The sequence below is a fragment of the Electrona antarctica genome (assembly GCF_951216825.1).
Source record: "Electrona antarctica genome assembly, chromosome: 15".
NCBI classification, from domain to species: domain Eukaryota; kingdom Metazoa; phylum Chordata; class Actinopteri; order Myctophiformes; family Myctophidae; genus Electrona; species Electrona antarctica.
The window spans coordinates 46,441,216-46,585,394 of NC_136796.1; the positions used below are offsets into that span (position 1 = coordinate 46,441,216).

General features: G+C 44.2%; 4 protein-coding genes across 9 annotated transcripts in view; 3 read left to right on the plus strand and 1 right to left on the minus strand.

The window, feature by feature from the left end:
• The first annotated feature begins 1,394 nt into the window (after nt 1-1,394).
• On the plus strand, nt 1,395-66,976 carry nup153 (nucleoporin 153). Of its 6 annotated transcripts, none has more exons than XM_079523251.1 (22): nt 1,395-1,733; nt 19,965-20,187; nt 21,675-22,037; nt 25,852-25,991; nt 27,478-27,612; nt 29,663-29,779; nt 30,502-30,546; nt 30,964-31,017; nt 35,513-35,755; nt 36,366-36,424; nt 37,497-37,632; nt 40,210-40,365; nt 41,533-41,634; nt 42,844-43,006; nt 47,821-48,405; nt 50,529-50,729; nt 54,904-55,743; nt 57,126-57,969; nt 58,477-58,760; nt 61,835-62,047; nt 63,465-63,690; nt 65,402-66,976. In XM_079523251.1, the coding sequence occupies exons 1-22, from the start codon at nt 1,656-1,658 to the stop codon at nt 65,490-65,492; spliced, it is 5,298 nt and encodes a 1,765-aa protein (XP_079379377.1). In that variant the 5' UTR covers nt 1,395-1,655; the 3' UTR covers nt 65,493-66,976. The 6 variants fall into 6 exon arrangements, with proteins under 6 accessions (XP_079379377.1, XP_079379379.1, XP_079379380.1 ...); XM_079523253.1 differs by having other exon boundaries at nt 50,532-50,729; XM_079523254.1 differs by having other exon boundaries at nt 19,968-20,187.
• A 12,645-nt stretch (nt 66,977-79,621) lies between these two features.
• Nucleotides 79,622-100,053, plus strand: LOC306938116 (uncharacterized protein; the record flags this gene model as incomplete). The annotated part of the gene is made up of 3 exons (XM_079522131.1): nt 79,622-79,717; nt 99,251-99,364; nt 99,906-100,053. Exons 1-3 carry the CDS (start codon nt 79,641-79,643, stop codon nt 100,051-100,053), a joined length of 339 nt encoding a protein of 112 aa, XP_079378257.1. The 5' UTR covers nt 79,622-79,640.
• Nucleotides 100,054-100,546: 493 nt separating this feature from the next.
• LOC306938898 (protein NLRC3-like) lies at nt 100,547-108,620 on the plus strand (the record flags this gene model as incomplete). The annotated part of the gene is made up of 5 exons (XM_079523262.1): nt 100,547-100,558; nt 101,293-101,432; nt 101,767-103,579; nt 105,238-105,414; nt 108,488-108,620. The coding sequence occupies exons 3-5, from the start codon at nt 101,838-101,840 to the stop codon at nt 108,618-108,620; spliced, it is 2,052 nt and encodes a 683-aa protein (XP_079379388.1). The 5' UTR covers nt 100,547-100,558; nt 101,293-101,432; nt 101,767-101,837.
• A 35,268-nt stretch (nt 108,621-143,888) lies between these two features.
• The window catches only part of LOC306938117 (protein NLRC3-like), a gene marked incomplete at its 5' end in the record, with an annotated part of 12,489 nt that continues 12,198 nt past the window's right edge, over nt 143,889-144,179 (minus strand). The window contains one exon of the mRNA XM_079522132.1: nt 143,889-144,179. This exon is cut by the window's right edge and continues 281 nt beyond it. Within this exon, the coding sequence (XP_079378258.1) occupies nt 143,916-144,179 (264 nt within the window). The 3' untranslated portion in view covers nt 143,889-143,915.

Sequence of the window (144,179 nt, forward strand, 5' to 3'; positions counted from 1 at the left end):
GTGGGTGACAATGTTATCACACGGAAAGATGAAATTACCTACCTAGGTTCCATCCTGGAGGCTAATCTTTCCAGTGATAAAATGGCCACCAACGTAATCAAAAAAGTCAACCAAAGAACAAGATTCCTTTACAGGATCTCCTCACTGGTCAACAAAAACACCTTGAAGACCTTAACAGGAACCCTTGTACAAGGTTTCTTTGACTATGCATGCACCTCCTGGTACCACAGCACCTCAAAGGCCCTTAAAACTAGGCTCCAGACTTCACAAAACCAACTGATCAGGCTCCTACTTGGCCTCACCCCCCGAACCCACCTCACCGCTGCCCACTTTGACAGGCTGGAATGGCTTAGGGTCGACGACAGAGTACACTAGTACAGCATCTTGCAATGGGTCTGGTCCACAAGATTCGATACACCACCAAGATACCCATGTACCTGTCTAGATACTTCCTTAATGTTAATGAAGTCCACACCCACAACACCAGAGGGAGTGCAACGAACCATGTACAACCCAGATTCGGCACAAACAAGGGACTAAATTATATAGGCCACCATTGATTGATTGATTGATTGAAATATGTATTAACAGTTTGCAGAATTACAGTACATTTTAAGCACAGCTCAATACAAAGACTGTTAACTGTGAGTGGACGACCCAATAATGTGGAACGCCCTACCAACAGTCATTAAGACATGCGAATCCCTTGACTCCTTCAAAAACGCTCTCAAAGGGCACCTACGGACGGCTGCAATTCGAAACTGGCCCCCGTAAAATCTGAATTCCGCCCCCACCGCCCACCCCTTTTTCCCATCACTGTATATGTTTCTTTCCCCTTTTTACCTCCTTTATGATGAATAATGATTGATTGATTGAAATATGTATTAACAGTTTGCAGAATTACAGTACATTTCAAGCACAAACTCAATACAAAGACTGTTAACTGTGAGTGGACGACCCAATTAAGCATTACACTTGTTTACAAGAGGGTCCACCTTGTTCAATTCATCAAAACATTTAGAGACGTACAAATAGACACTTCTATATAGTCAAAGAACAGAACAGGAATTCATCATAAAGGAGGGAAACAGGGAAAAGAAACATATACAGTGAGGGGAAAAAGGGGTGGGCGGTGGGGGGTTCAGATTTTACGGGGGCCAGTTTCGAATTGCAGCCGTCCGTAGGTGCCCTTTGAGTGCGGTTTTGAAGGAGTCAAGGGATTTACATGTCTTAATGACTGTTGGCAGACAGACAGACAGACAGACAGACAGACAATGTTCGTGTGTGTGTCTGTGTCACGGTGTGTGTGTTCTGTTCTTTGTGTATCGAAAACAAGTGCTTCAACTGTATCTGTATGCGTTGTGGTGAGTGACTCACTGGGGAGCTGCTGACTACATTTCCCACAGTGCTCTGCGCGGCGGCGGCGAAACAGCGGCTCGCTCGCTCGCTCGCGCTACTACGCCTGTGCCTATAGTTGAGTTGAGTGCATGACAGCTACAACCACGGCGCCGAAACCAAGCGAACCGCCGGACGGACGGACGGGACGGACGGAGAGAGCGAGAGACAGATACTTAATACTTATTTTCAAAGCAAACCAAAAACTCGCAGTCATAGAGCAGCATAGATAGCAGCAGCCAGACCATAGAGCCTCCGTCATGGCGGCCACGGGTGGAGGGAAAATCCGAAGCAGAAGATACCACATCTCCTCCAAACCTTACGCCAAGAGCAGACAGGTTGGTACCCTAAATAAACCCCTCTTGTGTGTGTCTGTCTGGGAGGAGAGGAGGGTCCCCGTGGGGGGGTCCGGGCCGGGCCAGGCCGGGCTGCGGACCACCACCACACCACCACCGGCCCACCGGGCTGGTTGTGTTATTGTTGTGTTGTGTTGGATCAGACATTTTGTGGGCCCTGCTGGCTGGCTGGTCTACTCTGGGCTGACTGGCCTCCACGCGCTGCTATGCTAGCTGTACTAAGAGCGTCATGCGGGGTCACACGCGCAGCGGCGACCCTGAAGAATTCTGTGACCCCGGACGGTGGCGGGTCGCTGCCTTGTATGTTTTGTCGCAACGAGGGATTGATTAGATATTTATTTAATAATTAGCTTCGATCGATGTTTTGATCGTTTTTTTTGGTCTGATTCGGGGATTAATTCGATTTCAATTCAAATGAGCTTTATTTCCATGAGAAAACATGGATACATTGTTGTCAAAAGGCAAGTGTCATAATAAAAACCGTTGTAAATGCCTGGGGAAAGTGTGTGTGTGTGTGTGTGTGTGTGCGCGTGTGTGTATATCAAAATGATTGGTTCCCCTAAAACACTGGGTCGGGAGGGACCCTTTATTTATTTTTGTTTTGTTTTTAATTTGATTATTTCAATTTTCACAACATTTTCAAAGCAAAATTAAATACATTACCAAAGTCAAAACATTTCATGAATTACAAATAAAATTAAATGACCCCCCCCCCCCCAAAGTAATTCCATGAAGAAATTCCATAAATTAGAAAACGAATGTTTTAAGATGTTGTGAAAATAGTGAGCTTGTAGATCTGCTAGTGTGTGTGTGTGTGTGTGTGTGTGTGTTTGGCGAATGTTTCATGTCTCGTTTGATTCTTGAGCTAAAGGGTTGTTAGATATGGAGTTATGGACCAAACAAAGCTCAACATCTTTAATATGAAGGTTGTTAAACATTCATTTTTGGTATCGTAAAAAAAAAGAAAAAAAACAGCGACGCCGGAGGTCACACATTTCAACGTGGTCACTCACGGCGGCGTAACACAACAGCCGTAATGCTAAATTAGCATTATTAGCATGCTACTTCCCTCCCCGGAAAATGATATAGTTAGCTAGCCTAGCCTAGCCTGCTAAGCTAGCTAGCGGAACGTAACGTGTAGTCATACTAGTCAACGAGTCTCCGTTGACAAGTGTGTGTGTGTGTGTGTGTGTGTGTGTGTGTGTGCGTGCACGTGTATTAACTAACACGCAGAGAGGGCTAAACGGTGTGTGTGTATTTGTGTAACTGAACAACAGTGTTGTCACCGGTTGTTTTACCGGCCGTTACACTGCTGTCTGTCTGTGGACATTATGAACCGTTAGCCGTTAGCCCGTCAGCCCAATCCGTGCTGCTGCTAACCTAACGGCCGCGCATTGTGTGCCGCCGGCCGCCTGCCTGCTTATATAGTTATAACGTTTCTCTGTCGCTTGCCGACAAGAAAAAACAGGCTCTTCTTCAAGCGGCGGGGCCACAAGAAGAGCCTGTTTCTTTCTTTCTTGTCGAGATGAGAAGCGACGCCGGCCGAGGCGGCGAAGAAGTTGAAAGAGAAAACGGCAAAAACGTTGCCTTTTTTTTGAACCGGCGGCTCGGCTGCCGCTAACTGCTCGCCAGCTGTAGCCTCATACTGACTGCTGCGTAGGAGCGAGCGAGCGCGCGTGTGTGTTGGTTGAACCCACATGGTTCCAACTGGAGGAGGTGTAATTCCTCTCATAAATATCTGGATCAAACATCTGTCTGGTGTATACAACATCATCCCCACGTTGTGTTGTTCAGTCAGTCGAGGCTTTTCCTTGTTTCCCTCGATCCCCAAAAGTCCTTCTCTTATGTTTTTTTGTTGCTTTGTTTAAACTGGGGTTAAAATGCAGCCTTTAGCATGTTAGCAGCAGCAGGAGCCCTAGTATTAAAAAAATGGTGCCACAGAGTAGACTCACTAGACTAGAGTTCCTTTGAGGACAAGAGCTGGGAGGAAGGCGGGATCTGATCTCTCAGCTGGTTGAGTGAAGACAACCCCAACACAGCCTGGCTCACACATTTATCAAACGTCTGAAGTTGCAGTTGCAATCATGGATTTTTTAAAAATTAAATATCAATCAATCTAATCACATGTTCATATTCATAACAGTCATGTTGCATAATAAGCATAATAAGCGTAATTCTTTGTTTGGGTTCCACTTCCCACATAACAGGCCTGCCAGGGCAGCTAGTGTGCATTTCGAAACTCCCACCACATGTAAAACTGTCCATATTTGCACATCGTTGACATTTTAAGACGCTATCAAAACACGTTTTGGATTCAATGCTCGGGAGTGAAAATGCGTTACTTGGCCCAAGCATTGAAACTTCGGACTTGGCTACTCGGCTAGCCGGGACTTCAAACGGTGGTGCTTTGCTTGCTGCGTTTCACACCAAAGTAAACAAGACGTGCAGAAGTAGTGGTGAACTTTACCTTGACAGTGTTTGTTGTGTTTGAACAAGTGTGTTGGCCTTCCATAATAATCCACCAGCGTGCTGCGTGAGCTCCTGTCAACATTCTAACGGTATCTACATGTACGGCTATCAGGATTACTAATTTAGGCTGGCCGTTAATTGTCTCACAAATATTCATGATTTTGATCTTGTTCTATATGCATTGAACATGGGAATGTTACGTACCATTTGTATTTCTGTTTGCCGTTTAGGCTTCGTATTGACAAATTGCACAGGGAAGATATGACTAATAACTTAAATATACAAAGAAATCACTGACACTTTAATGTTTTCTTTCCAAAATATTTACAGAATTGCAGAAATGGTTGATCTACAAGCTTACAACACGTCACAAAGTGACGTGTTGTAAGCTATTTTTTTCTGTAAGCTATTTTATTTTTTAAATCTATGGACATTTTTCAACATGGAAACGATTGACGACTACGATTATCTCAAATGAAATAATAGTGTAATAACTGACAGGCCTAGTATCTACATGTCATAATGTGACTTGCTTGGTGAAATTCTCTAGGAATGGAAATTCCTCTTTGCTAACCTTTTGGCCCCCCGTGTCTTCAACATGTGGAGGCTCCGCTCTGTCGTTTCTACACACACGTGTGCTCTCTGTCAAAACGTGGCTCATGGCGGGGCTGTGAGGCGTGCTGGCTGGGGCCCGGGACCGGGTGGCCTCTCTGCCATGGTGGTGGTGGTGGTGGTGGTAGTGGGGGCCCGTGGGTGAACGGGTGGCCTCTTTAGACTCTCGGTGGTTTAGACCATAAAGGACATGAACAAAAGCAAGGGCTCGCAACTCACTTTGTAATGCTCCCCAGGTGAATTTATTCACAGGACATACGAGACCATAAAGGCCAGCCATGTGGCCTGGAAATACAGTCCGTAGCCACGTCCGGGTTTTAGCACCGCAAACCCATTTTAAAAAGGGCCCACAAAACAATATTTGGGGACCGCGCATTAGTTTGACTTCCCATTAGTCCAACATTTTGTGGCCGCTTAACCCATTTTGGACGGGAACCCCTTTTGGTGTTTTAAGCATTGTGTTATACTTTAGCTATTGAAAAATAGCAGATCTACAAGCTCGTAGCGCGGCACCGAGTACCGCGCTACGAGCTTGTAGGTCTGCTATTTTAGAAAAATCGTGAAAATGTGGTGCAGATCTCAGAATATATATTCTTTCAGAGCCAACGTTTTTAACTCAAATCTTTGCTTCTGTATATATTTTGGGGGCCACATATTCAGCGGCCAATTACATATATTTCTGGGGGTCCTTGACATGAAATATTGAGCACTACTGATATAGAAACATGAGGTATTTCAGAAAAACTGTCAGGATTTAGAAGACATTAAAAAAAAAAAAAAAATCCGACGTCAGGTCTAAATGGGTTAAGGCCGCGTGCGGTTATGGATACGGTTAGGCCAGGGTTAAGGGTAGGGTTAGTATTTAGTAATGTCGGAATAACAAGCCGTCGGATTATTATTCGCTATTGGCAATAACACATGCACCTGCTGTCCACTGTCTAGCCGCTAGCCCCTCCTAGTATGCACAGTGTTTGTCAGTTTGTCAGTATTTGTGTGTCTGTGTGTGTACCACGGAAATTATTTGATTGGCTGAGCACGGAATGTGGGGGTGCATAAGTTTGTTAGACTTACAGACAAACAGTCCGACAGGCATTAAGGGCCGATTCATACTCTTATTTTACCGCTGTAGTGCCGAAATGATTTCGGCTCGTCAGAAATTTTCAGTACTAGCACCGAAGAGCCGACTTTAGGACGGTACCCGCCCCCCCCGAACCTCAAATGACGTCACATTGTAGGCTCTACAGAGCCGAACCGACTTTTATTCGGCTCTAAAATGGGAGCATGAATCGCGCCTTAGACCAACAACACTGTCGCTTCCGACATGCGCGGCAGGTTACAACTAACCCGTGGCTTCCTGTGAGGTGAGGTTAGGTTTAGGGTCCGGGTTTTGGGTTAGGGTGTCGGAACTAATGCCCGTAGGACTGTTAATACGTCGGCCCAAACACATGTGCCCCGGAAGGTGATGTATGATGATATAAGTAGAGATGCTCCGATCAGGTTTCTTTGGGGACCGATACCGATCACTGATTGTTTTTCTCATGGTCGGCTGATACCGATAGGTACTGATACTGATCTTGTGAAATGTTGCAAATTTTAATATTTCCGAAATTATTGTGTGTGTGTGTGTGTGTGTGTGTGTGTGTGTGTGTGTGTGTGTGTGTGTGTGTGTGTGTGTGTGTGTGTGTGTGTGTGTGTGTGTGTGTGTGTGTGTGTGTGTGTGTGTGTGTGTGTGTGTGTGTGTGTGTGTGTGTGTGTGTGTGTGTGTGTGTGTGTGTGTGTGTGTGTGTGTGTGTGTGTGTGTGTGTGTGTGTGTGTGTGTGTGTGTGTGTGTGTGTGTGTGTGTGTGACCAGATATATGCTCTATATCTGGTTGACATTTATACCACTTAAATGGTTTGTAAAAGATCAGTTTCTTGGTAAATGCCGATTACCGATCAGAGTGAATATCGGCAAATTATCGGAGCATCTCTAATGATAAGAGCGGAGAGCGCCCCTCACTTCACACAAGTGTGATTTAAAAAAAAAAAAGTAACGTTAAACCGACTTAATCTGTGGAGATTACTGGTGCGAGACATTTATGGGAGATGCTTTCTTTTCCTCTCGTCACATCAAATCACGCCATGGGCCAATCTATTTCACACTGTCCAGCGTTGCAGAGGAAAGTGCATTATAGCCACCGAGTCGTCGCACAATTAAACTTCAGTATGCTGAAAATACGCATTAACCCATTTCGGCCTGACGTCGAAATAAAAAAAAAATTCTTCTAACACCGGGGCGCCACCGGCCGCGTCAGCGTCGCGTCACCGTCAGGGAATGTTCCCTTTTTAATCAATGAAGGGTTTCAGTTTTCTGAAATACCTTTCTATATCAGATTCAGTGGTGCTCAATATTTCACGTCAAGGACCCCCAAAATGATATGTAATTGGCCACCGACCCCCCCCCCCCCCCCCCCCATCTGAAAATATGGAACCCCCCAGAAGCAAAGAATTGAGTTAAAAACGTTCACTCTGAAAGAACGAACATTCAAAGATTTGCGCCACATTTTCAAGATTTTTCAAAAAATGGCAGATCTACAAGCTTGTAGCGCGGCACTCTGTGCCTAATTAGAGTAAAGGAAGGGCCTTGCAAACGGGGAGCGATAAAACTCTCCTATGGTTCATTTTCAATGAGACCTGCGCTTTTGCTCGGAGAAGTCGCGGTGCGACAACGCAAGCGTATTCACATGAGCGCGGTCCCGTGAATTTGGGGGGGGGGGAGGGCAGCCAATCACGACTAGGTTGTCAAAGCCAAGCCGTGCAAATGTATGTTAGGTTTCACCTGACGAAAACGGAAATAATCCACGTCACCTTAATCGGGGTGCTGTGTGGGGTACAGGCTTTAGTTCCGACACACCAAAGGTCCGACAGTCATTAGACCGACAACCTACTACCCCAAACCCTACCCTAACCCGAACCAAGCACGATGCAACGCCTGTCAGACCCGTGGTCTGTCAGATATGCGCGCACGCACTGGTCGTATTCCTGTTCTGGTTTCTAAACTCCCCTGTCTAGAGTCTGGCTTGCTGTATACTGTATGTCCCTCGGATTCATGGTTCTCGTCGACTTGACTCGGTTGGCTCGCTGTGTGCCGGTGGCCCAGGCTTTAACCCATTCTGGGCGGGAACCCCTTTTGGTACTTTTAAGGATTATGTTATACTTTAGATATTGAGAAATAGCAGATCTACAAGCTCATAGCGTGGCACCGAGTGCTGGTAGGTCTGTTATTTTTGAAAAATTGTGAAAATGTGCCTATTCTTTCAGCGGTGGTGGCTCAGGGGTAGAGTGGCTGGATGGTAACCGCAAGGTTGCCTGTTCGAACCCGGGCTCCCCCAGAGTTAGTGTCGAAGTGTCCTTGAGCAAGACACTGAACCCCAAATTGCTCCCGATGTGCTGGCTAGTGCCTTGCATGGTTTCTGCCGCCATCGGTGTATGAATGTGTGTGAATGGGTGAATTGATGCACAATCTATGTAAAGCGCCTTGGATAAAGGCGCTATATAAATGCACCATTTACCATTTAGAGTGAACGTTTTTAACTCAAATTGTTGCTTCCGGGGGGGTTGTTCCTGGAACAACGTATTTTCAGATGGGGGGGGGGGGGGGGGGGGGTCGGCGGCCCATTACATATAATTCTAGGGGTCCTTGACATGAAATATTGAGCACCGCTGATACAGAATCATAGGTGTTTCAGAAAACTGTTTAGGATTTAGAAGCCTTTTTTTGTTTTTAGAATCGTACCTCAGGTCTACATTGGTTTAATAAGGCCTGAAAAGCTGAACACGGTCACTCCACAATAAAGCACACAAAACTCAGCTTCTGTTTCAAGCCGACGTGAAACGCTTCCTGGGAAGAACAATGCCACGTGCACGGCTCACCTCCCTGCCTCAGGCGCTGGGCTCCCATGACCGTGACCTTGTCACACAGTAGAACTGGGGCACCCTTAAATCTTTAAAATCACACAGAGAACCCATCCATAGGAACTGTGGCTTTACGGTCTTACGGACGATGATCCAGCGGTTTGTCTGAGTAGCTGACGGTCCTTCTCTGGCTGAAGCATGATGAGCATTATGTTATACTTTAGCTATTGAAAAATAGCAGATCTACAAGCTCATAGCGCGGCACCGAGTGCCGCGCTATGAGCTTGTAGGTCTGCTATTTTTTTTTTAAAAGTCTTGAAAATGTGGTGTAAATCTTTGAATATATTCTTACGGAGTGAACGTTTTTAATAGTGATGCACCGAATATTCGGCCGCAGAAAATATTTGGCAATTTTTGGCCTATTCGGTTTCGACCCGAATAGGCAGAAAATATATCACCGAATAGTGTATGCAATTAATGCATTCAAAAGAGCTGAATAAATGTTTTATGGACCCTAATAGTGATTATTATTTAAGTACATTTTTGCCATAACCATTTATTTTGCCATAAATCGGGTAGCTTTAAGGTACGGCCATGACGGCAATGCTAGGAAAAAGATATATAATATTAATCGTATTCGGTTTTCGGCCAACTGTTTCCTATATTCGGTATTCGGTTTCGGCCAAGAATTTCTCTTTCGGTGAATCCCTAGTTTTTAACTCAAATCGTTGCTTCTGGGGAGGTCCCCTGGAACAACATATTTTCAGATGTGGGTCGGCGGACAATTACATATATATTTGGGGGTCTTTGACATGAAAATGTTTGAGAACCAACTGACATAGAAACATAGGGTTTTCAGAAAACTAAAGACATTTATAGAATCGTCCTCGGGCCAAAGTGGGTTAAGGTCAGATAGGTTGAAGCAGTGCAAGCCAGGGCTGTCACCATTACAACTTTAATTTGACAATTAATTGTCACACAAAATAATGTCCATTAACAATTGAATTGTGTGGTTTTGTTTTCATTGAACATTGGAGGGTTACAATTTGTATTTCCGTTTTGTCTTTTAGGCTTGGTAATCACAAATTGCGCAGGACAGATATAAACTAATAACTTAAATAATAATAGGCTACAAAGAAATCACTGGCACATTTTTAAGTTTTTTCCAAAAAAAGTAGCGGATCTACAAGCTTACAACATGTCACTTTGTGACGTGTTGGAAGCTAGATGTGTGTGTGTGTGGTGTGTGTGTGTGTGTGTGTGTGTGTGTGTGGAGAGCTACTAGTAGAGGCTACACAGCGAATATGAAGTGGTGTGTGTGTGTGTAGCAGAGAGGCTACACAGCATATATGAAGTGGTGTGTGTGTGTGTAGCAGAGAGGCTACACAGCATATATGAAGTGGTGTGTGTGTGTGTAGCAGAGAGGCTACACAGCGTATATGAAGTGGTGTGTGTGTAGCAGAGAGGCTACACAGCGTATATGAAGTGGTGTGTGTGTGTGTGTGTGTAGCAGAGAGGCTACACAGCGTATATGAAGTGGTGTGTGTGTAGCAGAGAGGCTACCACAGCGTATACGAAGTGGTGTGTGTGTAGCAGAGAGGCTACACAGCGTATATGAAGTGGTGTGTGTGTGTGTGTGTGTAGCAGAGAGGCTACCACAGCGTATATGAAGTGGTGTGTGTGTGTAGCAGAGAGGCTACGCAGCTTAGAGTATATATTAATAGAGACAGCACTGGATTTCTCCTCCCATCCACTTGCATTAAGTTGCTCAAAAGCGCATGAGGCGATTTCACTCCTCCTTCCGGGTAGGAACAGAGTGCATTCTGGGATGGATTGGGCCCAAGCACATGAACGCGCTGGGCCGGTGACTATCGTTGCACGCGTTCACGTCGGTTCACGTATGAAACGGCGTTCACGTGTCATCATGAACGTGCGCAATGATAGTCAACGGACCAGCGCGTTCATGTGTTTAGGCCAGCGCTGCGTTACCAAATTCGGTCACTATGTCCATTTCGCCTCAGGGTTAACTCCGTCTCTATTAATATATACTCTAAGCTACACAGCCTATATGAAGTGGTGTGTGTGTGTGTGTGTGTAGAGAGGCTCAGTCACAAGTTCACAACCTCAGCCTGATGGCCGCAGAAGTCTAACCCAATTAGACCCGAGGACGATTTGTCAGTTTTCAGATTTGTCAGTTTTCAGATTTGTCAGTTTTCAGATTTCACAGTTTGTGAAAATTGGTCAGTGGTGCTCAACCTTTTTCATGTCAAGGACCCCCAGAATTATCTGCATTTGGCCGCGGACCTCCATCTGAAAATATGTTGTTCCAGGGACCCCCCCCCCCAAAAAACAAATATTTGAGTTAAAACGTTCACTCTGACAATATATATTCAAAGATTTGTGCTGCATTTTCAAGATTTAGTTGTGCCGCGATACGAGCTTGTAGATCTGCTATTTTTTGTGATAGACGTATTACAAATCTTTGCTTTAGGGGGGGTCGCTGACACAACATATTTCCAGAAGGGCGTTGGCGGTCAATTACATATTATGTTTGTGGTCCTTGACATGAAATATTGAGCACCACTCGTATAGAATGGATTTTTTGGATATGGTTGCAGAAGGGGTGAAGTGGCTTTTTTCCAAAACGGGAGGCCCGGGTTCGGTTCCCGGGGCGTTGCACATGGCACCAGCTAACCAGCGGTGTTTTCACAGAGCCCTCTCTTCATATTCCTCACCAGTGTTGTTTTTGGCAGCACGTTTCGATTTTAGTTTTAGTCACAGTCTCTTGAATAGTTTTCATTTTGTTTCATTTAGTCATGTTTTAAATCCCTAGTTTGGTCAACGTGGGTCAAGACATATCACACCGCTAAAACCGTCTTCCTAAAATTTTTATCCCTCGATTTTGTATCCCATTTTTTCACCCCTGTGCCAATTATCTAATGTGATCCTGGGCTCTCTACACACCCTCCGCCAACCTAGTCCCCATATATGGGGGACATGGGGAGAGCAACGGACTTGAACTCATGCTTCCTTCCTGCCTGAGTGTCCAAGTTGCTCCTTTACACCTGACAGGGGGGAGTTTCCCTGGTTGGACGTAGCGCGTGGAAGGAACACGTTATTCCAACCAGTTCCTTTCCCCTCCATCAGGTGCCCCGGCTGGCCAGGGGGAGGCAGTTTGTTTAGAGACCAGGATTACTGCAAGTTTTTGTGAGGGTACCTACCCTCACACGCTAAAACCGTCTTGACCCTTTGGTGTGGTTTAGGGCTTTAGTCACCTGGAATGTCTCGGTGTTAGTCTGATTTAGTCGACTAAAATGTATTTTGGCGGGCCTCGATGTACGACGTCGTTCACTTGCGTCGTTCACTTGCTGAAAATGGCCGGTCTACAAGCTCGCTGCGACGCGTTGTGAGCTTGTAGATGGCATATTTTCCGCTTAGTAGCTTAGTTTTCATTTAGTTTCCGTGTAGTTTGCGTCGGTGGAAAAAGGTAGTCGACGAACACTTTTCGTCTTAGTTTTAGTCGACCCCCCCCCCCCCCCCCCCCAGTCCAGTCCCTGTGGTATTAGCACAGAGTCATACATTACAGCATTGTCATCGTCTTGCTGTAGTCAAAGTTCTTCCGTCGTGGTTAATGCACCTGTCTGTCTGAGCCCCAAGTGAATAGGATGGATTTCCTTTGTCTTCTAAATTGGTTCCTCTGGAATAATCCATTCTAAACGTGGTTACATCTTGCAAATCGGTTCTCTGCATGCCATGCACCGGCTGATGCTTTGCACCTAAGTTCATAAAAACTTAGAGTTGTACTCGTACTTTGTCTGAAAGAAAATGGTATCGGGACAAGTACTTAATTTTTAGTACTCCAATTACGAGTACTTTAGTGCCGATACGAGTGCCGATACGATTATTTTACCCCCTCTTTCTCATAGATGCAGTTGGATCTCCTTGGATCTACACTTGTCGGTTGTCATTCATGCTTGTAGATCGGCTGTTTTGAGGCGATTATTTTGCTGCAGTGTTGGGTCAGACTTCCTTCCGTTGCATTTGTTCAGCCTATAGTGTCAATTGGATGTTTTGGTACTCGGGTCAGAGTATCAAGGCCGGTTCCGAGTACAGAGTATGAGTACTTGAGGGTGGTATCGGCCCGAGTAGCCGATACCAGTATCGGAACAACTGTGACTATGAATACAGTAGTGACATACAGTGAATGTAATAAGAGTGTTAAGACTGTATCTTTGTATCTTCATGTCGCTGTGCTTCCATTGACAATGAATGGTAGATTGTATCTTTGTATCTTCATGTCGCTGTGCTTCCATTGACAATGAATAGTAGACTGTATCTTTGTATCTTCATGTCGCTGTGCTTCCATTGACAATGAATAGTAGACTGTATCTTTGTATCTTCATGTCGCTGTGCTTCCATTGACAATGAATGGTAGACTGTATCTTCATGTCACTGTGCTTCCATTGACAATGAATGGTATCTTCATGTCGCTGTGCTTCCATTGACAATGAATGGTAGACTGTATCTTCATGTCGCTGTGCTTCCATTGACAATGAATGGTAGACTGTATCTTCATGTCGCTGTGCTTCCATTGACAATGAATGGTAGACTGTATCTTCATGTCGCTGTGCTTCCATTGACAATGAATGGTAGACTGTATCTTTATATCTTCATGTCGCTGGCTTCCATTGACAATGAATGGTAGACTGTATCTTCATGTCGCTGTGCTTCCATTGACAATGACTGGTAGACTGTATCTTTGTATCTTCATGTCGCTGTGCTTCCATTGACAATGACTGGTAGACTGTATCTTTGCATCTGCCCGTGTGAGCGCAGCATTGGTGTCGACGCTTTCGGCCCAGTCTTGATTTACATAACTCTGGATAAGTAAGCAGTGCAGCCAGTGTTTTCGTCGACTAAAACTAAGACGAAAAACAACGTTCGTCGACTACCTTTTTTCACTGACAAACTGAATGGAAACTAATTTAAAACTAAGCTATGACGACTAAAACGAAGACTAAGTATACTGACAATTTCGTCAACAAATAAAAACTAGACGTTAAAATGTTAGGAAGGCACTAGTGGACAAGAGATCCAGCATAAGTCATTTTACAATTGGTTGCATGCTGGAAATAGCCGATCTACAAGCTCACAACGTGTCGCGCTGCGACACGTTGTGAGCTTGTAGATCAGGCTATTTTCAGCAAGTGTCAAACCAGTCATTACGACCAAAAATCTAATTTTGCTGCCAAAAACAACACTGAGTGCAGCAGAAGTAACCTATGCCGCGTGGCCTGGTTCTATGACGGATACCACCGTGATAATGATAAGCCGGGGTTAAACCCAAAGTTAGCCGACTAATCCAATAATCCCTAGTGCTTCTTTGACATGTACCACCTGATCTACAAGCTCGCGCTGCGGCGCGAAGGGGCGCGTTGTGAGCTACAAATGAGCGTGTAGATTTGCTATTTTCACTACTTCAGCTAGTGAAAATAGCAAAGTTAAACACTTTTTTTTTTTTTTTATGGAAATTATTCGATTTATTTTATTCATGAAATATTTTGAAAAATGTTGGGAGTTGTTTTTAATCCTATACTATAAATGTGCCACGTCTCTGTGTGTGTGTGTGTGTGTGTGTGTGTGTACGGTTGTAATGCACGTAACTCAGGAACCGTTTGCTTCACCGACTTCACATTCGACACGCACGTTCCACACCTCTACAGGGAGTGCAGTGCCCGGTATCGAGTCGGTCGGACCCACGGTTCTCCAGAACCAGCACAAAAGGCTCTGGTCAGGCTCTGCCAGTGGGCTCTAAGCCTTTGTCCTAATTAGCCCAAGTGCCCTCACCTGTGCAATTTCCAGCCTCTGCCTCAGCCAATTGATTGCCATGGCAACCCCACACCTGCCAATTGATTACTTAACCAGTCCACTTTTCACAGTCAGTTGGCACTCTTCACACACAGGCAGACTGGCAGATACAGAGATCTCCATGTGAGACACAGACAGACAGTTAAAACGGGTGCTATGACAAGTTGACAACGGGAATATGATTAATATTATATACCTTTTTTTTCCTACCATTGCTGTCATGGCCGTACCTTAAAGCTACCTGATTTATGGCAAAAATAAATGGTTATGGCAAAACTTAACTTAAATAATAATCACTATTATGGGTCCCTAAAACATTTCTCAACTCTTTTGAATGCATTAATTGCATACACTATTCAAGCTTGTAGCGTGCCACCGAGTGGCGTGCTACAAGCTTGTAGGTCTGCTATTTTTTTTAAATCGTGAAAATATTTATTTCAGAAAACTGGACGATTTAGACATTTTCTTTTAAATTTTGAGGTCAGGCCTAAATGGGTTAAAAACTGGTCCGTGACTGTTTTGGGGGAATATTACATTTAATAACTAGGTTCAGTAACTCATGAACACAACCGTCCACAGGTGTTTCTCTCTCACGCATTGACGTCGGAAACACGAACGTTTGTGCTTTCCAAAATGTTGAGAATTGCTTTCCCATAGAAATGTAGCAATGTAAGGTCTGCAGTGATTGGAACCCACCGCCAGCTGGGCTACAGACAATGCCACGCACCACTTGACTTGACCCACTTACTTCCAGATAGAAGGGTGCTGTTGAAAAGACAGTACTCGCATGTTTTACTTAAGTAAAAGTATCAATTCTACTCTTCCGGAGTCCGGAATTCAAAATGTACCGAGTAAAAGTACGAAAGTATCGGTATCAAAATGTACTTTAACCCATTTATTCCGTCTAGATACATTTTGGACTATCTTATTTTAGACCTGAGGACGATTCTACAAATGTCTTCTAAATTCCTGACAGTTTTCTGAAAAAACAATGTTTCTATGTCAGTGGTTCTCAAACTATTTCATGTCAAGGACTCCTAGAATGATATGTAATTGGCCGCCAACCCCCATCTCAAAATATGTTGTTCCAGGGACCTCCCCAGAAGCAAAGATTTGAGTTAAAAACGTTTGCTCTGAAAGGGTTATATATATATATATTCAAAGATCTGCGCCACATTTTCAGGACTTTTCAAAAATAGCAGACCTGCAAGTGCCGCGCTATGAGCTTGTAGATCTGCTATTTTTCAATAGCTAAAGCGTAACATAATGCTTAACCCATTTTGGGTGGGAACCCCTTTTGGTGTTTGAAGCATTCTGTTCTACTTTAGCTATTGCAAAATAGCAGATCTACAAGCTCATAGCGCTACGAGCTTGTAGGTCTGCTATTTTTGAGAAATAGTGAAAATGTGGCACAAATCTTTGAATATATATTTCAGAGCGAACATTTTTAACTAAAATATTGGCTTCTGGGGGGTCCCTGGAACTACATATTTTGAGAAGGGGGTCCGTGGCCCAATGGAGATAATTCTGGGGGTCCTTGACATGAAATAGGTTGAGCACCACTGACATAGAAACATGGGTTTTTAGAAGCCTTTTGTTTTTTTTATTGACCTCAGTCCAAAATGGATTAAAACACTAAAAGGTTCCCGCCCAGAATGGGTTAAAGTACTAAAAGTACCAAGTATGCAGAATATCCTCCAAGTGTACAGTACTTACGGTAAATGTACTCCTTAATTGTCTCCACCAGGCCGAAGGCATGGGGAGAGAGTATGTTTTGCACTCCGTCCGTCCGTGTGTCCGTCCGTCCGTCCGTCTGTGAACAGCTAATCTCTTGCACCGTTGGCTTGATCGTAGCCATACTCTGCACACACACTCCCTGGATGCCAGAGCTGAACCTCTGCTCCAAAGTTTTCACATTGGCCTGTTATAGCGCCACCAGGAGGTCGCTTTGTGCAAAACAAATGTTTTGACAGTACACCTACAGATTTTGTCCAAACATCACGCAAATTGGTACACAGTCTCTCTAGAGCCATTCAACAAAACGTTTTTTTCATATTTTTCAGACTCCATCCTGATTGGCTAAGATTGGCTTCCAGAGTTCGCAGGAGTGCTCCGTTTCAAACAAAATGCTGCAAATCATGAACATATCGTGTGCTTTCTGTGAAATTTTGCACTCACATTCCCACTAGGCCGAGGAAGAAATGCCACTTGAATATTTTCAACTCAGCCTCATGGTGGCGCTATAACTGACCGATTTGTGTTTTTGCCTATAACTGCACCGATCTGTGTAAAACCTTGTATGCACACTCCCTAGAGGTCAAGGAAAAACCTTTGCCTGGAATTTTTCACATCTGCTCTTTATAGCGCCACCAGGAGGCCATTATATGTAAAACACATTTTCTAATAATACTTCTTCAGATTCTTCAGATGCTCTCCATAGTCATGTGATCATGTGATTTGTTTGATTTATCATAATTATCCATCCTGATTGGCTACGATTGGCTTCCAAAGTTTTCAGGAGTAGCCCGTTTTGTACCCGTTTTGTACAAATCGCCACAACTCCTCAACGCAGCGTCCGATTGCGGTGAAACTGTGCATGCCTATTCCCACTAGGCTGAGAAAGAAATGCCACTTGACAGTTTTCAAATCGGCCTCATGGTGGCGCTACAACAGGCCAAGTCACCACACACACACACACACACACACACACACACACACACACACACACACAAAACCCCAAACAAACATGTTTATATTACTCCTAAACATTTTGCCAAACATCACACACACTCCTATCCTCCTGGTGGAGACCTGTGCCCAGAAGGGCACTTTTTCTAGTTTACTTTCCTCCACTCCACCGAGGGGGAGGGAGGAGGAATGGCTTCTCTTTGCAAACGGGGGTTAGTGTTACAGATATGCATTTCTCTGTGTTTTTGTTTGTCTGAACTCATCCTTTTCATACAACATACACTAGCTGACCTTTTCATTTCACAAACCCTCAGGTCGGTCGCCAACTTGGTGTAAGTGCTGACGGATACTGATGTACTACAGTGAATGCAACTGTACACTCGGGTTATAGTAGTCTGTGTTTCCCCTAGTCGACTCGGAAACTGTGTGTGTGTGTGTGTGTGTGTGTGTGTGTGTGGGTGTGGGTGTGTGGGTGTGTGGGTGTGTGGGTGGGTGGGTGGGTGGGGTGGGGTGTTTGTCTTTTGAGGTTATTCAGTATTTTAGCCGTGACGTGAGCGCCCCCTCTAGAGATACTTCCGGGTCCTACTTTTGTGTCGCTTTTGTGTCCCGATATAGTTATGCTGCGACGCTCCGTCGGACTAAATCCTGAGACGAAAACAACCACTAAAGTCTCATTTTACCGCTTTCCTCGCAACAACGAAGCTGCTGCTCTCCCAAATCTGGCTGTGGCAGGCCGTCTGGCCCCACACTGGATACTATCGCCATTTTATTTCATTGTGTCCACTAAATCCTCATTAATGCAAACTAGATTCAACATACTCAACCCTGCACACATTCTAAATATGCCCCCGAAATATTGTACTGAGCAAATGGACTGTTACCACCTTCAATAATACTGATAATAGTCTTTATTGTCTCCACATCATATTTGTTTTTTGTCATGGACACATGGACACAAAACATTAATAATTCTACTCGAGTTGGAAGCATTAAGACCCATTTTAACCCTCAATGGCTTCCTTTCTGAAAAATAACGTCATTGTGAAAAGATTCACGCGTTTAGATATTCTATTTACGATGAGATGCGGACGGGAGCTGGTGCCACTTGGACCCGGACGTTACGTAGCACTACAAAATGACGTTAAATTCTGAATAGTCAGATACTGTAGGTCAGTGGTTCCCAAAGTGGGGTCCCCCCCAACCCATGTGTACACTCTCAAAGTTAAAATAACATTGATTTTTACAATATAAATTGGGGGTCCCAGAGATAGAAATGCCATTAAATGGGGGTCCTTGAAATTTAACGGGTTGAGAATCATTGCTAGAGCCGTAACAATCCTCTCTTATGGGGGTCCCTGGCATATCTTTTCAAATGGGGGTCAGCGGGGTCCTTGACATGAAAAGGTTTGGAGTTTGGATTTGACATAGTACGTGGTGCATGCATAAACTTTCCTTAATGATCATATCTGGTTTTAGTATTCATTTACGATATATTTTATCTATTATTAAGGTTATTTTTGCAGTCGGGTTGTGTTGGTGGTGGGGAGGAGGGCGTGGCGGGGGTCGCGGGACATGGCCAAGGCATTTTCGGAGGTCCCCAGCCAAAAACGTTGAACCCCTGAGCTAGGCTACCAAGCCTCCTCCTCCACCGCATCGTTCAGTTTACCTACCAGCCAACATATTTTCAGATGGGGGTCGGCGGCCAATTACATATACTTTGTGGGGTCCTTGACATGTAATATTGAGAACCACTGATATAGAAACATGAGGTTTTTCAGAAAAAAATGCATTTAAAGACATTATTTTTAATTTCGACTTCAGGCCTAAATGGGTTAAAGTCTGCTGTACAATTCTCTTGCTCAATTTATTGCGTCCCTCGACTATAAACTGCGTTTTGGGATGCAAAATGCACCCTATTTTAACCCATTCTGGGCGGGAACCCCTTTTGGTGTTAGCATTATGTTATACTTTAGCTATTGAAAAATAGCAGATCTACAAGCTCATAGCACGCCACTACGAGCTTGTAGGTCTGCTATTTTTGAAAAATCGAAGAACGACTGACATAGAAACATAGCTTTTTCAGAAAACTGTCAGGATGTAGAAGACATTTTTAGAATCTGATCTCAGGTCAAAATGGGTTAATCTCTGGATGGTGTGACTGTAGAACAGTCTCCAGCGGTCGGTGTCCTGTCTGTGCCAAGAATAGACACATGTACAAACTCAACGCGCTGAGAGTTTGTAGATTGTCTGTTTTTTTGGCACGTCCACACTGTTGTACGCGGAAGTATTAATTAGACTAGTATGTCAAAAGTCCAAAACATAACTTTTTTTGGGGATTACATTTAAAAAGTAGCAGATTGACAAGCCCCGACTTGTTTTTTTTTTTTTTAAATCGTGAAAATGTGGCGCAAATCTTTGAATATTATATTCTTTCAGAGCGAACGTTTTTTAACTCAAATCTTTGCTTCTGGGGGAGGGTCCCTGGAACAACATAATATTTTCAGATGGGGGTCGGCGGCCAATTACATATAATTTGTGGGTTGTCCTTGACATGAAATATTGAGCACCACTGATACAGAAACATGGGTATTTCAGAAAACGGTCAGGATTTAGAAGACATTTTTTTAATTTCGACGTCAGGCCTAATAAATGGATTAATATCTGTCCTCTCCTCTCTCCCCAGCAGCAGCCAGGTCTGATCAGCAGAGTGACGGACACGGTGAAGAGCATCGTCCCCTCGTGGCTACAGCGATACTTCAACGGCGGGGAGGGGGCCGACGGCACGGAGCAGCCCCCGCCCCTCCCCCCTCCTCCCCCCAACGGCGGTGGCCAAGAGGAGGAGGGACCGCCTCCCGTCGACGGGCGGGACTCCCCGGAGCCCAGCGCCACTCACACAGGTGAGACAGGTGAGGCCGTCGTGATGTCGTCATGACAAACCACTCACACAGGTGAGACAGGTCAGGTCATCATGACAAACCACTCACACAGGTGAGACAGGTGAGGCCGTCGTGATGTCGTCATGACAAACCACTCACACAGGTGAGACAGGTCAGGTCGTCATGACAAACCACTCACACAGGTGAGACAGGTGAGGCCGTCGTGATGTCGTCATGACAAACCACTCACACAGGTGAGACAGGTCAGGTCGTCATGACAAACCACTCACACAGGTGAGACAGGTCAGGTCGTCATGACAAACCACTCACACAGGTGAGACAGGTCAGGTCGTCATGACAAACCACTCACACAGGTGAGACAGGTCAGGTCGTCATGACAAACCACTCACACAGGTGAGACAGGTCAGGTCGTCATGACAAACCACTCACACAGGTGAGACAGGTCAGGTCGTCATGACAAACCACTCACACAGGTGAGACAGGTCAGGTCGTCATGATGTCGTCATGACAAACCACTCACACAGGTGAGGCCATCACGACAAACCTAGTTACCCAGGGTAATTGGTCCTTTGCCACCCACCTGGGCACCAAGGCTGTGGAATGCCCTGCCGCCTAGCCTAAGCAATGGCGACTTAAAACTAGGACTTCAAATATATTGACAATTTCGTCGTCAAAATAAATCTAGACTAAAATGTTTGGGAGGGACTAGTGGAGAAGAGCTCCAGTAGAACTAAAAGACAAGTCGTTTTTATGCGTTTCAGTCTGAAAATAACAGATCTACAAGTGCGACGCGGTGTGAGCATGTTGATTGGATATTTTCAGCATGCAAAAATCTGCCATTACGACGCCATCAAGGCCCGGGACATGTTTGTCGCATTTTGCAGACGCTCTTAACACAATCAGCGCCGCTATTTCTTTCAAAATGGAAGCTCGGGGTGCCGGGCAGATATGGCAGCTTTTACTCTGAAAGCCGAGGGGGCTTCCGTTCCGTACACAAACCAGGAGGCATAATGTTGCTTGCTTACCCCGCTACGATTACGATCGAGTCTCTCTAGAAGCGTTAATATTCCGGTCAGAAATGAAGACGGAAGTATCAGCCATCTGGTCAGAACCACGGAGAGCTCCCTAGATTACGCGTGGCGAGCCTTTCTTTCCGAGTGCTAAACGGGGAAGTGAAGGGCAGCGCGCATGCGCGAAAAGCAAGGAGTACATTGCAGAAGGATAGGCCGACCCTCAAAAAATTTGAAAAGAAAAATCGGAATATTTTTTTTCCCGTTTGATATCAATGTCCTTGACATGAAATATTGGGCACCACTGACAGAATCATAGGTATTTCAGAAAACTGTCAGGATTTAGAAGCCATTTTTTAAGAATCTAAATCGGGTCTAAATGTGTTAAACCACTGAACTAATCCTCTCTCTCTCTCTCTCTCTCTCTCCCCCTCTCTCTCTATCCCCCTCTCTCTCTCTCTCTCTCTCTCTCTCCCCCCCCTCCAGAGCCTTCGACCAGTAGGGCGTCTCTAAACTTCCAGGACGGCGCTCTCTCTCGGCCGCCTCTGAACCGCTCCCACCACCACCACCACCTCCACTTCCCCCCGCTGGACGCCTCCTCCCCCGTCGCCCCCCCTCCCCCCAGCAGCCTCTTCTCCCTGCCCTCCACCTCGGCCGGGGCCCACCACCACTCCCACCCCGGGGGGCCCTTCTCACACGGCTTCTCCCTGCCCTCCACGCCCCCCGGGGGTCCCGGGGTCTTCTCCACGGGCTTCTCCCTGGTCAAGGAGATCAAAGACAACCTGTCGCAGCACGAGGACGACAACATCTCCACCACCAGCGGGTTCTCCTCCCGGGCGTCCGAGAAAGGTACCGTACCAACCGGGGATCGAACCCTGACCCTCCGACAACGGTTACCGTACCGGGGATTAAACCCTAAAGGCCTATTCATAGTCCAGTTTTGGGTGAAGAGGTGACCACTGAAACGGTGGTTAGTAAAAACAGAGATGTGTTTGGGTGAGCGGTGAGTCTCTTACCGCCGCGGCTCAGTGACGTCATGTTGTAGTTTTAGTAAAAACAGAGAGGTGTGTTTGGGTGAGCGGTGAGTCTCTTACCACCGCTTCTCAGTGACGTCATGTTGTAGTTTTAGTAAAAACAGAGAGGTGTGTTTGGGTGAGCGATAAGTCTCTTACCACCGCGTCTCAGTGACGTCATGTTGTAGTTTTAGTAAAAACAGAGAGGTGTGTTTGGGTGAGCGGTGAGTCTCTTACCACCGCGGCTCAGTGACGTCATGTTGTAGTTTTAGTAAAAACAGAGAGGTGTGTTTGGGGTGAGCGGTGAGTCTCTTACCACCGCGGCTCAGTGACGTCATGTTGTAGTTTTAGTAAAAACAGAGAGGTGTGTTTGGGTGAGCGGTGAGTCTCTTACCACCGCGGCTCAGTGACGTCATGTTGTAGTTTTTAGTAAAAACAGAGGTGTGTTTGGGTGAGCGGTTAGTCTCTTACCGCCGCGGCTCAGTGACGTCATGTTGTAGTTTTTAGTAAAAACAGAGAGGTGTGTTTGGGGTGAGCGGAAAGTCTCTTACCACCGCGGCTCAGTGACGTCATGTTGTAGTTTTAGTAAAAACAGAGAGATGTGTTTGGGGTGAGCGGTGAGTCTCTTACCACCGCGGCTCAGTGATGTCATGTTGTAGTTTTAGTCAAAACAGAGGTGTGTTTGGGGTGAGCGGTGAGTCTCTTACCACCGCGGCTCAGTGACGTCATTTTGTAGTTTTTTGTAAAACAGAGAGATGTGTTTGGGTGAGCGGTGAGTCTCTTACCACCGCGGCTCAGTGACGTCATGTTGTAGTTTTAGTAAAAACAGAGAGGTGTGTTTGGGTGAGTCTCTTACTTATGCGATTTAATTTCTACATTTGAGCTAGAATCGTGCAGCGCTAGTTGGCTGTCCAGTTCATTTCAGTTACTCGAAGAGAGAGACTTTAAGAGAGGTTTAAGTCTTGGGCGTGCATGCGTGCAGAACATTCCTGGAAATATTTAGAAATTAGAAAACTTGTTTTCCAGGGTTGGAATTACTTAGCGCATTTTGGGCGGGAACCCCTTTTGGTGTTAGCATTATGTTATGCTTTAGCTGTTGAAAAATAGCAGATCTACAAGCTCATAGCGCGCCACCGAGTGGCGTGCTACAAGCTTGTAGGTCTGCTATTTTTGAAAAATCGAAGAACGACTGACATAGAAACATAGCTACAAGTTCAAAACGTGGCGCAAAGCGCCTCAAATCGAGCTTGTGGATCTGCTACACTTTTGATGCTTTTGTGTGATGCTGTTAAATTCACACACACACACGTTTATTTTGCCATTTTTGCAATTGACTTGGAGGCCCAGGGTTTCCTGCACAATGTTGTTGGCATGGCGCTGCGCCATGCTTGAAATAAATCTCGCCATGCCAAGCCCCCTAAAAAAAAAAAAAAAAAAAAGTCCAGTGCCTCCCCAGTGTCTCCCTGAGTGCCTCCCCAGTGCCTCCCCAGTGCCTCCCCAGTAGAGAACAGCGGATGAGCTTTTTTGTCACCCGAATCCGCATGTGCATAATTATAATCCGCCCGTTATCCGACCGCAATTTATTCATTAATCCAATTTATTAATCCGCACCACCCGCAATCCGCTGCGCAGGGAAGCGCCCAGCGTATACAGTATAGCCAATCTACAAGCTCACAACGCGACGCTGCGACGCGTTGTGAGCTTGTAGATCGGCTATTTATACTACTTGTACAAACAATGTCACTCACCACTCTCTCGACAGTTCACCAATGTTACGTAGTGGTTGTATATATCCATTTCCATGGTAACACGCCGTCCACGTTTTCGCGACGTATTTTCATACAGCATATCCAGCGGTCATCGGCGGCAGGGTAAAGAACTTAATCACTCCCAGTCCCACACCGAACGTATATTCCTCCCTTCTGTTTTACTTAGTTTTAAGTTTCTCTCAGACTCACTAGCTGCCTGTTAGCAACTTTAGCGTAGCTGCCTGTAGGAGACCACTGTGTTGTTGTTGTTGTGCAACAGGACCCAACTTCATAGGCGGCTAATTTGTGCCAGATCATGGAAAATGATTAAATTAAAATACTACTACTAACGCACGCACGCCGAGATTGTGTGCGTTTTAAAAGCTATAATAAGCATATTTATATACTTTATTATGCCATTACTTTATTTCCCGCATTATTTCACCCGCGGTTTATCCTATATTAATTTATAATAAATTGAATTGACCCTAATCCACCCTAAACTGCGGTTCACCCGCGGCAACCGCGGCTAAATCCGCCACCCGCTGGTCTCTACTCCCCAGTGCCTCCCCAGTGTCCCCCTGAGTGCCTCCCCAGTGCCTCCCCAGTGTTCCCCTGAGTGCCTCCCCAGTGTCTCCCCAGTGCCTCCCCAGTGTTCCCCTGAGTGCCTCCCCAGTGTCTCCCCAGTGCCTCCCCAGTGTCTCCCTGAGTGCCTCCCCAGTGCCTCCCCAGTGTTCCCCTGAGTGTCTCCCCAGTGCCTCCCCAGTGTCCCCCTGAGTGCCTCCCCAGTGTCCCCCCAGTGCCTCCCCAGTGTCTCCCCAGTGTCTCCAATAGCAATACAAGAGCAATAATACAAATTAATCTTAATTTATTAATCAAATTAATTAATCAATTAATCACAATTTTCGGCGCGCCGCGCGCCAGAAGGTCCCCCCGTGCCCAGCTCCATGCCAAAGCTTTTTCCTGCAGGAAACGCTGGATGCCACATGACTTCACGGGCGGGGATTGTACGTGCAAAGCCACTCCAAAACATTAGTTTCTTATCTAAATGTAAATTAATTATAATAATTATACATGAGTGGAAATATAAATGCTTCCGTCATACAGTCTGGAGCAACGGAAGCTCTGATCACGAGTGAAATATAAATGCTTCCGTCGTACAGTCTGGAGCAACGGAAGCTCTGATCACGAATGAAATATAAATGCTTCAGTCATACAGTCTGGAGCAACGGAAGCTCCGATCACGAATGAAATATAAATGCTTCCGTCATACAGTCTGGAGCAACGGAAGCTCTGATCACGAGTGAAATATAAATGCTTCCGTCATACAGTCTGGAGCAACGGAAGCTCTGCTCACGAGTGGAAATATAAATGCTTCCGTCGTACAGTCTGGAGCAACGGAAGCTCCGATCACGAGTGGAAATATAAATGCTTCCGTCGTACAGTCTGGTGCAACGGAAGCTCTGATCATGAGTGAAATATAAATGCTTCCGTCGTACAGTCTGGAGCAACGGAAGCTCCGATCACGAGTGAAATATAAATGCTTCCGTCGTACAGTCTGGAGCAACGGAAGCTCCCATCACGAGTGAAATATAAATGCTTCCGTCGTACAGTCTGGAGCAACGGAAGCTCCGATCATGAGTGAAATATAAATGCTTCCGTCATACAGTCTGGAGCAACGGAAGCTCTGATCATGAGTGAAATATAAATGCTTCCGTCATACAGTCTGGAGCAACGGAAGCTCCGATCATGAGTGAAATATAAATGCTTCCGTCATACAGTCTGGAGCAACGGAAGCTCTGATCACGAGTGAAATATAAATGCTTCCGTCGTACAGTCTGGAGCAACGGAAGCTCCGATCATGAGTGAAATATAAATGCTAATTGATGTTTGTCTCCCCAGATGTTCCCACCACGTCCAAGACGGCGTCCATCCCCCAGCTGTGGTCTCCAGAGGCGGACAGAAGCCAGCAGCAGCACCAGGCCCAGTCCAGCCTGAAGAAACCCTCCTTCAACCTGTCTGTGTTCGGAACCTCTTCTAATGTGAGCATCTCTCTCTCCCTCCACCGCATCAACTAGGGGTGTCAAAAAAATCGATTCGAATTAGAATCGCGATTCCCGTTATGAACGATTCAAAATCGATTCATAATTTCCAAAAATCAAATCAAATTTGTATTTAATTTTTTTTATTCTGGTTACAATTACAGGAGTTTTCACTACATGGTGTTTGTGATATGAAATGTAAGCTTACCCTAATCACAGTAAACATCATGTCTTCAGTCATTTTCAAGTTAGTCACTTCAGTTGGCTGGAGTAGATTGTGATGACATCCTATGTATTGAATCGAGAATCATTTTGAATAGAGAATAGTTTTGAATCTGGGAAAAAAATGCGTTTTTGAATCGAATCGTGACCCCAAGAATCGGAATCGAATCGTGGGACACCCACAGATTCACAGCCCTAACATCAACCATACAACGTTAGCCGAAATCTTTAAACCCCCATCTTTTTTAATGTAAACCACAGATTATGATTATGATCAAAACAAGCGGTTTTTTTGACGGCCCGTCGTCGCATCGCTAGTCGGCGGGGACATAAATCCTGACCTCGGGTGGTCTGCGACCCTCCGGCGATAGAATTGCTTAGCCGTGTGCTAACTTCCGGTCATGCCTTCTGTATCTTTTTACCCTTGGAAAAACCCTAATGGCGTGGCACAAGACATGAATGGATTCATTTCCAACTAAGTGTTTAATGAATGATTGTAGCGTCCATTTTGCCGTAACAATAATGCTGACAGGGTTTGTGTCGACATCCAAATATTCTTCATCTCTCCAGATGGTATCTTTAGATAGATGGTATCTTTAGAAGCACATTTGGCCGGAAGCTCGTTTTGCTTATCGATTATAGTTTGCAGGCGTTGTGGAAAGCATCAAAGCACGCGTTTGCGCAAGAGATTCAAATATCCCTGTTTTCAACCAGCTCAGTGGCCTTGTGGTTAGAGTGCCTGCCCTGAGACTAAATCTAAAAGCTGAGAGTAAATATGTGACCAAATTTGACTGAGGGACTGGCATTGGACTTTTTAAAATTTTTGTTTTTTCATGTCGTAATGAAAGCAGGGAATCATAGCTTCAAATTGACATATTGGTTGTTCAGTTTGACCCACCAGTTTTGGAGGAGCCTATAGAGTAATGTCTTGCAGAAAACAGCGAGTTGAGAAATGGTCTTGAAAGTTTCACTTCTGTGGTCTCTTAACATTACACCTAGCTACATTTATTTCATATTTACATGTCGATTTCAGCTCTTGACACTTATTTCAGACATGCTCTAGTATGTGAAGAGTCTGCCGGACTCATTTTATCATTTTGGATAAAAAATAAAATGAAAAAGAATTCTCCTGGTGAAAAGCTGGAGTTTGCGCGATGGCAGTCTCTCAGTCAAATCTGGTCACATACAGAGGACACCTCAAACATCGTCCAGTCCTGTCATCACTATAACGTGTTTCCCACGGACCTGTCACCCCCCACCCCAGGCGTCGTCGCTGAACAGCACGGTGCTGAACTCCAGCCGGCTGGGGGACTCGCCCTTCTACCCAGGGAAGACCACCTACGGTGGGGCGTCTGCGTCCAGGAGCGCCCGGCAGCCCCGCCCCAGCACACCTTACCAGGTGAGGAAACATCTCAAATGCGCCACGTCTCTGTACAGTCTGTAGTCCACTAGACCATTTAGGCCTGACGTCGAAGTCTTCTGAGAGAATATATATTCAAAGATTTGTGCCGCATTTTCACGATTTTTAAAAAATAGCAGACCTACAAGTTAAAAATGTTTGCTCTGAAAGAATATATATTCAAAGATGTGTTCACGATTTTTCAAAAATGGCAGAACTACAAGCTTGTAGATCTGCTATTTTTCAATAGCTAAATAATGCTTAGTTAAAACACCAACACGGGTTCCCGTCCAGAATGGGCTAGGAAACCGTTCGCCCTAGGGCATTCACTCATCAGTCATATTTACTAGTTGGCTAGTTTACTGTCGACTAGTTGTTTAACTACCTATTATGTAAAGAATATATATTCAAAGATGTGTTCACGTTTTTTCAAAAATGGCAGAACTACATGCTCGCAGCGCGCCACTTGGTGGCGTGCTACGAGCTTGTAGATCTGCCATTTTTCAATAGCTAAATTATAACATAATGCTTAAAACACCAAAAGGGGTTCCTGCCCAGAATGGGCTTGTGTGTGTGTGTGTGTGTGTGTGTGTGTGTGTGTGTGTGTGTGTGTGTGTGTGTGTGTGTGTGTGTGTGTGTGTGTGTGTGTGTGTGTGTGTGTGTGTGTGTGTGTGTGTGTGTGTGTGTGTGTGTGTGTGTGTGTGTGTGTGTGTGTGTGTGTGTGTGTGTGTGTGTGTGTGTGTGTGTGTGTGTGTTAGGGCTGCAACTAACGATTATTTTCATAATCGATTCATCGGGCGATTATTTAAACGATGAATCGATTAATCGGATTATGGCACCTTTTTGCAATTACCTTTAAAATGTTGCTTCAAGTTATTGTAGGCATGTTGTAACTAACAATAAAGACAATACAAATGAATACTCCTTCAAAATCTATATTTTACCCCCTTTTTTTGTACTTGTAATGATACTGTAATCTGTAATGTTGACCGTGTATATATTCTTTCCATTTCTATCTCTGGGACCCCAATTTATTATTATTTTATTTCTATTTCAAATCAATGTCAATTTTGAGAGTCCATTTGGTTCAATTTTTGCACTCTCTGTTACGGTTTACTTGCTAACTATCTATCATTTAGCTGAAACTCCCACTATGAGAACCACTGTCCTACAGCACAGACACACACACACACACACACACACACCAGCATGCTAGCTGATAGAGGAAACCGTTCTTATTTAGCAGCCATATTAGCATGTTCTCTAGGCTCTAGTATCACTTATTGCCAAAGTTAAACAGCACTGAACAACTGATCATTGTTAAGCAAAACGTTCTGCTTTTGCCCTGTGCCCACTTCAATGCGCTGCTGAGTAACACAGGTGGAACAAATTTGAGGAGCTAACGAGCTACACTGCTAGTGCTCCGTAGACTGCCTGCAAGCAGCTCACAGATTCAGACTTTGGGGAGCATTTTTGGTCATACGACAAAAAATATCGACAGTGGCGGTGCTCACAAATACCATGTTTTGGGACCTGTTTGTGGCATTTTGCAACCTGTTGATGACGTTGATGAGCTCACAGATCAGCTGTTTTTGCGGAGCTCATCGCAGCCACAGAGCCACTTGACGCTCTCTCTCTCTCTCTCTCTGTGTGTGTGCGTGTGTGTGTGCGTGTGTGTGTGGGAGACTGAAGTTGGGAGAGAGAGAGAGAGGGGTAGATGCGGAGCGCTCAGGTCACGTTCAAGACAATCTCGTGTTGTTTATACCGACCCGTTGCATATTGATCGTTCAGCCTAGTGCCATTACTGAACGGTAAAAAGAAAGCAGCTTTACGTTAGATTTTAATGTTGGAAAACACCCGCGATTAAATCGATAATCAAATTCGTTGGCAACGAATTTAATTATCGATTTTTATCGATTTAATCGATTCGTTGTTGCAGCCTTAATATATATATATATATATATGTGTGTGTGTGTATATATATATATATATATATATAGGTAAAAGTTGAGTTAACGGAGTTATTTTATTTTTTATTTTTTTCCCGCAGGCCCCCGTGAGGCGGCAGATCAGAGCCAAGCCGGCCGCGGCCCAGCCCTGTGGGGTGACCAGCGCCACCGCCAAACGCATCCTCCAATCGCTGGAGAGGATGTCCTCCCCGCTCGCGGTAAGAGACGCACACACACCAGTGTTGTTTTCGTCGACTAAAACTAAGACGAAAAATGTTCGTCGACTGCCTTTTTCCACTGACGAAAACTACATGGAAACTAAATGAGAACTAAGCTATGATGACTAAAACTAAGCTAAATGTATTGAACAATTCATCAATAGTTAGAAACTAGACTAAAATGCTAGGAAGGGACTAGTGGACAAGAGATCCAGTATAAGTCATTTTACACTTGGTTGCATGCTGAAAATAGCAGATCTACAAGCGCGATGCGTTGTGTGCTTGTAGATCAGCTCTTTTCAGCAAGTGTAAAAACAGTCGGCATCAAGGGCCGCCAAGATGCATTTTAGTCGACTAAATCACCTGTAGATTTAGTCGACTAAAATCTTATGGTATGAAAACTATTCAAGAGACTATGACTAAAACTAAAATCAAGATTTGCTGCCAAAAACAACACTGATGTAGTCCTAAATGTTAAAATCATATTCATAACATTTGGTTCTGTCTGTTTCTCAAACACGCACGCGCGCGCACGCGCGCACGCACGCGCGCGCTGTAGATGAAATTACAAGAAGCATGACTGTGAACTTAATTTAGAAATGATTAATCTGTTGCCGTCGCCGGTGTTTTCATACGTACTCCATCTTGGCTTCATCTCGCTGCTCATGTTTACGTCGTCACACATGTTTTCTGAGCCGCGTTTTTGTTTTTGTCGTTCTCAGGATGCTAAGAGAATCCCCTCGGCAGCCTCCTCTCCCCTGTCCACAGTAAGTCTCTAACCCATCTTAGACCTGAGGACGATTCTACAAATGCCTTCTAAATCATGACACTTTTCCCCCCAGAAGCAAAGATTTGAGTTAAAAACGTTTGCTTTGAAAGAATATATATAGATTTGCGCCACATTTTCACGATTTTTCAAAAATAGCAGACCTACAAGCTAGTGCCGCGCTACGAGCTTGTAGATCTGCTATTTTTCAATAGCTAAAGCATAACGTAATGCTTAAAACACCAAAAGGGGGTAATTTTTTCGGCCAAAAACAAAAAAACGTGAAAAATCTTACCTTGCTTATTGTAAGTCGCTCTGGATGAGAGCGTCTGATAAATGCCTAAATTGTAACAATTTAACACTTAATGAGAAGTGCATTTTTTTACGACAGCATTTTTGCCTTTGTGTTTCTCTGCAGTCACTGGATGGCACAAACCTAGACCGTTCACATTACCAAGTCAAACGGAAACGGGTGAGTCTACCTTAACTAACTTCCTGTAACCACGTGGTGGTTTGTTCCTATCCTCTCCTGTTGTTCCTATCCTCTCCTATCCTCTCCTGTGTGACACTCATGACGTTGGTTTTGGAGCTATAAAGCTCGTTATGCCAATTAATTCCTCCTCACACACACTTGTGTGTGTTGTCACTGCTGTTATGTCATGTATCCTATGCCAGTGACGTAGAGCCTTCGTCCTACTCCTCCCGCCCAGCGCTCCCGGCTGACGGGTTATATAATAATCTAGATGCCTCATTGGCAGCTGCAGTTAATTGGAGCGACCTCATTGGCCGCTGCAGTTAACACCTTGGAGGCCCAGGGCGGAGTTCTCCGTCCAAGTTCAAGGTCATGGTCAAGTGCCCAACACGGAGATTGATAAATAGGACGGAGATTAATGATAACAAAACGCTCTAGAGCCTTGGAGCGCTTGTTGCCCGATCCGATGACGTGTCAAAAAGTGACACGTCATCGAAAATCTCCCCTGCCTGTTTAGCTGACGAAAACGAAAATCTTAAAACGATCATAACTCCCGATCTAAATCATCCCGTCTAATTCTGAAAAAAGATCCTGTGTTTGACGGCCTTCCGCGGTCCAGTCGCTTGTCGCGATAGATTTATTATTACCTCCCGTTGTTGTCGATCGACTCTAGAGTGGTGTGGCTATTGTTAGCTGCTACACAGACATGCACACCAGCTTCCGGTGCGCCGGTAAAAGTGGTCCGTGCGCTATAAATGATGGGCACATGGATGAAATAGTTCCGGGCCTCCAAGGTGTTAATTGGAGTGACCTGTATCGCACTGTAAGGCGGAAGTCAAGCGGAAGTGCTGAAAGCACGCTGCGTCGCTGCCGCGAAGCTTGGCAAGCTTCCGCGTGCGTCACAGAAGCTCCTCTCGGGACACAGACGCCCTAGGCGCTTCACCGCTGTGCCACCCGTGTGTGTGTGTATGTGTGTGTGTGTGTGTGTGTGTGTGTGTGTGCGCGTGCCACCACTCTGCCACCCGATCGGTCCCCGTCTGCTATTTCAGGCACATGTCACCGCCTTGTGACGACGGAGAGAGTTATAAATTAAACATGGAGTCTGGTCTGAATGTGATTCAGAGCCACAGGGCCCTGTAAGGCCTCCTTACTAAGCACGTAGGCCTGTCACAGTTTAGTACATTAGGACAAAGTCTCCCACTATAGAGATAGATATCGTTAGGTCATGTTGTAGTCATTGTTTTGTAGTCATCAGGATGATATCGTTACGTCATGTTGTAGTCATTGTTTTGTAGTCATCAGGATGATATCGTTACGTCATGTTGTAGTCATTGTTTTGTAGTCATCAGGATGATATCGTTACGTCATGTTGTAGTCATTGTTTTGTAGTCATCAGGATGATATTGTTACGTCATGTTGTAGTCATTGCTTTGTAGTCATCAGGATGATATCGCTACGTCATGTTGTAGTCATTGTTTTGTAGTCATCAGGCCGGAACCTTCAATCTGGAACTTCCTTTTCCTTCAAACCTATTTTTCCCCCTATAAAAGCCGCAGTCTACGAGAGAGCGCTTATATTGTTATTCTTCAGAGATTTTTTACTGTGTAGACATGGCACGCACACACACACGCAGCCTGTAGACGTGGTGAACAGCCATGTCATTGTACACGTCCTGCAGCACTTGCTGCGGCCCGTCTCCTGTCACTCACTGTGAGATTCCCGCCTGTTGCAGGCCCAGCCGACAGGGTTCTGTCAGGTCAGGGAAACAGCTGTGTGTGTGTGTGTGTGTGTGTGTGTGTGTGTGTGTGTGTGTGTGTGTGTGTGTGTGTGTGTGTGTGTGTGTGTGTGTGTGTGTGTGTGTGTGTGTGTGTGTGTGTGTGTGTGTGTGTGTGTGTGTGTGTGTTGTGTGTGTGTGTGTGTGTGTGTGTGTGTGTGTGTGTGTGTGTGTGTGTGTGTGTGTGTGTGTGTGTGTGTGTGTGTGTGTGTGTGTGTGTGTGTGTGAGACTGACTTATATGCATTTTGGCCATTTAAAAAAAAGCGACGCACTGTGAGCTTGTAGATCCTTGCTTGTAGATTCTTCCATTTTGAATTCCGGCTCTTTGACTTGTAACGGAGTGTTTCTATGTTGCAGTAGTGAAGCTTTCAACTTCATTAAAACGTGTCGGTATATTCTCCACCCCTGGTTAAACGGTGCAGCAGTGAGTCGACAGTCGTCTCCAGCTGTGACAGCTGCCTCTTCCAGTCTACGACGACGAGCTGTTGAACACCGAACAGCCACGAGCTTCAGACGAACGCCAGCTGCTGCTTCACTCTGCGTCTATTGCACTGGCTCAGGAGCACTGTTGATTTCGTAGACGAAAAATGTTTGTCGACTACATTTTTTCCACTGAAGAAAACTAAATAAAAACTAAGCTATGATGTCTAAAACTAAGACTAAATATATTGACAATTTCGTCAACAAATAAAAACTAGACTAAAATGTTAGGAAGGGACTAGTGGACAAGAGATCCGGTAGAAGTCATTTTACACTTGGTTGCATGCTGAAAAATAGCGCGTTGTGAGCTTGTAGATCGGCTATTTTCACCAAGTGTAAAATCACTACATCATTACGACGGCATCGAGGCCCGCCAAAATACATTTCAGTCGACTAAATCAACCGTAGATTTAGTCGACTAAAATCTCATGAGAGTCGACTAAAACTAGACTAACTAAAACGGGTGACTAAAATGTGACCAAAACTAAATGGAAACTGTTCAAGAGACTTACGACTAAAACTAAAATCAAAATGTGCCGCCAAAAACAACACTGCTCAGGAGGTAGAGGGGAGCTTCAGCTAAACACCAGCTGCTGCTGCCTTTCTATTGCCGCGACGGGCCGGATTAGGTTGCCAGTTGGAACCCCGTGGGCTCCCCCCAGAGTCAGTGTCGGAAGTGTCCCCCGAGCAAGACTCTGAACCCGGAATTGCTCCCGAGTGTGTGTGTGTGTGTGTGTGTGTGTGTGTGTGTGTGTGTGTGTGTGTGTGTGTGTGTGTGTGTGTGTGTGTGTGTGTGTGTGTGTGTGTGTGTGTGTGTGTGTGTGTGTGTGTGTGTGTGTGTGTGTGTGTGTGTGTGTGTGTGTGTGTGTGTGTGTGTGTGTGTGTGTGTGTGTGTGTGTGTGTGTGTGTGTGTTGCACAATCTATGTAAAGCGCACACACACATGCAGGACTGCATGCTGTGCTCAGAACAGCTACACAAGTTTACTAAACTACGGAACGCACGTGTTCTGGGATCAGTTGGTTAAACTAGTGGACATTGGTTCCATTAGGAGTTGTCTTGTACTGTACTGCACTGGGATCAGGTGTAATCCTGTGCGCTACACTGGAGAGAGCCCCGACACTGACAGCTCATGCTTCCTTCAATGCATGAGGAGTGTGAGCAGGCTGCTTCTTTACACCCGATTAGTTTTTGTCTTGATTCGGTTCATTATATTTCCATTCATTTTGCACATGAATATCGTTACAGACGGGGTGGAAGAAACCTCCATGAATGTCCAAACGTTACTGTGTTGAAGTCAAGTGTTGAGTGACTGACGTTCACGCCCCTCTCTCTGACTCTCTCTCTCTCTCTCTCTGACTCTCACTGTCTCGCTGTCTCGCTGTCTCTCTCTGACTCTCACTGTCTCTCTGACTCTCTCTCTCTCTCTCTCTCTGTCTCTCTGTCTCTGTCTGACTCTCACTGTCTCTCTGTCTCTCTCTGACTCTCACTGTCTCTCTGTCTCTCTCTGACTCTCTCTCTCTCTCTCTCTCTGTCTCTCTGTCTCTCTCTGACTCTCACTGTCTCTCTGTCTCTCTCTGACTCTCACTGTCTCTCTGTCTCTCTCTGACTCTCACTGTCTCTGTCTCTCTCTGACTCTCACTGTCTCTCTGTCTCCTCTCTGACACACAGATGTGTGGTTCTCTCTCTCTCTCTCTCTCTCTGACACACAGTAGATGTGTGGGTCTCTCTCTCTCTCTCCTCTCTCCTCTCTGTGTTGAAGTCAAGTGTTGAGTGAATGACGTTCACGCCCCTCTCTCTGACTCTCACTGTCTCTCTCTCTCTCTCTCTCTGACACACAGATGTGTGGTTCTCTCTCTCTGTGACACACAGTAATTTGTGGGGCTCTCGCTCTCTCTCTCTCTCTCTGACACACAGTAGATGTGTGGGTCTCTCTCTCTCCTCTCTCCTCCCTCCTCTCTCTCTCTCTCTCTCTCTCTCTCTCTCTCTCTCTCTCTCTCTCTCTCTCTCTCTCTCTCTCTCTCTCTCTCTCTCTCTCTCTCTCTCTCTCTCTCTCTCTCTCTCTCTCTCTGACACACAGTTCTGGTTCTTTGCTTCAAAGAACCAGAGTTGATTGAGTGGAACGATTTGAATAGTTTTTCTGTAACAAAATGGTGTGGTTTTAATAAAGAGCTTTTAAAAATAAATCTCTCTGTCTCTTGTGTCTCTCTGTGTGTCTCTCTCTCTCTCTCCCCCCCCCAGCTGGAGTCCAGCCCTCTCCCCCCGGTCCAGAAGCTGGTGATCCCAGCGGGTGGCCTCGGTGTCTGGGAACCGCTCCGTGTCCTTCAAGCCCTCCCTCACCCCCGGAGGCATCGCCCCCGACCGGACCCCCTCTCTGGACCGGACCCCCTCCCTGCCCCCCGGGGCGTCGCCCTGGACCGGACCCCCTCCTTGACCCCCGGGGGGCATCGCCCTGGACAGGACCCTCAGGACTCCGTCAGACCCGTACGTCTCAAATCTACCTTATCCCATTTTGACCTGAGATCAGATTCTAAAAATGTCTTCTACATCCTGACAGTTTTCTGAAAAAGCTATGTTTCCATGTGAGTCGTTATTATTTTTCAAAAAATAGCAGACCTACAAGCTCGTAGCGCGCCACTCGGTGGCGCGCTATGAGCTTGTAGATCTGCTATTTTTCAATAGCTAAAGCATAACGTAATGCTAACACCAAAAGGGGTTCCCGCCCAAAATGGGTTAAACTGTACTACTCCATATGGAGTCCATATCCATATGGATGTCTTCTAAATCCTAACGGTTTTCTGAAAAACCCATGTTTCTATGTCGGTGGTTCTCAACCCCCCCCCCCCCCCCCCAACACACCCCGAGAAGTAAAGATATGAGTTGAAAAAACGTTCGCTCTGAAAGAATATATATTCAAAGATTTGCGCAAGATTTTAATGATTTTTCGGTGCCGCGCTTTGAGCTTGTAGATCTGGTATTTTTCAATAGCTAAAGTATATAACATAATGCTATAAACACCAAAAGGGGTTAAGAATTACCCCGAAAGTGGATGCTAGGGTTCATGTGGGTTTTTTTCTTTTTTTCTTTTTTTCAGCCCTCAAGACAATCACCCGTCGTCCCCGAATCAGAGCCGGGTCCTTCTCTCAGTCTAAGGTATTGGAAGTTTAATTATTTCTTTCACATGTCCGTACATATAACGTACCCCGACACTAGGGGCGTCATATCCCAGGTCCGTGTGTGTATGTGTATATATATATATATATATATATATATATACGTACCCCGACATATACTCCGTCTATCTATATAATGTTGAGTCCCACAGCAGCGCTTAACACAATATATGCCCACAGACGTCCACAGACGTCCTAGGAATTACCGCATGTAGTGCCCAGGACAGATACAAAGATACAGTCTACCATTCATTGTCAATGGAAGCACAGCGACATGAAGATACAAAGATCCTGACTGTCCCCTGTGTTCCCAAGTGTTGATTTCGTCGACTAAAACTAAGACGAAAAATGTCTTATCGACTACGTTTTTCCACTGACGAAAACTAAATAGAAACTAAGCTATGATGACCAATGTGGTAACTTCACATCAAGAAAGGCACAAACTCAGTCTTTATGTCTTTGACGCTTTATATCAGATTTGCAGATCAAACAATACAGAAACCATGTGGGATCCAATATGGCTACTTTTCTCCATCGCCCCTGGCAACCTGGAAGTGAACCCATTTAACATGACCATAGGAACCTGGCCAACTGCCAACAGCACCATCTCCTGTCATGATATAGTATAGGCTATAGGAAAACCATGGCATGATCATTATAGCAAGACCATACACTATACAGTATATAACAACCAACACTAAATGTACTGACAATTTCGTCAACAAATAAACTAGACCAGAATGTTAGGAAGGGACTTAGAGGACAAGAGATCCAGTGTAAGACATTTTACACTTGGTTAGAAAATAGCCGATCTACAAGCTCACCAACGCGTCGCAGCGTGACGCGTTGTGAGCTTGTAGATCGGCTATTTTCTGCTATTGTAGATCAGCTGTATTTCAGCAAGTGTAAAGCAAAATAAACTAGAATAAAAAAATCACTAAAGTAGTACAGTAAGTACAGTAAGGGGGGGTGGGGGGGGGGGGGGATGCAAAATACACCCTAATATTTGAATCTCTGCCTTGTTGTTGTTGTTGTTCCTCCCGGTCCTGCAGCACAACCATCTCCGTGGGGCCGGCCTACCCTCTGTCCAGCACGCCCGCGGCCAGCAGCGCAGGCTCCGGAGGAGGCAAGATGAAGAGGGAGAGGACCTCCACGCGGCCCTCCTCCAAACGCCCCGACGACCAAGACGTAAGGCCCTCCGTCCCTCCCTCCCTCCCTCCGTTTTTACTCCTTGGAATTCTTGGCTCTTTTAACCCATTTTGGGTAGCGCGCCACCGAGTGGCGCGCTACGAGCTTGTAGGTCTGCTATTTTTGAAAACTCGAAGAACCACTGACATAGAAACATGGCTTTTTCAGAAAACTGTCAGGATGTAGAAGACCTTTTTAGAATCTGATCTCAGGTCAAAATGGGTTAACACCTAGAACGCCCAGGTCGAAGTATCTTCGTCTTTTCTATTAGCAACGCCCGACGCCCAGTCTTCGAAGTTTTTTTGATATGAAAACGGATCGCATGGCTCCACAGCCAGCCTAGGAGCGCCTGTTGGGCAATCCTCGATGTTGCGTAAGAGTGAGACGTCATCGAAAAACGAAAATCTTTATCTTAAAACTCGCGATCTAAATCATCCCGTCTAATTATGAAAAAAGATCCTGTGTTTCACGGCCCTCCGCGGTCCAGTCGCTAGTCGCGATAGATTTATTCTTACCTCCCGTTGTTGTCGATCGACTTTGAAGTGGCGTGGCTATTGTTAGCTGCTACACACACATTCACAACAACATCCGGTCCGTCGGTAAAAGTGGTCTGTGTTTCTAAATCGACTGAGCGCTATAATGTAAAAATGTAAAAAAAAAGGTTTCTAAATCCTAACATTTTTCTGAAAAACCTCTGTTTCTATGTTAGTGGTGCTCAACCTTTTTCATGTCAAGGACCCCCAGAATTCTCTCTATTGGGCCACGGACCCCCATCTGAAAATATGTTGTTCCAGCCAGGGACCCCCCCAGAAGCAAATATTTTAGTTAAAAATGTTCGCTCTGAAATATATATTCAATGATTTGCCCCACATTTTAACGATTTTTCAAAAATAGCAGACCTACAAGCTCGTAGTGCACCACTCGGTGGCGTGCTATGAGCTTGTAGATCTGCTATTTTTCAATAGCTAAATTATAACAATGTTTAAAACGCCAAAAGGGGTTCCCGCCCAAAATGGGTTAACCGTGCCAGTGTTATTTTTTGGTACTGTAGATATTTTCAGAGATAAGTCAAATTACAGAGCGACGGTCTCCAAACCGCATTGAGCAAAACCGCTCTGAAAGGATTGACATGAAACTTTTAAAGCTTAACACTTTGACTACAGAACACGAGTTAATTGACTGTAGAACACTTTCCCTCCCGTTCACGAGTTGCCCCGAGTTGTGTTTTCATTGTTTTAAGTCATACGGGCAATCCACAGGACAGAGTGAGATAGGAGATGCATTTTGATGACTTCATCGCGAAAAGGTCCGCCGCTCTGGCGTGCAAAGGGTTCTGGGAAATTGAGTCCCTATTCATTACAATGGCGACGGTGCCACGCAGCACGCGCCTTCCTCGGCCGCTCTGTTGTTGTGATCGCCACTTTGGAATACCTTTCAACACAGCGATTACACAGTTTTAAAGTGGATTTTCATGACAACTCAGCGGTCGGTGCAGTGGCTGTTCAAAGGTAACTTAAAACAACTCAGTGGCTGTTCAAAGGTAACTTAAAACAACTCAGTGGCTGTTCAAAGGTAACTTAAAACAACTCGGTGGCTGTTCAAAGGTAACTTAAAACAACTCGGTGGCTGTTCAAAGGTAACTTAAAACAACTCGGTGGCTGTTCAAAGGTAACTTATAACAACTCGGTGGCTGTTCAAAGGTAACTTAAAACAACTCAGTGGCTGTTCAAAGGTAACTTAAAACAACTCAGTGGCTGTTCAAAGGTAACTTAAAACAACTCGGTGGCTGTTCAAAGGTAACTTAAAACAACTCGGTGGCTGTTCAAAGGTAACTTAAAACAACTCAGTGGCTGTTCAAAGGTAACTTAAAACAACTCGGTGGCTGTTCAAAGGTAACTTAAAACAACTCAGTGGCTGTTCAAAGGTAACTTAAAACAACTCGGTGGCTGTTCAAAGGTAACTTAAAACAACTCAGTGTCTGTTCAAAGGTAACTTAAAACAACTCGGTGGCTGTTCAAAGGTAACTTAAAACAACTCAGTGGCTGTTCAAAGGTAACTTAAAACAACTCAGTGACTGTTCAAAGGTAACTTAAAACAACTCGGTGGCTGTTCAAAGGTAACTTAAAACAACTCAGTGGCTGTTCAAAGGTAACTTAAAACAACTCAGTGGCTGTTCAAAGGTAACTTTAACCAACTCAGCGGTCGGTGCAGTGGCTGTTCAAAGGTAACTTTAACCAACTCAGCGGTCGGTGCAGTGGCTGTTCAAAGGTAACTTTAACCAACTCAGCGGTCGGTGCAGTGGCTGTTCAAAGGTAACTTTAACCAACTCAGCGGTCGGTGCAGTGGCTGTTCAAAGGTAACTTTAACCAACTCAGCGGTCGGTGCAGTGGCTGTTCAAAGGTAACTTTAACCAACTCAGCGGTCGGTGCAGTGGCTGTTCAAAGGTAACTTTAACCAACTCAGCGGTCGGTGCAGTGGCTGTTCAAAAAACCCCGAATCGAAGCGATTTCATTGCTTTATCAGTGAATTGACGTGAATTAACTCATTATTTTGTTTTGTTTGTCGTTTATCCCTCAGGTGTTGGAGGTGCCAGATCTGCCCGCCATCTCCCTTCCAATCAGCACCTTCAGCTTGCCCACGTTCAGCTTCTCCACCCCTCCCCCCACCTCCTCCGTCAACTCCGCCCCGGCCCCGCCCTGCGCCACGCCCCTCAAGGAGCCCGTTGGAAACCAGGTGTGGTAACTTCTCACTGGAGCGCCAGAAATGTGGCAGCGCTGTTTTGACGTAACCCATTTAGACCTGAGAACTGATTCTACAAAATGTCTTCTAAATCATGACCGTTTTCAGAAAAACCCCATGTTTCTATGTCAGTGGTTCTCAAACTATTTCATGTCCAAGGACCCCCAGAATTATTTGTATTTGTTCGCAGACCCCCCCCCCATCTGAAAATATGTAGTTCCAGGGACCCCCCCCCCCCCCCCCCCCCCCCCCAGAATCAAAGATTTGAGTTAAAAGCGTTCGCTCTGAAAGAATATACATTCAAATATTTGAGCCACATTTAAAAAATGTAGATCTGCCATTTTTCAATAGCTAAAGTATAACAGTATGCTTAAAAACACCAAAAGCAGTTCCCGTCCTGAATGGGTTCGAATTAAGCAATATTACACGAGAGGGTGTGGTTTAACGTGATTATTGCCAGGAACGAGACTTAGTCGAGTTCCGCAAGCATCACTGAAGTGACAATAATCACGTTAAACCACACCCTCGAGTCGCAGTGGCGGAAGGTTCCTATAACTGCAGTGGGTGCCCCCCGCCCCGCCCCCCAGCCGACGGTACACAGACAGCAGCCTCTCCGCTGACCGTGTTAGTGTTGTGTTGCTGCAGGAGACGGAGTGTGAATGAACCGTGCGCTCACTGGAACAAAGCCACCGTATTAGCATTTGAATACCTGTTCTGTGAACCAGGGGGAGGGGATCTTCAGCCTTAATCTCAGTGCGTGCTATTTGGCTTATTATTTTTTCAGTGGGTGCCCAAGCCCTCAGGCACTCCCGAAGTTGACGCCGTTGCTCGAGTGTAATATTGCAATTATACAACAGTTACCCTTTAAAACTAAGAAAATCGCTGAAAAAACATATTTTTTTAATGACAGATGTTGTCACTACGACCACAAAGGTCCCAAGAAACTAGCTAGCCTAGCCACCGAGTTTGCTAGCGCTCTGGGAGAACAGAGCAGCTGAATTCTTTGTTTTGATTAGGTGTGGAGTGGTGCTCGTTTGAACCACGGCTAGAAGGCTGTTTTCAACCAATCGGATTGCTTGGATTGTTGTATAATGTGCAGCGGTGTTCTGATGTGAACGGACGGACCTCACCTCACCCATGTGTGTTCTTGTTGTGTTCCAGGAGCCCCCCGCGGCCTCCACGCCCCCCTGCGTACCCTTCACGTTTGCCTCCCCGATCGTCAAGGCAACCGTCGCTGCTAGCCCCCCTTCCTTTTCCCCTTCTGTAAGTAAAGACCCAGTGATCCACATCTACTGTACTTTCACTGCGTGGAAAGAGGAGTTAACGGGCACTGTATTTTGCCCGTAAACCTCAAGTTTAGCGGGCATATACAGTTAATATACGGTAATAGAGAGTATGCGCATGCTTAAAGTGAATGTCACATCGAGTGGCAAAGCAACAGGAAAAGTGAGTTTAACATTGTTTAATGCAATCAGATAGGACTTTTCTGTTTGGTGAATGGGCTGTCAAGGCCCGAAAGTAGTTTTTTGCCACTCATTAGGCATTCCTGCATAACTTCCGGGTTTGATGATGATGTCACACGCATACCCTCTATATACAGTAATATACAGGTGTGATGGTACAACTCGGGAGTTTACCGGAGTTTGTTGGAAAGCTTAACGGGAGTTTCCTGTAATATACACATCCGTATTCCATGCTTTTTTCTTTTTTATAACTTTTTTTTTTCAGTTTAGGCAACTTCACCGAATTAAAAGCATACATTTTTCTTACAACTGCTTTTTTTTCTTTTTTTTCACAACCTCAGCTGTTTCATACTTTCACAGAATATATATATATATATTATACACTCATACACACAAACAACTTCACATACATTTACAACTATTCACAATAAAACAAGGACATAAAATATTCCATGCTTTTTTGCGCAGTGTTTACTGTACAACATCCACTGCGCTAGTGATTTTTACCAGTTGACTAGTCGACTAGTTGTTTATTATGTTTATGTTTAAAAAAAAAAGGGAGAAAAGAAAAATATTTTTTTTTTGGAAATAAATGTGTATTTGAATCTTCGCAGAAAACGAGTTTCTCACTCAGCGAGTTGAGAACAGGCTTGAAAAGTTCACTTCTGTGGTCTCTAACATTACACCTATAGCTACATGTTTAAGCATTTATTTCATATTTACATGTCTCTTTCAGCTCTGAAACTTATTTCAGACATGCTCTAGTATGTGCTATTAACTCATTTTGGAGGGAAAAAAAGTGTTTCTCCTCTGGAATTTGCGCGATGGCAGGCTCTGCCAAATCTGGTCACATTAATCAAAAAATAGAATAAGGCATGCAAAAGGAAATTAAGAGAAGGCCTTAACGTAAAGGTGGGTTTTCAGACACAGATTTTGTATTGGCATCGGTGACACTGGCTGTAATGTTTCTTATTGTTCCATCCGTCCGTCCATCCGTCCGTCCATCCAGGCTGGATTCACGTTCAGTGCACCTGTAGCAAAGATGGACCTCTCCATGTCCAATGGACAGCTGGCGACGCCCATCACCTGCACAGAGGACGAGTTTGAGGGACCGTTCAAACCAGCCAAGACCCTGAAACAGGGCAGTGTGCTGGACCTCCTCAAAGCCCCGGGTAAGGTTCTATTGAAGCAGGGCAGTGTCCTGGACCTCAGTAAGGTCCTATTGAAGCAGGGCAGTGTGGTGGACCTCAGTAAGGTCCTATTGAAGCAGGGCAGTGTGGTGGACCTCAGTAAGGTTCTATTGAAGCAGGGCAGTGTCCTGGACCTCAGTAAGGTCCTATTGAAGCAGGGCAGTGTGGTGGACCTCAGTAAGGTCCTATTGAAGCAGGGCAGTGTTCTGGACCTCAGTAAGGTTCTATTGAAGCAGGGCAGTGTGGTGGACCTCAGTAAGGTCCTATTGAAGCAGGGCAGTGTGGTGGACCTCAGTAAGGTCCTATTGAAGCAGGGCAGTGTGGTGGACCTCAGTAAGGTCCTATTGAAGCAGGGCAGTGTGGGGGACCTCAGTAAGGTTCTATTGAAGCAGGGCAGTGTGGTGGACCTCAGTAAGGTCCTATTGAAGCAGGGCAGTGTGGTGGACCTCAGTAAGGTCCTATTGAAGCAGGGCAGTGTGGTGGACCTCAGTAAGGTTCTATTGAAGCAGGGCAGTGTGGGGGACCTCAGTAAGGTCCTATTGAAGCAGGGCAGTGTGGTGGACCTCAGTAAGGTCCTATTGAAGCAGGGCAGTGTTCTGGACCTCAGTAAGGTTCTATTGAAGCAGGGCAGTGTGGTGGACCTCAGTAAGGTCCTATTGAAGCAGGGCAGTGTGGTGGACCTCAGTAAGGTCCTATTGAAGCAGGGCAGTGTGGTGTACCTCAGTAAGGTCCTATTGAAGCAGGGCAGTGTGGTGGACCTCAGTAAGGTTCTATTGAAGCAGGGCAGTGTGGTGGACCTCAGTAAGGTCCTATTAAAGCAGGGCAGTGTGGTGGACCTCAGTAAGGTTCTATTGAAGCAGGGCAGTGTCCTGAACCTCAGTAAGGTCCTTTTGAAGCAGGGCAGTGTGGTGGACCTCAGTAAGGTCCTATTGAAGCAGGGCAGTGTGGTGGACCTCAGTAAGGTCCTATTGAAGCAGGGCAGTGTGGGGGACCTCAGTAAGGTTCTATTGAAGCAGGGCAGTGTGGTGGACCTCAGTAAGGTCCTATTGAAGCAGGGCAGTGTGGTGGACCTCAGTAAGGTCCTATTGAAGCAGGGCAGTGTCCTGGACCTCAGTAAGGTTCTATTGAAGCAGGGCAGTGTGGTGGACCTCAGTAAGGTCCTATTGAAGCAGGGCAGTGTGGGGGACCTCAGTAAGGTCCTATTGAAGCAGGGCAGTGTGGTGGACCTCAGTAAGGTCCTATTGAAGCAGGGCAGTGTGGTGGACCTAAGTAAGATCCTATTGAAGCAGGGCAGTGTGGTGGACCTCAGTAAGGTCCTATTGAAGCAGGGCAGTGTGGGGGACCTCAGTAAGGTTCTATTGAAGCAGGGCAGTGTGGTGGACCTCAGTAAGGTCCTATTGAAGCAGGGCAGTGTGGGGGACCTCAGTAAGGTCCTATTGAAGCAGGGCAGTGTGGTGGACCTCAGTAAGGTCCTATTGAAGCAGGGCAGTGTGGTGGACCTCAGTAAGGTTCTATTGAAGCAGGGCAGTGTGGGGGACCTCAGTAAGGTCCTATTGAAGCAGGGCAGTGTGGTGGACCTCAGTAAGGTCCTATTGAAGCAGGGCAGTGTTCTGGACCTCAGTAAGGTTCTATTGAAGCAGGGCAGTGTGGTGGACCTCAGTAAGGTCCTATTGAAGCAGGGCAGTGTGGTGGACCTCAGTAAGGTCCTATTGAAGCAGGGCAGTGTGGTGGACCTCAGTAAGGTCCTATTGAAGCAGGGCAGTGTGGTGGACCTCAGTAAGGTTCTATTGAAGCAGGGCAGTGTGGTGGACCTCAGTAAGGTCCTATTGAAGCAGGGCAGTGTGGTGGACCTCAGTAAGGTTCTATTGAAGCAGGGCAGTGTCCTGAACCTCAGTAAGGTCCTTTTGAAGCAGGGCAGTGTGGTGGACCTCAGTAAGGTCCTATTGAAGCAGGGCAGTGTGGTGGACCTCAGTAAGGTCCTATTGAAGCAGGGCAGTGTGGGGGACCTCAGTAAGGTTCTATTGAAGCAGGGCAGTGTGGTGGACCTCAGTAAGGTCCTATTGAAGCAGGGCAGTGTGGTGGACCTCAGTAAGGTCCTATTGAAGCAGGGCAGTGTCCTGGACCTCAGTAAGGTTCTATTGAAGCAGGGCAGTGTGGTGGACCTCAGTAAGGTCCTATTGAAGCAGGGCAGTGTGGGGGACCTCAGTAAGGTTCTATTGAAGCAGGGCAGTGTGGGGGACCTCAGTAAGGTCCTTTTGAAGCAGGGCAGTGTGGTGGACCTCAGTAAGGTCCTATTGAAGCAGGGCAGTGTGGGGGACCTCAGTAAGGTCCTATTGAAGCAGGGCAGTGTGGTGGACCTCAGTAAGGTCCTATTGAAGCAGGGCAGTGTGGTGGACCTAAGTAAGATCCTATTGAAGCAGGGCAGTGTGGTGGACCTCAGTAAGGTCCTATTGAAGCAGGGCAGTGTGGTGGACCTCAGTAAGGTCCTATTGAAGCAGGGCAGTGTGGTGGACCTCAGTAAGGTCCTATTGAAGCAGGGCAGTGTGGTGGACCTCAGTAAGGTCCTATTGAAGCAGGGCAGTGTTCTGGACCTCAGTAAGGTTCTATTGAAGCAGGGCAGTGTGGTGGACCTCAGTAAGGTCCTATTGAAGCAGGGCAGTGTGGTGGACCTCAGTAAGGTCCTATTGAAGCAGGGCAGTGTGGGGGACCTCAGTAAGGTTCTATTGAAGCAGGGCAGTGTCCTGGACCTCAGTAAGGTTCTATTGAAGCAGGGCAGTGTGGTGGACCTCAGTAAGGTCCTATTGAAGCAGGGCAGTGTGGTGGACCTCAGTAAGGTCCTATTGAAGCAGGGCAGTGTGGTGGACCTCAGTAAGGTTCTATTGAAGCAGGGCAGTGTGGGGGACCTCAGTAAGGTCCTATTGAAGCAGGGCAGTGTGGTGGACCTCAGTAAGGTCCTATTGAAGCAGGGCAGTGTTCTGGACCTCAGTAAGGTTCTATTGAAGCAGGGCAGTGTGGTGGACCTCAGTAAGGTCCTATTGAAGCAGGGCAGTGTGGTGGACCTCAGTAAGGTCCTATTGAAGCAGGGCAGTGTGGTGGACCTCAGTAAGGTCCTATTGAAGCAGGGCAGTGTGGTGGACCTCAGTAAGGTCCTATTGAAGCAGGGCAGTGTGGTGGACCTCAGTAAGGTTCTATTGAAGCAGGGCAGTGTCCTGAACCTCAGTAAGGTCCTTTTGAAGCAGGGCAGTGTGGTGGACCTCAGTAAGGTCCTATTGAAGCAGGGCAGTGTGGTGGACCTCAGTAAGGTCCTATTGAAGCAGGGCAGTGTGGGGGACCTCAGTAAGGTTCTATTGAAGCAGGGCAGTGTGGTGGACCTCAGTAAGGTCCTATTGAAGCAGGGCAGTGTGGTGGACCTCAGTAAGGTCCTATTGAAGCAGGGCAGTGTCCTGGACCTCAGTAAGGTTCTATTGAAGCAGGGCAGTGTGGTGGACCTCAGTAAGGTCCTATTGAAGCAGGGCAGTGTGGGGGACCTCAGTAAGGTTCTATTGAAGCAGGGCAGTGTGGGGGACCTCAGTAAGGTTATATTGAAGCAGGGCAGTGTGGTGGACCTCAGTAAGGTCCTTTTGAAGCAGGGCAGTGTGGTGGACCTCAGTAAGGTCCTATTGAAGCAGGGCAGTGTGGTGGACCTCAGTAAGGTCCTATTGAAGCAGGGCAGTGTCCTGGACCTCAGTAAGGTCCTATTGAAGCAGGGCAGTGTGGTGGACCTCAGTAAGGTCCTATTGAAGCAGGGCAGTGTTCTGGACCTCAGTAAGGTCCTATTGAAGCAGGGCAGTGTTCTGGACCTCAGTAAGGTTCTATTGAAGCAGGGCAGTGTGGTGGACCTCAGTAAGGTCCTTTTGAAGCAGGGCAGTGTGGTGGACCTCAGTAAGGTCCTATTGAAGCAGGGCAGTGTGGGGGACCTCAGTAAGGTCCTATTGAAGCAGGGCAGTGTGGTGGACCTCAGTAAGGTCCTATTGAAGCAGGGCAGTGTGGTGGACCTAAGTAAGATCCTATTGAAGCAGGGCAGTGTGGTGGACCTCAGTAAGGTCCTATTGAAGCAGGGCAGTGTGGTGGACCTCAGTAAGGTCCTATTGAAGCAGGGCAGTGTGGTGGACCTCAGTAAGGTCCTATTGAAGCAGGGCAGTGTGGTGGACCTCAGTAAGGTTCTATTGAAGCAGGGCAGTGTGGTGGACCTCAGTAAGGTCCTATTGAAGCAGGGCAGTGTGGTGGACCTCAGTAAGGTCCTATTGAAGCAGGGCAGTGTGGTGGACCTCAGTAAGGTCCTATTGAAGCAGGGCAGTGTGGTGGACCTCAGTAAGGTTCTATTGAAGCAGGGCAGTGTGGGGGACCTCAGTAAGGTCCTATTGAAGCAGGGCAGTGTGGTGGACCTCAGTAAGGTCCTATTGAAGCAGGGCAGTGTGGTGGACCTCAGTAAGGTCCTATTGAAGCAGGACTGAACGTTTTGTCCTTGCTTACTGTAAATCGCTCTGGATTAAGAGCGTCTGATGAATGCCTAAATTGTAACATCTATGTTTTTTTGAGTGGTGTAAACCACTCCTACGACTGGCTTTGTTAGTTTATGTGTCTGTCTGTCTGTCTGTCTGTCTGTACCAAAATAATTAGCGTGGTTGCGTCAGACATTACGTCAGACCACAGCTGATCAGTCTATATAAGACCTTACACCACTCAGTTCACACGGGTGTGATTTTTTTTATCCTGAGCCCTCTAATCATTGTCTCTCTCTCTGTCCGTCCATGCAGGCTTCGCCTCCTTCTCCTCCCCTGTATCTCGGAGTTCTCCCGGTCCCGACGCTGCTCCCCAGCAGACCTCCACGGACTCCAAACCCTCCTCCTCAACCACCACCTCCTCCTCTGCGGGCTTCGGCGACCTGTTCAAGGCCCCGGCAGCAGGCACCTGGGACTGTGACGTCTGCCTGGTGCAAAACAAACCCTCGGACAACAAGTGCGTGGCGTGCACGTCGCTGCGGCCCGGCGCGTCAGCGTCCAAGCCGGCGGACAGTAAGCCGCCCGCCGCCGCGGCGGGTTTCGGCGGCCTGTTGGCGTTCGCGCCCCCCGCGGGCTCCTGGGACTGCGACACGTGTCTGGTCCAGAACAAGCCCGAGACGGTGAAGTGCGTGGCCTGCGAGACGGCCAAGCCTGGGAGCGGCGGGGCCGGGGCCAAGCCCTCGCTGACTCTACTCCCCTCCTCCTCGGAGGTTAAGACTGGGCTCATGGGATTCGGGGACAAGTTCAAGAAGGCGGACGGCGCGTGGCAGTGCGACACGTGCATGCTGGACAACAAGGGCCAGGACGCCACGTGTGTGGCCTGTATGAGCCCTAAGCCAGGTAGGACGAGACGTATGAGCCCTAAGCCAGGTAGGATGAGACGTATGAGCCCTAAGCTCAGGTAGGATGAGACGTATGAGCCCTAAGCCCAGGTAGGATGAGACGTATGAGCCCTAAGCCAGGTAGGACGAGACGTATGAGCCCTAAGCCAGGTAGGATGAGACGTATGAGCCCTAAGCCAGGTAGGATGAGACGTATGAGCCCTAAGCCAGGTAGCATGAGACGTATGAGCCCTAAGCCAGGTAGGATGAGACGTATGAGTCACCAGTGTTGACTAATGCTACGGTGAAATATATTCGTCGACTACCCTTGTTTTCACTGGTGGAAACTATACGAAAACTAAAGCTACGATGACTTAAAACTAAGACTAGATAGCTAGATAGATATTTAGAAGGCTTAAACTGACACTAAAACATTCCGGGTGACTAAAATGTGACACAGTTTTAAAGGGACACTTCACCCTTTTTTGCAAAAACATATATGTTAATGACGTTTAGAAGCTTTAGAACACTTTCCTGGGGGTCTTTATGTGTGTAATATGTGGTTTTAGATATTTTAGATTGTAGCAGTGAGCCCGGTGTCTCTGATGTCATCGACACTGGGCTCACTTCCTTCCTGGACTACAATTCCCATAATACTTTGGTGCACTGCTCCTCCTTGTGGATAGGGGGAGAGCTGTCTTACTGAGACAAAACATGTAGTCCAGGAAGGAAGTGAGCCCAGTGTCCATGACATCAGAGACACTGGTCTCACTGCTACAATCTAAAATATCTAAAACCACATATTACACACATAAAGACCCCCATGAAAGTGTTCTAAAGCTTCTACACGTCATTAACATGTATCTTTTTGCAAAAAGGGTGAAGTGTCCCTTTAACCAAAAAAACATGTTGTCATTCTAATTGGATCGCTGGTCCAATCAGTGCTAGGATGATGAGCGCCCAGAGAGTGTTCGAGAGGCAGGGGCTGAAATCCCGTAAGTTTGGACAAACGTAGCGGAAATAGCTGATCTACATGCTCACAACGTGTCGCGCTGAGAGCTTGTAGATCAGCTATTTTCGGGGCGCCACCCAGCACTCTTTATCTACTGGAGATGCGGTGTGTAACGACATGGATTTCTAAACACATATTTTGTTGAGCGCAAAATGCTGCGTTCTGAAGTTCAGGAGACTTCGGGGGGGAAAAAAAGCAATTCTCCCGAATGCTGCCTTCCGGCATGGCATGGAAAGGAGTGGCATCTTTCACCATGTAGTAAACGCTGCATTCGTGGTCTGGAGAGGGCAGTTGTTTTACAGACGGGTAAAAGGGCAGGGGCTGAAGCCCCCTTTGATGCAGTGATGTAAATAGGTTTTCAATGTAATGAGTCCCGGGATGCAGGGATGGTCTTTTAGATGAGTCCCACTTCAACGACGTTAGGAGTCATATTTTGCCATTTTTTTACAAATTGCAGCATTTAACTCCCATTTCATTTGATATGGTTATATTTGTGGTTATATTCATGTAGAAAACAGAAGAAGAAATGATTATTATAACTAAAGCTATCAAAATAAACTAGAATTAAAAAAAAACAGTACAGTAGTGTCAAGGACCCCCAAATCAACATTTATTAGGCCACAGACCCCCCATTTGAAAACATACGCCAGTAACCCCGATAAGGGAGGATTTTTACGGCTCTATAGCAGTGATTCCGAAACATTCTTTTCATGGACCCCCAGTTTCACACGCATTATGCTACGGACCCCCCATTTAATGGCATTTCTATCTCTGGTATCCCAATTTATATCGTAAAACCACTGTTAATTTAACTCGGAGTGTACAAATGGAACCAAATGGACCCGTTAGGGTCCATTTGGTTCCATTTGTACACTCTCTGAGTTACAGACCCATAAGGGTCCATTTGGTTCCTAACTATCTCTAATTGAGCTAGGTACCCCCTGGAACTCCCTCAAGTACCCCTTGGGGTCTCCATGAACCCATGAAGTAGTGCATCCCGTGGATGCAGAGGTCGTTGTTTTATTGCGGCCCTTAACTATAAACTGCGTTTTGGGAAGCAAAAATATTTTTTAAATCTCTGTAGATGTCTTATGCGTGCACGTCCCTGTTCTGTCCTAAACACGCGACAGGAGCAGCGGCGGCGTCGTCATCGTCGACGGCATCGGCCCCCAGTGCCGCTCCTCTGCTGGGCTTCGGCGAGCGCTTCAAGAAGCCAGAGGGATGCTGGGACTGTGACGTGTGCTGTGTGCAGAACAAGGCTGCCGACGCATCCTGCGTCGCATGCCAGACGCCCAGACCAGGAGCCGCCGCGGCGGCACAGGAGACCAAAGGTAAAACGCCATTTTTAACTCATTGAAGGCAGTACTTTTTTTGACTTCTTTTTTTTCACTAAGTGCCAACTTCATTTTTCCGTCCATCCGACGTGTCCACACGTCCTAGGGGAATCCAACCGACGGATTCAAAGGGACGTGTGTGTACACGTCATGGCGCACCTTCAATGATATCAGGCGAGAGAATAAAAAGCGGCCATGTTTTCCCGGCACCCCCAGAGCTCCTATTTCAATCCCGGGACTGATTGTGTTAAAGGGGCTTAAATTGATAACATTATAGTCATGATTTAAGACAAATCTTACAACTCTCGTTCTAAAAAGAGATAGAACAAATCTATGTTGGCCTGTGCTGAACTATTGCAGAGTAAAAGCGGCCATGTCTTTCCGGCACCCCAGAGCTCCTATTTTGAAGGAATCCTGGCGTCGATTGTGTTTTAATTAAGGCCACCTTTGTGATGTGGTCCTGCTTAGCCTCGGTCCCAGGCTCACTTAACTGCGAAAAAGAAGAGCCTGGTCACAACCTAAGGCAGAGAAGCTATCGAAATGCGGGACTTCCGCCGTGTAACCCCCCCCGGAAGTTAACGTTTTTTGACCAATCGCAGCGTTGTGTTCCCGAAAATGTATTCCCGCTGAAATGATCATTGGGTGGGGACTAGTAAACACAGCCGCACCGCGTGACGTAGTTATCTTACACGCAACACTTCCGCCACTTCCGCTGATAGTCTTTTCAGCGTAGGTCTTGCCCAGGGTGGGTCCTGCTCCATTCTCAGCACATGTCCTATAGCCATCTCCGTCAAAAGAGCCAAAAGAGCAGCGTGGGTGCCCGGACTGCGAAAGCCTGACCACCCCGCGTAACGAGGGTGGCCTTTCAGGAGGTCCATGCCCGAGGATCTTTTTTTTTTAATATATATATATATATATATGTGACAAAATTTGACTGAGGGACTGCCATTGGATTTTTTTGAATTTTCTTTTTTTCATGTCATATGAAAGCAGGGAATCATAGCTTCAAATTGACATATTGGTTGTTCAGTTTGACCCACCAGTTTTGGAGATATGGCTTATAGAGTAATGTCTTGTAGAGAAACAGCGAGTTGAGAAAACAGGCTTGAAAGGTTCACTTCTGTGGTCTCTAACATTACACCTAGCTACATGTTTGGGCATTGTAGAGTCTGCCTGTGCTATTAACTCATTTTGGGGAAAAAACAACAAAAGTTTTTCTCCTCTGGTGAAAAGCTGGAATTTGCGCGATGGCAGTCTCTCAGTCAAATTTGGTCACATATATATATATTTTTATCCCACGATTTTGTAACTCATTTTTCACACCCGTGTCAATTATCTATTTTGATCCTGGGCTCTACACACCCTCCGCCAACCTGGGGAGAGCAACGGACTTGAACTCATGCTTCCTTCATGCATGAGTGTCCAGGTTGCTCCTTTACTCCTGACAGGGGGGGGGGGGGGTTCCCTGGTTGGACGTAGCGTGTGGAAGGAACACATTATTCCAACCAGTTCCTTTCCCCTCCATCAGGCGCCAGGCCCAGGCTGGCCAGGGGGAGGCAGTTTAGAGACCAGGATTGCTGCATGTTTGTTGTGAGGGTACCTACCCTAGGGGACACGGGGAGAACATGCAAACTCCACACAGAAATGCCCGAGGATCTAAGGCAGCGCCCTGCCCCTGGTTCAACGGGGGGGCAGCAGGGCTTTGATATTGCTAGGAGCCAGTCCCTGCCTGGCTTTAAAAGTTATCAGTAAAATCTATTCTAAAACTAACCGGTAACCAGTGGAGTGCAGCTAGGATGGGTGTAATGTGATCGGGTGGGAAATTTGGTATATAGTCTTTTTTTATATATACATACATTCATGAATCCACTTGCTGACCGGCTGTCCGTATTTGGGCAATTTGTTTTATAGGGGTTTCTTGTGGCCCTAACATTGACATCCTATGGCAGGCAAAAATGTGAAACTTTCCTTTTGCTTTAAGTAGCACATGTAGCCACTTCATGTGCTGACCTCATCACATTTGTGCTGACCTAATCACATTTGTCATGACGTCTATGGCCGTTTTTAGCCCAAGGAGTGTTTTTTGTGCAAAACTAATGCTTGGAAGGGATTCAGAATCATGAAAACCCCCTTGTTTGACATGTCACATGCTACTTAAAGCATAAGAAAAGTTTGACATTTTTGACAATTTTGCCTGCCATAGGATGTTAATGGAAAAACAAATTGCCCAATAGTGACAGCCGGTCAGCAAGTGGATTCATGAATGCATGTATACAGACAATATTTCAGGCCAATAAAAAAATACTATATACCAAATTTCCCACTTGAAACAAAAGAAGCCTGTCGTTCTAATGCAACCAATGACATGAGTTACATTTTATAACGTCTGTGTTTGGAGAAAAAAAAACTATTGATGGAATCGGATAAATTGGTACATTTTCACCGTCGGTTGATGCTTCATAAGTTCATATCCATCTGAGTGAAATCGCCCGGCTGATTATTGTAACACACTTCTTTATGACTACAAATACCTGACCCAGGGCGACAGCGGCCTCTAGTGGTTGTGATGTCACACTTCAGTGCTCTGTTCTCTTCTGTCTTTACACAACTTCTAGAGCAGTGGTTCCCAAAGTGTGGTCCGGGGACCCCCAGGGGTCCTTGAGGGAGTTCCAGGGGGTCCCCCAGCTAAATGATGGTTTGGAACCAAATGGGCCCTTATGGGTCTGTAACTCTTGAGAGTGTACAAACTGAACCAAATGGACCCTAACAGGTCCATTTGGTTCCATTTGTTACACTCTCAGAGTTAAATTAACATTGATTTTATTTTACCATATAAATGGGGGGTCCCAGAGATAGAAATGACTAATATGCATGTCAAACTGGGGGGTCCTTGACATTAACACATTGAGAGCCCACGCAAAACTGCCCAAAATCACTTTCACCTAGAAAATCCATTCACATTTTTTATAATTCAGCTGACTGTGGAGACACATGCTGGAACTTTTTACTTTGAAATGTTTTATAGTTTCTGAGTTATTTAATTTAAACGCCAAATGCATTCTCAATGGCGAAAACACAAACTTTGGCACCACGTGTTTTGATTTTTCTGATTTTTTTTTTAATAAAAAAAAAAAATATATATATATATATATATATATATATTTTTTTTGGAAGATGTCCACAGACGTCTTGGGCTATGCACGTGCGGTAATACCCAGGACGTCCACAGACGTTTTGGGCACAAAATGTGTTAAACAGATTGAGAATCACTGCTAGAGCCTTAACCCATTTTGGGCGGGAACCCCTTTTGGTGTTTTAAACATAGTTATAATTTAGCTATTGGAAAATAGCAGATCTACAAGCTCATAGAGTGGCGCGCTACGAGCTTGTAGGTCTGCTATTTTTGAAATATCGTGAAAATGTGGCGCACATCTTTGAATATATATATTCTTTCGGTGCAAACTTTTTAAATTCATATCTTTGCTTCTGGGTGGTCCCTGGAACAACATATTTTGAGATGGTGGTCGCGGCCAAATAATTGTGGCGGTCCTTTACATTAAATAGTTTGAGAACCACTGACATGGAGACAGGGTTTTCAGAAAACTGTCAAGATTTCGAAGATTTTTTTTTATAGAATTTCTCAGGTCTAAATGGGTTAAAAAATGTCTTATGGGTGTCCCTGGCATGTCTTTTCAAATGCCGCTGAATGCCTGCAATGATAGTCAGCGGCAGCGCGTTCATGTGTTTGGGCCCAATCCATCCCAGAATGCACTCATTTGTGGGTCACAGACGGAAACAATTGATACATTTTTAAAATGATTACAAAAAAAAAAACATGGTATAACCATAATTCCAAAAATAATGTCGGCGCCAGGACGCTGAATCATTCATTCTGGAGCTGTACTAAAGTGTTTCAAACTGAATTCTGAGAATCACAGCTCTTCTTATGAGACAACCGCTGTTTTCATACTTTTTAGAGCAGTGGTTCCCAAACATAGGGTTTTTCAGAAAACTGTCGGGATTCAGAAGACATTTGTAGAATTGTCCTCGCGTCTAAACGGGTTAATACTATCAATAAAGTAAAAGAGAAAAAAAATCTTAAAGAATCTGCAGTCTCCTACTCTACCCAGTCAGTTAACAACATGTCGTGTTTTTGCCTCGTCTTGTACAGCCTTTGGTTCGTCTACATTCGGCACGTCTGGCTCGACTTCAGGAGGCTTCAAGTTTGGTTCCTCCTCAGACTCTACCTCCTCCTCCTCCTCCGCGGGCTTCAAGTTCGGCGCTCCCTCCTCAGACTCATCGACGTCGTCATCGTCCGCAGCGGCGGGCGGGTTCAAGTTCGGCACAGCCTTCGGAGGCTCCTCGTCGGAAACAAACAAAGACAGTAGTAGTAGTGGCGGTGGCTCGTCGGGGTTCAAGTTCGGCGGCTCCAGCGAGGGCTTTAAATTCGGGGTCACCACCACCTCCTCCACCGACGACGGGAGTTCGGAGCCCGCCGCCTCCGCAGTGGGCTCCGGGTTCAAGTTCGGCGCCGGAGCGGCGCCCGTTTTCGGACAGTCGAAACCCGAGGAGGAGAAATCTGCGGCCATCGGCTCCTCCTCCGACGCACCCTCCTCCTCTCAGGAGAAGAGCGACGTTGTGGAGTCGTCGTCGTCGTCCAGCGACCCCCAAGAGACCCCATCGGTGGGCTCCACCTTTGGGTCCTTGTCCTCGGAGAAAGAGCCCGCCGCTCCCTCGTTCACCTTCGGGAACCCGGCCGAGAAGAAGGACGACGCCGCGCCCGGCTTCCAGTTTAGCGCCGCTAGCAAAGAGGCAGAGGCCGCGGCGGCGCCCGCCACGTTGGGGGGCTTCTCGTTCGGTAAGCCGGACCCTCCCAAAGACCAGCCTGCAACGGCGGCGGCTGCCCAGCCCACCTTCTCCTTCGGCAACCCGGCGGACAAGAGCAAAGACACCGCCCCCGCCGCCACGGAACTCCCCAAGCCCTCGTTCGCCTTCGGACAGAGTGCCACAGGTCAGAGAAGCTTCTCTAGATGATCATACACAGACATCACCTATAGGCTGTCACCATCGCACATTTTACTTGACGGTTAACCCATTTTGGGGCGGGAACCCCCTTTTGCTGTTTTAAGCATTAGCATTGTTATACTTTAGCTATTGAAAAATAGCAGATCTACAAGCTCGTAGCGCGGCACCCAGTGCCGCGCTACGAGCTTGTAGATCTGCTATTTTTTTTTTTTTAATCATGAAAATGTGTTGCAAATTTCGAATACATGTTCTTTCAGAACGTTTTCAACTCAGATCTTTGCTTCTGGGTGGTCCCTGGAACAACATATTTTCAGATGGGGGTCGGAGGCCAGTTACGTATAATTGTTGTGGGTCCTTGTCATGAAATAGTTTGAGAACCACTGACATAGAAACATAGGGTTTTTCTGAAAACTGTCAGGATTTAGAAGACATTTTGTAGAATCGTCCTCGGGTCTAAATGGATTAAGTGTCACAAATAATTGCGATTAATGATTTAACTGTGTTTTGCATTTAACATTAGAACGTTACAACCTTTTAGGCTTACAACATGTGATGTGTTAAGCTTGTAGATCTGCTATTTAGGCTTACAACACGTGATGTGCTGTAAAGCGTGTAGATCTGCCATTTCTGCTATTTTTGGAGAATAAAAAATGAAATGTACATGGACAGTTCTCAACGTGGAATCGGTTGAGGATAATGCGAAAATAATAGCGACTATCTCTAATAATTGCAATTAGGAGATTTAGTAATAATTGTGACAGGCCTACATTTGACCATTTCAAAAGGCCTATCATTAGCAAGGAAATTGCGGCTACACTTCCTGGTTGCCCACAAGGACTGTCTAAGAAGGACGAGACGCGAAGACAACATGGCGTCGTACGGGCGACGCCATGTTGCTCCATGGAAGGAAAGAAACATGCGCAATGGGCTATATGCAGCCAACACTTCCGCGTTCAGCTTCCTTGGTCTCAACTGCGCATGTTTCTTTCCTTCCATGGAGCACCATGGAGCAACATGGCGTCGCCCGTACGGTCTTCGCGTCCCGTCCTCTTTAGACAGTCCTTGGTTGCCCAGGATCTCTTCTTCTACTGTGGTATTTTGCGCATTTCACTGACACTGGCCTCACGATCGCCGCATGTGTGTCGGGAGGGAAGGTGTTACATTAATGTATGTAGGAAATGTCCACCACCGTCTCCATTGCATGGTCACGATAAGGGCTGACGACGCCGGCTACTAAATCGATAAGTCTTAACATCCGTAAGATAAGTTTGTTTGTTTGTTTTTTTCTTCGTTACCGTCACGTTGTCCAGCTTAACGGCTCACCTCCTTAAATGCTCATGGACATCTTGTTTTTCTTCTCCCAATAAGATGCTGCGGCTGCCCCCCCGAAGCCAGCCTTCTCCTTCATGGGCACCGCCAGTTCCTCCTCCTCCTCCACTGCTGCCCCGACAGCACCCAGTCTGTTTGGCGCCACCACGGCGTCTCCAGCACCCAGTCTGTTTGGCGCCACCACGGCGGCTCCAGCACCCAGTCTGTTTGGCAGCACCACCACCACAGCCGCCCCGGCTCCAAGTCTCTTCGGAAGCACCACCACCACTGCTGCTGCCCCGACACCCAGTCTTTTTGGCAGCACCTCCACAACCACCGCTGCCCCGACACCCAGTCTTTTTGGCAGCACCTCCACAACCACCGCTGCCCCGACACCCAGTCTTTTTGGCACTACCAGTTCCATGACTGCGGCTCCAGCACCCAGTCTTTTTGGCAGCACCTCCACAACCACCGCTGCCCCGACACCCAGTCTTTTTGGCACTACCAGTTCCATGACTGCGGCTCCAGCACCCAGTCTGTTTGGCACCACCACAGCGGCTCCAGCACCCAGTCTGTTTGGCACCACCACAGCGGCTCCAGCACCCAGTCTGTTTGGCAGCACCACCACCACAGCCGCCCCGGCTCCAAGTCTGTTCGGCAGCAGCACCTCCACCACCGCTGCCCCGACACCCAGTCTTTTTGGCACTACCAGTTCCATGACTGCTGCGCCGACACCCAGTCTGTTCGGCAGCAGCACCACCACCACCACCGCTGCCCCGGCGACACCCAGTCTGTTCGGCAGCACCGGTTCCTCCACAGCGGCCGCGGCACAAAGTTTGTTCGGAAGCACCTCCGCCGCCACCACGGCCGCCGCCCCGGCAGCACCCAGTCTGTTTGGCAGCAGGTTAGAACCGTTTTTTTTTTTTTTTTTTTTTCATTTTTACATTACACTTTAGTTTTGGTTAGTTTTGACTTTTTTTTCCTCTTCTAATTAGTAGTTAGTTTTCATTTGTTTTTAGAGAGGGTTTGCTAGTTCTTATTTCTGTATTTCTGTGTTACTTTCAGTTTAGTTTTTTAGTGTTAGTTTTTCATACTTTGGGGTTATTATTAGTCGGGTGCAGGATTCAAAAAGGTCAGAAAGTAGGCCTATTGGGTAATAAAAACTCAACAAACGACATAATTTACAAAAACTATATTCAGTTAGTGTTGATAACGAGAAACTAAAACTGAGGCCATTGTCTATAGTTAGTTTTAGTTGGTTTTGTAAACAATAACTAACACTAACAATACAGTTTCAGTTAGTTATCGTTTTGTGTTTTTTGTTTTTTTTAGTTCAGTTAACGAAATGTGTTCAATTTCAGTTTTCGTTATTTCGTTGGTTTTCGTTAACAATAACCTACTTTTTTGCCAGCAGCACCACCTCCTCCTCCAGCACTAACCCCCCCCCCCCCAGCAGCGCCTTCGTCTTCGGCCAGGCTGCCTCCTCGGCCTCCAGCGAGGGTCCGCCCACCAAAGGCTTCCTCTTCGGGGGAAGTCAGGAGAGTTCCGCCCCCTCCCTGAGCTCCGCCCCCTCCCTAAGCTCCGCCCCCTCCCAGCCCTTCGTGTTCGGAGCGGCCGCGGCTCCCGCCGCCGTCGCCGCCCCGCCCTCCTTCTCGTTTGGAAGCGTGGCCCCGCCCCCCGCCGCCTCGTCCTCAGGTACGTCTAAAAAGGTTTTCAACCCCTTTCCTGTCGAGGCCCATTATTTGTGACCACATTTGACTGAGGGACTGCCATTGGATTTTTTTTTTTGGAATTTTCGTTTTTTCATGTCATATGAAAGCAGGGAATCATAGCTTCAAATTGACATATTGGTTGTTCAGTTTGACCCACCAGTTTTGGAGATATGGCTTATAGTATTTTGCAGAAAACAGCGAGTTGAGAAAACGGGCTTGAAAGGTTCACTTCTGTGGACTCTAACATTACACGTCGATTTCAGCTCTGACAATTATTTCAGACATGCCTGTTCTATTAAAGGGCCACTTCACCCCTTTTGCAACCAGATCTTATTTTAATGATGTTTGGGAGACAAGAAACACTTTCTTGGGGTTTTTACATGGGTAATGTGTGTTTTTGGATATTTTAGTGTCCATGGGCTCCATGATGTCATGGACACTGGGCTCACTTCCTTCGTGGAATACAATTCCCATAATGCTTTGGTCCACTGCTCCTCCTTGTGGATAGGGCTGTCTTACTGAGACATGTAGTCCAGTAAATAAGCGAGCCCCAGTGTCCATGACATCATGGAGCCCATGGACACTTTGAAATACTAAAATATCTAAAACACATATTACCCACATAAAAACCCCCAGGAAAGTGTTTATTGTCTCCCAAAATAAGATCTGGTTGCAAAAGGGGTGAAGTGGCCCTTTAACTCATTAAAAAAAAATCACATTTATTCAGCCTTTTCAGCCACGGCGGACCACCATTTCGATGAGATTTAGCCTCTCAGACCCAAAAAAACGAAAGAATATTTTGTTGTCGTCGAATAATATTTTGTCCACAATTCCATGCTGTATTGATGTTGGCACCATTTGGAGAGATAACAGGCAAGCAATTGATCAAAATAACAATTCTTATACATCCTCTTAACACCTTGGAGGCGCAAGACGGAGATCACGTCAAGTTCAAGTGCACGGCCAGTTGCCCGAGACGGAGATTGATTCATCTCCGTCTATTTGGGCTATGAAAACTGAACGCATCGCTCTACAGCCTAGGAGCGCTTGTTGCCCAATCCTCGGTGTTGCACAACAGTGACACGTCATCGAAAATGTTCCCTGCCTGTTTAGCTGACGACAACGAAAATCTTAAAACATTCATAACTCGCGATCTAAATCCTCCCGTCTAATTATGAAAAAAGATCCTGTGTTTGACGGTCTTCCGCGGCCCAGTCGCTAGTCGCGATAGATTTATTCTTACCTCCCGTTGTTGCCGATCGACTCTAGAGTGGTGTGGCTATTGTTAGCTGCTACACATTCACAACAACTTCCGGCCCGCCGGTAAAAGTGGTCCAGGCGCTATAAACGATGGGCACATAATGGATTAAATAGGCCCGAGCCCTCAAGGTGTGCACTTACTTGTAAATTAAGCAATGCGGATGTTTAACAATAATGTAACTCATACATGGGCAACTGGCGGCCCGCGGGCCACATGCGGCCCCCACCATCACTTAATGTGGCCCTCAGGTTAATATCCGAATATTGATATATTATTATTGATTTCAGCTGTTACAATTCCAAACATGCAAACATGACCCGCTTTAATTACTTCAGTCTATGAATGACTAGTATTAAAATGTTATTGTCTGTTTCACGTCCGATGTAATTTGTATTGAGTTCATAAACTTGACATAAATATAAATAAATGCATTTGAAATTAAATAAAAACAAAGGTTACTTTTCAGGATTCCAATTCAAATATAGCAAAACTATTTTTGCTACAACAGTAATGTGGCCCTCTGCAGTGAGTGTGGAAATATAGTGGCCCTCGCCATGGTCAAAGTTGCCCGTCCCTGATGTAACTCTTGAGAGCGAATCACGTAAGATTACACTTTTAAAGAGTTAAAGATCACCTGGAACCAGTGGTGTAAAGTAACTAAGTACTTTTTCTTAAGTACAATGTTGAGGTATTTGTACTTTACTTGAGTATTTCCAATACTTTTACTTCTACTCCACTACGTCTCAGAGCCAAAATTCGTCTTTTTACTCCACTACAATTATTTGAAAAACTTTAGTTACTAGTTACTTTGGAGATTTTGATTAGAAAACATACATTAACCACTTCAACGCTATACATTTTGGCCATTTGAAAATAGCCGATCTACAAGCTCACAATGCGTCGCGACGCATTGAGAGCTTGTAGATCGGCTACTTTCAATAGATTTTGTACACATTTTGAACATGTGAAATGGGACATTCTGCAATATGAATACTTTTACTTTTAGTACTTTAAGTACATTTTGATGCCGATGCTTTTACTCAAGTACATTTTAAAGTATGTACGTTTACTTGTAACGGAGTAGTTCTAAATTGCAGTATTGGTACTTTTACTAAAGTAAAACAATTGAGTACTTTTTCCCACCACTGGCTGGAACCTCCTCGAGGACCACTGGTCTAAAAGACGTAGACGTAGTCTCGCGTGGACAGACTGTTGCCTCTCTGGTCATGAGTACGCCATGAGGCGGAAGTGAAGGCTCCGCCTCCTCAAGCCCCCAGTGAGGCTCTCCAGCGCTGAAGCACTCGGTAGTGGTTAGAGCGTGAACTGCAGGCGGTTTAACATTGAGCGCTCGTTTGCACTTCCGCATTTGACCACCAAAATGTGGTGGTCGAATGCCAAACAACATGCAATAACACCTGGAACAACATCATTTTCAGATGGGTTGTCGACGGCCAATTTCATCTAGTTTTGGGGGTCTTTGACATGAAAATGTTTGAAAATGACTGATATGGAAAAGCAGGTTTTTCAGAAAACTGTCATGCTTTAGAAGACATTTGTAGAATCGAGCCTAGGTCTAAATTCTGGACGGGAACCCCTTTGTGGTGTTTTAACTAAGCATCATGTTATACTTTAGCTATTGAAAAATAGCAGATGGCGCACTACGAGCTTGTAGCTCTGCTATTTTCACATTGTGAAAATGTGGCACAAATGTATTCTTTCAGAAGACTTTTTATTTATTTCGACGTCAGGCCTAAATGAGTTTTAATCTAACTGCTCTCTGTCTGTGTCCTCTGCAGCCCCGTCTCCCTTCGTGTTCAGCCCAGCCCCCTCCGGGGGGTTCGGGGCGAGCCAGGCCCCTTCCTTCGGCTCAGGGTTCGAGTCCCAGGCCCCGTCCCCGTTCACAGGCGGGGCGTCACAGACCCCGTCCTTCGGGGCCAAGCCCAACGCCACCCCCGTTTTTGGGCAGCAGTCCACCCCCGTGTTCGGCGCGGCTGCCAACTCCACTCCAAGTAGGTTGGCCTTTTGTTAACAATACACCTTTTTGTTGAAGCGGGAGTGCCACAATTTTTTGTATTTTTCCAGTTTTTCATGTGTCTATGAGGTGACCGTACTTCATTAGACACCCTGGAGTCGTTTTTATGTGCAATGGTGTATTATTAACTTTGTATTTAGCGTTTCTTCCTGGAGGCTGAACCCTTGACGGTCAGACGGGCCAATGAAATAAACAGTAATATAGTGACATCACACTATCAGCCCCTCCCCTAACCCCTCCCCCTTTAGCATACAACCACAGCTGTGGGCTGATCATGTTTTAGGGTGGGAAAAAATCACGGCACTCCATCTTTAACATACACCTTTTAGGAATGGAAAGTTACATTTACACAATTATTGCGGCAAGAATCATTGCGCCAAAATGGTATTGTAGTTCTCTTGAATTTATAATTGGCCAATGCCTAAAACTGGCGTGTTTCTCTCTTGTATTTCATAGTTTCATTATATATTGCTGAAATATATAATGTATATAATATATAATGATATTCCGCCTTCTTGGCTTGCTTATGATCCTTGATGACTATTTCTATGTATGTGATGTATTACCATGTGGTGTTCTTGCTTACTGTAAATCGCTTAAGCAATATTACACTCGAGGGTGTGGGTTAACGTGATTATTGCCACGACAGGGATGCGGTAAGGAAGGAACGAGACTTCGTCTCGTTCCTTCCTTACCGCATCCCTGTCGTGGCAATAATCACGTTAACCCACACCCTCGAGTGTAATATTGCAATTATACCACAGTTACCCTTAAAACTAAGAAAATCGCTGAAAAAAATATTTTTTTTTAATGACAGATGTAGTCACTACGACCACAAATGTCCCAAGAAACTAGCTAGCCTAGCCACCGAGTTTGCTAGCGCTCTGGGAGAACAGAGCAGCTGAATTCTTTGTTTTGATTAGGTGGTGAATGGTGCTGGTTTAACCCACGGCTAGAAGGCTGTTTCAACCAATCAGATTGCTTCCTCGAAACGACCTGTGGTATAATCTGGATTAACCCATTTAGACCCGAGGACGATTCTACAAGATGTCTTCTAAATCCTGACAGTTTTCTGATAAACCCCTATGTTTCTATGTCAGTGGTGCTCAAACATTTTCATGTCAAGGACCTCCAAAAATACATGTAATTGGCCGCCGACCCCCATTTGAAAATATGTTGTTCCAGGGACCAAATTTGTGCCGCATTTTCACGATTTTTCAAAAAATAGCAGACCTACAAGCTCGTAGCTCGTATGAACCCATTTTGGGTTCCCGCCCAAAATGGGTTAAGAGCGTCTGATATAAGGCCTACATTGTAAAATTGTATTTCTCTAGAATTCACGAATGGCCGACGCTAAACCTGCAGTTTTGTGTGTGTGTGTGTGTTGTGTTCAGGTGGAGGCTTTGCGTTCGGAGGAGCCAGCGCGTTCGGGGCGTCGTCCAACAGCACGGCGGGCGTCTTTGCTTTCGGAGGGGGGCCGGCGGGGTCCCCGGCCCCCGGCGCCTTCGGCGGGGGTGGGCCGGCGGGGTCCCCGGCCCCCGGCGCCCCACCCTCCGTCACACCCCAGCCCCCGGCGCAGGGAGGCTTCAGCTTCGCCCAGCCGCCTGCTTTCAATATCGGGTGAGTTAACGCTAGTTTTTTTTTTGGGCCGGGTAATTCTTATAAATAAAGGCGCTAGAGTTCCAGCCGATTATGGCAGATTTTAGTCTCTCTAGAAGCATTAATATTTCAAACGAGAGGCTCGTCGAAGTCAGAAATGAAGACGGAACATTGTCCATTGGGTCAAAACCATGGAGAGCTCCCTAGATTAGGGGTATGTATTTTTATAATTTTTATCCCACGATTTTTGTAACCCATTTTTCACCCCTGTGTCAATTATCTAATGTGATCCTGGGCTCTACACACCCTCCGCCAACCTAGTCCCCATATATGGGGGACATGGGGAGAGCAACGGACTTGAACTCATGCTTCCTTCATGCCTGAGTGTCCAAGTTGCTCCTTTACACCTGACAGGGGGGAGTTTCCCTGGTTGGACGTAGAAGGAACACGTTATTCCGACCAGTTCCTTTCCCCTCCATCAGGCGCCCCGGCTGGTCAGGGGGAGGCAGTTTAGAGCGAGTATGTTTGACACGCCGTCCGTCCGTTACTAGCTAATCTCCGGCGGATTTTTTTTATTTTTATCATTGATCGGTCACCTTCTAAAACGAGGTAGTAAGGAGTAAGGCCTCACTCACACCTAAGACACACACAAGACACACTTGTCCTGTGTCTTCTGTGTGTCATGGCCGCCTCAATGCATTTCCAATGGGAGTCACATGGTTTCATGACACAACCTTGTTGCATGGCTGTCTTCTGCCCTCCCCCCTATTGGAAATGCATTGAGGCGGCCATGACACACAGGACACAAGTGTGTCTTGCGTGTGTCTTAGGTGTGAGTGAGGCCTAAGGACACGGATAAGAACAGCCAATGGGGGGTTCCAGACCCAGGGTGCCGGCCCGATTCCGGCGAGCCGCCCCGCGTCCTACACGGTTGAGAAATTACGTGTGGGCGTCCCTCTACGGTAGCCTGTACTGTACTGGCACACCCGCAATCACCATATATACAGTTAATTTGTGTGTGTGTTAGGTTGCGCACGGGTGGTGGAAAAACAACCATGCTGTTTTCGTGCTCAGACGCACCCACCCACATAGCTCCGTAAGAGAGTGGTTGCACCACTAAAAAACACACACACACACACACACACACAGCAAGAACAGCAAACAAAAGGATAGAATAAAGAGTGCAAGAAAGAGCAATCAATGGGTAAAAAAATAATAGTAACATCTGTACATGTGGATGTTATGTAAACGTTTTGTGAACAGCTTCACAGCAGGTTATGTTCCATATAATATATATAATACACAGTTTAGTTTAGAAAGGTGGGCATGATAGTGTTGTATTAGCCCATTTTGACCTGGGAACGATTCTACAAAATGTCTTCTAAATCTTGACAGTTTTCTGAAAAACCTCATGTTTCTCTGTCAGTGGTGGTGCTCAACCTTTTTCATGTCCAAGAACCCCCCAGAATTATCTGTATTTGGCGACCGACCCCCCCCCCCCACCCCCCCCCCCCACCCCCCATCTGAAAATATGTTGTTCCAGGGACTCCCTGGAAGCAAAGATTTTAGTTAAAAACGCTCTGAAAGAGTATATATTCAAAGATTTGCACCACATTTTCACGATTTTTCAAAGAAATGAGCTATGAGCTTGTAGATCTGCTATTTTTCAATAGCTAAAGTTTATAATAATGGTTAGTTGATGATAATAGTTTTCTTTTCTCTCTCTCTCCAGAGCGACTAAGCAGTCGTTCGCGGCCTCCCCGGGCGGACAGCAGACCATCTCGGGACGCAAGATCAAAACGGCCGTGCGGCGTCGGAAGTAGAACGGACAGGAAGCGTGTCCCGGGACTCGTCTCTCGTCTCGGAACCACAAACTATTTAGACTGTAGACTTTTTTTTGACTCGACTCTTTAACGGCACCCGTCCTGAAGGCTGGGGGGGGGGGGGGGGGGGGGGGGGAATGGGGTGTGACGGAGGGGAGGGGGGCGGTCGTCACCTGGACAAACACTGAAGAGGCTCCGGGGAAGGGTCCCAGGGGCTGTGAGGAGCTGGCTGGGGGTCCCTAGGGGCTGTGAGGAGCTGGCTGGGGGGTCCCAGGCTGAGGAGCTGCCTGGGGGGTCCCAGGGGCTGTGAGGAGCTGGCTGGGGGTCCCAGGCTGTGAGAGGCTGGCTGGGGGGTCCCAGGCGCTGTGAGGGGCTGGGGGTCCCATGGCCCGTGAGGGGCTGGCTGGGGGGTCCCAGGCTGAGGAGCTGCCTGGGGGGTCCCAGGGGCTGTGAGCCCCCCCCTCCCCTCCTCTGCTGCAGTCAGCATGGGACTCGGGAGCGCCTCCAACAGGACAAACGTTATATCAAGACGGCTTTTAACTTAAGACGACGACGACGACAACTAAAGACACAATCAAGCAAGGAATCTCTGCTCAACGGAAACAAGAAATAAACCGATGATGCGCGTATATATAAATATATATCTATATTTTCAACACCTGCAAAATGTCTGCTAGACTTTAGGCATGACTTTTTGTTTTTTTTTTGTTTTTTTTTGTAATAAAATTAGAAGGGCAAAAAAAAAAAAAAAGAAGAAAATCGACTGCAAATCTAAAGAGTTGCGAGTGTTATACAAAAATAATATTTGTTCAGTAGAGTTAGGATGGTTGGTCAGGTGCTGAAGAGGTAGCAGCCAGACTGGAATAGCTTATTTTAGGGTGCCCCTCCTCTCCTCCCCCCCCCCCCCCCCCTCCCCCCCCCATACAAAGAAGCACTCTACACAGGGATCGGGATTACATCTGAGCACACCCTCCCAGTGTAAAATGGTGGCTCCCCCTGTCTCGGGAGGGAGGTCCGATTCTTACACTGGGTTAAAGAATCGGCATGTGTGTGTGTGTGTGTGTGTGTGTGTGTATGTGTGTGATAAGACCGTGTATGCTTGTTTTGCGTTCGTTTTTCTCCCCCCCCCCCCCCCCCCCCCCCATGTACAGACTTGAGGTGTGTTTGGTTTCTTTGTGTGTGCTTGCGTGCGTGCGCCTGTGTGTGTGCTTGCGTGTGTGCGCCTGTGTGTGTGTGTGCGTGTCGGCAAAGAAACGGAACGAATTGGATTGGTCGCTGCGACGAAACGGAGCCCCCCTGCTGTGTGGTGTGGTGTCGTGGTTGTGTGTTTGGTTCTGAGAAGCAAATGAATGTTGGGGAGACGGCAGCCGTAAGCCCCCCTCCCCTCCCCTCCCCTCCACCCCACCGTGCACTGTCTGTCTGTGGAGGAGGAGAGCCTTGCGGGGACCCTCCGGTTAGGACGAGGAGGATGTCGTCGTTGTAAATGCATACTAGAGTCCACAATCTGTTCTTCACTCGTCTTGAGCGCTCTCTCTCTCTCTCTCTCTATGCGTGGCTTCTCCTGCTCTTTGCATCCCACCGTCTCTCTCTCCTTCCTCCTCCTCTTCATGTCTCTCTCCTTCATCCTCCTCCGCCTCACGTCTCTCTCCTTCCTCCTCTTCATGTCTCTCTCCTTCCTTCCTCCTCCTCGCGTCTCTCTCCTTTCTCCTCCTCACGTCTCTTTTCTCCTCGTGTTTCTCTCCCTCCTCCCCTCTGCCTCTCCTTCTCTCCTTCCCTCCGTCTCCTCTCTCTCTCGTCTCTCTCAATTGGCCTTTGAATATTATTATGAAAAACCTGTAAATAGTGATTTTGTTTTTCTTTCTTTTTTTAAAAAAAAATCTGTGAAGTTGCATTTTTCTTTTTCCTCTTTCTTTTTTTGTGTTACCAACTCTGCATTCAGCTTCTTTTTTTTTTCTCGTCTTTAGAATTTATTATGTAAATCTCTATTATTATTCAAAGTTGCCCGAATCCATTTAAAAGGAACTTAAATGCAAATTGGGGAGCCTTTGAAGATTAAAGGTATATTGGCTTTTCTGATCCACTTTTGTTTGGACCAAAACCAGTATTGTACAAAGTATTAAGTATATATTTTTCTATCACTTGTTTAAATGGACTAGGGTGACTTTGGATGATAAGGACAAGTCGATTTAATTTTAAAGCCATGATTATTATTACTGGATGAGTGATAAAATAAAAAGCATTGGTAAATTGCCATCAATAAAACTACAAAATGAGTGCTTTGTTCTTTGTCATTAGAGTTAATTAATCCATTATTATGACCTGAGAACAGATTCTACAAAAGGTCTTCTAAATCATTTTAGACGGTTTTATGAAAAATAAACTGTTTATGTCAGTGGTTCTCAAAATGTAGAAGCAAAGATTTGAATTAAAAGCATTCGCTGGGAAGGAATATACAGCTCAATCTCAATGAATTAGAATATTTTGTAAAAGTTCATTTTCTACTGTAAAATAATTCAAAAAGTGAAACTTGCATATTCTCAATTCATTGTGCATAAAGTGAAGTATTTAAAACCTTTTTTTTTTGTTGATTATGGCCGGCGTACAGCTCATGAAAATCCAAAAATCCTATCGATGAATTAGAATATTTTACGAGACCGCTAAAAAAATATTTGTATACATTTTTATTATCGTGAGAACGATGGCTTCCATTATCACATAGCAACTTTTCAGGAATAGAAAAGCCTGCAGTTTCTATTAGCTTGGATTCCCCATTGATGTCACGTGGTGGATGGGTTTCTGAATATCTAACACATATGGGGCAAAAACCATTGATGTAAATCCATTGAGCTAATAGTGTGATAAATGTAATGGTGTAAATACCAGACCAGTCTTTGCCTATCTCGTGGACAAAATGAATTGATACACTATAGTTTCTACAACACAAGCTATTAAAATCTACACGCTCACAATATGTATCTGTGGGGCTTCTAGAGTATGATATGCTGACGTTAAAACAGCTGTTATGAAGAAAGAATTTTATATTCAGGGGGCCTCTGTTTTTATTATAGTGGTCTGTCGCCCTCATGTGGACAAAATCCATGTTGCACGTTGACATTTTCTCGTGACAAATGAGTGTTGCATACAATCTAAACTATTACATTTTAATAGTGTTTCATTTGCCAAGAATCTTAAACTCTGATACCAAAAGATTACAACCAGAATATTTCACAGACTAACTGTTCCTTTTAGCAGTTTAAAAATCGTTTATAGAGGCAGCTTTAATTCATTACAGCTTCTAACTGATGACTGGACGTTTTTTATTTGTGTCTCCCTGCCTTAACTTGATTGTAAAGATTTCAGCCCACTCAATGTAGCCATTGAAATTACTTTAAAGGGCCAATACAACCCATGAATTATCTGAATTCTTTTAGGGTTCAAATGCATAGATTATAGCCCAAATTTAGATGATATTAACTCAAATGTATATAGCGCTTTTCTAAATACCCAAATCGCTTTACATATTAAAGAGAGGAATAAACTATTCAAGAAAAGAAAACAAAGCAAAACAAGATCAGTGCTAGATTAAAAAGATAAAAGGTTAAATAAATATTTGCGATTAGGCCATTACGTATTAATTGTGACAATATGTTCTACTAAAACTATATTCCAAAGGCTGCACTTAACCCAGCATCCATTGTTGATGTCCGTACTGTATATTGTAGGCATATCCAACAATTCATATCTGTATCTACAGTGACTTTATCTAACTAATAAATAATACAGTTCTGGAGCAGTGGACTTTAAACAGTTTGTGTGATTTGACACATACTGTACATTCCATACTAATAAATACATATGGCTGTGGCTCAGGAGGTAGAGCAGGTCGTTCAATGATCCATGGGTCGGCGGTTCGAATCCCGGCTCCTCCTGTCTACATGTCGAAGTGTCCTTGGGCAAGACACTGAACCCCAAATTGCTCCCGATGTGCTGGTTGGTACCTTGCATGGCTTCCGCCGCAATCGGTGTATGAATGTGTGTGAATGGGTGAATGTAATGCACAATCTATATAAAGCGCCTTGGATAAAGGCGCTATATAAATGCACCATTTACCATTTATGATTGAGGTTGTTTAGTTGAGAACACGACAACATTTACATTCACTTGCGTCTTATTGCATGTGCGGCGTGCCCACACCCTGCAGGTTTGATTGATTGATTGAAAATGTTATTAACAGTTTGCAGAATTACAGTACATTTCAAGCACAAACTCAATACAAAGGCTGTTAACTGTGAGTGGACGACCCAATTAAGCGTTACACTTGTTTACAACAGGGTCCACCATGTTCAAATCATCAAAACATTTAGAGACGTACAAATAGACACTTCTATATAGACAAAGAACAGTACAGGAATTCATCATAATGGAGGTAAAAAGGGAAAAGAAACAGTATACAGTGAGGGAAAAAAGGGGGGGGGCGGTGGGGGGGGATTCAGATTTTACGGGGGCCAGTTTCGAATTGCAGCCATCCGTAGGTGCCCTTTGAGAGCGGTTTTTAAGGAGTCAAGGGATTCGCATGTCTTAATGACTGTTGGTAGGGCGTTCCACATTTTGGTGGCATAGGAGCAAAAATAATTTAGTCCCTTGTTTGTGCCGAATCTGGGTTGAACATGATTCGTTGCACTCCCTCTGGTGTTGTGGGTGTGGACTTCGTTAACATTAAGGAAGTATCTACACAGGTACATGGGTATCTTGGTGGAGTATCGAATCTTGTGGACCAGACCCATTGCAAGATGCTGTACTCTGTCGCCGACCCTAAGCCATGCCAGTCTGTCAAAGTGGGCAGGGGTGAGGTGGGTTCGGGGGGTGAGGCCAAGTAGGAGCCTGACCAGTTTGTTTTGGGAGGTCTGGAGCCTAGTTTTAAGGGCCTTTGAGGTGCTGTGGTACCAGGAGGTGCATGCATAGTCAAAGAAGCCTTGTACAAGGGCTCCTGTTAAGGTCTTTAAGGTGTTTTTGTCGACCAGTGAGGAGATCCTGTAAAGGAATCTTGTTCTTTGGTTGACTTTTTTGATTACGTTGGTGGCCATTTTATCACCGGAAAGATTAGCCTCCAGGATGGAACCTAGGTAGGTAATTTCATCTTTACGTGTGATAACATTGTCACCCACTTTAACCAAGAAGCCATTTGCCTTGCTGAGATTACTGGGTCAATGGGTGATGCAACAGTTCAGACCTCGGGTGATGCAACAGTTCAGACCTCGGTCCCGACTTCCAAACGAAGAACAGCAGCAGAATGTCCTCAGAGCATGCAGGCAGGCAGCTCTGGTCCATAGCTCTATAATGCCGTTGCATGTAGAGCTATGTTACCGGTAGCCTGGAACTCGCCTATGCTTTTTATGGCATAGGCAGCTCCCGGCAGGATCCGCCGGGAGAAACTATGCGCAGCTGCGCGACATGAGACTAATTACTTAGAGCGACAGAGAGAGAGAGAGGAGTGTGTGTGTGTCAATTTAACAAAGGTGCAGACGATCAGAAATCAGCAGAGAGTGAGAGATGTTTGCGCTACTCTATGCCGAATTGAAGTGGACTCGGACCCAGACTTTTCTTTTTCTCCCTGGAAATAAAAACGTCTGGGTTTCCGAGGCTATGTTACCGGTGACTTCCGGGGCTCGCATAAAATGCAGGCCTGACCAGCCTCTCGTCTTTAGCGTAAATAAAACGTTTTTGCTCCTCGCCAATACAGAGGCGGGTTGTGTCATTAGAAAGCCTACTTTCCTTTAGTGGAAGCACTCTGAGCCCCCCACCACCACACGTATAAAAGGTGCTTTATGGCCACCGGAGGAAACATATTCTGTATGAGGGTTTTCTCTTGGCAATATCGGTAGAGGGCGCAGTGGAGTAACTGCTCGCATTTATGCGAGACCCGGAAGTCATCGGTAACATAGATCTAGATGCAACGGCATTAGAGCTATGTTACCGGTGACTTCCGGGGCTCGCATAAAATGCAGGCCTGACCAGCCTCTCGTCTTTAGCGTAAATAAAATGCGAGCCCCGGAAGTCATCGGTAACATAGCGCTAGATGCAACGGCATTAGAGCTATGGACCAGAGAATGCAGGCAGCTCTGAGCTCACTGCAGAAACATCTCTCCTCCCGTCCCGACGCACAGCAGAGACTAAAACTAGAAAAAGTGCCCTTCTGGGCACAGGTCTCCACCAGGAGGATAGGACTGTGTGAGATGTTTGGCAAAATGTTTAGGAGTAATATAAACATGTTTTTTTGTTTGTTAGTTTTTTGCAACAATTTTCTTCATTTTGTTGAGGAAATGCAGACTGCCTGGTGCCACTATAATAGGCCAATGTGAAAAGGGTGCCATTTCTTCATACGCCTTTAATGGCAATTGGATGATTTGAGGCATTTTGTTCCAAAAATGTGTTTTGCAAAAATCAACCTGTTGGTGGCACTATAACAGGCCAATGTGAAAAGGGTTCCTCAGCCTAGTAAGATTTCACGTAAATTGCATGCTGCGTTCATGATTTGAGGCTTTTGTTCAAAACGGGGAAATCTTGCAAACTGTGAAAGCCAATTATAGCCAATTAGGATGGAATATGAAATCTCGGACAGATCCGACTTGAGAACATGACCATAGATATACTGTGTAACGATTTGTGAGATTTTTGGACAGAATCTGGAGGAGTAATATCAAAAAATGTGTTTTACAAAAGTCGGCCTCCTGGTGGCGCTATAAAAGGCAGATGCGGAAAATGCAGGTCAAAGGGTTTGTCCTCTAGGGAGTGTGCATGCAACGTTTCACGCAGATCGGTGCAGTTTTAGGTAAAAAATGTGAAAAGCTGCCTCATGGTGGCGCTATAACAGGCCGTTCTGGAAAATGTGGGGCAGAGGTTCATCGTTGGCATCCAGGGAGTGTGTGTGTGCAAAGTTTGGCATCGACCGGGTTAACGGTGCCGGAGATTAGCTGTTCACAGACGGACGGAAGGACGGACGGACACACACACACACACACACGGACGGAGTGCAAAACATACTCTCTCCCCATGCCTTCGGCCTGGTGGAGACAATAAGCTTTTTTTTGTCTTTATTAAACATCTGCATTACTTCATTTACAAGAAGTCTACATACAATTACAGGATTTAGAATTTTTTAAATGTTTCTATTGTTTGCATGTTATGTCTTCTATGGTACGGTGGTACCACATCAATACAGCATGGAGTGTGTGTGTGTGTGTGTGTGTGTGTGTGTGTGTGTGTGTGTGTGCGTGTGCGTGTGCGTGTGCGCGCGTGCACGTGTGTGTGCGTGCGTGCGCTTGTGTGTCTTCAGCTTCCAAACGCTTCAAAATGAGATAAACTGGTGTGATCCGGGTAAGTCCAAAGTAAGTCCATAAATTAGTTGTAATTTTAACAATCGGATGAGCTGGCTTACCTGTAATCTTAGTTGAGACACTACTTCTCTGCATTGCATTATATTATGTTTACCTTGCTTACTGGATAAAAGGTGTCTGCTAAATGCCTACATTGTAGATTAGTATTTATTTGACATGGTTAATGTTGACAGACAGGCACACTGACCATCTAATAGGCTATATACATTTTGAAGTGATTTTCTTCGTATTACTATTATCGTTATTTTTTACTTTTTGCGCTTACTGTATAGGACATAGTATTTTCATAATGTGTTATATGATTGGATTCAATGCCGTAATGGGGCTGTATGGTTTTCAAGGTTTGCAATGTTTAGTGTTTTGTCCTGTCCATGTTAGTTGTATGTCATTTGTTTTGTTTTATTGTTTACATGTACAATAATGATTGTGACATGTATCTGTGTTGGGAGCCCCTCGACAAAGAGATGGTACAACTCAAGGGGTCTTTTTCCTAATAAAGAAACTTGAATCATCATCAGTAAACTAATTGAAACAGCAACTACATATTGTATTGCTCCGAATGTCTAAAACAATTACAGATCTACAAGGTAATAACGTTTTGCAGCATGAGGCATTTGTTAGTTTTTACCGGTGTATATATTTGTTTTCGTCACGTGATGCCTTTGATGAATGCTACCAAGGCCTGGAAATGGGGTAAAATACTTTTAGAATGGTTTGGAAAATGCATTGGTAAAAAATGTGGAAATATGCACAAAACCGAAATACAAATCTTCAAATACAAAACATCAATGTAAAAATGTCCCAAAATGTTCACTGTATGACTTCATGTTCATACAGTTCAGGTATGATTGAAGCAGCGGGCCGTGTATAAAATCTATCCCTGGGCCGCACTTTGGACACCCTGCAATCTAGAGTCTGTGAGGTGAGAACAGGAACAAGTTAGCATGGTGTCACACCTTACCTATACGACTTAGTTAAACATTGACCTGCACACTGACAGTATACTGCTGTGTGTGTGTGTGTGTGTGTGTGTGTGTGTGTGTGTGTGTGTGTGTGTGTGTGTGTGTGTGTGTGTGTGTGTGTGTGTGTGTGTGTGTGTGTGTGTGTGTGTGTGTGTGTGCTGGTTGCAGGTCAATGTATCACATGGTGTCATCATTCATAGGTTCTTGTTGCAACAACACCACCTCCAGTATGACAGAACTGTAAGTGTGTTGATTCACAGTCAACTGAAGCGTCTGGACGCCATTTTGTTTTTGCCACGTCGGATCAAAGCATAAAGATTATTGCAGGGTAAGTGATTTTAAACCATTCACTATAGCAATAATCTGTCTAGTCTGGTGTAGCATAAAGATTATTGCAGGGTAAATGATTTTAAACTATACACTATAGCAATAATCTGTCTAGTCTGGTGTAGCATAACGATTATTGCAGGGTAAGTGATTTTAAAACATTCACTATAGCAATAATCTGTCTAGTCTGGTGTTAACCCATTTTGGGCGGGAACCCCTCTTGGTGTTTTAAGCATTAGCTATTGACCTTGTAGGTCTGCAATTTTTGAAAAATCGTGAAAATGTGGCACAAATCCTTGAATATATTCTTTCAGAGCGAACGTTTTTAACTCAAATCTTTGCCTCTGGGTGGTCACTGGAACAAAACATTGTTTTCAGATGGGGGTCGGCGGCCAATTACATATATTTTTGGTGGTCCTTGACATGAAAATGTTGACATAGAAACATAGGGTTTTTCAGAAAACTGTCAGGATTTAGAAGACATTTGTAGAATCGTTCTCAGGTCTAAATGGGTTAAAGGGATAGCATTAAAATAACTTATGGAGACACAAAGGAGACTCTTTGTGTCTCCTACCGGAACCGCTGCTTCTCATAAAACGATTGGTTTAGGAATGTGACGAAAACAAACAAACAATGTTTGTCCCTTTAGCTGAATTCCAATAGCCATAATCTCTGCCACTCACTCACTCCAGCATGGAGGTGTTACGGTGGAATTGGTGACCTGCTGAAATATTTGACCATCGTGTAGACATCACATAACGTCAGTGTCTGAATGTAAATCATTGTGGTTTGTTTATTATCAGAGTTCAACCTAGCGGTATTCAGGCCACGTATGTAAAGACCTCCATGTAAGTTATGTGAAGTCCACAAGGTGGTCACGTATTTCAGCAGGTCACCAATTTCACAGTAACACCACCATGCTGGAGTGAGTGAGTGAGTGAGTGTGAGTGAGAGAGATAGCAGAGATTTTGGGAATTGGAATTTGACTAAGAATGTTAACCACTTGAACCCCAGAGAGCCTAGATTATTCTGGGGTGAACATGTGGTGTTGTGAGCTTGTAGATCCGATATTTCTTCAGGTTGTGACGCATTGTGAGCTTGTAGATCTGATATTTCCCTCAGGTTGTGATGCATTGTGAGGTTGTAGATCTGATATTTGTCTCCACCAGGCCGAAGGCATGGGGAGAGAGTATGTTTTGCACTCCGTCCGTGTGTGTGTGTGTGTGTGTGTCCGTCCGTCCGTCCGTCCTTCCTTCCGTCCGTCCGTTACCAGCTAATCTCCGGCACCGTTAACGCGGTCGATGCCAAACTTTGCACACACACTCCCTGGATGCCAACCATGAACCTCTGCCCCACATTTTCCAGAACGGCCTGTTATAGCGCCACCATGAGGCAGCTTTTCAAATGTTTTACCTAAAACTGCACCGATCTGCGTGAAATGTTGCATGCACACTCCCTAGAGGCCAAGGACAAACCTTTGACCTGCATTTTCCGCATCTGCCTTTTATAGCGCCACCAGGAGGCCGACTTTTGTAAAAAAACTTTTTTTATATAACTACTCCAGATTCTGTCCAAAAATCTCACAAATCGTTACACAGTATCTCTATGGTCATGTGCTCAAGTCGGATCTGTTCGAGATTTCATATTCCATCCTAATTGGCTAAAATTGGCTTTCACAGTTTGCAAGATTGCCCCGTTTTGAACAAAAGCCTCAAATCATGAACGCAGCATGCAATTTACGTGAAATCTTTCACACATTTTCTTACTAGGCTGAGGAATATATCCCACCCTTTTCACATTGGCCTGTTATAGCGCCACCAACAGGTTGATTTTTGCAAAACACATTTTTGGAACAAAATGCCTCAAATCATGGCGTATGAAGAAATGGCACCCTTTTCACATTGGCCTATTATAGCGCCACCAGGAGGCCACAACCTGACCTGCCTTGGTGGAGACCTGTGCCCCGAGGGGCACTTTTTCTAGTTGTTCATGTTGTGATGCATTGTGAGCTTGTACTATAGATCTGATATTTGTTCATGTCATGACACATTGTGAGCTTGTAGATCTGATATTTGTTCATGCCGTGACGCAGCGTGAGCTTGTAGATCTGATATGTCCTCAAATAAAGAGATTTGGTGTAGAGGGAAACCAAGTACAGAGCCAATCAGCCAGGTGTGTTTTACTAAGAACAGAGAGGTGAAGGGGTGAAGTGTTTTATACCATAGGCTAGAATAATTAATATCTAAGCGTTTGGCTGGTGTGCACACGCACACAATGTGTGTGTGTGTGTGTGTGTGTGTGTGTGTGTCTGTACACTCGTGCACACCATGTGAGCGTGTGCGTGCGTGCGTGCAGTGCACCAGGGAGACAAAGGCAAGAAGACCCGCCCAGCTCTGCCTCAGATTGGTCTACCATGATATCTGACACTACCTTAGCCAATCATCACTCCTCTCGTCCATTAAGCTGAACCAATCAGAGGTGGAATAGGGCGGGTTATTCTCTGAGGTCAGAGTGACAGTAGATGACTGGATGCTAATAAACATTATAATACTATGAAGCATATTTCAATCTCACTGATTGTAACAGAGTTGTTGAATTTCAGACGTAAAGAGTTACAATAGCAGTTACCTAAAAGGTAGTGGAGTTCAGTGGGTGTGTGTGTGTGTGTGTGTGTGTGTGTGTGTGTGTGTGTGTGTGTGTGTGTGTGTGTGTGTGTGTGTGTGTGTGTGTGTGTGTGTGTGTGTGTGTGTGTGTGTGTGTGTGTGTGTGTGACCATAATATGGTCATGGCTATATTATAGCTCCTTGTAAAACAATGTGATAAGAATGAAGGATCAGATATGACTGAGATTTCCACAGCAGTTTACTGTAAACCATGTGACCACAGCAGAGGAAGATGGTCGTTTGCTGCTTTCTGTCTGTCTGTCTGTCTGTCTGTCTGTCTGTCTGTCTGTCTGTCTGTCTGTCTGTCTGCCTGCCTGCCTGCCTGCCTGTCTGCCTGCCTGCCTGCCTGCCTGCCTGCCTGCCTGCCTGCCTGCCTGCCTGCCTGCCTGCCTGCCTGCCTGTCTGTCTGTCTGTCTGTCTGTCTGTCTGTCTGTCTGTCTGTCTCTCTCTCCATCTGATGTTGAATGATTGATTGAATAGTTTATTCGACAGAAATGCAAACAGCAACAGAGTACAGTCACACACTTGGTCTAACAGGATAGCACAAGAAAAAGACCTTGTGAGGTCTTATGTATTCAATTCATAAACATGACATGAAAAATAATAACTAGAAACTAGAGGGGTGATTATTTCCTCTTGCCTTTGGCCTGCTGAAAGGCCTGGATGGGTCCCCCCCCCCTCTCTCTCTGTCTCTCTCTCTCTATCTCTCTGTCTCTCTCTCTCTCTATCTCTCTGTCTCTCTCTCTCTCTCTCTCTCTCTCTCTCTCTCTCTCTCTCTCTCTCTCTCTCTCTCTCTCTCTCTCATAATGGGATGTAATAATACATAATAATGTTGACAATACAATAGGGGGTGTGCTGAAATATCGAAATATCGATCAAACACTATTAATTTAGTGTTTGAGTGGTGCAACCACAATAGACAGCTATGTGTGTGTCCCTCCTTGTGTCCGAGCACGAAAATAGCATTTTTTCAGTTCCAAGTATTTTGTAGAATCAAATCACTAAAACACAACACACTGTCTAATGATGGTGTGACCTCACTGTTCAATCTTCCAGTCCAGAGAAGTGTCTGTATTAGAGTTAGCAGCACCTTTGACCCCAGCCTAGAGGAAGCCTTTATGACCATATATGGTCATTAAATACCAACCACTCCTAGTCTCCTACATACCATCTCAGAGTTGGGCTAATAGGTGCAGACTATTTGTTTGTAATATTTGGCAGCCTAGGACATTATACCCACAGACTGGTTGTTAGAGGGTTTCAACAACTAGGACATTATACCCACAGACTGGTTGTTAGAGGGTTTCAACAACTTGGACATTATACCCACAGACTGGTTGTTAGAGGGTTTCAACAACTAGGACATTATACCCACAGACTGGTTGTTAGAGGGTTTCAACAACTTGGACATTATACCCACAGACTAGTTGTTAGAGGGTTCCAACAACTAGGACATTATACCCACAGACTGGTTGTTAGAGTGTTTCAACAACTAGGACATTATACCCACAGACTGGTTGTTAGAGGGGTTCAACAACTAGGACATTATACCCACAGACTGGTTGTTAGAGGGTTTCAACAACTAGGACATTATACCCACAGACTGGTTGTTAGAGGGTTTCAACAACTTGGACATTATACCCACAGACTGGTTGTTAGAGGGTTCCAACAACTAGGACATTATACCCACAGACTGGTTGTTAGAGGGTTTCAACAACTAGGACATTATACCCACAGACTGGTTGTTAGAGGGGTTCAACAACTAGGGATGCCCCAAAAGGAGGGAAAAAGGCTGGCAAAGTATTGTGCTGTCTCTGCTATAATAGAGCACTGAAGTCTGACGTCACTTTCAGTAGAGGGCGCTAGTACACAGGTTCATGTATTTTTTTATTTGCATTGAAATCCCCATAGGGCGATTTTAGGTTGCTTCATATAAGAACTGTGTTTGAAAAATAAACCGATCATCCCGGCCTTTCTGTCAGGGGGGTGCCTGTGCGTCGTTAATGATGTCCATTCATATTTGATACAACCAGTTTCTGGAGAAAATTGAATTAATTTGGCCACAAAAGCCTTGAAACTACATATGAAAGTAATGTTGCTGCTAATATACGTCAATGTGTTATTGTGTTGACGCCCAGCTGTCAACACACCTCGTTGACGTAAGCTCAGCTGGTGGTGACTCAACTCGTACTAACCACGAAACATTAAATATCAATTAAAAAAAAAAAAATAATAATAATTAACATGTCAGTTTATGTTGTGCGACGGGCAGCTGCAGCAACCCCGCCTACCCGGAAATGTAGTCTCTGGGTTGTTTGACTCGTTTCTAGCGCTTATTGTGTTACTCTTTGGGTATATTTGTACATTTCCACCTTCAGTTGATGCTTTAGTGAAAAGGCCGGGATGATCGTTTTATTGTTCAAACACAGTTCTTATATGAAGAGATCTAAAATCCCATAATGGGGATTTAAATACAAATAAAAAGTACACAAACCTGTGGACTGGCGCCCTCTACTGACAGTGACGTCAGGACTTCGGTGCTCTATTGGAATACACCATATATGCCGGAGAAACTGTTACTTTTACCCATAGAGTGCTGAGTGATGTCACTGACATGCTATTTGTACCATGAAAACACATCCCATGATTTTGTAAAAGTAACTCTACTGCACCAATAATATTTGTGTCCTTCTATGCATCTCCTTTGTGTTGACATAAATACATGTTTAAAATGTGTGTGTGTGTGTGCGTGCGTGTGTGCGTGCGTGCCTGTAATCTTGACAGGTTTCCTGAAGACCAAAGATGAGTCAGTGTGAGGAGAGAGAGGAGGAGGGAGCTGACAAACATCACATCCACAGAGCAGAGTCTCCACATACAAAGTATGTTAATCCTGCTATTTGATTTTATAAATCATTACATAAACCATTACTTCTTTTTTTTCCGTTATTTTTTACTAATAACGGGGAAAAAATATGACTCTCCGAGTCCTTACGTTATTCTCATATTGTACACATATTGAATAAATTGTCTTCTTCGTTTCTATGATTCCAGAAGTCTGTACCACAGACCAGAGTCTCCAACACCCAGCCTTCTGCCTATGAAGAGTGACACGTCTATGGGACAACCTATTAACTTCAGTAATGAACCTGGACCTCCACACACACAGTATGTCAAACCTCCTGTACAATATACACACATTATACAGTTACATGTGCGAATTACAAAAAACAACATATACCGGTAATAATGTTGTATCAACCCTGTTCAGGGTTTATCTACAGATTGTCAATGTCAATCCTCCTGTTCACAACACTATAAGCATGACGGACAGTAACGATGTAGATCAATGGAAAATTGCTGTGACGGACTCGACTGTCTTACAGCCCCTGTGTGTGTCGACTGTCGACCTTGTTGGTACTGGTTGACTAGATGATAAAAACATTTTTTTGATTTTGTAGGCCTCAAGATCAGGTAGATTATAGTTATAGTCACCAATGTACACAATTTTTAAATGTACAAATATTTATAAAAAAAGAAAAGAAAAAAAGGTTTTGTTTTTATTTTTACATAATAGGTAGTCGACTAGTCTAGTAAACTAGGCAACTAGTCAACTAGAAAGGACTAGAAGTGAATGCCCTAGTGTGTGTGTGTGTGTGTGTGTGTGTGTGTGTGTGTGTGTGTGTGTGTGTGTGTGTGTGTGTGTGTGTGTGTGTGTGTGTGTGTGTGTGTGTGTGTGTGTGTGTGGCTGTGTGGCTGTGTGTGTGTGTGTGCATGCGTGCATGCGTTGAAGTCGTACAAAGCATTTAGTCAGGGGATATTAATACAATCTGGGAATACATTTCTATGTGTTTGGCTATGGCCGAAATTAGCCCAAGGAATGTTTTTCGTGCAAAAGTAAATCTTGGAATGGATTCAGAATCATGAAAACACCCTAGTTTGACACATCACATGCTACTTAAAGGACCTATAACATCAAATTCAACTTAATTTCTTTTGTGTTTTTGGGGCTCCCATATGTGTTTTCTATCCCCACAAATAAACAATTTTGAACAATCAGGCTTTCATATCATAGCCTATAGGTGCTTTAATGGAAATTGCTCTCAGGAACAGCTCAACTGATTTTGTCCTCATCGTGATGTCATCAATGTCACCCTACTTTGTATAATTCCTCCTCTTCTTCAGTCTTCAGTTCCAAATTTGCATTTCCACTTTGTTTACAATGTCCACCATTGTTGATTTTCCAAGCTGGCATGGAATGGAAACAAGCCTGGTTTTATCTAGCATCAGTATTATAATGACTCAAATATTAAATAATCTGCATAGCAGCGCCCCCACCACTTCAGGACATTGTGGTATTGCAGCTAAAACTGCTTTCAAAGTCCAGAACGAAATGACAAGGACTGGTTATATCAGAATGGTGATTGAGGCTCAAACCATTAGAAATAAGTTTGAGGGTCATAGACAATACGATATTATAATATAATATAAAAACAGTTTTAAAATGCATGTTATTTCTGCTTTAAAGCATAATGAAATGTATAACATTTTGCCTTATAATGGTTGTATGCAGGGCAGGGACGTAGGCAATCTAGAGGCATCTATTGGTCAAGTTAACCTATGATCCTATACAGAAACTGCCCCTGCAAGCCCGACACCTTTTTATTTATTTATTAGGATATTTCTAACATGCGCGATTGCGCTGCTCACTCTCGGCAGCCTTCTATACTCGCAGTGCAACGCGCTGTGAGCTTGTAGATCCTAAGATCGGCTACAGTATATCAAAAATAGAAGACCACATTAGCCTACTGAATGGCATCAGCGTGTTTGAAAGTGGGCCAGTCATATCATAGTTTTAAGACAGCTCACCTCCACTCGCGCTTGTTCACAAACATGACGGACAGACAGACAGAAAGGCAGATGATGATCATTACTATACCTACTGTAACTCGCTGATCAGCATGTTGACAGAGACTCAGCCAATTAAAGTTTCACATAGGCCTATATCTGCCTCCATTTGCGTCGTGGTATTAATTTATAATAATGTATATTGATCACATGCGGACCCCACATGCACAGAATAGCCAACTCGTCTCTTACCTTGATCAGATAGGCTTGATAAGGATACATACAACGTAGTTGGATCGGATGAAATATAGCCTGTCCGAGTCCAAAAACGAATTAATCCCACAAGAAAAAAAATAATGAAAAGAAAAGCCAAAACAGCATGGTCTGGTGGATTAAATATGTCCTGTGTCCATGCATGTCCATATATTTGCTTTCCAAATCCGACAGTGCAGGGCAGGGAATCAATCACCCCAGTAATCAATAGGGGCTATTATCATAATATAGCATTTGGTCGTGTGGTGAACTGTACAACTTAACTTCTTTCTCATTATGTGAAAGTAACTGTAACATTAGTTAACTTATTAACGTTCTGACATTTAACAAGGAGTGAAGCAATGCGTGCCAAGTTGGCAAGTTTCGTTTATAATTATATACGTATATAACTTGTGCTGTTTGACCCGCCTGTCAAAATTAACTGCTCTACAAGCTCATCGCGGTTCACTGTTGTATATAACTTAAAGCTTGGGAATCCCGGATCTGTGCAGGCTATGATGACGTATTTCGATATTTCCTGTTGCCTTATATGGTGTGGAATGGGCGTGGATGTTCCATTAAACCAGGCGACACCAGGCGAATCGCTTGGGAAAGAGGCGGAATGAGATACACGGGCGATCCGCACAAATGCAGTCATTACACCACCTTCGCTGAATTACACGGGGGATTGCCGCAGCTTGATCGGACGTATAAATACGATATCATTACGCATCTCCTTTACACATGTGCGTACATTTCTTTTGTGAATGAGGACCTGTACCACTATACATTAACAATATACACACTATTATAACACTATGCAATAATACACAACACTAGAACACAACTAGGGATGGAATAAAATAGTTTTGCTGATGTGATTATCTGGTTAATTATTGTGCCAGCAAATATGAAATTCTGAATAGCCTTAAAATATGAATTACTTGAATGACAAATACAGAATATGATAGTCTATGACGGGTAGAACATGGACCCTGCAATTTGTGAAAAAGCACTCTTTCTTTCAGGTGACCAGCTTGTGACTTCAGTTATCGATGACATATGACCATTGATATTTTCTGAAGTGGGGAGTGCACCTACAGTAATGCACATGCATTTGCACACTTGTGCAATGCATGCATGCATGCCATATAATGCACTTGTAATATGAAAACATTACATTGACCTGCTACACACATTCTGAATAGCATTAAAATGTGAGTTACATGAATGACAAATACAGAATATGATAACAAGAGTAGTCTATGGTCCTCATTCACAACGGCGTTTACGCTCATAAAGTGACGTTACGTGAGCGGAGCGTGAGCAGACAGGCATTTACGTGGATTCCCACATTACGTGGGAATTCATGAACTTGAACGTGAACTTGACGGTGACGTGTGTAGTGATATGTGGTAGGAACTGATAATGTGCAGCGCACAGCACGGACCGATAACTATGTAACACCTACCTCTATTCATGCCGGTGCTGTAAACAACTAACTGAAGTAAAGTCTAATCTCAACAACCAAGTGTCTTCATTATCCAATAACACTTCATGGTGGCAGCGGTAAATATAATGATTACCCACGAAGCAGGACGGGAGGTGAAGTTTGTCCGAGGATAACTCTGTCGTCACCTGCACGTGAAAACTGTCAGCGCCGGGGGAGCAAAGCCGACTGACAGCAGCGGTCTGCACGTCGAGTACGACCCAAACGAGAGGGCGCCATGGCTGCACACTTACCAACTATGAACTGGGCTGACCCAGATCTGAGTGAGGCTATATCACTGTTTAAGCAGAAGATGTCTCTCTACCTAGAAGATGAGGAAATAACAGATGATGCCAAGCAAGCAAGGAAAGTATGCCGTGGCATTGGAGATGAAGGACTAAAACGGCTGAATGCCAGTGGGCTCAGCGAAGATGACAAGAAAAAGCCTGCCAAACTATGGGAATTCTATGAAGGTCAGTTGAAAATGAATGTAAATTTTAGAATCCATAGACTCCACCTAATGCAGTACAGGCAAAAACCAGAAGAGAGCATTGATGATTTTGTGACCAGAGCCAGGACATTAGCTCAAAAATGCCAGTTTATTGATGAAGAGCTCAACGAACGTCTAATTGAGCTCATCATTGCCAGCACACCTCATGATGCTCTGAGAAATGATCTGTTTGGCAAACCCAAAGGCCATTCTCTAGCGGATGTACTAACAGAGGGGCGGAAGTACGAGGCCCTATCGGCAGGCAACGAACAGTTACACCAGCTTGGCATGTCACACAGTGAGAAAATCCATGCTGTGGACAGAGGGCGGACATGCCAAAATTGTGGCAGGAGCCATAAACCCCGCCAGTGTCCCGCATACAACGATGAATGCTCTGCCTGTGGTACTAGAGGCCACTGGGCGAAGTGCTGCAGGAAAAGCAAGCAGCAGAGACAGCAACGCTTCGGGCGGGGCGGGGGCCAAAGGAGTAAGTCACCCCCACTACAACAGAGACGTGACAGACAACAAGCCTCCAGAGGCTACAACAGACGCGGTGAGTCCCACATCAACACCATAGACGGCACGGAAGCCGATGAAGAATGTGAATACCAATCACAGTTCTATTCGATCACCATCAGCGAGAAATGCATGCACAGCATAGAGAGCAAGCCACCCAGAGAGGAGGCATACACAACACTGAAGGTGAGGCCACCTGACCTACCAGGCCATGGACACACACTCCGCCTAAAAATCGACACAGGAGCATCTGGCAACACTCTCCCACTACGCACCTTCAAGCAGATGTATGGCAGGGATGCGTGTGCTCAGAAAAGGCTGAAAATAAATCACAGGAGGCTATCAGCATACAGTGGTCATCAGATTCCCTGCCTGGGTACCATTGACATTTCATGCCAGTACAAAGAGTCCAAATGGGTCACCGCCAAGTTCTACGTAGTAGATGTACCAGGCCCGGCTGTAGTTGGACTGCCGACGAGTGAACTGCTGAACCTGGTGACTGTCAATGTTGACACAGTGATGGAGAAGGCCAACAAGAGCCAAGGAAGTGCCAGAGATAAAGGGACAGGGCCGCTGAAGAGGATATCATCCATCACAGAGCTAAAGTCAGCTTATCCAGACCAGTTTGACAAAATAGGCAATTTCAGTGGAACCGCCAAGCTCTATTTAAAAAAGGATGCTGAACCATTCATCGACGCTCCACGGAAATGCAGTATCCACATAAAAGACAAGCTGCAAGCAGAGCTAAACAAAATGGTGGAGCTGGATGTGATACGAAAGGTGGAAGAGCACACAGACTGGTGCTCCAGTCTGACATACAGCACCAAAAAGGACGGGTCACTTAGGATATGCCTGGACCCCAAGAAACTGAATTCCAGCCTTCGGCGATGCCCACACAAAATCCCAACTGTCGAGGAACTGAACCCAGAGTTTGCAAGGGCGAAAATATTCAGCAAACTTGATGCAAAAGCAGGATACTGGTCTATACGACTTGATGAAGATTCACAACCCCTGACAACATTCCGAACTCCATTCGGCAGGTACTGCTGGAAGCGCTTGCCATTCGGTCTGAGTGTCTCTCAGGACCTCTTCCAGGCCAAGATGGACCAGATCCTGGAGGGGCTCCGGGGTGTTGTCAGCATAGCTGATGACATAGCAGTCTGTGGAGAAACTGAGGAAGAGCACGACAGGAACCTGATCAACCTGATGGAACGAGCAGTCGAGGCAGGCGTCGTGTTCAACAGTGAAAAATGCACAATAAAACAAGACAGCATTACATTCTTTGGCAACATGTATACAGCAAAAGGCATCAAGCCAGACCCAGCCAAGATCAGAGACATACAAAAAATGCCAACACCCCAAAACAAAGAGGATCTGCACAGATTCATGGGGATGCTAACCTACCTGTCCCCCTATGTACCAAGGTTTGCGGATAAGGCTCACACCTTGAGGGGGCTGCTGAAGAACGAAGCACCATGGATATGGGACACTGACCACCAGAAGTGCTTTGAGGACCTGAAGTCAACAGTCCCTGAGCATGCCTGTCTGAAATACTACGACCCATACACACCTTTAACCCTTGAAGTAGACGCGTCACAGAAAGGCTTGGGCATAGCTCTGGTGCAGAACGACAGACCCATCGCCTTTGGCTCCAAAACACTGACAGACTGCCAGTCAAGATACAGCAACATAGAGCGAGAGATGCTAGCCATTGTGTATGGGATGCAGCGATACCATACGTACCTTTATGGGAAATCGTTTACCGTAGTGACAGACCACAAGCCACTAGTCACCATATGTGCAAAGCCACTGCATGCTGCACCACCACGACTCCAGCGCATGCTAATAAAGACACAGGGGTACAACTATGATGTCATATACCGACCTGGACCCCAAATGGTCCTGGCGGACACCCTCAGCCGGCTGCCAAACCCAGAGAACCACGGTGACATAGAGCTGGATGAACGCATCGATGGAGTCGATGCAGAGATCGAGGACCCACAGCAACACACCGTTGCAATAATAAACTTCTCCCCTGAGAAACAGCATGCTCTCCGCACTGAAACAGCCAAGGATCCCAGGCTCAACGCACTCAAAGAAGTGATCCACCAGGGCTGGCCGGAGAACATTAAGGACATGCCAAAAGATCTGCGTGCTTATTGGTCCTTCAGAGATGAGCTCGCAATGGAATCAGGAGTCATATTCAAAGGCAGACAGGTACTCATTCCAGACTCTATGACTGATGACATATTGAAACAGCTACATGTTGGCCACCAAGGCATTGAGAAAACACGTCGTCTTGCAAGAGAGAGTGTATACTGGATTAGAGTGAATGACGACATTGAGAGAGTGTGCAGATCATGCAGGGCGTGTGTGGAACATCAGGATGCAAACCCGAAAGAACCCCTTCACCCACACCACCTACCGTCAAAACCATGGCAGTCTCTAGCCTCTGACCTATTTGAGGTCAAAGGTCGCCAGTTCCTTCTGACTGTGGACAGGTACTCTAAATACCCACTGGTGGACGAAATGCCTGTGCCTGTGTCCAGCCATGCAGTCGCACAAAAGCTGCGGATGTACATGTCACTGTTCGGACGGATGGACGAAATCCAAACGGACAACGGGCCACAGTACACAGGACAGGCCTTCAGAACGTGTGTAGCAGACTGGGGAATAAAGCACATCACAAGCTCACCCCACTACCCAAAGAGCAACGGGTTCATTGAAAGACATGTGAGACACATCAAATCGATTGTAACAAAAACCCTGGAACAAGGAGGCGACCTACAGATGGCACTACTACAAGTCAGAGCGACACCCATCGATAGTAAACTGCCATCACCTGCAGAGCTGATGTTTGGGAGACCGGTCACAACCCTGCTGCCAAGCCGAGCAGATCCAGGGAAGGAGGAACATAGGCTACACCTGGAACAGAGAACAGCGGACATGAAGGAGCATCACGACCGCAGCTGCCACAGAGAATTGCCCCCACTCTGCCCTGGACAGCATGTGACTGTGATGAACAAGGACAGAGGAACATGGCACCCAGCTATTGTTATACAAAAGTGCAATGAGCCAAGAAGCTATGTTGTACAAACACCAAATGGCAACCAGGTTAGGCGGTGCAGGAGCCACCTGCGTGAACTATATAACCCACAAAGGCAGAGAACCATAACCCAGACCCACATTGCTGAGCCACAGCTCCGAGAGGACACTCACGAGGGTCACCCACCAGAAACGCCCACAACGCCACCCGGTGACACACAGTCGCCCAATATCCCTGAACCGAGACACAATAGATCACAGGCACCCAATAGCCCAGGACTGAGGCACACGAGATGTGGTAGGGCTGTACACAGACCTTCTCACTACAGAGACTATGTGTAGTCTAGGTTGATTTGCTCCTTATGTGTTGGTTATTGATGTTATTGTTTTGAAGGCTGGATGTAAAAAGAAAAGAAAAACACTGTATTGAAGGACATTGCACTACGTATTGTTTGGAAGTGATGTTGTTTATGTGGTTCTTTTGGGGAATGTTATGCCTTTTATTTGTTTGCAGGGAAATTGTTATGACTTTGTTTACAGGGGGGATGTCATAACTAAACAGGGGGGATGTAGTGATATGTGGTAGGAACTGATAATGTGCAGCGCACAGCACGGACCGATAACTATGTAACACCTACCTCTATTCATGCCGGTGCTGTAAACAACTAACTGAAGTAAAGTCTAATCTCAACAACCAAGTGTCTTCATTATCCAATAACACTTCAACGTGGGTTGGTCGGAAATTCCGCTGAAAGCTGCGCCACCTCTCATGGTCGTGTACGGCTTGCGTAGATTTATTAAGAAGGCTTTAGTCTTCATGCTGAATCAATTAAAAGTCCCCAAATCTCAGATAAAATATGTAGGCATGTGTCCCCAACATTGGTCGCACATAAAAAAAAAAATAGCCTATATAAAAGCCAAGTATCACAGGTCTATGCCTAAATGCATGCATTCTAGAGGCAGGTTAGCCTAGAGTGCCATACAGAAACTGCCCCTGCAAGCCCGACACCTTTTTTATTTATTTATTAGGATATTTCTAGCATGCGCGATTGCGCTGCTCACTTGACAGCTTTCTACTCGCAGTGCAACGCGCTGTGAGCTTGTAGATCGGCTCTCGCAGTCTCGCGGACTCGCGCTGCATGTTAAAAAACAAACTCACAATTATAATAAGAACATACACTTATCTGCATTCTGCACTGTACGAATCCAACGTTGTTTAGTGTAGTAATGTCTGCAGTATAGGCCTATTTAAATTGTTTCGTTATGGAGCTCCTTTGAGTCAGTCTGACTGTCGGTGCGTGTGTGTGTGTGTGTGGGGGGGGATTAGCCCTATATAAAAAATAGAAGACCACATTAGCCTATTTGAATGAATGGCATCAGCGTGTTTGAAAGTCGGCCAGTCATATCATAGTTTTAAGCCAGCTCACCTCCACTCGCGCTTGTTCACAAACATGACGGACAGACAGACAAGAAAGGCTGTTGATGATGATTATTATTACCACTGTAACTCGCTGATCAGCATGTTGACAGAGACTCAGCCAATTAAAGTTTCACGTAGGCCTAAATGCATTTGCTGCAAGCACCTATCTGCCTCCATTTGCGTCGTGGTATTAATTTATAATATGTATATTGATCACATGCGGACGCCACACAGAATAGCCAACTCTTACCTGCAGCTGAGGAAACATACAACGTAGTTGGGTCGGATGAAATATAGCCTTAAGTCCAAATCCCACAAGAAAAAAAAGAAAGAAAATATGTCCTGTGTCCATGCATGTCCATATTTGCTTTCCAAATCCGACAGTGCAGGGCAGGGAATCAATCACCGCAGTAGACTAATCAATAGGGCCTTTTATCATTGCCGAGTTTTATTTGGTTTTGTGGTGAACAATACAAATTAACTTCTTTCTCATTATGTGAAAGTAACTGTAACATCAGTTAACTTATTAACGTTCTGACATTTAACAAGGAGTGAAGCAATGCGTGCCAAGTTGGCAAGTTTCGTTTATAATTATATACAAAACTTGCGCTGTTTGCTTGAAGATCTGTCCATGCAGAGACCCGCCTGTCAAAATTAACTGCTCTACAAGCTCATCGCGGCTGTTGTATATCATTTAAAGCCCGGTGCAGGCTATGATGACGTATTTCGATATTTCCTGTTGCCTTATATGGTGTGGGATGGGCGTTCTAACCAGGCGACACCAGGCGAATCGCTTGGGAAAAATGCGGAAAGGCTACACTCTGCGATCCGCACAAATTAAGTGATTACACCAGCTTCCCTGAATACGACGGGAGCAAATCGCAGCGTGATCGGACAGAGAAATACGATGATATTTAGTATCTGTTTACGCATACGTTACACTGCGGTGTATTTCTCCTTTGTGAATGAGGACCATGACTGGAAGAAAATGGGTGCAATGTGTTAAAAAGCACACTTTTCTTTCTTTTGAAATGTGTGATAAAAAAATGATCAAGTAATATCTTTGGGCAGAACTTTACTCTTTTGTCAACAAAAGTGCTCTCTAGACTCTTGCTGGAGGCCTCATTTATTCAATGCCACTTTGACTATAGAGCGTCGCAGTCCCGCCCCCTACCATGGACCAGGAAATGAAACCCAATGCATTTTTCCCATAGACATTTCATAAAGTATTTATTTAAAGACGGTTACGCCACGGACAAAGCCAACTCGAGTCGTGACAACTCATGACAACACAAACAATATTTTGGACCAAACAAATAATTACAAAGAAGAAAACCAACAAAAAAAGTGTTGTAACCTGCCGTTTTTTTCTTCTTTCTAATTATTTTTTCGGCCCCAAAAATTTTGTTTGTTGTCATGATTTGTCACGACTCGAGTTGGCTTTGTCCGCGGCGTAAACGTCTTTAAATAAATACTTTCTGAAATGTCTATGAGGAAAATGAACGGAGAATCATTTCCTGGTCCATGGTAAGGGGCGGGACTGCGACGCTCTATACTTGCACCTCTTGGTTCTCTCTTTTTTTTTTAAATATTTTATTGACAAATGGGATTGCATAGACATGGTGTGTTCTACAGCGAGTGTCAATGTTCCTTTTTTTAATTTGTTCCACAAGACAATACAAATACACATTTGTTGCTCATAAGCGCGTGTTGCAAAAAATACTGGTAAGTATACACAACAAATCAAAAACAATACGACAAACAGAAAACAGGAGAGAAAGATGTAATAGTAAAAATCACACCCGTGTGAACTGAGTGGTGTAAGGTCTGTCTGACGTAATGAAATCATGTCTGACGTAATGAAATCACACCCGGGTGGCTTTGTTTGTGCAGAAAAAATGAGCATGGTTGCTATGTTCACCCTGTTCACCCGGGTGTGATTTAATTACGTCATTACAACAGGGTGAACATAGCAACCATGCTCATTTTTTCTGCACAAAAAAGCCAGTTGTAGGAGTGGTTTACACCACTCAAAAATATATATAATATAAAAATACAGAAAAAAAAAAAAAAACCTAATATCACACATGAGAAAGACTAATATACAGAAACAAAAGAAAAGAAAAGAGAAATCAAAAACGGTGTGGAGTTCGGTTACCATACAGTGTGGTCTGGCCTTTAATTGAAGTGCAGTGAGTGTAGGTCCTTCTAGCCTGCCGGGCGACCACCCCCCAGTGCCCCCATTGAACAGATAGCGTCTGAGGAGGATGAGAGGGGATTTGTACTGAACAGGGTTTTAATTTGTATAGGGGACGTGACTAGATTGAATCTAAGTTGTTAAAGTAAGTGATGAATGGTTGCCAGTAATTGAAAAATGTATCGGTTGAGCTCCTGATTGTAAATTTGATCTTTTCCAATTTCAGAAATAGCATGACATCTTGTAGCCAAGATGTAGTTGGCGGGCCCAGGCGGTGGCGTAACCGTCTGGGCACCCGACTGGTAATCCAGTCGCAGTGTGCCGCGGGTTCGACTCCCGAGCCCGACACGGCCTTTACTGCATGTCTTCCCCCATCTCTCTCCCGTTTCCTGTCAGCCTATACTGTCTGTCCCTTCAAAAAACCAATAAAAGGCATAAGCCACAAAAAAAATATCTTTAAAAAAAAAAAGATGTAGTTGGCGGTGGTTTGCTACCTTTCCAGTTGAATAAGATTTGGCGACGGGCGATGAGAGAGCAGAATGCGATCACACTAGCTTGTTTAGAGGTTATGCGTAAGTCAGAGACAGGGGTTCCAAAGATGGCTATCTGGGGGGACGGGGTTACATTGATCTGTAGTGCCGCAGAAATTGTGATAAAGAAATGTTCCCAGAAATGCGAGAGCTTGGGGCATGTCCAAAACATGTGGGACAGTGTCCCTGGTGACTGATGGCACTTGTCACATGCGTCTGTTAGCTCTGGGAACATTCTGGCAAGCCTAATTTTACTGTAGTGGGCCCGGTGTAATACTTTGAACTGGATTAGGGAGAGTCTAGCACAAGAAGACGAGGAGTTGATGGCATTGAGTGCCTTCTCCCAATATTGCTCTGAAAGGGTAATTCCAAGTTCTGATTCCCAGTCAGATTTGATTTTATGCAGTCCAGGGTCGTTCTCAGGTGAGATAAGGTTATAAAAAGATGAGATGTGGTTAATTATGTGTGTTAATTATTTTGAGAATATGATCAATTAGAGATGGGGGTGGGATCATGGGAAATGTGGGAGTGAGAGTCTGGGTAAAGTGCCGGATTTGAAGGTATCTAAATTGGTCTGATTGGGGTAGGTTATAGATGTCACGGAGTTCTTGAAAGCTTGCGAAATTATCATTAATAAACAGATCCTTAAAATGGGAGAGGCCTCTCCTATTCCAGTCGGCGAACCTGGAGTCGAGTCTAGCTGGTAGAAAAAGGTGATTGTTACAGATAGGTGCAGACAGTGAAAAGGAATCCCATTTGAAATGTCTCCTAATTTGTGACCATATCTTTAGCGTAGAGACTACAATTGGGCCGGAGGAGTATTGGGTAGACCCAACCCTCCTTGTGATCGGTGCCTTTGTAAAAGTGTTTTCCGCACTATAGGAACTTTTCCCCCCCAAATAAACGTAGAAATCATTGAGTCAGTCTTTTTTTTAAATGATTTAGGGAGAAAAGGGGGTAGGCATTGAAACAGATACAAATATCGGGGCAGAATGTTCATTTTTACAGCCAGGGAAAGTGGCAAGCTGCTCCATTTTTTCAGGTCCTTCTTAACCGTCGTCGTTAAACTGGAGAAGTTGTGTTCGTGTGTTAACCTGATAGAGCTGGCGATGTTGACCCCTAGGTACTTAAACCCCGAGCGAGAGAGTTGAAAAGGTATTTGAGACTGTCAGTCCCATAGCTGCCTGAGTAATCGGAAAACAAATGCTTTTTTGTATGTTTAATTTGTATCCGGGAAAAGTTCCGAATGTGTTTAGTATTGTCAGAGTGTGTGGGATAGATAGTTCGGGGTCTGATATATACAGAAGCAGATCGTCGGCATACAGTGAGACTTTGTGCTCTGTGCCCCATCTCCTAATACCGCTAATTAAGGGATTGGCCTTTAGGCATCGATAGTGGTTCGATGGCAACGGCGAATAGGAGAGGGGACAGAGGGCAGCCTTGACAGGTCGAACGAGATAGAGGGAAAAATTCTGAGTAGTGAGTATTTGTGCGTACACGTGCCTTAGGTCCGGTATAAAGTAGGCGTATCCAAGCTACGATTGCTTTCCCAAACCCGAACCGTTCTAGTGCAAAAAACCAATATTCCCACTCGACCCTATCAAAAGCTTTTTCCGCATCCAGCGAGATAACAACTTCGGAGTTGAGTGGGGGAGCCGGGGAGAATATTATGTCCAGTAGCCTTCTAATGTTAGAGAAAGAGGGACGGTTTCGTATAAATCCGGTTTGGTCCTCTGAAATAATTGAGGGTATTATAGAATCTAACCTTCGGGCTAGGACTTTTGCAAGTATTTTGACATCTACATTAAGTAGGGAAAACTGGCCGGTAGGGAGAAGTAAAGTTCTCAACGGGCCCAAAAATTATGGCCCGGCCTGACCCTACCCTAACTGGGTCGGCCCGAGGCTCGGCCCGACCCTAAAAATTACCATAATGTTAAGCCCGAAGCCCGACAAAAGCCCGACAGAAAAAAAAAAGAGAAAAAAAAAACAGCACTAAATTGCGTCGCAGCGGCACCGTGTTTCAGTGTGAAAGTGAGAACGGAGATCAACCGACTTATCGAAATAAAGGATGTATGTAACTGTCAAGTTCTACCAAGTTCCACTCCAAGGGACATTAAAGGAAACAACTCCGTTTTTCCAACTCAAGTCAACTTTTTTATTTCCCAACTTTTTCATGCATGTTGGCTTCACTTGTTGATCGGTTGGTTCTTTAGTCAGGTTGAAAACCTTCGAAAACAAAGAAAGACAGATTACCAATCAACAAATAAAATACTTTAAACAATGTTCCAAGTAATTAGTTCAACCATTCTTGTTTTTAAACAATAAATGTAGGCTAAACAATTAAACGTATTTTAACCAATTTAAATGCATTTTAAACAAATACCTAAATTAAATTATTTGAAACACTAATTTATTAAAGGTCAACACTTTCAATAGTAAGAGTAAGTAACAATTCTGGAATGAAGAAAGAAAAATGGCTGATGTTCAAGCTTGTAGATCAGCTCTTTTTCAACTAGTGTTTTAAACCTTTAACATAGTAAATCAGTCCACATTTAGAAGTCTTTTAAATTCTTAAATAAATGTAAATAATTTTAACTTTGTATTGTTCTCTTGTAAAGTATACTTTGACTTTCAAACAAAGGGTGAAAGCAATTCTGCAATGTGAATTCCTTCCTAATCAAAACTAGTATACTAAACACATTAACTTTTACCACATTAAGCAGTATTGCAAACATAATCAGTATTGCAAACATAATGAATATATAATAAACAAACATCACCGACCATTGGCCTCCTTGGACTTGGAACCCACGAGTAGTAGGACTTGCTTTGTCTCAGGTACATTGTTTGTGAGGGTGCTCCCTCCAGCCTTTTCAGGTGTTTCAGCTCAGGCAAACGAGCAGCCATATTGCTGGTGCATTCTGGGAGATGTAGTTGTCTGAGGTCTGAGAAGATTTTTGCTCCACTTCTGAGTTTTGACTCAACAGTAACTCACGTTAGAATAGGCTAGTAATGTTCCATAACTTCCATTTCCAATCATTCTAATGGATTCCATACAGTGGTGGTGGTGACTGGTGAGTAAACACGAATAGCAGCTGCAGCTCCCTTATAGTTTCCTCTGAAGTGAAGTTGCTTTACGTGTAGCGTTTAAGTTATATATCACCATGGATTGTTTGGTGACGTTGATTAATAATTAGGTTGTATTCATCGCAGCCAGCTGGGTTAACGAGACTCAGTGCAAAAAAAAAAAAAAAACTGACGCTTCTTCAGCTGTGATAATCCGATTGATTTTATAAAATATTTAAGCATATGGCAACTTGGCAAGTTAACTGGTGGTTAGTAGCTCGTTTGGTGCGCAAACCAGAGCGAATCCAGCGGTAGCAAGCAAGTCTCACACCGTTCACTGTTCTCTCTACTGTACTGCCTGCGCGCAGTGCAGGATTGCGGGGCAGGCTGCATGCTGCTCTGGCCTCGTACACACATGCCGGACGGACATGATCTGTTCTGTCTGTGTTTCATGGCCGCCTCAGGCTCAATGCTTTTCCAATGGAAGTCACGTGGTTTGACATGTGTGTACGAGGCCTCTGAGTCTGAAATGCCAGTGCGATGCGACCCCCGCCTCCAGTCGTCCTCCTCCTGTCACAAGTGAATCGCCTAGCGCAGCCCTCTTCATAATAAATACATACATGTATACACAATCACATTACATAAATAACAGAATTGCTATTTTTATTATAATAACACTCTTTTAAAAAAAGAAAGAAAAAAGAAAAAAATCGCGGAAAATCACCAAGCCCGAGGCTCGGCCCAGCCCGACTAATTAGCATAATGTTTTGAGCCCGGCCCGGCCCAAAAACGTCGGGTCGGGCCTAAACAACATCCTCCTGACTTCAGTAATGAACCTGGACCTCCAGATACACAGTATGTCAATCAATATACACACTATGGTCCTCATTCACAAAGGAGAAATACGCCAGAGTGTAACGTATGCGTAAACAGATACTAAATATCATCGTATTTCTCTGTCCGATCACGCTGCGATTTGCTCCCGTCTTATTCAGGGAAGCTGGTGTAATCACTTCATTTGTGCGGATCGCAGAGTGTAGCCTTTTCGCATTTTTCCCAAGCGATTCGCCTGGTGTCGCCTGGTTAAATGGAACATCCACGCCCATCCCACACCATATAAGGCAACAGAAAAAAATACGAAATACGTCATCATAGCCAGCACAGAGCTTTAAATTATATACAACAGCCGTGATGAGCTTGTAGAGCAGTTAATTTTGACAGGCGGGTCTCTGCACGGACAGATCTTCAAGCAAACGAGTTATATGTATATAATTATAAACGAAACTTGCCAACTTGGCACGCATTGCTTCACTAAGTTCACTCCTTGTTAAATGTCAGAACGTTAATAAGTTAACTGATGTTACAGTTACTTTCACATAATGAGAAAAAGTTAATTTGTAGTTCACCACACGACCAAATGCTATATTACAACTCGGCAATGATAAAAGCCCTTACTGATGAATGCACTGCAGGGTTATAAAAAAAAATATATATATAGATATCCGATACTTTTTTTTATCAGAGCTGCATTGATTCATGCGGGGAATAGATTAATATCATCTCACTGTCATCTGTCTGAATACCATGTGGAGAATGGATTTGTTCTGATCATGGACACGTAGGCATAGCCAGGCCTATAGCTATTTAAATTTTCAACCATATACATTACATTACATTACATTACAGTCATTTAGCAGACGCTTTTATCCAAAGCGACTTACAATAAGTGTATTCAACATAGGTAGGGAACAAAAACTACTAATCACCAGAAGTCTTTAGTGCATTTTCTGCAAAAACAAGCAACCAAGAGTATACCTAGCGCTAAGGTAAAAGTGCAATATATCAGCTACCTATTTCCTTAAACAGATGAGACAAAATAGCTAAATCAAATGAGCATGAGCTAAAACAATTAAGTGTATCGACTAAACAAGATCCAATAAACAATACAACAATAGAAAACAAGCGTTCGTACAACTAGTTAACAACAAGTAGGTCAGGCAGAGAGGAAGGGTAGTGTTTCCTGAAGAGGTGGGTTTTCAACCTGCGGCGAAATATGGGCAGTGACTCTGCTGTCCTAACATCAGTGGGAAGTTCATTCCACCACTGTGGGGCCAGAACAGAAAAGAGTCGTGACCGTGTGGATCGGCCAGAAGGACCCTTGAGTGACGAGGCAATCAGTCGCCCCGAGGTGGCAGACCGAAGTGGTCGGGCAGGGGTGTAGGCATCGACCATAGCCCGGAGGTAGGAAGGAGCTGTTCCTTTCACTGCCCTATAGGCTAACACCAGGGTTTTGAACTGGATGCGAGCCGCTACGGGGAGCCAGTGTAGAGAACGGAGAAGGATGGTTGTGTGGGAGAACTTGGGGCGGTTGAACACCAGAGGTCTGATGGCAGATGCCGGAGCACCAGCAAGGAGGGAGTTGCAGTAGTCCAGGCGGGAGATGACGAGAGCCTGGATCAGCACCTGGGCTGCCTTCTCCGTGAGGAAGGGGCGAATCCTCCTGATGTTGTAGAGGAGGAATCTGCAGGACCTTGTCACTGATGCGATGTTTGCCGAGAACGTCAGTTGATCGTCCAGGGTCACACCCAGATTCTTCGCAGTCCGAGTTGAGGTCACCACAGCATTATCAATGGTGATGGCCATGTCTCGGTGCGGACAGCCCTTCCCCGGGAGGAACATCAGCTCGGTCTTGTCCAGGTTGAGCTTCAGGTGGTTTGTCGACATCCACTCCGAGATGTCAGCCAGACAAGCAGCAATGCGTGCCTCCACTTGGGTATCAGAGGGGGGGAATGAGAGGATCAGCTGGGTGTCATCGGCATAGCAGTGGTAGGAAAAGCCATGGGAGTGGATGACAGCACCCAGAGATGTAGTGTAGAGAGAGAAAAGAAGAGGACCCAGAACCGAGCCTTGGGGAACCCCAGTATACGGCGGGTAGCCTCCTCTTTGTCAGATCCTCTTTGTCAGCCTAAGTGCAGGTTCATTTCATGATGTCGTCATATTAAAATGATTCGCGGGACATTTGGCACCAAACTTGATTGATCTCATGATGAGATCAATGTAGTAGCCTACAGCCTAGCTATAAGTTCCCCATATTATAATTAATTAAGGTGCACTCTGACTGGCTTAAAACTATGACTGGCCGAATTGCACGCGCTGATGCAATAGTGTGGACTTCTATTTTTTTATAGGGCTAATTAGCCCTCGTGACTGCTGTCTGTCTGTCAGACCGGCATGTCTGTGAACCATAGAAATCATCTGTTCTGTCCGGGCCGGGCTCACCGCGCCGTTATATTCATTTTCCAATGTGAATTTCACCCAGATTGTACTGTTCAGCGGCAGCATGCTTCTGTCCCCCCCCCCCCCCCCCCCACACACACACACCGACAGTCAGACTGACTCAAAGGAGCTCTGTAACAAAACAATTTCAATAGGCCTACTGCAGGCATTACTACACTAAACAACGTTGGATTCGTACAGTGCAGAATGCAGATAAGTGTATGTTCTTATTATAATTGTGAGTTTGTTTTTTAACACGCAGAGCGAGTCCGCGGGAGCCGATCTACAAGCTCACAACGCATTGCACTGCGAGTAGAAGGCTGTGAAGTGATCAGCGCAATCGCGCATGCTAGAAATATCCTAATAAATAAATAAAAAGGTGTCGGGCTTGCAGGGGCAGTTTCTGCATGGGACTCTAGGCTAACCTGCCTCTAGAATGCATACAAGTGATACTTGGCTTTTATATAAGCTATAATTTTTTTATGTGCTGACCAATGTTTTGGACACATGCCTACATATTTTATCTGAGATTTGGGGACTTTTAATTGATTCAGCATGAAGACTAAAGCCTTCTGAATAAATCTACGCAAGCCGTACACTACCCTCTGAGCTGGCGCAGCTTTTAGCAGAGTTTCCGACCAAACAACGTCACCGTCAAGTTCACGTTCAAGTTCATGAATTCCCACGTAATGTGGGAATCCACGTAAATGCCTGTCCGCTCACGCTCCGCTCACGTAACGTCACTTTATGAGCGTAAACGCCGTTGTGAATGAGGACCTTTAACACTATACAATATAACACTACAACACTATACAATATACACACTATAACACTATACAATATACACACTATAACACTATACAATATAACACTATAACACTATACAATATACACAACAATACAAAGCATAACGGACAGTAGCAATCCAGATAAATATCAACCATGTTTGAATATTATCGTGACGGCCTCGAATGTCTTTGAACAAATCGGGAGGCTTAAGATTAAATCTTTGAACGGCTCACACTACTAGAGGATAATCATGGCTGTTTGCTCTGGATCTGGGCTGGGAAACGGAATATCTGAGACAATTATGGTTTTATGGTAGATGTTCTGAACATGTATTCTATAGTTTGATTTCAGATCAAATAGATAGATTGATAGATAGATCGATCTATGCTTGCACCTCTTGGTTCTCCAACATCTCAATGTCACTAAAAACTAAACTTCAGACCTCCCAAAACAACACATATTGAATAAATTCTTCTTCTTCGTTTCTATGATTCCAGAAGTCTGTACCACAGAGCAGAGTCTCCAACACCCAGCCTTCTGTCTATGAAGAGTGACTGGTCTAAACAACATCCTCCTGACTTCAGTAATGAACCTGGACCTCCAGATACACAGTATGTCAATCCTCCAATAGCCTACAATTCAAGGTTCAATGTTGTACTTTATTGTTCCATCTTGTGTACACTACAGGTACATACTAAGCGTAAAACTTATTTTGGTTTGGCTTCCTTCAGACAATGCAGCAGCATTATATACACAACACTATAACACAACAATGTGATCTCATGCTAAGTTACATGAATGACAAAAACAAGACATAACATCTAATAATGTTGTATCAACCCTGTTCAAAGTTCATCTACAGATTGTAAGTTACTGTGTGAACAGTTTGTGAATGAAGTGGTACAAATCACAGTGTGGTGTTCAGTAGACAGGCTGGCTGCTAGTGTGCATGTACAGTATGTGTACAGTAGGCTATTTGTACACTAGTGTACAGTATGTGTACAGTATGCAACAAATGTGTTTAAACTATGACCTGTTATTGTACTGTATATTTAGTCGTTTTTATTACATTTTCTTGATGTGCAATGCCATGAGAGGAAAAAAAAGAGTCTCTTTAACTTTTCATTCACACAAACATTTCTATGATTCCAGAAGTCTGTACCACAGAGCAGAGTCTCCAACACCCAGCCTTCTGTCTATGAAGAGTGACTGGTCTAAACAACATCCTCCTGACTTCAGTAATGAACCTGGACCTGCAGATACACAGTATGTCAATCCTCCTGTACAATATACACACTAACACTATACAATATACACACTATAACACTATACAATATACACACTATAACACTATACAATATACACACTATAACACTATACAATATACACACTATAACACTATAACAATCATTGAACGGCTCACACTGTGACTAGAGGATAATCATGGCCGTTTGCTCTGGATCTGGGCTGGGAAACGGAATATCTGAGACAATTATGGTTTTATGGAAGATGTTTCTGAACATGTATTCTATAGTTTGATTTCAGATCAAATAGAAAGATTGATAGATAGATCGATCTATGCTTGCACATCTTGGTTCTCCAACATCTCAATGTCACTAAAAACTAAACTTCAGACCACCCAAAACAACACATATTGAATAAATTATTCTTCTTCGTTTCTATGATTCCAGAAGTCTGTACCACAGAGCAGAGTCTCCAACACCCAGCCTTCTGTCTATGAAGAGTGACTGGTCTAAACAACATCCTCCTGACTTCAGTAATGAACCTGGACCTCCAGATACACAGTATGTCAATCATCCAATAGCCTACAATTCAAGGTTCAAGGTTGTACTTTATTGTTCCATCTTGTGTACAGGTACACCAGTAAGACGCCTAAGTGCAAGAAGCGAGGTCGCATGCATGCATGCGCCTGGGTGATGGCAGACTGTTGGCCGAGCGCTGGCGCTTTAGCATGGGGGGGTCAGGTCAACATGGAATGAGTTCTGTACTGGCCATATAATGAGCATGTCTACAGGTACAGGGTTTGATGAGGTCAGATCAACATATGGAAAGTCAGAACAGGTCAGCTCCATATATGGAGATCTAAGGGTGGCAGCGGGGACATTCCCTTGAAGGTACAGGGTTTGATGAGGGCCGAGCCTTGATTTTCGGGCCTGTTGAGAACTCTAGTTTTCGCCAGCTGCACTAATAACTTTGGGGCAGGCCCGTCTAGAGTTTGACTGGATTCGACAGTTATCGGCCAAAAGGGTGACATCGAAGAGGAAGGATGGATGGGGAAGGATCAACGTAATGTCAGAACAGGTTCTGACATATGGAGATCTAACGGTTTGAGATCAGATGTAGAGTTGCTGATGTGTGTGTGTGTGTGTGTGTGTGTGTGTGTGTGTGTGTGTGTGTGTGTGTGTGTGTGTGTGTGTGTGTGTGTGTGTGTGTGTGTGTGTGTGTGTGTGTGTGTGTGTGTGTGTGTGTGTGTGTGTGTGTCACGCAGTCAAACCACACCTGGACTGAAGACACCCAGTCAAACCACACCTGGACTGAAGACACCCAGTCAAACCACACCTGGACTGAAGAAACCCAGTCAAACAACACCTGGACTGAAGACAACCAGTCAAACCACACCTGGACTGAAGACACCCAGTCAAAACACAGGTGAACAAAGTAAGAATGTGCACTCATTGAAAATTCATGCTAATAAATTGAACGCTAAGAAATCATAGACTAAATGTTCAAATAATTATTGTCTGTATCAATTAAATGTTCAAATATTTATTGTCTGTATCAATTATATCCAAGTGCATATAATGAAGCTAAACAACTACCAACTCAACAGCTGGACAAAAACAACTGATCTTGTGTTGTTACTTTTGCCTGTTTTTCTGAACAAATTACATAGTTTCTGGAGGTATTTGATTTATAATTAATGTGTGCTGTATACATGTAAAGTTATAAATTAACCTCAATGTTTAAAACATAAATGTTCTTCTCATTGCAGATGTCAGTCTGCAGGATGATTTGAACGATTATAAGGACAGTCTGAACAGTCTTGATGAAGTGAAAGACGACATGACGGAAGAGTCTGGAACCTCCGTCACCGGTACCTACTCAGAGCTCTATATCTCAGCGGGAGAGAGTGAAGGGGTTAATCGCCAACATGAGGTGATACAGCTTGAGACAGTTTCCAACATGAAGACCTTCCATGACGAACCAATCAACTGCTGTAAAATCTTTAAGATCCTCCTCCCTGGCAAAAAGACACCCAGCACAAGTGTTCTGACCGAAGGCATCGCTGGCATCGGAAAAACATTCTCTGTGCGCAAGTTTGCTCTGGACTGGGCAAGAGGTTTGGAGAATCAAGATATAGATCTCCTGGTTCTCTTTTCATTCCGGGAGCTGAACTTGGTCAGAGATAAGCAGTACAGCCTTCTCAAACTGATCCATGATTTCCACCCAACATTAAAGAAGGTCACAGCAGAGCAGCTCGCTGCCTGGAAAGTTTGCTTCATCTTTGATGGCCTCGATGAAAGCAGGTTTCCATTGCACTTCGACAAAAATGAAATCATCTCTGATGTCACAGTGACATCATCGGTGGATGCTCTGTTGACAGACCTCATCAAGAGGAATCTGCTCCCCTCGGCCCTCCTCTGGATAACCACCAGACCTGCAGCAGCCAATCAGATCCCTCCTGCATGTGTTGACATGGTGACAGAAGTGCGAGGGTTCACAGACCCCCAGAAGGAGAAGTACTTCAGGAAGAGATTCAGTGAAGAGAAGCTGGCCGACAGAGTCCTCTCACACTTGAAGACATCGAGGAGCCTCCACATCATGTGTTACATCCCACTCTTCTGTTGGATCATTGCTACCGTTCTGCTGGACATGTTGAGGACACACACCACGATAGGACAGCTGCCCAAGACCCTGACTGAGATGTGCTGCCACTTCCTGTTGGTTCTGACAAACAGGAAGAAGCAGAAGTATGGTGAGACTCATGATGTGAAAAAGAAAGAAAAAGAAAAGGTGACTCAACAGCAGCTCACAGAGACTGACAGGGAAGTTCTTCTGAATCTGGGCAAGCTGGCATGTAAACATCTGGAGAAAAGTAGCATCATGTTCTACCAAGAAGACCTGGAAGAGTGTGATCTTGATGTGAAAGACACCTCACTGTACTCAGGAGTGTGCACGCAGATCTTCAAAAGAGAGAGTGTGCTCTTCCAGAAAACGGTCTACAGCTTTGTTCATCTGAGCATCCAGGAGTTTCTGGCTGCAGTCTACCTGTTCCACTGTTTCACACAGAAGAACATGGAGGTACTGAAGACATTCCTGGAAGATAAATACAACAGTAACAGCTCCCTCTCCGACTTCCTGAAAGCTGCTATGCAAAAATCCCTGAAGAGTAAAAATGGCCACCTGGACCTACTTGTTCGGTTCCTTCATGGCCTCTCACTGAAGTCCAACCAGAGTCTGTTAGGAGGCCTGCTGGGTCAGAAAAAGAACAGCCCAAAGGAGATCCATAAAGCCATCCAGAACCTGAAGGGGATGTTAACTCGTGATGATGTCTCTCCTGACAGATGTATCAACATCTTCCACTGTCTGATGGAGATGAACAACCACTCATTACATCAGGAGATCCAACAGTTCCTGAAGTCAGAGAACAGAAAAGAGAAACTGTCTGAGACCCAGTGTTCAGCTCTGGCCGTCATGCTGCAGATGTCAGAGGTTCTAGTAGAGTTGGACCTGGACAAATACAACACATCAGTGGAGGGGCGAAGGAGACTGATCCCAGCTGTGAGGAACTGCAGAAAGGCTCGGTTAGTAGTCAAGTGAATAGAAACATCCTAGAGTCAATTTCTCAAATAGTGACTAGTGGTATTGTGTCCAAATGAAGGCCAGTCGTCAATAATGCAGGGTAAAAACAAAAATAAGTCTAAAATCAACTGCATTGTTCCATGCCCCTTTTAACGCCATAAAAGACAACCGTAAAATCCAATGTTAAACACACTTCACTGTGGTGAAAGCACTCAGTATTACAAGTTCAAAGGTGTCACTTGTGCTATACAGTATACAGTAAGCATACAAGCTACATACAAGCTATACAGTAAGCATACAATGCTTTGCATCGCTCATGCGATGTAATGTAAACAACAGCCACAGCTTTGTGATGTGACATGAAATAATAATAGCTCAAAATAATAACATTTTGAAGAAAATACAATTATTGTACAAAGGTTGAGCTAGACTAAAGGAAAAGCCATGGAGTCACTTGATCTGTAGGGTTCATCCTCCGGAGACCATGTGTGTGATATGATCTGTAGGGTCCATCCTCCAGGGACCATGTGTGTGATATGATCTGTAGGGTCCATCCTCCAGGGACCATGTGTGTGATATGATCTGTAGGGTCCATCCTCCAGGGACCATGTGTGTGATATGATCTGTAGGGTCCATCCTCCAGGGACCATGTGTGTGATTTGATCTGTAGGGTCCATCCTCCAGGGACCATGTGTGTGATATGATCTGTAGGGTCCATCCTCCAGGGACCATGTGTGTGATATGATCTGTAGGGTCCATCCTCCAGGGACCATGTGTGTGATAAGGCAGAGGAAAGCCTATTGGGTCATCAAAGTCTTAAGTGTCATCATCTGGGTAGCATGAAGGTGCACAGCATCCTGGCATAATGTTGTTTGGGTCCTAAGTGTTGTAGGTGATGATTGAATTAAATTGCCATTATCAATGCTGTATAATGGCTGAATATCCATGGACAATTAAGTTATAAACAACGTATGTTTGTCTAAGCTCCAGATTCAATAATTATATTTGAATTGCCACGGTTCTTTTAATTACTCTGTTAAAGGAGCATACATTAACAGTTGTTGCTTGTGAAATGGATCGATATTAATAATATAAGACACTTCTTATATCTGTGCATATGTTTGATGCAACGTTTGGAGTTGCTCATTTCCTTTTCTTGGGTTAAAAAGAAAAGAAAAAAGTACCACATTGGATAATTCTTTCACCATTCTTATAACTGTCCAGCTGGTCAGAGCATCACTAGCATGTCCTGGTTCTGTCTCTTGTCTCTTCATAACCTCCATATTGTAGGTTATGAAATGTTATAATATTGTAGGTTATGAAAGGTTATAATATTGGGGTAAATTCAAACTAACAGTAAAGCCTGCACTGTGGCCCATCTTGAGGAGACAGGGAACAGAAATAGACTGAATGCTGGTCTCCAGCAGCTTGTTTGTAAAGCTTTTACACAGTTTAGGCAGTAAATATGCAATGCAGTTTGTTCAGTCTTCATTTCACTCCTTTGATATCATAATGTCTATCTTCCTCTGTAAAGTCATTCTGTGTTGTCAAGTGGTGTCTATATGTCTGGATAACGAGATAGGAGATGTTTTAGTTAACTTCCATGACAGTGAACTAGGTATAATTTGTTTTGAACATCTTATTTAATCTGCATTTACAGACTTGTTGGCTGTAAACTCAGAAAGACAGACGTTGAAGTTGTGGCTTCAGCGCTCAGCTCTAATCCTTCCCATTTGAGAGAATTGGACCTCAGTGAAAACGACCTGCAGGACTCAGGACTAGTGGAGCTGCTCTGTGCTTCACTGAAGAGCCCACACTGTAGACTGGAAGTTCTAAAGTAAGATACATTTACCACATTTATTTTGATTACTTCTGTTGTAGTATTATGTTCTGTATTATGTAAGGGATAATATCTGGCTAGGTGGTCATTGTCGGGAGATAATTCACCGACAGGGAGTTTAACCACCGAGGCGAAGCCGACAATGACCACCTAGCCAGATATTATCCCGCTTATTACATGGCTAACTAACATAAATTAATACATTGACCCAAAACACAACAAAAAAAGTATTCCATAAGTTTGTGCTGGTTGCGTCTGGCCAGCTGCAGGGCTGCAGCACTGTCGGAAAACAAGGAAGTGAGTTGATCAAATAGAATCCATTTTCGGGTCCTGCTTCGTCTATTTCTCGCTCAAATGTTTTCAAAAACATTTGCAAGAGCAATGTTTAGCTGTAAATGACATTGGCCGCGGTTACATGCAGGCTGATCATTCCGAATAAATACTTCAGAATAAAATACATCCGAAGTTATGTTTTTTGCTGCGTGTTTACATGGGAAATGGTCATTCCGAATGAGCGTTTACAAGGAGAGGTGATATAAGACATGATACATGTTAATTCACGTGAAACTACGCCATCTGTTGGACACATAACATATAGGCAGTTCATTCATTATGTGTCTCAACAATAGGCTACAAACATTACAGGCGAAAGACGATACTTTGAAATCCCATCATTTCATTCTGCATTAGCTTTGAGGCTGCTGGTTGGATAGGGGCGGGCGTATATGTTTACCGTCTTTTATTCCCCACCCGCGGCGGCTCCCCTTCTCCGCTGGGAAGGTGATCATCTCGTTTTTATCACAGTTATCAACTTTTCGCTGTGCGCCTCACAAGGCTATTGGGTTTATTTGTGATTCGTCTTTGCACAATGCACGTACATTGTGTACGTAAGCGCTGATCTACAGGCTGACAACGTGTCCCAATTAAACTGCAAAGCCGTTATGTTTCATGACGTTTTGGTTGCAACTTGGAATAGGCAAGTTATAGCCTCTAAAAGTTTAAAGGGATAGGATGGACATAATAGCGTATTCTTGGGGTGTGTGTCGTGTGTGTGTGTGTGTGTGTGTGTGTGTGTGTGAAATTACCGAACAGCGGACTGTCGTCCTCTTTCTCCTCTCTCCTCTGTCTTTCTGTGAGTCCCCCACTTAGCCTACAGTAGCATGAAGCATCCAGATAGGCTGGCTATATAACCTATAGGCCTATCAAACATGTTTGAAAATTATCAGAGTGATCATCAACTCGGGACGGTTGGATCACTCACAGATCACACTCACAGATCAGGGGGATCATCACCACCACTGCTGCTGCAGCCTGCTCCAGGTTTTTTTTTGTGGATTTCGGATCTGCAAAATGCACGAAATAACGCGCTCTATGTGCAAACTCCTCGGCGCGCCTTGGATATGAGCGCCTTGGAGTTGGAGCGCCTTGGAAATGAGCATGCTCAGAAAGACCAGAATGAATTTACATCCGAAGCAGTGTATACATGAGTCCAACTTTCGGCCAATCGCATTCAACATTGGAATAATCCGGCCAGTGACATCGGAATGGTTTTTAAATCGCATCGAGCATTTTCATTCGGATTTAAGTTTTTGTAGGTGTTTACATGACAACGTTTAATAGGATTTAACTTCTATTCGGAATTAAGAGGGGTTGAAAGACCTCATGTAAACGTACCCATTGTGTGTCACTAGTGTGTGTGTGTTTACATGGCTGTCATGTTGGAAACAGCAGTAAATCAAGCGGGGCGCAGCCGCGCAGCTTGTGCTCAGAGGGTTTGATTAGGCAGCGGTCTGTTATACAGCGGAGCGGTCATTATCGACACATAATTCACCGCTGAATTAAGCGATTGACCAATCAGAATCAAGCATTCAACCAAGCCATGTAATAAATGAATATAATATGAATGCAGTGGTGATATGGCTCCCCCATATCTTGCCAGCATGATTGAACCCTACAAACCCTCCCGCGCACTCAGATCAGCCAACGCAGGGAAGCTGGTTCCCTCACTAAAAACGCCGGGACAACGCTCCACACGTCCCAAACGCTTCTCCCTTCTGGCCCCAAAACTGTGGAATGCACTTCCCGTTGCAATCAGAACTGCAGCATCACTCCCGATCTTCCGCCGTAGTCTGAAAACCCACCTTTTCAGACTCCATCATGGCCCATAGCACTTACCCTACCCCCTTAGACAGCACTTCTTAGACTTATATAGCATTTGAAACAGACTTATAGCATGTCATGTAGACAGCACAATAAGTGCATTGTATGTAGTCATAGCACTTCATAGTATATATGTACAGCATAGTATAGCATATATGTATAGTTTATATGTATAGTGTCATTATATAGATATGTTCTAGTTATAGTTTATATGTATAGTGTCATTATATAGATATGTTCTAGTTACGTTCTTAGCTTACGCATGTTTCGCGATAAATGCATTTTACATATGTGATGTATTCCCATGCTTTTTGTTCTTGCTTAATGTAAATCGCTCTGGATTAAGAGCGTCTGCTAAATGCCTAAATTGTAAATTGTAAATTGAGAATGTATTAATAAGCTTGATATCATGGTTGGTAACCCAAGCTTATGTGCCTGAGTAGACGTTAAAGTTACCCAAAACATGTTTAAAAGTGTAATATCCCTTAAAGGCAAATGTATCGGCTACTTCATCACATAACAGAGATTCTCACAACGTGTTGTGGAGTTGTAGATCAGCTATTTTCGACTTGCGACCCGTTGTAGCTACGCCACAGTTATCAAGCTTCTTAATAATATTATAATAATTCATATTAATATTACGGAAGAAACAGGCAAACATTGTGAAAATAGCTGATCTGAAAGCTCACTTTAAGGCACTGTGAGCTTGTAGTTTGGTAATATTTTCACATTAATGTAAGGGTTACAATTCCAAGTGCTGCTAAGGGTGGGGGTCCCCATTCAAATATGATTATGTTGGGGCCAGGGTTTGTTTTAATGGAACTAAAGCATCCAGGTGTGAAGGCACCCTAAGTGGGACAAGAGAGTCCTTTATTTATGTATTTATGTATGTTTTCATCTTGTGTTTCAGACTGGCTCACTGCGGCCTGTCAGAGAGATGCTGTGAAGCTCTGGCCTCAGCTGTAAACTCTAATCCCTCCCTAAGAGAGTTGGACCTGAGCCTCAACGTGGTGAATGATTCAGTCCTGGAGAACTGCAAGTGAGTAGACTTGGGCTGTGTCCATGTTGGACAGTGCAGTGTTTCCCTTTACAGTGTATTCACTCTGACACGACGTCACAAAGCATGCAGAGAGAACAATGCAGTGCCTCAAAGAAACTATAGGATAGCAGGTCAACAATGAACATCTGTCACAATGTAGGCATTTATCAGACGCTCTTAATCCAGAGCGACTCACAGTAAGCAAGAACAACACATGGTAATACATCAAATACATAGGAATAATCATCATAAGTAAGCTAATAATCTACCAGTAGAATATCTGTACAATGAAACTATACACTATAGAGAGCTATGTCTACATAATATGCTATCTAAATTACATCATTTGGCCATTGAACATGCCTGTAAGGTTGTCGAGGCTAGGGCAAGTGCTACAGCAAGTGCTACGGGCTAAGATGGTGGAGTCTGCAAGAGGTGGTTTTCAGAGTCTGAAGAGGTATTGAGATCCAAACTGGGCAGCAGTGAGTATGTCTGGATGAGCTGCAGGGCCAAGATAATGATAGGAGAAACACTGTAGTGTCAGCTAGTGGAGATGTTGTGATACACAGTTAGACATTGATGCATTGTTGTTCTACTTCCTACAGAGTGAAACACTGTAGTGTCAGCTAGTGGAGACATTGTGTTAGACAGCTAGACATTGATGCATTGTTGTTCTACTTCCTACAGAGTGAAACACTGTAGTGTCAGCTAGTGGAGACGTTGTGTTAGACAGTTAGACATTGATGCATTGTTGTTCTACTTCCTACAGAGTGAAACATGGAGGAGAAGATGAATTTAATTCTACACTCATTTCAAAACGTGAGTATCTGTCTGTCTGTGTCAACATCACACATTAACATTGTATACACTGTTGTTGTTGTTGATTTCCTGAAAACTCTTATGCTCTCTACTCTGTGCTCCTGGCCTGGTCCTTAACACCATCAAGATAAGGTCATGTGGTTTGACAGAAACAATAGACCTCATTCACTAACCTGGTCGTAAATAACATGGATGATTTCGTCTATATTTGGCATAAGTTCAATTCTGACGTGCGATGCATGAAAGGTGGTGCAGAGCCGTGATGTGTGCGGATCACAGGTGTATCTTGTTTTTGTTAGAAAGTCACAAGTGATCTCCCGTGTCGATCATTTGCATTGTTCCACGCTCCATTTAACAACTTACGAGACAACTGAAAATATAAAACTACAGATCTGAGATTACAACACGTCGAGTTGCACCACGGTGACAACTTGTACTGTATTCTGTCTGGAATTCAAAATGTACTTGAGTAAAAGTACAAAAGTATTGGTATCATTTAAAGTACCAAAAGTAGAAAGTACTCTTTATGCAGAATGTCCCATTTCAAGTTTTCAAATGTATAAAAATCTTTTGACAGAAACAATGGGCCTCATTCACTAATATGCACCGTGATGCGACGCATTGTGAGCTTGTAGATCTGCTATTTTCAAATGGCCAAAATGTATATGGGCTTAAGTGGGAAATGTATGTTTTGTAATAATAATCCAAAGTAACTAGTAACTAGTTTTCAAATAAATGTAATGGAGTAAAAGTACAATATTTGGAATCTGAGATGTAGTGGAGTAGAAATAAAATTGTTGGATATTGGAAATACTCAAGTAAAGTACTGTAGCGTTTACGGTCCCTCAAGCTGACTCACTAACTTAGAAAATAAAGGGAGGAAACAGGATTGCCCTTTTAATACAGGCTAAAACTGGGTTGGGAGGTTTTAATACAGGCTAAAACTGGGTTGGGAGGTTTTAATACAGGCTAAAACTGGGTTGGGAGGTTTTAATACAGGCTAAAACTGGGTTGGGAGGTTTCAATACAGGCTAAAACTGGGTTGGGAGGTTTTAATACAGGCTAAAACTGGGTTGGGAGGTTTTAATACAGGCTAAAACTGGGATGGGAAGTTTTAATACAGGCTAAAACTGGGTTGGGAGGTTTTAATACAGGCTAAAACTGGGTTGGGAGGGTGCCGAAAATAACAAAGAGTCTCTCTGTCTGTCTCTGTCTAGGCTAGTCTCTCTCTACCCACTGTCAGTGTGTCACTTCCTTTATACTTATAAAATAACAAAGAGTCTCTGTCTGTCTCTGTCTAGGCTAGTCTCTCTCTGCCCACTGTCAGTGTGTCTTCACCAACCACCTTCGCAGGGACGTGCAGAGAGTGTTAGGGAGGCAGGGGCTGACATCCCGTAAGAGGGCACTAGTAGACAAAAATAGCAAAAATAGCAGATCTACAAGCTCACAACGCGCCGCACTGCAAAATGCTCATGGTCTGGAGTGGGCAGTTGTTTTACAGACGGGTAAAAGGGAAGGGGCTCAAGCCCCCTTTGATGTCTATATGTGTGCACGTCCCTGCACCTTTGCCCATTGATTTAACTCCCCCCCCCCCCCCCCCCCCCCCCACACACACACACACACACACACTTCCCAGTGGGTTTTCCAGGGGGTCCCCTAATGGTTGTCGGGTTCCCCAGATGATTGTGGGGGTCCCCAGATGGTTGTGGGGGGTCACCAGATGGTTGTGGGGGGTCCCCAGATGGTTGTGGGGATCCCCAGATGGTTGTGGCGGGTCACCAGATGATTGTGGCCAAATTGGCCAAAAATGTCAAATAAGGTGTAAGAAAGTGGAAAATATTGTGAAAATAGCAGATCTACAAGCTCACAATGCCTCAAACTAAATGTAACGCGTACAATTCCATGTGCTTGTCAGTGTGGGGGGTCCCCACTTCAATTATTATAATATTGGGGGGTCCCCAGTTTAACTATGATTATTTTTGGGGGGTCCTCAGTTCAAATGATCATGGTCTGGAGTGGGCAGTTGTTTTACAGACGGGTAAAAGGGAAGGGGCTCAAGCCCCCTTTGATGTCTATATGTGTGCACGTCCCTGCACCTGTGCCCATTGATTTAACTGTATTTGACCTTTGACCCAATGCATTGTGAGCTTGTAGATCTGATATTTTCAAATACTGTAGCAAAGTAATATATGGTTAATATTTGATCATTTAGCTTCTAGGACCCCCTGGAACCCCCTCAAGGACCCCCGGGGGACCCTAAACCACACTTTGAGAACCAGTTAGTGTTGATTTTGTCGACTAAAACTATGACGGAAAATGTTCGTCGACCACCTTTTTTCACTAAGGAAGACTAACATTTTGACTAAAAGACTATACTGACAATTTCGTCATCAAATGAAAACTAGACTAAAATCTTAGGGTGGAGAAGAGATCCAGTAGAACTAAAAGACAAGTCATTTTATGCTTGGTTACACGGCTATTTTCAGCATGCACCCAGTGTAAAATCACCCATTACGACGCCACCAAGGCCCACCAAAGTACATTTTAGTTGACTAAATTATAGATTTAGTCGACTAACATCTTATATTTAGTCGACTAAAACTAGACTAACACTAAAACATTTCAGATGACTAAAATATGACTAAAACTAAATTAAGCTTCATTCAAAATAAAATCTAAATTTGATGTCAAAATAAAACAAAAGAACCAGTGGTCTCAAAATCAGTTAAAAAAATGTTAACCCTATATATACACACTGGCTATTTGAAAACAGCAGATCTCACAATGTTTCGCGATGCATATTTAAAATAAGAAAGTATTTGTGTAAATATTTGAAAATGATCAAATCTTGTGTTGGGGTCCCTGGTACAAATATGTTCAAATGGGGGTCCCTGGCACAAATATGTTCAAATGGGGGTCCCTGGCACAGATATGTTCAAATGGGGGTCTCTGGTACAAATATGTTCAAATGGGGGTCCGTGGTACAAATATGTTCAAATGGGTGTCCCTGGTACAAATATGTTCAAATGGGGGTCCCTGGTACCAATATGTTCAAATGGGGGTCCCTGGTACAAATATGTTCAAATGGGGGTTCGTGGTCAAATTCATATTAATGTCAAACTATGGTATAAATGAGTCATCACCACAGGGAGCTTTAGATCTTACATTAGACTAGATGTCTGCATGGGTTGGTAGACGGGGAGAGTCTTTGACCTTTGACCTGGTAGACGGGGAGAGTCTTTGACCTTTGACCTGGTATATGGGAGAGTCTTTGACCTGGTAGACGGGGAGAGTATTTGACCTTAGACCTGGTAGATGGGGAGAGTCTTTGACCTTTGACCTGGTAGACAGGGAGAGTCTTTGACCTGGTAGACGGGGAGAGTTTTTGACCTTTTGAAGCATCCTTTGAGTAACTGCTGGTGCTCAGTGTGGAGGCTGCAGCAGAGCTCAGTGTGGAGGCTGCAGCAGAGCTCAGTGTGGAGGCTGCAGCAGAGCTCAGTGTGGAGGCTGCAGCAGTGCTCAGTGTGGAGGCTGCAGCAGAGCTCAGTGTGGAGGCTGCAGCAGAGCTCAGTGTGGAGGCTGCAGCAGAGCAGGTTGTTTCTGGACTTCACCTTCGCTGCCGTTACTTTTAGGTGTTCCTTGAAGGACAGGGTTCTGTCGAGGGTCACACCGACGTGGGTTGGATTAGAGGCAGCTTGAGCTTGAGTCTACTGAGATTTAGTTTAGTTTAGTTCTCTGGCAGCTTTAGCATTGTGGAGATAGATTACGCTGGAAGCTGGGCTTTTTGCAGAACTGGTCCAGTTTGGAAAGGTCTTCAGTGAGGTCTTTGTGAGTTTCTTTGTGAGTTTCACTGTGAGGTCTTTGTGAGTTTCACTGTGAGGTCTTTGTGAGTTTCCCTGTGAGGTCTTTGTGAGTTTCACTGTGAGGTCTTTGTGAGTTTCCCTGTGAGGTCTTTGTGAGTTTCACTGTGAGGTGTTTGTGCCAGACGGTATCAAAGGCAGCTGTGAGGTGGAGGAACACAGTCCCTGTCTTCATTCATCTACCATGCAGACATCTACACCCCCCCACTGCTCCACTTCCATCTAGACCAACCCTCCACCAGCTGACTTTACCGTCCAATCAGCTTGGACAAAGGAATGGGAGTCCAAGGAGGTCCCAAACAAACAGTAATCGTTTTCCTCTAATGACTGTAACTGATTTATGAACGGCAGTAATACCCAATGTCCTCAGCCACTTTCATTAGTGTTCAATCTTTTTATAATATTTGTATATTTGATATTTCTATATATTGGGCAAATGTATTGACATTGTTAATAGATACTGATAGCTTTTATCTATCCAGTCTGTAATCACACCTTGGGTGTGACTGTGAGGTGATGATTAGTGATGGTGTGCACCTGCACAACATCACCACTCCTTCAAAAGAGACTTGACTCCCACAACTCCTCACACTGAAGAAGGCTGTTAGCCCAAACGTTTGTCCCGATGAAATAGAGAAATAAACCTGCTTGAATTTGTTTCTCTACTTTTTATGATGTTGATTTAAGCCGGTGACGCACCATAAGTCAGAGCGCGGTACAAGAAAGTTGACTAAAACAAATGCTTGCAATGATTTCAATGTGTTTGTAAAGGTGTCTAGTAACAAACAAACGTGTACAACAAATGTTTGCAATGATTTCAGAATCATGAGAAATGGTTGACTAAAGGCCTGGTCAATGAGGAGGAGGGCCATTTACATGTAAAATGGCCTCGTTATGTTTATTTTATTTTCGTTTTGTTATGTTGTTTTGTTCGAATAATGTACAAATATGTATGAACAGGAAGGACTGTCAGTTGTATTCAATGTACTTTGTGAAATGTGTCATATAATATGGGATGGGCCAAAGTGGCATGACACGAAAATAAATATTTCATTCATTCATTCATTCATTTGATATTCTCATTCTTCACATGTTATTGTATGATCATGTGTAGAAGTCATAATTGTTTAATAAATTGATTGTTGATAGGGATGCACGATTAATCGGTAGCATAAATCGGAATCGGCCATATCGGCCATAAAAATGCCATACTGGTATCGGAACAGTCTCAAAATAATACAGATTATTTAATCGGTTTTAAATGAAAAATGTAAAAAACCATCAATGAGTTCAATATAAATCAAAAGTGTCTAGTACCTCTAGTCTAGAACAAAAGCCACATCAAATATGATGTCAAATCTTAAGTAAAAAATAAACTTTACATTTTTCTACATTTAATTTGTGTACTCATCTCATTCAGTCATTCAGTTGTGAAAACAGACACTTGGAAAAGAGTATCTAGGCTATTTATTGATTGCTTTAATACTTTATTAACAGGCTTTGGGCCAAGCACCTATAGGGCCTATAGGCTTGTTTCCATTGTGGTCCTCTGTATGATATCGGAATCGGTCACAATCGGTATCGGCAGATATGACTCTGCAAATAATCGGATATCGGTCATAATTTCATAATCGTGCACCGCTATTTGTTGACAGTCTGTCGTTGTTCCTGTGTATTAATATTGAAATGAAATGAAATGAAATGAAATGAAATGAAATCTATATTTACCCAGGGTATCTGGGCTAAGCTCAAGAACTTGTTTCCAGCCAGGCCCTGCTCATAGAACACATTTCATCGTAGTGGTTCAATGCCTTGTTCAACGGCACTTCGGCGGTGGTAATTTTAACGTGTCGGACGGCTGATTCGAACTGGGAACCTTCCGGTATCAAGACTGCGCCGCTATCCGTTCGGCCACCGCTGCCACTAATTCATAGTGTGACAACATGTCCACAATAAGAACTACGTTGGATCCAATCGGAACACACGTTATTATTTCATGTATAAACAAACAATGTCATTTACAGCTAAACATTTCTCTCAAGAATGTTTCTGAATACATTTGAAGCGATAAACAGACACTGAACGCACTGACCGGATATTGATTCTATTTCTCCAACACTTCCCGTTGATTTCTGAGGCCCGTTGCACTGGACTCACCTGGCATAAACTAATGGAATTATTTCATTACTTTAAGCAATGAAATCCACCTTCATTTAGTTTTTACTCATGGGTCAATTCCCATTAATTACCCTAACATCTAACATCAGTTATTATGGTGGGACTTGGAGAGACAAATATTTTCTGAGGTGGTACTTCAGTATGAAAAGGTTGGGAACCAATGGCCTAATGGACTACTTTCATTACCGTAAGCAATGAAATACTTTGTTTCATTTGTACTTTTGGATCATTCTGGTAATTTATTGTGTACGTAAATAGCCATATATTGGGTCAACTGAATAAGGAATAAGGAATCGTCCCTTGTTTGGAAACAACAATAAGACACACTTTGTTATTTGTAAACTAAAAGACATGTCCATTATTGAACCAATTGATGGTATCAATCAATGACATCCTTCAAAATCAGTTCAAACAGCTCATATATATAAACATAGAATACAGCTTGTTAAAATTAATTCATATACACACTATAATACAGATTGTTATTTATCCTCTTAAACCCTCTAGACTTACTAAACTGGACCTGAGTTGTCTCTGTACTTAGACCACTTCTTTTCTGTCTACACCAAATGTTGCCAAACATAGTCGTCCTACAGCTTGTAGATCTGCTATTTTTGGCTGAAGGTTCCCCCCAGAATAGAGGGTATGTGAATGACATCATCATCATACCCAGAAGTTATGCGGGAACGTCACCTACTGAGTGGCTTGTAGATCTGCTATTTTCATTTCCTTCTTTCTTCTCAAACGTTCTCTTGCGTTCGTTTAGCCTAAGCTTCTTAAACTTCCTACATTTATGTATTGTAATGCATGAAATTATGTTTTTTCTCGCTTTAAAAAAAGAAAAAAACCTTATTATAATATAACCTTACAGGTCTGTAACTCTGAGTGTAACACAATACACATGGAACCAAATGGACCCTTACACAAAACTGTAACTGAACTATGACCTTCTGGAATTAAACCATTACAAATAATCAATGGATTCTATTGGTCCTTAAAGTCCTCAAAGTTATTTCAACAGTTTCACTGAGTGGCTGAAATCTGAATCCATGTGGAACTGTTTGAAGAGCGGATGACATGTTTTAAATCTGTGTTTAGAACATTTAAATACACACAATTCATTAATTGCCAATCACACTGATAACAGTAATCACTGCCTTAAATAAAATAAAAGCCATCTAATTATTCACCAGCAAAACACAGACTGTGCACACAGAATGACCACAGTTAATATAAAAGAAGAGTACCGGTACCTCAAATTGCCATTGCTGTACTTTAATATAGGGCCTTTATGGAATGTATTATATTGGGTAAAATTATATACCTAAAATTATATACCTGGGATTAGAGGTAGTGGCAAACTTTGTGTTTATGGTGTGACAAATGTTGTGTCTGTCTCTCTCAACCGTGGATGTTCAAGTTTCAAGTTTCAAGTTTATTGGTCATTTAAAATAAACACACCTTATACAATGTATTCAGGGTATATATTTTTCTGTTGACCAAAAGGGATTGTTTGGCAGAAGCCTCAGCTTATAATGCCAGCCCTTTTAATATTCAACATAACTATAACGGATGAAAAATACCAATACCAAAAAACAAAAAACAAGACAAAAACAAAACAAACAAGACAAAAACAAAAACAAAACATACAAACAAAAAAACGAAAAAGGACAAAGAGAAAATAAATAATAATAATAATAGTAAAAAATAATGATAATAATAATAATAATAATAATAATAATTATAATAATTATAATTATAATAATAACTATAATTATAACTATCATAATAATAATAATAATAATAATAATAATAATAATAATAAACGCAAAGGAGGGCGGAAGGAGTATTTGTTATTATTTTATGATATCAATCCACTTTATAATTGTCTATCATATTGTTTTTAAGAGTTTTTTTAAATAAATGTAATGAGCTAATTTTACCTCTTTATTTAGGCTGTTCCATGATGTTACTCCTGCAAATGTTAAGGATCTTTGTTTGCCATTTGTTCTGGTTTTTATTTTTGAATAAACGCATGTACCTCTGAGATTATATCTTGTTTCTCTTATATGGAACATCTTCTGGATACAGTCTGGGAGCATGTGATTATTTATTTTGTACATGAATTGAGCGATTTTAAAGTCCACTAATTCTCTGAATTTTAGACTGTTTGATTTTATAAATAATGTATTGGTTGGCTCATAGTACTCAGCATTGTGGACAATTCTTATTGCTTTTTTTTTAAGTATGTATATTTGGTTGCTTAATGTTTTATAAGTGTTTCCCCAGACTTCAATACAGTATGTAATGTGTGGTAATATTAAAGATTGATACAGAATATATAGTGTATCCATTGAAAGAATGGTTTTTGTTTTATGCAGTATTGCGATGGCCCTTGATATTTTTGTTTTTAATTGATTTATATGGGAATTCCAGCTTAGCTTATGGTCAATAACCACGCCAAGAAATTTATTTTCATAGACTCTCTCTATTTTTACTGTGTCTATCATAATTTGTATATTTTGTTCAATTTGACGATTTCCAAATATAATAAACTTAGTTTTATTTAGATTTAATGATAGTTTATTTGCATCAAACCACCTTTTTATTGTTTTTAATTCCCTTTCCACTGTATCCAGAAGATGCTTCAGATCTGTGCCAGAGCAAAACAAGTTTGTGTCATCAGCAAACAAGACACAAATGTTGATTATTTTAATGTCATGTCCGATGTTTGTCCAGCAGAGGGCGACAGACTCACACATTTGGTGTCACATATTCCTCGACTCCATTCAGACAAGGAGCAATCTGAGAACCCATCGTCAAAAAATAAAGGAAAAATGTATTTTTTCCTGTGAATGTGACGTTAGTCAACAGTCTGTCTTGAGAGACTAGACAAGAAGAACAGTTCATTCAAAGTGAGCAGAAGACTCAATGCAGTCAGTGGACATCCATTTATCTGGATTTTACACTGACACACTAGCCCCCAATGATGGAGAGTTGGTAACCAAATGTACCCTTGTAGATCTTTAACTCTTGAGAGTGTACAATGAAACCAAATTGACCCTTATGACTCCATTTGGTTTAATTTTATGACATCAAATTAGTGTTAAACATCTGCATTACTTAATTTACGAGAAGTGCACAATTATAGAATGTAGAATTGTTATTTTGATCAACGTTTGCCTGTTATCTCTCCTATGGCAGGGGTTCTCAACGTTTTTGGCCGGGGACCCCCGGAAATGCTTTGGCAATGTCTCGGGACCCCCGCCCCGCCCCCTCCCGACCCCCAATATAAATTGACTGCTACAATAACCTTAAACCATTTTGGGCGGGAACCCCTTTTGGTGTTTTAAGCATTGTTATAATTTAGCTATTGAAAAATAGCAGATCTACAAGCTCATAGCGCGCCACCGAGTGGCGCGCTACGAGCTTGTAGGTCTGCTATTTTTGAAAAATCGTGAAAATAAAATTTAAAAAAAAATCTTTTTTTTTTTTTAAATAATTTGGGGACCCCCTAAAATAATTTGGCGACCCCCCGAGGGGTCGCGACCCACGGGTTGAGAACCCATGTCCTATGGTACCAATTATCAATTCAACATGGAATTGTGGACAAAAACATATCTGACGGCAACAGAATATAAGTTTTGGGTCTGAAAGGCTGGTCCGAGTGGCAATATTATACTATAACAAATTGCTACAAAACAAAAGCCTCATAGCCAGTCATTTTGGACATAAACAAGAAGGGTTCATTTAGGTCAGATAATGATGTTGTAGGCCGACCGACCGTGCATGTCGTGCAAAAAAAAGACAATTTTCAAATATATTTATTGTATAATTATAATATTATAATACTTCATCGTACAGTCAGTGTCAGGTGTGTGGAGAAAACACAGATCTACAAGCTTAAAACCTCTGTCACGTTGTGTCGAGTTGTGAGCTTGTTGTGAGCTTCCACTGTCGTGTGGAAGCCTCACATGTCTAATTTAGACATGTGACGACAGTGTTTGGATGGTTTGATGGTGTCTGGATTTGGCCGCTATGGCAAACCCGAAGGTTGCCGGCTCGGGCACCCTAGCTAAATCATTAGTGCATGCCCTGGGCTACATCTGTGCCAAATTTGGTGCTTCTAAGACTGATTACCGCAAAAATATGACTAAAGTCTCGGACTATATCATCTGAAATAGTGTCCATATAGCCTATGTGATGATAGTCATTAAAGCTAATTATGCCGATTTACGAAAGTTAGCATCCGGCAGTTTCTACATGCTGGGGCCCATACTAAACATTTGTAACATAAAACGTTGGTGTACTCAACATGTCCGGGTTCACATTCTGGCTACTAGACTATCAGTTTCTACATGCTGGGGCCCATACTAAACATTTGTAACATAAAACGTTGGTGTACTCAACATGTCCGGGTTCACATTCTGGCTACTAGACTATCAGTTTCTACATGCTGGGGACCATACTAAACATTTGTAACATAAAACGTTGGTGTACTCAACATGTCCGGGTTCACATTCTGGCTACTAGACTATCAGTTTCTACATGCTGGGGACCATACTAAACATTTGTAACATAAAACGTTGGTGTACTCAACATGTCCGGGTTCACATTCTGGCTACTAGACTATCAGTTTCTACATGCTGGGGCCCATACTAAACATTTCTAACATAAACGTTGGTGTACTCAACATGTCCGGGTTCACATTCTGGCTACTATAGACTATGTATGGCTTTTGAAATGACGTCATAAGGCAGTTTGTTTAGGGCACGACGTGAGATGTAAAAAGAAAAAAACATACCCGTGTTAACCCATTTTGGGCGGGAACCCCATTTGGTGTTTTAAGCATTCTGTTATACTTTAGCTATTGAAAAATAGCAGATCTACAAGCTCATAGCGTGCCACCGAGTGGCGCGCTACGAGCTTGTATGTCTGCTATTTTTGAAAAATCGTGACAATGTGGCACAAATCTTTGAATATATATTTCAGAGCGAACATTTTTGAGTGGTGTAAACCACTCCTACAACTGGCTTTTGTGTGCAGAAAAAAATGAGCATGGTTGCTATGTTCAAAATAATTTCTGACGTAATTAAATCACACCCGGGTGAACTGGATGACCGTAGCAACCATGGTCATTTTCTCTGCACAAAAAAAGCCAGTTGTGAAATCACATCCAGGTGTGATTTCATTACGTCAGATCAGAGCTGATCAGGCTATATAATACCTTACCTTATATAATAACTCACATCGGACAAAAACTCCAGCTGAATCAACTTCATGGTCACAAATCATCACATCAGAAGACGAGTCTACCTAGCCAAAGATCTTTAACGTCAGACATTACGTCAGACCACAGCTGATCATGCTATATAAAACCTTACACCACTCAGTTCACACGGGTGTGATTTTTAATTAAAATATTGGCTTCTGGGGGGTCCCTGGAACTACATATTTTGAGATGGGGGTCCGTGGCCCAATAGAGATAATTCTGGGGGTCCTTGACATGAAAAAGGTTGAGCACCGCTGACATAGAAACATGGGTTTTTCAGAAAAATGTTAGGATCTAGAAAACATTTTTTTATCGACCTCAGTCCAAAATGTGAGGGACGCTCTTCTCATTGTACATCATCATGACGTAACCATTTGCTCAGACACATAATGACGTAAACTCTCCTTTGTCAATGGGAATTTAATCTTTGTGTAGGACAACATTTGCCGATTTGCTCAGACACATAATGTCCATTTGGTTCCATTTCAAGTAGGCCTACACATTAAATTAAATTTGATTTTACAATATAAATTGGGGGTCTCAGAGATATAAATGCCATTAAATGGGGGTCTGTAGGTAGACTAATGCATGTCAAACTGGAATTAAACAGGTTGAGAATCACTGCTAGAGCCGTAAAGAATCTTCTCTAATGGGGGTCCGCGCATCTCTTCAAAAGGAGGTCCGCGGGCTAATTAGTGTCAATTCGGGGGTCCTTGACATGAAAAGGTTTTGGAACCACTGGGCTACAATTAAGACACACATGCAGCAGCCTGACTGACTGTTGTTAAACAGGCGCTAGGATTTTCACTAGGCTACACTTTACTATAACTAGCCTGGCTCCAACCCTAAATCGCTAGCCACGCTCATTTAAATAATATATATATTATGTTATGGCAAGTGAGTGTCAGGCTAAAACATAACTGAGTATTCCACTTGTTCTTTCATCTCTGCCCCTATAGAGACACACGGGGACTACAAATTTCACGCCCCCAAATGAGACAGCGTCCCCACTTCTGGTCCGTTGGCACGGATACTGCAGGCCAGCCCATAGAAGTCCATTGAAATTCAACTGTAGTTAGCCTACTTTTAAAATAATATGAAATGAACTGAAGACTATATTGATTTGAATAAAAATATGTTTCCAAATGTATGAAGTGTCCTTGTCAACATATATTGTTGTTTTCTCAATAGAGGATGTATTTCACATTTAATTTACCACTTGAATGAGTTACCCATAATGTTAACGGAGCAGAGGGTTGACGGCAGACAGAGAACCTGTCGCTTTTACGGGACGTCACTGCCTTTACGAGGCTACGAGCGCCGACTTTGAAGAGTGGAATTCTCAATATACATCCCGACTGACTTTGTTATTCATGTCTATATTTTGAACATGTCACAGGATTACTATATATGTTCTACCTACCACGGAGCTCCGACGGTGTGTTTTACCGCTGTCACCTTGTTGTATAATTAACGTTGCTGAATAGTTGCATGGGAAAATAACCCAGCTAAATGGAGGAGTGACATCCTGACATTTTCAACTACGTAGTGAATTCTCCAGATGAGTATTAATAATAGTCTTGCAAGATGCTGTTTAGATCATTTTCAACAAATACATAGCATATAAAACGAAATACAAATATATCTGGGTATTGAAAACCTCAAGGGATGCATCCGTGACGTATATACCGTGCGACCACTTTGACTTGAGATTTACAATGCTAGCACTTTTCACAAACTGATGGAGTATATTATAGTACATTGTAGGATGTATATTGAAATGGCAGGTATGTGACATTGAAAAGGACAAATTAAACATATGGGACACTTTATTAGAACACAAAAAAAATCGCTATAGCCTCAGTAATGAACCAGTGAAATTAGGGTATTTTATGATGCCTCTCATAGGGATTGCATTGGCAGCTGCAGTACACAGTTGAAACGGACCAGAAGTGGGGCCGCTGTCTCATTTGGGGGCGTGACATTTGTAGTCCCCGTGTGTCTCTATAGCTGTAGCCATTAATCATCCTGAACCATACTCACCTGTGTCCTGTTGTGTTGATTCCTACTTTGAGTTCACCTGTGCCTGTGTGTCTCAGTTCCTTGTATTATACTATTATACCCCTCTGGTAATATTATTTTTGGTCCCATTGTGAGGACTGAGCAGAGTTTATGTTTGGCAGTTGCACACATAGTTGCACAGTTTATAGCACAAACCGCATGTCTCCCCCATGGGTCTTACTAGTACTGCCCGCACAGAGTAGCCTATTACAAAACTGATGTTTGTTGTGTTGGTCTATGCCGCCGCCTAGTGGTGGCCAGTTGTTATTGAGGGACCAGATGTCTTGGGGATGCTGAATAGCTAGACAGATGTTAGGTTCTTTAGTGTACTTAAGTTACTATACTTGCCTTTAATCTGATCCTTGGTGACTATTTCTAGATGTCCCGATCACGTTGTTTTGCTCCCGATCCGAGTGCAGTGCAGTCCTCCACTGTGTGACGATTGATTGATTGATTGATTGATTGATTGATTGATTGATTGATTGATTGACAATGTTATGAACAGATTGCAGAATGGGTACAGTCGAAGGAAGGTACAGACAGGTCAATACAAAAACTGCTATGAGGATAAAACCAGAAAAAGGAGTAAAGACTTGTTTACATCAGCTATAGGGTCCTCCATTTTCAATTCATCAAAACATTTAAAGACATACAAATATACACATATATGAAGAAAAAATCACACCCGTGTGAAGTGAGGGGCGCTAATATATTAAAGTCTAACTCATTAGGACAGGTGATGTAATGATGATGTAAAACAAACGGTGCCAACGCAAACATGAAATTATCTTTATTGTTAATGGCATTTAATGTTTGTGTTAGGGACAAGATGACTTACATTTTCCCTTCATTGTCAATGCCGTTTTTAAAACAAACATTGAACTAAAAACAAACATTACACCTGTATATAAATAGAGGGGGGGGGGGGGGGCAGTTTCAAATTGCTAAATAAATGTAACCCCTTGTTAGAGCCAAATCTGGGTTGAACATGGTTTGTTGAACTCCCTCTGGTGTTGTGATCGTGGACTTCGTTGACATTATTAAGGAAGTATATCAATTGAGGTACATGCATCTCTTAGTGGTGTATAGCGAATCTTGTAGACCAGAAGTTCAACCAGAAGTTGCATTCTCTGTCGTCAACCCTAAGCCATTCCAACCTATCAAAATGAGCGGGGGTGAGGTGGGTTCTGGGAGTTTGCAGATGAGTAAGCCTGGGACCGAGGCTATAGGGAGTTAGGCCAAGTGACCAGTTTGTTTTGGGATGTCTGGAGCCTTAATTGTTTTTAGGGCCTTCGAGGTGCTGTGGTCTGTCTGAGACTTTTAGGCTATATTATTAAGTGCGTTTGGATCGGATAGCAGACACTGTCAGAGCATACATGGTGCCAAACCATGCGATATGTGAGTGGCCTCCCGGAGCGCGCAGCGCGCAGCTATAAGTGCCAAAACAGACAGCGATCTTACGATCTTTATTTTACTTTTTTACTTAATGACCCTGTCCTGATGGTATTGTTGTTATTATGTTGACTTTATTTATTTTTAGCAGTCACCTTGGTAAGAAATTAGAATTTGGTGTGAATTTGTGCGATAGGCTATACGAGGAATGAAGCCTATGGGTTATTTAAAGCTTAAAGGATGAGAAAACTCAGATGTATAATTATGGCTTCTTCTTCACTGTGAGCCTATATGTTATTAGGCTATTCATTTTAAATTGAATGTCCACTTTCTGTAGGGTATCATTTCTTATCTTGCATGTGTCTTTTATGTCTGAATAGTATAGGCTCTATATCTTCCATTCCGTCTCCCGGCTTTGAGAATGAACGCTGATAGACTATAAAATGCAGTGGTTTACAAACGTTTTAATCCGTGACCAATAACAGAAATTAGACATTAATTAAGGGATCCTTCATAATTAGCGAAAATAGCAGATCGCTTCGCGCCGCGTTGTGAGCTTGTAAATCGGCTATTTTCACTACTTCTTAAATATTTGTTCTAATTCATGGAATGTATTCGATACTGGAAAAATAATCATTGAATTGTGGTTTACTTCATGAAAGGTTTTGCTTTTTGGGGGAACGTTTTTTTTTTAATACTAATAATTAAATATATAATACTTATGATGAATTCCTGTTCTGTTCTTTGACTATATAGGAGTGTCTATTTGTACGTCTCTAAATGTTTTGATGAATTGAACAAGGTGGACCCTCTTGTAAACAAGTGTAACGCTTAATTGGGTCGTCCACTCACAGTTAACAGTCTTTGTATTGAGTTTGTGCTTGAAATGTAGGCTACTGTAATTCTGCAAACTGTTAATAAATATTTCAATCAATCAATCAATCAAAACAATGCGGCCGTGGGTCCCAAATGCCTCTGGTCGCTATTGCGTTGTTGTCTGTCTGTCTTGTCTGCATGCATGCGTCACGGGCACGGCAGTTACGCACCTGCATGAAGTTAAAAGGCTCGCAGACTTTACAGTGGTAGCGGTGGCCGAACGGATTGCGGAGCGGTCTTGATACCGGAAGGTCACCAGTTTGAATCAGCGGTCCGACACGTTAAAATTACCACCGCTGAAGTGCCCTTGAACAAGGCATTGAACCACTACGATGAAATGTTCTATGAGCAGGGCCTGGCTGGAAACAAGTTCTTGAGCTTAGCCCAGATACCCTGGGTAAATATAGTAATCATTTCATTGTATGTATAAGGCAGTGGTTAAATCTCAACCCTTTTCATGTCAAGGACCCACAAATTGACATGCATTAGCACGCGGACCCCCCCGATATGGCAGGGACGCGCATCTGAAGATTTTTACCGTGATTCTCAACCATTTTAATTTCAACTAAGCCCCCCCGCCCCCCCATGTTTGACATGCTTGAAGTCCTATTTAATGGCATTTCTATCTCTGGGACCCCTGGATGACCTAGCCTGGCTAATAAGCCAGACTCAAATCACACTGTCGTGTGGTATTTGAGTCTGGAGATGCTGTGTATGGATCTTGTTTCCCGGGGGGCGGGTTCAAACATTTTCTCTTTGACGCAATTGGTCAGAGCTACTGTCAGTCAAAGGTCTCAAGCATTGAACGTCACTGTACCAAAGCCCGCCCATATTGCATACCGTGTCCCGTTCTCTGGTGTAGGAAATGGGCGTACAATTGAGCCTCTCCAGACCGTAATCCGCCGGCAGGCAATTTTTTTTTTGCCTACGGCTGATTCCGTCTGGCTTATTAGCCAGGCTATGACTTTCGTTTTGTCTGTACTGTCTGTCTGTTTTACCGGTCCCTCCCGGTCCTTTAATTTTTGGGAAAGGATGCCTTTAGTGCGGCAGATAACCAAACAAATTGTGCATTTTATGACTAAAGCATGAAACTTTCAGCATATCATCTACACCCCTTAAGGTTTGATTCCAGACGTGGAACCACTTTCTGATTGGCCTCTAGTGACCTTGAGGGGTCATTGACCTCAGCATAGCATATTTCCACTTTTCGGTCGATAAGAACCCTGGCCAGGTGTCTATGTGCTTGCTGCAGACCAGCCTCTCTATGCCTTAGCCAAGGAGATCCAGTGGACCTGGCCAGACAGCCACGGAGAGGACCACTTTGTGGTCATGTTAGGTGGGCTTCACGTCGAAATGACTGTCTTGAAGGTAGGTATTTCAGTTTACTGTTAAGGTAATCTATCATGGGGCACGGTGGCACGGTTGGTAGTGCTGTCGCCTCACAGCTAGAAGGTCCTGGGTTTGATTCCCGCTCGGGACGCTGTGGGTGCTGGCGGCGTGTTTCCTCCTCCGCGTCATCAGTGCCCATACCCGAGGCGGGGTTGGTGAAAGGGCCTTTCTGTGTGGAGTTTGCATGTTCTCCCCTAAGGTAGGTACCCTCACAAAAAACATGCAGTAATCCTGGTCTCTAAACTGCCTCCCCCTGGCCAGCCGGGGCGTCCGATGGAGGGTAAAGGAACTGGTTGAAATAACGTGTTCCTTCCAACCAGGTAAACTCCCCCCTGTCATGTGTAAAGGAGCAACTTGGACACTCAGGCATGAAGGAAGCATGAGTTCAAGTCCGTTGCTCTCCCCATGTCCCCCATATATGGGGACTAGGTTGGCGGAGGGTGTGTAGAGCCCAGGATCATATCATATTAGATAATTGACACAGGGGTGAAAAATGGGTAACAAAATCGTGGGATGAAAAATTTAGAAGAAAAAAAAGGTAATCTATCATTGTGAGATGTACAGTAATATCAACTAAATTCCATATGTGTGTGTGATTGCAGGTCTTAGGGGACTGGCTTGAAAGTGGATGGACAAAATAAAATCTCTGGTACAGGCTGATATTGCGACCCCTGGCACTGTAGATTATTTCATCCATGCCAGGCACATTACCAAGATCGACTCGCCGTGCCCACAAAGTTATTTTGACTACTGGTTGAAAACCCTATCACTTGAGGTCCTCATGATGACAGAGATGGGGAACCGATTTCTTGAAGAGAGTCAGGATCTCCTGGTGCTTGACTCTAAAGACATCATGAGTTCATCAGTTGCAGACACAGTAAGGAAAGTGGAGTCCCTTGGTGCACAACAATACAAGACCTTTGTGGAAGAACGCCTGGAGCAGCAAACAAAGCCAGTCACAGATCCCCTGCCCAAGAACAAATTGCCTCTTTTCAGCTGCCCACCAGTGAAAACACAGTCAAACAACTTGAAGCACTGAAGCGTGATTGCAATCTCTTCTCGCGGCTATAAGTGGCTTGCCAAACTTGTGATGGCGATAGATGCGCGCCGCCGTCTGAGAGCCTGTCGGATGGATCAGTTCTTCAGCCACGAAAACCAGGAAGCACCACCATCTTTATCTCAAGGAGGGAAAATGTGGCTTGGTACAAAAGCCAGACCTCTTGCACTGCATAATGATTAATGACACTGAATCACAACCTGCTCCTGTGGTTGATGCTGTGTTCCTTGATGGTGCAGCTGTGGTCCAGATGCTGAATCCTGGTACAGAAAAGATCTTCCAGCAGAACATTGCAGATAGTGTCTTTGTGCCATATGTAAAATCCCAGCTTGAGAAAACAAAGCCTCTTGATATTGTCTGGGATATCTATATCCCAGATAGTCTGAAAGGAACCACCCGACAGAAGAGAGGGAAGGGAATCAGGAGACGGGTGATGCCTACCACTGCACTGCCAAGGCATTGGAAAGACTTCCTGATGAGAACAAAACAGAATTGTTTGGATTCCACTCTCAGCAAGTCATTTCCATCGCAGTAGCTGAGAGAAAAGAAGTTTGGATTCCACTCTCAGCAAGTCATTTCCATCAACGTAGCTGAGAGAAAAGAAGTTTGGATTCCACTCTCAGCAAGTCATTTCCATCGCAGTAGCTGAGAGAAAAGAAGTTTGGATTCCACTCTCAGCAAGTCATTTCCATCGCAGTAGCTGAGAGAAAATAAGTTTGGATTCCACTTGATGGATAATTTTGAGTTATTAGATCTGTAGATCTGTTATTTTTGGTGGATGGTAGTTTCCATGTTCTCAATAACTATGTATTTTTCATGCCCTGTATCCCACTGAGTTTACATATCATTTCTGCCCCAGCGTAAAACAGATAGTATTAAATCTCACTCTCCCCCAGTCAGCGAGTAAGATAAAAGATTGTTTTCTCCTGTATGACGTCTTGCATTCTCTGCCCCTCTGGTGAAAAACATGTTATTCGGCCTTGGTACGGTGCCAGAGCAGACAAATTGTCTCCTACTAACTAGTCAGTAACCAGTTATAAACTACATCTACATTTAAAAGAACTACGTTTCCCTTTGGTCACACTTTCTGGATTCCCGGAAGTGTGATTTGCCACGTCAGTTGTACTCTCCCAAGTAGGCCTCCCGGCAATAGGTGTCGCCATAATTCACTTTTGGTTACCCTCTAAACTCCAATTGAGTACTTCCTATGTCAGAGTTTGTTTTGTTATCATAACAGTATAAAATGTTGTCACTGATGATGTGTCAGGGAGAGATCGTTTTAACGCTGTACGGACCTGCCATTTCTCTCCCGATGTGATTGCTAATATATATATCAAATGGAAAATCCTTATAGTTCTGGTGTGTGGACTCTTCCTTCCGTGTCTGGTGTCAAACTCATTCTAAGGTATTCTGGTATACTCTGATACTTCTCTGCCTAATCCTCTCCTTTTGGTATTGTAGTTTTCCTCTAAAGTATTTATCCTTATAAGGTATTAATACAGATTTATAAGTTTAACATTATAACAGTAAAGATAAAGTTAATATTCACTGGTTTAAAAGATTTACAGTCCTTAATTCTGACTTCTTGAGTATTTGTACTCTATTACATTCTTACAAATTCTCCTCAACGGGACTCCTCCAGAGTCCAGATGATTGATTGGTCTTCGATCCTTCCCTTATCTTAAATTTATATGCATCACCACTCTCAGCAAGTCATTTCCATCGCAGTAGCTGAAAGAAAATAAGTTTGGATTCCACTCTCAGCAAGTCATTTCCATCAACGTAGCTGAGAGAAAAGAAGTTTACGCAACCCATGGCAAAAATGGTGCTCTGCTCTCCTGCCCAGTGTGACATGACAAATATCACCCCATGTTAGGAAGCAGACACACGCCTGTGTGTCAGATGCTGTTCAGAAGGGTTGCAAGAAGGTGATTCGTACTGTTGACCAGTGTTGTTTTTGGCAGCACATTTTGATTTTAGTTTTAGTCCTAGTCTCTTGAATAGTTTTTCCATTTAGTTTTAGTCACATTTTAGTCACCTGGAATGTCTTGGTGTTAGTCTAGTTTTAGTCGACTAAATATCACAAGGTTTTAGTCGACTAAATCTACAGTTGATTTAGTCGGCTAAAATGTGTTTTGGCGGGCCTTGATGCCGTCGTAATGACTGTTTTTACACTTACTGAAAATAGTATATATTTACTAATACTATTTTCAGCATGCAACCAAGTGTAAAATGTACTTATAGTGGATCTCTTGTCCACTAGTCCCTTCGTAACATTTTAGTCTAGTTTATATTTTTGTCAATATTGTCAATATATTTAGTCTTAGTTTTAGTCGGCATAGCTTAGTTTTTATTTAGTTTCCATTTAATTTTTGTCAGTGGAAAAAGGTAGTCGAGGAACATTTTTCGTCTTAGTTTTAGTCGACGAAAACAACACTGCTGTTGACACCAATGTTTTCGTCCTGGCCGTGGCCATGTTTGGGAAGATCAAGGCAGAGGAAATGTGGATTGGTCTTCTTGGTAGTGGAACCAACCTCAGATATATTGGTGTTTGTGAAATTGCCAACAAGTTGGGTCCAAGTACCTGTGCTGCTCTCCCATTGTTCCACGCACTCACGGGACGCTGGAAGAGGAAAGAAGACAGCATGCAGACTTGGAAGGCTTTCCCTGAAGTTACTGATGCTTTCAATGAGCTCCTGCAGATTCAGAGTCATTTGAGTGAGCTGTCCAATTTACGGTTGGAGCGCTTTGTCGTACTGATGTATGACAGGACAAGTGAAACCACAGAGGTAAATTAAGCTAGAAACCAGCTCTTCACTCAGAAATCCACAGCTCTGGAGAACATGCCACCAAAGAAGGCTGCACTATAGACTATAGAGCAACACCTCAAACAGGCCACCTATCAGGCCAAAGTTTGGTGCAAAGCCTTGGAACCTGACCCTCAGCTGCCAAGACATTCTGATTGGGGCTGGGTGAAAGAAGAATTGGGATGGCAGCCACTGTGGACCACCCTTCCAGAAGCCTCACAGAGCTGCTATATGAACTGATCCATTGTGGTTGCATGAAAGAGTGTACGCAGCGACGCAAGTGCAAAATGTCTGCCCTCAAGTGTACTGCCCTTTGCTCATGCTCAGGAGACTGTTAGGCCTCTCTAATAATGTCATTGCATGGTAGACACTCTTTACTGCAACTAGGATATGTTAAGAAGAGATGTAAAATGCTCAATCTAATTTAACACAAATGGTTGAAAATCCGATTTTTGAGTCTGTGTTTATGTGAGGTGTTTGCAGGGGCGCAATTGGGTGGGGGCGGGGGGGGACACGTCCCCTGCCAACGTCACATTGGTCCCCCCCAAATGAGTTGGGGGGTCCCCTGCAACGTCCCATGTCCCCCCCCTGGCTCCAAAGTTATCTTAGGAGTAATACTTTTGAAATCCTGCGTTCATAAACGCGATATATTTTGAAGGATGTATTTAGTCCACCCCTGTGTAAATTCCAAAATGGTTTGGCCCGTTTCCCGTGCAAAAACAGGTAAGCGTCTCAGTCACTTCCTCTTTGTAGTTTGTACCGCAATGGCAAGCACCAAGCGAGCACAGCAGCACAACATGGAGATGCATTGTAAGTAATAAATGAAGAATTATTTAACATGTCAATGTCAAATTAAGTAGATTTCATATGTAAAGCTTTATAACTAGTATTGGAAACCTGCGTTTGATTGGATGTTTGCATTCGTGGCCCACATGGGGTGAAACTTGCCAGGTCAAACATTCAGACATCGTATCGATTCATTCTAGTTTCTACCTGGTGTTTTCTTTAACGTTGGTATGGAAAAGCTACAGTAAAACCTTTGTGTTAATAATAATTCAGTTTCAGGATCATTTTTGAAAAAATGTGCCACAAATCTTTGAGTGTGTGTATATATATATTCTTTCAGAGCGAATGTTTTTAACACATCTTTGCCTCTGGGGGGTCCCTGGAACAACATATTTTCAGATGGGGGTCGGCGGCCAATTACATATATTTTTTGGGGTCCTTGACATGAATGTTTGAGAACGACTGACATAGGTTTTTCAAAACTGCCAGGATTTAGAAGACATTTGTAGAATTGTCCTCGGGTCTAAATGGATTAATTCAATTTTCACAATTTGATATAAACAGATTCAATGTAAGTGTTTAGTGATAAATGTATTGTCCTATTCTGCAGGCAACAGAGGTTCACTGCCGGCCCCAGAGTCTACTCTGTCTAGAGGTCCCTCTGCTTTGCAGACACAGGGGGGAGAGGAGGGTCTACAGAAGAAAGTACGTAGGTATCATTTTCAGTATTATATAGATGAATATAGTGTTTTCTTTATTTATTTATTTTTTTATAGTTTTCTCATTCATATACTGTATGCAGGCACCAGTGATTGACCTCAGGCTCCCGAGATCAAAGATCGCTGTGCTGGCCACTTTCCTGCAGAACAGAGTCCAGGGAGGCAGATTTGACTGATACTGATATCAGTGATGGTACCAAGCCATATCAGCCACATGTGAAATGCATAGAAAAACAAATTATTCAAAACAGGGTCTTGTCATTCCAACAGAAATGGTTTACCGATTACGTAAGGGATAATATCTGGCTAGGTGGTCATTGTCGGGAGATAATTCACCGACAGGGAGTTTAACCACCGAGGCGAAGCCGAGGTGGTTACACTCCCTGAAGGTGAATTATCTCCCGACAATGACCACCTAGCCAGATATTATCCCGCTTATTACATGGCTAACTAACATAAATTAATCCATTGATCCAAAACACAACAAAAAAAGTATTCCATAACTTCGCGCTGGCTGCGTCTGCCCAGCTGCAGGGCTGAAGCACTGTCGGAAAACAAGGAAGTGAGTTGATCAAATAGAATCCATTTTCGGGTCCAGCTGCTTCGTCTATTTCTCGCTCAAATGTTTTCAAAAACATTTTTAAGAGCAATGTTTAGCTGTAAATTACATTGTGTGTCAGTAGTGTGTGTGTTTACATGGCTGTTATGTTGGAAACGGCAGTAAATCAAGCGGGCGCAGCCGCGCAGCTGGTGGTGCTCAGAGGGTTTGATTAGGCAGCGGTCATTATACAGCGGAGCGGTCATTATCATGAGATAACTCACCGCTGAATTAAGCGATTGACCAATCAGAATCAAGCATTCAACCAAGCCATGTAATAATCTTGTTTAAGCAATGCTTTGCATCCTCTTGTTGTTTTGCCCAAGCACTGGATAACTGTACAGTGGCAGGATTAGACTGATGTGCTGCTACAGCATGAATATGACACGGGGTTCTCTCATGAGCTCCAAATTTCTCTATGGCCTTTTTCCAGTTTCTAAAACCTGCTGTTACAAAAGCACGTTCTGTTTTTTGACCAGAGGATGACCTGTTTCCAGTATACAAGTTGGAACAATAAAAACACAAGACACCGTGTACAGACGGCCTGTAAGTTAACCACTGTTATTACCTCAGTACAGTACCTTGCTAGGCAGAGTCAAGCCTTTAGAGGCCACACTACTGATATTCTGATTAGGGCATTCACTTCTAGTCATTTTTACTAGTTGACTAGTTGCCTAGTTTACTAGTCGACTAGTTGTTTAACTACCTATTATGTAAAAATAATCAATAAATTAAAACAAATAAACTTTTTTTTTTTTTTTAATAAATATTTGTACATTGAAAAACTGTACATGGTGACTATAATCTACCTGATCTTTCTTTCTTGTCAACTAGTACCAACAAGGTCGACTAGTGGATTTACTAGTCGACTAGTTGCTTAATGCCCATTTCTGATATGATATTCTATCATTAGAGAGATGATTGACACAATCAAGGGCCTTCCTCTTCTCCAGTGTTCTCTGATAGTAGATGGTACCCAAGATATTTCTGGTGCAGAGCAGGAGTCTATCTGCCTGCGTTATGTTGACAAACACTTGGTTCCTCATGAAGAATTCATTGGGCTTCATACAGTGTCTGACACAACTGCTCACGGAATTGCTAACATGATTACTGATGTCCTGCTAAGGTTGAATCTACCCATGACTGGTTTACGTGGCCAAAGTTACGATGGGGCTGCTAACATGTCTGGCAAATACAACGGCACACAAGCCACATTGAAGAGGGAACAGCCTTTAGCGCTTTATGTTCATTGTGGTGCACATTGTGTCAACTTGACCACACAGGCTGCCTGCTCTGTCTCCCCACTGATTCGGGACGTCCTTGGGTCCACCAGTTAGGCATTCTCTTTGGCCAGTCAGGGAAGTTCAAGGCTATTTTTGAAAAATGGCAGTGTCCTCAGTAGCTTAGAGGAAATGGGTACTGGTACCTCAAAGACTGCTTCAACTGCTAGTGGCTTATTTCAACACTTTAATCGGGGGAAAACTGTGTTGGCTCTTACACTTGCTTCTGCTGTAGTAGGTCAGGGGTTCTCAACGTTTTTGGCCGGGGACCCCCGGAAATGCTTTGGCAATGTCTCGGGACCCCCGCCCCGCCCCCTCCCGACCCCCAATATAAATTGACTGCTACAATAACCTTAAACCATTTTGGGCGGGAACCCCTTTTGATGTTTTAAGCATTGTTATAATTTAGCTATTGAAAAATAGCAGATCTACAAGCTCATAGCGCGCCACCGAGTGGCGCGCTATGAACTTGTAGGTCTGCTATTTTTGAAAAATCGTGAAAAAAAAATTAAAAAAAAAAAATCTTTTTTTCTTTTGGAAAATATTTTGGGGACCCCCCAAAATAATTTGGCGACCCCCCGAGGGGCCGCGACCCACGGGTTGAGAACCCCTGTAGTAGGTGAACTGGAAGGGCTCAACACATCTCTGCAGAGCAGAACTGCAACTGTTTCTGGCATGCAAGATGCTGTTCGCATAGTGCGTTCTGCTTTCCAGGGCAAACGAAATGACGAACACTATAATTCCCTGTTTGAAAAGGCAACTGCAATGGTTAACTCTCTAAAACAGGGGTTCTCAACGTTTTTGGCCGGGGACCCCCAGAAATGCTTTGGCAATGTCTCGGGACCCCCGCCCCGCCCCCTCCCGACCCCCAATAAAAATTGACTGCTACAATTTAGCTATTGAAAAATAGCAGATCTACGAGCTTGTAGGTCTGCTATTTTTGAAAAATCGTGATTTTTTTTTTAAATTTGGGGACCCCCTAAAATAATTTGGCGACCCCCCCCGAGGGGTCGCGACCCACGGGTTGAGAACCCCTGCTCTAAAAGTCCAATCAATTGAGGTGCCAAACACAAGACGCTTTGCTGGGGAAGCAATTGATTACTACCGTGTACTGTAGAGTTCTTCCAGGTCTTAGATAAAGTGGATGTTCAAATTGCTGACCCCTTTGACCAGGACAGTTTTAAGACCTTGCAGCAACTGGAGACTTATATGCTCCTCACTGCGGAGGTGGATGATGTGGTCGATCAATACCCTGAGCTTGATAGGGAGGCTCTTTCTTATCAGTTGCCTTTATTTTGCAATGAATATGAGTTCAGTTGCAGTGGGGAGGCGGCTTCCGTGCTCGAGGGGCTGAAGCCGGGGGCACGGGAGCTCTTTAAACAAGTCGAGGCTCTGGTTAGGCTGTTGGTAGTGGTGCCAGCGTCCACATGTGAGGCGGAGAGGACCTTCTCTGCCTTGAGAAGGCTCAAAACATGGCTCAGATCCACCATGAATCAGGAAAGACTGAACAGTGTGATTGTATGTCATGTGCATAAAGACAAACTTGACATGGTGAAAACAAGACATATTGTCCACCAATTCATTTCACACAACGAAACCCGCCTACACACATTTGGCTCATTTGTATAGCGTGACAGCGTCCAGACTTTCCTGGCTATATGTCATTTACTGCTATTAGGTATTCAGTCTCTCCTGATTCTTGTGCGTAAGGGGGGAAAAGAATCACCCATGTGAAGTGAAGGGTCCTCTTATTGTACATCATCCATTCATTGTCAATGGGAATTTAATGTTTGAGAATGTGAATCTACACTACTGTAGCTGAATTGCTCTAATTGTCTATTGCTTCATTGTCAATGGGAATTTACTACTTACTACTATTACTATTTACTACTACTTTGTGTAGGACTTGCTCATGCACATGATGTAAATTCTCTCTTCATTGTCAATGCCATTTAATGTTTGTCAAAAATGTCAATGTTTACTTGAAGATGACGGTTTACTTGAAGAGTGAAATGCTCAATATTTTTGCAGCACTTTCTATCCCACATGTTTACATGTGCCACACTGCCACTGCTGCTAATCCTCAATACATGTTTTTGAGGGATATTTGTTTTGTATTCATTTAATTGCATTCTGAAAACTCAAGAATCCATAAGTGCGCTGGGCGCCGACTGGTGGTGGTTTACGTGTAATGCAACCATTTCTAGCTCTGTGTGATTGTGTGTAATTCTAGCTGTCAGCAGCATGCAAATGAATAAGTTAATCCTAAATCCATTGACTCATAACGAGATGTGACATATCAAAATGTTGTAAACCCTCAACCTCAATGTCATTAACGACATATGGGATTTTGAGTTGTTGTTTTTAATGTTGTATTGCCTTTTAATAGAATCCTCGCTCTTGTCCCGCCTCTAAGGGTGCACTCACACGGTTAATGCAATTCTCTGTGCTCGTTGGATCAATGCTGTGTTGTGTCATGGCCGCCCAATGCATTTCCAATGGAGGTCACATGGTTTGACACAACATTGTGTTGTGTGAGGGGGGGACCATGACACAACACAGCATTGATCCAACGAGCACGAGAATTGCATTAAAGGTGTGAGCTCAGCCTAAAACACCATATCCGGTTTAATCTAGATCCGGGCTGCTATTCATCCAGGTGAAATGATGTTGACGTCCACGAATGTATTGGATGGATATGGATTATCGCGCAGTTACTTTGTTTTTCGCCCAGTACAAGTTACAACTTAATGGTTAATGTGGTTAAACGCTAACGTGACATGGATGCGTTCCAGGTCTCAATGGATTAAAGAGTAAAATGCAACGAACAATTACATGGCTGTTTTAGCCTATTTAAGAGAAGGATCTGCAGACAGTCAATCTGATGTTGGTTATTGGTTAAACTAAAGAACGTTTTGTCACACATGGGAGGAGCCGTGACAGGACCAGTGGACCACCAAAACCAAGCACAGACAGGTTACAGGTAATTAATGAGTGCCAAAATGCAGTTTTGTATGTGCATTTCGGGGGGTTTTGGGTAGCGTGGAGAGGCACTGGAACAACCCCTCTGTAGTCCAACCCCTAACCATAACCACACGTTTTTTGGTGGTTTGACCCCCCCATCCCCCCCTCCCCTAGGGGGACAGCGGAGACGGATCTTTAGCGGTGCCGCTCTAGTTTTTGCATGTTGCTAGCCCTGTAGTTGTAATGTAAATGACATTGTCTGTTTATATATGCAATAATAGACCCAATGTAGTTATTGTACGACCAATAAGCTGTGGCCATGTTGTCATGACAACACTATGAATATTAGTACACAGGAACGACAGACTGTCAACAATCAATTTATTAAACAATTATGACTTCTACACATGATCATACAATAACATGTGAAGAATGAGAATGAATATTCAATGAAAACATAATGACATGAGTGAGGAAATAATGATCTAATAATGAATCGATATATAAACAATGATTGATTTGAGTTAATTAACAACAAATTTAGTAATGTGTGAATCCAGAGTGATTGACATGAAGTCTAGTCAACATGTTCACAGCAGTAGGAGAGCAGACGTGAAGTCTAGTCAACCATTTCTCATGATTCTTAAATCATTGCAAACATTTGTTGTACACGTTTGTTTGTTACTAGACACCTTTACAAACACATTGCAATCATTGCAAGCATTTGTTTTAGTAAACTTAGACTTATGGTGCGTCACCGGCTTAAGTCGACATCATAAAAAGTAGAGAGGTCGCATACACCAAGAAACAAATTCAAGCAGGTTTATTTCTCTATTTAATCGGGACAAATGTTTGGGCTAACAGCCTTCTTCAGTGTGAGGAGTTGTGGGAGTCAAGTCTCTTTTGAAGGAGTGGTGACGTTGTGCAGGTGCACACCATCACTAATCATCACCTCACAGTAACACCCAAGGTGTGATTACAGACTGGATAGATAAAAGCCATCAGTATCAATTAACAATGTCAATACATTTGCCCAATATATAGAAATATCAAATATACAAATATTATAAAAAGATTGAACACTAATGAAAGTGGCTGAGGACATCGGGCATTACTGCCGTTCATAAATCAGTTACAGTCGTTAGAGGAAAATGATTACTGTTTGTTTGGGACCTCCTTGGACTCCCATTCCTTTGTCCAAGCTGATTGGACGGTGAAGTCAGCTGGTGGAGGGTTGGTCTAGATGGAAGTGGAGCAGTGGGGGGGTGTAGATGTCTGCATGGTAGATGAATGAAGACAGGGACTGTGTTCCTCCACCTCACAGCTGCCTTTGATACCGTCTGGCACAAACACCTCACAGTGAAACTCACAAAGACCTCACAGGGAAACTCACAAAGACCTCACAGGGAAACTCACAAAGACCTCACAGGGAAACTCACAAAGACCTCACAGGGAAACTCACAAAGACCTCACAGTGAAACTCAAAAAAGGACAGTCCCTGCTTGGACAACGGCAATAATTCAAACTCTGCTGGCTAACCATAGGTTCAGTGTTCACCTCGGACAGAACACAAGCGCACAGAGAACACAGATAAATGGAGTCCCGCAGGGCTCAGTTCTAGTAGTCCAACCCTGTTCAACCTCTACACAAAACGACCTACCATCCACCAAATCCTGCAAATTCATCAGAATTTGACCCACTGGAACAGGTGCTCACTGAAGACCTTTCCAAACTGGACCAGTTCTGCAAAAAGCCCAGCTTCCAGCGTATTCCATCTCCACAATGCTAAAGCTGCCCGAGAACTGAACATCCATCTAAGTGGACTCAAGCTAAAGCTGCCTCTAATCCAACCCACCTCGGTGTGACCCTCGACAGAACCCTGTCCTTCAAGGAACACCTAAAAGGGAACGGCAGCGAAGGTGAAGTCCAAAAACGACCTGCTCTGCTGCAGCCTCCACACTGAGCTCTGCTGCAGCCTCCACACTGAGCTCTGCTGCAGCCTCCACACTGAGCTCTGCTGCAGCCTCCACACTGAGCTCTGCTGCAGCCTCCACACTGAGCTCTGCTGCAGCCTCCACACTGAGCTCTGCTGCAGCCTCCACACTGAGCACCAGCAGTTACTCAGAGGATGCTTCAGAAGGTCAAAGACTCTCCCCGTCTACCAGGTCAAAGGTCAAAGACTCTCCCCGTCTACCAACCCATGCAGACATCTAGGGCTCCATTTTTGTCTCATCTTTCTAAAGCCACTATTTGGGGTTTTAGGAGTGGGGAAAGGGTGTTCCCCCACTAAAGTTGGTATTTTGGTTACCTGTCTAAATCCCTTAAACACCTCCGTTACCCGTTATATTATGCATAGGTGTGGTTTGGGCGTTGCAATAATTAAACCAGATTTAACCAATCACCAGTCTTGGCTTTAAGATATCCCTTTAAGAGATCCCTTAACCGTCGCCCGTTAGTGCTATATTGCTTCATAGCCGCAGCCGCTGCACCACCCCCCCACCCCCCCCCCTCGTGCCATTCTTTTTTTTTCTCCACACGCACAGAGCTAAGAACACTCGTCTTTTCATTGAGTCACAACTCGCTCAAATCTTGCTAATTTTTTATTTTATATTTTCTATGTAAACTATGAAATTAGGGCTTTCATTTGGTATATAGGTCGTGCGTGTAGTAGGCCGTCTCTACGGAACGGTATCAAGCGGAAAGGAAAGGTCGGTCAATTGGATTAAACGCCATTTGCTGCGCTATGGGATGATGAAACAGAACGAACAAATGCATTCGTGGAATCGCGCATAGTCTTTGACTATACAATTATAAACACAATGGACACAAGGAAGGCACTCACTTCTGCTGATTATAGGAAAATTACAAAGAGAATAAGGAGAGATGACGCATGCCTTACTCCAAGGACATCTCCATGCAGGCGCGCAGCCCGCGTCGCTCTACCAAACTAATTTGACACGGCTTACGGGTGTAAGTTACGGGTGGTTTTAAACTCCACTGTCGCTTTCCCAAATGTGTGTGACCAAAATAGCAATTTAGGGGAAAGCGTGCCAACACGCCCATGACCACACCTCTAGGCGCAAATACTGCTGTCGGCAAAAAATATATAGCGGGTGACGCTGGACGAAAATACCATTAAGGGACAGAAAGCTCCTATATTCGTAATTTTCGGGCAGCGGCTGAATTGCGGGCCGCGCTGCGGGTAAAGGCTGCGCCAAAATTGGAGCCCCTAGTCTAATGTAAGATCTAAAGCTCCCTGTGGTGATGACTCATTTATACCATAGAGTTTGACATTAATATGGATTTGACCACGGACCCCCATTTGAACATATTTGTACCAGGGACCCCCATTTGAACATATTTGTACCAGGGACCCCCATTTGAACATATTTGTACCAGGGACCCCCATTTGACCCCCATTTGAACATATTTGTGCCAGGGACCCCCATTTGAACATATTTGTGCCAGGGACCCCCATTTGAACATTATGTCGGGGACCCCAACACAAGATTTGTGTTACAATTTAAAAAAATATATATATTTACAATACAACATTCTCATTTTAAATGCATCGCAATGCGTTGTGATCTTGTACGTAGATCTGCTGTTTTCAAATAGCCAGTGTGTATATATAGGGTTAACGGTCCTCATTCACAGCGGAGAAATACGCCACAGTGTAAATGAGATGCGTAATGATATCGTATTTATCCGTCCGATCAAGCTGCGAAAATGTCCCGTACCATTCAAAAAGGGTTGTGTACCACAGGTACGCAGGTGTATGTCATAATGAATGCGAGCGGGTGCCAAATGATCGGAAAATCACCCGACAACTTCACGCCCCATATTTCACACCATAAATGACTCAGTCCAAACAAAATAAACTATAGGCCTTACAGCTCAAACGAAATAGAGGTCCTCCTGAGTCCTGACGGAAGCAACAAAATAATGATATTTTCCAGTGTGACTATAGCGGCTTCACAAATTAAAATAAAAATGATTGCTGGAAAGAAATTACGGCCACGGTCATTTCATAGTTCCACAGGACCACAAACACGTTTTTGCACCATTGTATAGAGCAGGGGTTCTCAACCCGTGGGTCGCGACCCCTCGGGGGGTCGCCAAATTATTTTAGGGGGTCCCCAAATTATTTTCAAAAAAATATATATATATTTATTTTTAAATTTTATTTTCACTTTTTTTCAAAAATAGCAGACCTACAAGCTCGTAGCGCGCCACTCGGTGGCTTGTAGATCTGCTATTTTTCAATAGCTAAATTATAACAATGCTTAAAACACCAAAAGGGGTTCCCGCCCAAAATGGTTTAAGGTTATTGTAGCAGTCAATTTATATTGGGGGTCGGGAGGGGGCGGGGCGGGGGTCCCGAGACATTGCCAAAGCATTTTCGGGGGTCCCCGGCCAAAAACGTTGAACCCCTGGTATAGAGTATACCACTGTAGGTCTACTATACAAACTGTACAAACTGACACTCAACCTATCAAAGGACACCAAAGGAAATTAAAAGAAAATGATCATCTGACCATGTCAAGCGCCGGAGCGACAGCTGCCATGGCGACCACCACCTGCAGTCTCCTTTTTCTATATCCATATACCGTTACATTTGTGCGTGATTCTTTATATTGTCTATACCATTAAACTATATAAATCATTCTCCCAAGCTTACAAAACGGTGAACGCGTGCTCCGCATCCTGCATGGATAATAATCCCATGATAATAATCAGTACTTGAGATAAACTCTGTAGTGTTTATGTAGCCAAAATAAAAAGTTATCAGCGATATTGTTTGGTTGTTGTTGTGGTTCTAGCCATGGTTCAGTGGTTCTAATGCTATCGATGCACTGAAAGGGACAACATCACGTTTAATCAGATCATTGCATATATATATATATACTGCATATATTGCATATATACACAACAACACGTGGAACCAGAACCAGAGGCTCCCTATAGCTGTAAGGATGAGCAGATCAACTACATGTTGGCTGAGGAAAGGCGATTATTTTTGTCTGCACCTAATTGAAGTACTTCTGACTCAGTTGTTTTTACCTTGTGGTTCTAATAAAAGTTGTTTTTAATCCATAGCAGTTGTCTTCTTATATTGCATGCATGCTCATTGACTGTGTTGGCCTAATGTGCCAGTGTGTTGTATAAATCAGTGTCATACAATATGTATTCTGAAGAGAACCTGGAGGAGACTGACATTCAATTCATTACTTTTGTCTGCATGTATCACTGAAGGTACAGTAAATGCATGGGACGAGGATCTGTAAACATTAGCTGCTAATAATGATAATGCTGTTGTGTCGTGAGTCTAGCTGTCAATGGTGTCACTGGTCGCTAGCTGTACTAAACACTGTAGCCTCAGAGCAAGCCAACAAACAACATGGCGCCCAGAACGAGTCCTTCTAAGGCAGGCTCTGCCCAAACTCCGCCCATTTCTCTTTCCCTATAGGCTAGGCTATACTCTCTGAACTCTCACTTATAAAATGCAGCTTGGTCATTTATTTATTTAAGTTCGGGACCAAGGCTACTTGGCAATTATATTATAAAGCCTTTTCTATTGAACAATTGCTCACTCACACCTCTGCAGAGGTATAACAAGGTATCCGATATTTCTTTTTTTAATCAGAGCTGCATTGTGCGGTCCGTCTCCCTCCGTCTCCCCCCCCCCCCCCCCCCCCACACACACACACACACACACACACACCGACAGTCAGAGAACTGAAGGAGCTCCGTAACAAAACAATTTAAATAGGCCTACTGCAGGCATTACTACACTAAACAACGTTGGATTCATACAGTGCAGAATGCAGATAAGTGCATGTTCTTATTATAATTGTGCGTTTGTTTTTTAACATGCAGCGCGAGTCCGCAATAGCCGATGTACAAACTCACAACGCGTTGCACTGCGATAGAAGGCTGCCGAGTGAGCAGCGCAATCGCGCGGCATGCTAGAAATATCCTAATAAATAAATAAAAAGGTGTCGGGCTTGCGGGGGCAGTTTCTGTATAGGATTATAGGCTAACTTGCCTCTAGAATGCATGCATATAGGCATACAAGTGATAGGCCTACTCTGCTTTTATATAGGCTATAATTTATGTGCTGACCAATATTGGGGACACATGCCTACATATTTTATCTGAGGTTTGGGAACTATTAATTGATTCAGCATGAAGACTAAAGCCTTCTGAATAAATATACGCATGCCTTGATCGCGAGTACACTACCCTCTGAGCTGGCGCGGATATGAGCGGAGTTTGCGACCAACGAAAGTCAACGTCAAGTTGAAGTTCATGGCCATGAATTCCCACGTCACGTGGGAATCCTCGTAAATGCCTGTCCGCTCACGCTCCGCTCACGATATGAGCGCAAAGGCCGTTGTGAATGAGGTAGAACGTGTTTAAACTGATTTCAACACCACTGGTTGTTTTAGTTTGACAGCACATTTAGATTTTATTTTAGTCATAGTCTTTGGAATGAAGCTTCATTTAGTTTTAGTTTTAGTGTTAGTCTAGTTGTAGTCGACTAAATATAAGATGTTAGTTGACTAAATCTACAGGTGATTTAGTGGACTAAAATGTATTTTGGTGGGCCTTGGACGGTGGCGTCGACGTCCTAATGGGTGGTTTTACACTGTACTGGGTTGCATGCTGAAAATAGCAGATCTTCTACTGGATCTCTTCTCCACCCTAACATTTTAGTCTAGTTTTTATTTGTTGACGAAATTGTCAGTATAGGTTTAGTCATCATGTTAGTCTTCCGCAGTGAAAAAGATGGTAACTTTTTCCGTCATAGTTTTAGTCGACAAAATCAACACTAACTGGTTCTGAAAGTGTGGTCCAGGGTCCCCCGTGGGTCCTTGAGGGGGTTCCAGGGGGTCCTAGAAGCTAAATGATCAAATATTAACCATATATTACTTTGCTATTTGAACATATCAGATCTACAAGCTCACAATGCATTGGGTCAAAGGTCAAATACATGGGGGGTGTTGACGTGACAACGTCCAGGAGCTGTAATGTCACTGTGATGCGTATTACATCATCACGATGATGTCACCGTGATGTCATCAGTTACTCATGCCCAAATATGGAGTCCATGATGTCAGGCTCGGCTATAGTGTCAAAGTACCCCGTGGCGACGGTGGTAACCATGACAACCTGAACTCACTCCAACATGTTGAGTAACTATGGCGACCTGATGATGTCACCCTCACATAGAGACTCTATCTCTGCTCACACAGACACACTGAGGAGGCAAAGCCTAACCCAAACCCAGCATAGAGAGGTCCAGTGGACGTGGTCTGGAAGGTGTACAGGTGTCTCAGTGAGTCAGAGCACACTGTGTAGAAGGACAGAGTCCCAGCGGGACGGTCCACATACACTGATACTCTGTTGGAGCCTTTAGAGGTTCTGACAGGGAGGACAGTATTCTGTCCGTTGTGTCTGACAGAGTAACTGGTACCACTATCACCATCACAGGTCAGACT

What these genes read in the sequence shown, in the direction of transcription:
- nup153 (XM_079523251.1), top strand. Translation starts at nt 1,656, where the DNA reads ATGGCGGCCACGGGTGGAGGGAAAATCCGAAGCAGAAGATACCACATC. An exon ending in CACTCACACAGGTGAGACAG is followed by an intron (nt 20,188 to 21,674) that starts GTGAGGCCGTCG and finishes CCCCCCCTCCAG; the next exon opens with AGCCTTCGACCAGTAGGGCG. An exon ending in GGATGTCCTCCCCGCTCGCG is followed by an intron (nt 29,780 to 30,501) that starts GTAAGAGACGCA and finishes TGTCGTTCTCAG; the next exon opens with GATGCTAAGAGAATCCCCTC.